This window comes from Panthera tigris, chromosome B3, assembly GCF_018350195.1.
Source record: "Panthera tigris isolate Pti1 chromosome B3, P.tigris_Pti1_mat1.1, whole genome shotgun sequence".
In the NCBI taxonomy this organism is placed as follows: domain Eukaryota; kingdom Metazoa; phylum Chordata; class Mammalia; order Carnivora; family Felidae; genus Panthera; species Panthera tigris.
The window spans coordinates 73,646,193-73,784,818 of record NC_056665.1 but is presented as its reverse complement, the minus strand read 5'-3'; the positions used below and the strand labels follow the sequence as shown (position 1 = coordinate 73,784,818).

The 138,626-nt window shown below is 50.0% G+C and overlaps 8 protein-coding genes across 11 annotated transcripts; 4 read left to right on the top strand and 4 right to left on the bottom strand.

Moving 5' to 3' along the window:
- Positions 1-21,123: 21,123 nt before the first annotated feature.
- On the bottom strand, positions 21,124-28,567 carry NGDN (neuroguidin). The gene is made up of 11 exons (XM_007097991.3): positions 28,499-28,567; positions 28,116-28,175; positions 27,453-27,524; positions 23,947-24,084; positions 23,616-23,700; positions 23,474-23,526; positions 23,110-23,230; positions 22,846-23,014; positions 21,963-22,119; positions 21,762-21,819; positions 21,124-21,304 (listed from the first exon to the last, which is right to left on the bottom strand). The coding sequence occupies exons 1-11, from the start codon at positions 28,517-28,519 to the stop codon at positions 21,285-21,287; spliced, it is 954 nt and encodes a 317-aa protein (XP_007098053.2). The 5' UTR covers positions 28,520-28,567; the 3' UTR covers positions 21,124-21,284.
- A 5,351-nt stretch (positions 28,568-33,918) lies between these two features.
- On the bottom strand, positions 33,919-34,555 carry LOC107181173 (60S ribosomal protein L17). The gene has a single exon (XM_015544710.2). It carries the CDS (start codon positions 34,519-34,521, stop codon positions 33,967-33,969), a length of 555 nt encoding a protein of 184 aa, XP_015400196.1. The 5' UTR covers positions 34,522-34,555; the 3' UTR covers positions 33,919-33,966.
- Positions 34,556-49,551: 14,996 nt separating this feature from the next.
- Positions 49,552-70,379, top strand: MYH7 (myosin heavy chain 7). Of its 2 annotated transcripts, XM_042989416.1 has the most exons (38): positions 50,050-50,258; positions 50,552-50,695; positions 50,988-51,144; positions 51,325-51,352; positions 51,959-52,067; positions 52,151-52,243; positions 52,347-52,410; positions 52,737-52,835; positions 53,070-53,173; positions 53,820-53,958; positions 54,061-54,179; positions 54,293-54,442; positions 54,706-54,876; positions 55,459-55,768; positions 56,053-56,120; positions 56,475-56,562; positions 57,463-57,580; positions 57,708-57,831; positions 58,097-58,233; positions 58,475-58,730; positions 59,352-59,594; positions 59,744-59,920; positions 60,698-60,843; positions 61,956-62,046; positions 62,749-63,138; positions 63,353-63,479; positions 63,673-63,791; positions 64,719-64,915; positions 65,496-65,679; positions 65,860-66,025; positions 66,162-66,286; positions 66,882-67,190; positions 67,412-67,615; positions 67,738-67,863; positions 68,067-68,342; positions 69,293-69,388; positions 69,512-69,646; positions 70,243-70,379. In XM_042989416.1, exons 1-38 carry the CDS (start codon positions 50,058-50,060, stop codon positions 70,258-70,260), a joined length of 5,808 nt encoding a protein of 1,935 aa, XP_042845350.1. In that variant the 5' UTR covers positions 50,050-50,057; the 3' UTR covers positions 70,261-70,379. The 2 variants fall into 2 exon arrangements, with proteins under 2 accessions (XP_015400159.2, XP_042845350.1); XM_015544673.2 differs by lacking the exons at positions 67,412-67,615; positions 67,738-67,863; positions 68,067-68,342; ... (1 more) ...; positions 69,512-69,646; positions 70,243-70,379 and adding an exon at positions 49,552-49,584 and having other exon boundaries at positions 66,882-67,208.
- Positions 70,380-75,429: 5,050 nt separating this feature from the next.
- Positions 75,430-101,122, top strand: MYH6 (myosin heavy chain 6). The gene is made up of 37 exons (XM_042989418.1): positions 75,430-75,740; positions 77,160-77,303; positions 77,545-77,701; positions 77,787-77,814; positions 78,095-78,206; positions 78,477-78,569; positions 79,449-79,512; positions 79,733-79,831; positions 80,304-80,407; positions 80,495-80,633; positions 82,354-82,622; positions 82,886-83,056; positions 84,266-84,575; positions 85,248-85,318; positions 85,593-85,680; positions 85,770-85,887; positions 86,033-86,156; positions 86,429-86,565; positions 88,170-88,425; positions 88,562-88,804; positions 88,954-89,130; positions 89,418-89,563; positions 89,808-89,898; positions 92,187-92,576; positions 92,893-93,019; positions 93,118-93,236; positions 93,609-93,805; positions 94,346-94,529; positions 94,710-94,875; positions 94,986-95,110; positions 96,230-96,538; positions 96,843-97,046; positions 97,971-98,096; positions 98,300-98,575; positions 99,736-99,831; positions 100,540-100,674; positions 101,033-101,122. The coding sequence occupies exons 1-37, from the start codon at positions 75,540-75,542 to the stop codon at positions 101,054-101,056; spliced, it is 5,820 nt and encodes a 1,939-aa protein (XP_042845352.1). The 5' UTR covers positions 75,430-75,539; the 3' UTR covers positions 101,057-101,122.
- Positions 101,038-105,707, bottom strand: CMTM5 (CKLF like MARVEL transmembrane domain containing 5). Of its 2 annotated transcripts, XM_042989417.1 has the most exons (6): positions 105,568-105,707; positions 104,543-104,695; positions 103,962-104,054; positions 103,680-103,764; positions 103,057-103,125; positions 101,038-101,086 (listed from the first exon to the last, which is right to left on the bottom strand). In XM_042989417.1, the coding sequence occupies exons 1-6, from the start codon at positions 105,691-105,693 to the stop codon at positions 101,073-101,075; spliced, it is 540 nt and encodes a 179-aa protein (XP_042845351.1). In that variant the 5' UTR covers positions 105,694-105,707; the 3' UTR covers positions 101,038-101,072. The 2 variants fall into 2 exon arrangements, with proteins under 2 accessions (XP_042845351.1, XP_007098051.1); XM_007097989.3 differs by lacking the exons at positions 101,038-101,086; positions 103,057-103,125 and adding an exon at positions 103,405-103,579.
- Positions 105,708-106,607: 900 nt separating this feature from the next.
- IL25 (interleukin 25) lies at positions 106,608-116,897 on the bottom strand. The gene is made up of 4 exons (XM_007097990.2): positions 116,744-116,897; positions 109,646-109,812; positions 109,223-109,467; positions 106,608-107,337 (listed from the first exon to the last, which is right to left on the bottom strand). Exons 2-4 carry the CDS (start codon positions 109,652-109,654, stop codon positions 107,082-107,084), a joined length of 510 nt encoding a protein of 169 aa, XP_007098052.1. The 5' UTR covers positions 109,655-109,812; positions 116,744-116,897; the 3' UTR covers positions 106,608-107,081.
- Positions 116,898-117,013: 116 nt separating this feature from the next.
- Positions 117,014-127,188, top strand: EFS (embryonal Fyn-associated substrate). The gene is given in 7 exon segments (XM_007097986.2): positions 117,014-117,807; positions 122,051-122,329; positions 122,590-122,730; positions 122,833-123,046; positions 123,049-123,554; positions 123,919-124,008; positions 125,143-127,188. Coding segments are annotated over 7 exon segments (1,683 nt in total). The 5' UTR covers positions 117,014-117,789; the 3' UTR covers positions 125,578-127,188.
- A 2,204-nt stretch (positions 127,189-129,392) lies between these two features.
- On the top strand, positions 129,393-135,782 carry SLC22A17 (solute carrier family 22 member 17). Of its 2 annotated transcripts, none has more exons than XM_042989414.1 (10): positions 129,393-129,710; positions 129,881-130,387; positions 130,480-130,583; positions 132,720-132,874; positions 133,468-133,633; positions 133,823-133,968; positions 134,132-134,237; positions 134,397-134,668; positions 134,907-135,018; positions 135,136-135,782. In XM_042989414.1, the coding sequence occupies exons 2-10, from the start codon at positions 129,980-129,982 to the stop codon at positions 135,422-135,424; spliced, it is 1,758 nt and encodes a 585-aa protein (XP_042845348.1). In that variant the 5' UTR covers positions 129,393-129,710; positions 129,881-129,979; the 3' UTR covers positions 135,425-135,782. The 2 variants fall into 2 exon arrangements, with proteins under 2 accessions (XP_042845348.1, XP_042845347.1); XM_042989413.1 differs by having other exon boundaries at positions 129,624-129,710; positions 134,397-134,614.
- Positions 135,783-138,626: the final 2,844 nt, after the last annotated feature.

The window sequence follows — 138,626 nt, the reverse complement described above, 5'->3', positions numbered from 1 at the left end:
AACACCATGATACTCCAACTTGGGTAAACATAAGAATCACCTGATAAGCTTGTAACACTTACTACTAGACTACCTTCCAGAGACTGATTCAATAAACCAGGGAAGCATTTTTAACAACTTTCCCCAACCCTCAAGATGACTATCATGACAGGTGTTATTTGGGCCACACTGTGAGGAACTTCGGTGCAGACAGAGAGCGAGGGGACTTATTAAGTGAGCCTTAATGCTGTCTCTGCTCTGATTCTACCTAACTCCAGGATATGGCTCTGCCTAGGATTAGGACCAAAAGAAATGGATCTGTAAGGCTTGCCAATTTCTTTCCATAGAGCTACAAAAATTTAAAACAGCACTTAGAGAAATATGGAAAAAACCGAGGAAGTAGAGGATGGCAGCAGTGTGGAGCTAAGGTGAAGCCATGTCCCAGAATGTCCTAACTCTGAACCTTCTATTTTTGATAGCTTCTTCAGAAATTAGGTGCTAAGTTTAAATATCTCCTCTTAGCAAGTAAACAGATGAAAATGAGCATGTCTAGAATGATGGAAGTATCTCCCTCTATTTTATGTGGGGAAATCTAGCACGAACCAGGCGAGTGGCCGGGGACTCAACTCAGCTGGAGTGCTTCCAAGTGCCGGACTATTGCCCAAGACAGGCTCTCATGATCAGAACTGAAGAGGACTCAATGTTCCGCCACCAAGGGCATTACTTCTTAGGGCAACTCTGTCCAGGAACAGTGACTGTCAAGCAGATGTTCCCAAAGGGGTGACATCATCACCATCAATCAAACCTCAGCACAGAGGTTCTTGGATCGTCTAAGATAGAACTTGGGACAATGGAAACAAGTCAGCAGCAAGAAGGGATAGCATGGTTGTCCCAGGGTCCTAGGAACAAGATGAAGGCTCTGGGATGCTATGTGTAAAAGCATCTAGGTGGAGGAGGCAAAATGGGATGGGGAATACCCATTAGGTCTTCTTTCACCTCTGTTCTTTCTCTTTCTTCTTTGGATCTTCCACTCTTTGGAAACTTGCTGGAGGCAAGCATTATTCCTGCCCATTCCATAGATAGGGAAGACTGAGTTATTCAGTCATAATTTAATCCCACCACTAAGGACTGAAAAGGAGCTGAGTCAGAACTGAGCCAGCTGCTGGAGTCCTTTCCAATCAGGCAGCCTGGGCTCCAGAGCCCATTCTCCTAACTGCCTTGCTCACCTACTGATTCTGGACTAGAAATGGGGTGGGAGTTGCCCTAAATGACAGATTCAAGACTAGGTCTAAGTCTCTTGAATCTCAGGACAGTGCTGGGACTCGGAATCAAGAGCAGAAAAGTCACTGGGGTTACACATACCCTCAGAGAAACTTTAAGTCTCCCTAGCTAAGTTCATTCCCTGATATCCTATTCTAGAAGTTTTGAGTCTGGGATACTTCTAGTCCAGTGGGTCTCACATTTGCTATTTCACTATCATTTAGCTAATGAACACAAGGAACTATGAGCAGACTGCTGTTACACAGCATAAAGGAGAAGGCAAAGATATGCAGAAGGCAGAGCAGAAAGCACCTTCACGTACATATACCACATCTGCAGATGCAAATGTTACCCTGAAGGCTATTGACAGCAATGGAAGGATTTAAGCAGGAGATGAGGGTAAGATATGTGCTTCAGAGAGATTACTGTGGAGGGTCACTGGAGGCCAGATTCAAATGGAGACGAAACCAGAGGCAGGGATAACAGGAGGCTGTAGCTAGTTGAGGTCAGAGATGACTAGAAACTGAACAGAAACAGTGGTAATAGGAGAGTTAATATCAGCTTTCCTTACCTGGTGGTATATAGGGGTGAGTGAAGAAAAAAAATCCCGAGAAAGATGCTCAGGTCCCATGCTTGGCAATCAAGAAGAGAGTGGAAATAGTTACTAGGGAGAGTGAATAAAAGTAGATTTGATGAGGAAAAAATGGAGGTGACTTTACAAATTAAGCTAAAAGTACAAGTCTGAAGCTAGAAGTCTAGCTAAAGTTTGTTTAGATCATCCAGGTGGACACACCCATCAAGTAGATTTTTTTTTAAGATTTATTTTTAATTAATCTCCACACTCAATGTGGGGCTTGAACTCACAACCCCAAGACCAAGAGTTATGGGCTCTACCAGAACTGAGCCAGCCAGGTGCTCCATCAAGCATATTTTGAATAGAGGAGCTGGAAGCTCAAGGGAGAAATCTGAGCCGAAGATAGAGATGCAGGAATTAACAGGCAATTGGTGGAGTTGAAACCTTGGGAATGAATGCTATCACCCAGGGAGAAAATGCTGAGTGAGAAGTAAAGAAGAGGCAGACTCGTAAGATATCTTAACATATAAGAGGTGGAAGAGGTGCCTGTGCCAAAAGAGACCAAGAAGGAACAGAGTGATACAAAGACACATGGGAGAGTGTGTCATAGAAGCCAAGAGAGAAGAGTTTCAAGAAGAAGAGGTCGACAGGTCAAATGTTGAGACCCGCTGTGTTTGGACAAAGCTAAGATCTTGGGACCACTCTAATCTATGCCTTGCAGGCTGCTGACACAGAAAACACTGCTTAGGACTGCTGTGTTTCATGATCCCCCTTTTAATGCCACTGAATAACAAAAACAATTTACTTATTCACCTTAAAGTTCAGTAGAGAATCATGCTAGGACAAGCAGCACTGAACCAAGGAGGAGCCAGGGTGGGGTTACCTGGAAGTCTCTTGAGGGCAAAGACCCACATCTAAGGTAGGAGCCCACACAGTAGACCCAGAACCCTGAAAACATTACCGACCCTCTGAAGACAAATCCCTGAGCCTCATTCCCTCATCTATAAAATGGTCGTAAAATGGTTCCAATGGTTGTGAAGGCTAAATGAGCTGATTTTCCTGATGAAAACATCTTCCACTGTAGCTGGCTCTTAGGAGTCACCTAATAAATGCTAACAGTAATTTCCTTCCTTCCTTTATAGGCTTTCAAGACTTAAAGCTGCAATCTTACACGATTCTTAAAACCTAGAGCTTTAAGGAAGTATAGTGCCTGACCAAAGATCACCCAGAAAATTAGCTGCAAAGCCGAGACTGGAACCTAGGGCTGCTAAGGCTTAGTCCAGGGTTTTGTCATCCACAGCACACAAATGCCCAGAATCCTTTTATAAGTAAATAATCCCTCTTTCATTAATCATTACATCTGGCATAAACCTGAAGCTTTAATACAGTAGCCTTGTTCCTAACTGGACAAGCCTATAGGAAAATTCACTCCAAGGAAGCTGAGTCCCCAGGATCCTCTTGGCCACCACCAGTATGACAGAACCCAGGACCAAGTGTAAAAGCAAAAGAACCCAAGAGCCCTATTTCTCAGATCTCTTTTTCCAAACATTACCTACTACTAGCTTTACTCTTGACCTAGAAGCTGAAACCAGCTAAGCAAGCTTCCAAGATCCATTTATTTGGCAGAATCCCTCCTCAGCCAGAAGACAGAGCTGATGGCTCAAATGTCTAGGGCCAACTTTAATCACTACATCACATCTCTTTCCTCTGCTTCTGAAATGCCCCCTCAGGCAATGTCCAGCAGGCAAGCCATCTCTGTATACATGATTCGTTACATTGATATATAATATATATATATGAAGTATGTGCCTTATTTCTCTCCCTAGTGTTATTCTTATTTTTCTCCCAGTGTTAATTTGTGGTGACATCAGGGAGAAAAATAAGGCAGGAAAGGGAGCTGGGGTGTGTACAGAAGGAGGAGCAAGGGGCAATTTTAAACACAGAGAAGGTGACATTTGAGCAAAGATCTCTTTCTCTGAAACAAAGATATGATCAGCTCAAAACATAATCTGCAAGTCATTTAGCATTTCTAGACCTCATTACTTCATCTATAGAGCAGGGATACTTTAGAGGGTGAATGCTTCTGAGTAGGGTACCTTTGTGGATAGGAACACATTATCCTTTAAGCTCTGCTTTGGAAATTTTCTGTTCCATATGCCCCCCCTTATCCATAGGGGATATATTGGCATGACTCCCGGTGGATGCCTGAAGCTACAGACAGTACCAAACCCTACACATACCATGTTTTTTCCTATACATACACACCTATGACAAAGTTTATCAATTAGGCACAGTAAGAGATGAACAATAATAACTGATAATAATATAGAACAATTATAACAATAGACTATACTCAAAGTTACATGAATGTGGTCTCTCTTACCTTTCTTCTTCTTGCCATGATGTGAGATGATAAGACGCCTATTGATGAGATGAAACAGTGAGGTGAATGACACAGACCTTGTGATGCGGCACTAGGCCAGTACTGACCTGATGGTACATCAAAAGAAGGATCATCTTGCTTCTGGACTGCAGGTGACTGCGTGTAACTGAAACCTCAGAAAATGAAACTGTGGATAAAGGGGTACTACTATATTAATGTAGGGTAGATGTAATTCCCTTTACGCAGCAACTGCAAGGCCAACTCCCCCAGATTCACCCAGCTGGCAACGGCAGAAGTGGGAGTGGAAGCCAGGCCTTCTGACTCATGGTTCAAGATACTCACCTCTACCCCAAAGTGGCCTAGACTGAAGTCATAGGCATGTCACATCTCATGATGGGACAAAGGTTTCCTAATGGCATGGCCAGACTAATGATGGCATCTGCATTTAGTTCACCATTTCCCTCCAAGGATCCTAAAGCACTACAGACACATATAAGAGCTGAGGGAGTTTCTGTTCTCAAATGATGCAACGCACTTCACCAAGACCCTCAGAAGCGGATTTCCTTTCAATGACAAATCTTAGTCAACTACTATTTACCAAGGGCTTTGCTAAGTATCTAGCTCCAAGCAAGGAGCTATAGAATACCTATTTAAAAAAAGTAATTACAGGTAACTTGGTTCCTGCCATTAAGTTGTTTTAATAGTAATTACTGAATTGCTTATCCTTCCTCCTCTTTAGGCCATGCAGCCTTTGCCCCGAACCTTGACTATGGGCTTTTGGGATCAGTAAAGGAGTCTATACGCCTGATTCCCATACCCTCCTTGCACATGGTAGGTGCTCAGTAAAGTTATAATTGTTCTAGCTCTAGGTAAGAAAACTGAAGACTTCAACCTACATCATATTATTCCCCAGAGTTCTTGCCACTATGTCACACCAGAACTGGGTGAAAGTATGTGAAGATCGTCCCCACCCCTGGATGTGACTCAACAATGCTATCAAGGCTTCTGCTCCACCAAAAAAAATTCCTCTTAGACACAGGTTATGCTTGTTCCAACATAAACTCCCTTGAAGAGTTCTGCCTCCACCACAGTATCCGCTTTCCACATGATTCTGATTCTACAGACAACTAAAGGGCAGGCCCCCCCGCTGCTACCATGCCCCCCACTGCTACCATGCAGGTCTGGACTGAGGCTCTGCAATCTCCCCAACATGTCTAATGGATCTGCCCAGCTGACCTTACATAGGATCCTACACAAATGGTCTGCTCCAGAGCACACCCAATATCATAATGACTATTTGAATATGTCCAACTCCCTTCCAAACTGAATTCTTCCATAAGCCAGAGTTTGTGTCTTATGCCAGCACCTAGCACAGTGCCTACTAGAAAAAGCAGAGGTCAGAGAAAGTCAGTGTGTGCATAGCAAATGCTACCTGTTATAGGTACCACGCTGCCCAAACTGCCCATGCCCGGAGTCACGTAGAGCCTTCTGCACAGAGATATGCTTCTCTTACCTATGTTCAGGCATTATGTCACCTGAGAAGGATACAATGAGAAATCAAACTAGTTAGCAAAGGTCAGCTGGTTTCATTTATTTACTGTCTCCTAACAGAAATAAAGCCTTCTGGGAATGGGAGTAGGAAAATATAAAATACTATTGAGAAAGGCAGGTAAAGGTCCAGGGCACAGGGTGTCACGGTGAAGAGGGATCTGGCAGCCATCCTGGTCAGCACAGGATACAGCAGTCCCTGACAGAGACTCAGGAAGGAGAGTGGGTTAAGTGCTGCCAAGTCTATCCATCCAGGGCAATCTCTGCACAGAATTCAGCAACAGGAGAGCCAAGGATTCCCACACACTTGCATTTTTTTGCTGACGCCAGACTCTCGACCTTGGACCTTCCAGTTTCACCTCCTCCTCCCTTCTTCCCTCTGCAGATTACAGAAACATCCCAAAGGCCAACCAGCCATTTTCCTCTCAGCAGCTCCCAGTTAGGAGGAAACAGAGCTGGCCAATAGGATCCTGGCTCAAATCAGCCTCGTCCACTCACAAGTCTTGGCCAACCAGAGCCTGAGGGCACAGTAGGAAATAAGGGGGGAGGGAGTGGAGGAGCTCAAAATACATTTCTCACTGCTTACAGCCAGAGCTTGATCCAGGATCAACCGGTTTTCCATCAGCTTGGTAAGACATTTTGATAAGCAGGTCAGTTAAGTTTCTCCAACAGAATACGTCCTCCTATCCTGCACCTCTGTAGAGTCCCTGCCCCGATTATCTCTCTACAAATGAAGAAGGACAAAGAAGAAGGGGGGAGCAGCATGCTTTTTCGTTTAATAAAGAATGAACAAAGACTGCATTGTGGGGTGTTAAAAAGGAAACTGGGCCGAAAGTCTAAAAGTCTACATCCAGGGCCTGGCTCTGCTAATCAGAAGTTCTGTGACTTTGGGCTGTCCATCTCACTTCCCGGAGCCCATTTCCTCATGAAAATGAGCTGTATGATAGCCACATGCACTAAGTACCTTCCACATGCAAGGTACTACAAGGAGGGCTTTATATTTGTTTCTATTCCTCATAAAAATCCTACGAAGTAGCTCTTTTCTTTATTTTGCAAACAAAGTAACTGAGGAAGTGGTTGAATTTCAAGGTCAGTTTTTTTCAGATCCCAAAACCCACTAAAAACATATGCCATTATTAAACAACCTCCAAACTCCCTTTCAGCATTAGAGCCCTGAAATTTCTTAGATGATCCCTTCCGTCACTGTCAGGTTCTTTCCTTCATCAGTTGACAGCGTCAAGATCTGGAAGCTAAACTGCCCAACTGGCACTTTCTGTAGCCACGGAGGCAAACACTCCAAATTATCCAAGGATCCTAGACCCTCAGGGCTGGAAGAGACCTCTTAGCCTTCCACATATTTGCCCTTCCATTACTCACACAGGAGAAGAATCAAGGAAGGTCTTAAGGAATAGAAAGAACGCTTCTTACATTTGCCCATCTCCTTTATTTTTCCTCTAAGAACTATTAAGGCAACTGAACTTATATGCAGCAACGTTTATTTCTTCCCATTTAATTTTAGTATTGTTTGTTTTTCTTCGTTGTTTATTCCTGTTTGTGATCCAAAAGTCAGTAAGGCTTGAAGCTGCCTGTGCTCCTTCTCATTAGGGCAGGCCCTTTCACTCTAGGCACTAGACAACACTGCCTTATAATCAAGAGGCCTCCTGATGAACTGATAATGATCCCACCCTTTAGTGCTTCCACTCAAGATACCTGGACTCACACATTCTAAAAAGATTACAAACAGGAAGAATAATAATAGCTATAAAACAAAGAAAGTGTTAAAACAGAGCATAAACAATGTGTTAAAACAAAGTGTTATGTAATTCTTTGACTTGCTTCTTCTTGTGCCAATAGGTAATTGAAAGAAGCATTCTGGCTGTGAGCAGGGTTATGCCTAAACCATCCCAGGCATATTAACAACTGCAAAAGGGAGATGCAGACAGGCATGAGGACATTCCAGAAGAGACACAGATTTAGACAATTAGATTCTTAAAAAAAAAAGTCTATGTGTCTCAGAGAACAGGCCCAGTACAGAGGTCAGAAATAATAGGCGAAAAGTTACCCTAGAGTTTAATCAAAAGAGATCTGTCAATATTTGGCTTGTTCTGCAAGAGACCATCCAGAAGAAGCAATTAACATAAAGCAAATTCAGGGGAAGAGCTGCAGTGTGTCCGGTACTGGCAAGGGAAATACCACTCTCATACACTGCTGGTAGAAGCAGAAACTCGTTTAGCCTTTCTGGAGGGCAACTTCAGTCTCCATTAACATTTAAAACTTCTAGCCAGCATTTCTACTTCTAGGCAGCTATGAGAAAAATAACTTCATATTCTTCACAATAGCAGTGTTTATGATAATTCCCATCATTAGCAAAATGGCTACATAAACTATAGACATTATATAGCAGTTAAAAAAGGGAGAAAGATGTTCAAAGACCTGGAAAGATTTTCAAGATATATTGAATAAAAAAGCACCTTACAAAACCCTATGTATAATGTACTCCCATTTATGAAAAAATAACTACAAAACTCAAAACAACATACATTTTTTGTACATACATAAATGCATGGAAAAAGGCCCAGATACACATGAATGTGGTAACAGAGGTTACAAGAATTGGGAGAGTGAGGATCAAGGGAGTTCCCCTCATCTGTACTTCCTGAATTTTTTGTTTTAGAAATGTATTTATGTGTAGTGAATGACCAAAAAAAAAAAAAAAAAAAAAGAAAAGAAAAAGCACCTAAAAACAAAATACAAATACCACCTTTATATTTGAAACAAAAGATATTCAAGATATGTTTTAGTGAAAAAAGCAAGTTACCAAATACCAGGCAGAGTATAATCTCATGACGGGGTGGGGGTAGGGTGGAAGTGAAAGAACACCAGAGGTAAAGGCCTCAGTTCAAATCTTCATTCTGCCACTTAATAGTCTCTTGATCATGGGCTCACTACTTAATCTTTCCAAAGCCTTGGTTTAAGAAATAGCTAGCTCATGGGGTGCTATAAGGTTTAAGTGAGAATGTTTAAAGTACTTTCTAAAAGCCTGGCACAGACAAGCACTCCATAAACGGTAGCCATTATTTGTATTAATAATAATAAATTCAGTATCAAAAATTGGATCCCTGAGATCATTTCAAAGAGAATCTTTATGACATTTGATTATGATTTAGCCTTAACATTAATCATTATTATTTTTTAAATTACTAATTCTCTGAGTTTCAGTCATTAAATTTTAGAGCTGGAAAGGATCCCAAGAGTTCATCTGACTTGGTGGTTCCCATATAAGGCTGCACAGCAGAATTAGCTAGAAAGCTATTAGCGAGTAGGGGGCAGGGGAGGGGAAATAAATGAGGACACACATTCCAAGGCTCCTCCTCAGATGAGATTAGAATTTCTGGGAGGTGGGACTGAATGAGTTCTATTTTTTACAAACCTTCCATATCTATACATATACATATACATGCACAGAATACCTCTGGGGAGGGAAATGAGGGAGAAAGGTGGGAGAAAATTGCACTATGTTCCCTTATGTAGGGTCTGAATTTTTTACCTAATCAAAAATAAATCACTGTTAAAAATTAAATAATAATAAGCTTCCCTAGGTGAATCAAATGCAGTCAACCCACAAACCAGAATGGAGGTCTTTATTCTTTGCCCCAGAAATTCCACTTCAGAAAGTTGTAAGATTTACATATAAAGATGTGGATGTCCATCATAGAAGGAAAAAACAATAACAAACCTGGAAACACCCTAAATGTACAACAATAAGAAATGGTTTTACAAATTATGGCATATCCATGATAGAATATTACATGTTCGTGAAGTATATTTTCACCTGTTTTTTTAATAGCGTAGGAGAATATGACACAACATTAAGAGGACAAAATAGGATGTAAATGTGTACAAATGGCCTAATCATAATTTGGGGAGTGGGAAGATGATGGGAGACGTCTACAAAAAAGTAAAAGGAAACACAGTACACAGAAAAACAAGCCTATTGCCCTCCTCCCCCGCATCCCTGTGCCCCCTCAAAAAAACCAAGCCTGTGCCCTGTTCTCCACACTCCACTGCCTCTCCTCAGGCCGGCCCCTCTTTAGGAACTGGCTTCAAATCCCATTGAGGAGCATAAGCACTTTTACCCTGTCAAGTCACTTACCTTACTTGTCACATAATTATCTTACTCACCATCACAATTATTGTAACTTTAAAAAATAAGAGGTCCCTTCAGAGGAAAATATTTGCCACAATTAGGAATGTCACACACTCTAAAGCAACTCTTAAACCTCCATACATGGCTGTATGTTAACACATAAGGCTTCAGGGTAGTGCTATGTGTACTCCACCTACAGACCTGGTTTCTCAAGGAGCTATCATCTCTGTGGACAGATAAGACACAGATATAAGAAGGAATAAGTAACCACATAAGAGGACACAAAAGCAGCACAGGTACCAGGTGCTATAGGAGCACACACATATTTACACATATACACAGAGTGAGTTACTGCACTTTACTGTAATACATCTTTTTTCCCTGAACCAAAATATAAATTCCTTAGATGTAATAGCTTTATCTAAACCTAATGCCTAGTGTGTCTGGCAGACAGTAGGTGCTTAATAAATGTCTTTTAAATTAATGATACTCTATGCCCTGCACAGCTCGTATGCAAATATTTTTGAATGAATCAATTACTGCAGTATACTGGTGAGGAATGCCATCTAACTGAACCACGGTTAGGGGTGTAGACAACACAGCACTTGCTCCTGACATATTTCAGACTCAAAATGGTTGGGAAATATTCTTCTAACCTGCTGGACTCCTCCCAGACTTCAGTTCTTGGTAGGGGGCTAAACAGGGGGTGAGTTTAGATCTGTACTGAATATAGTTTTCTTTACTCTTCAGAGGTCAAAAGCAATGACAAGCAAGCTGTCCCTATTTTTTTTCAGGTTGGGCCACAGTAGTGACCTTAATGAAATCCCTGGTGCCAGACACACCCTTGTCAATCCACACCAACCTTCCTTTTCTGCCCTCTATGTAACTCTAGCCATTCTCCTCTCTACCCCTTGGTCAAGGACAGAAGCCATGCTAGCCATAAGGCACTCATCTTTCTGAAGTACTCGCTAAGAATTACTGCTCTAAACCTCCCAGCGAAGCAATTTCTGATTTGAAGAGAAGGCTCACCCCTAAAAAGCTAAACAGACCACAGAGAGCAAACTCAAAGTTCACCTGGAATGCAATAAGGAAAGGGAACTGAGAATGAATCCCGAATTTTCCCATCCTGGATTTTCTTGTTTCTCCAGAACAGATACACACTTAGGGATTAACATCTATGTATCTAGAAAAAACCTTCGAAGTTCATCATCTCCTCTGGCTTTGGGCAAACTTTAACCATTCTAGACAGATCACTTATCTCCCAAAGAGTTTCTTCTGCAGAGTATGCCACTGCGTTGCAAGGAGGAAGTTCTCTTTTGTTTCTTTAAAAAAAAAAAAATTTTTTTTTTAATGTTTATTTATTCTTGAGAGACAGACAGAGACAGAGTGTGAGTGGGGGAGGGTCAGAGAGAGAGGGAGACACAGAATCTGAAGCAGGCTCCAGGCTCTGAGCTGTCAGCACAGAGCCTGACGTGGGGCTCGAACTCCCAAACTGTGAGATCGTGACCTGAGCTGACGTCGGACACTTAACTGACTGAGCCACCCAGGTGCCCCTGGAAGTTCTCCTTCGTTTGTAATCTAAAGTATTCCTATTAAAATTGAGATTTATTTCTCTGGAAGACATTCAAGGCAGCAAATCAGCATCCTTTGTATCATTATTTCTCAGGTTATTTATGCACGCTAATGTTTGAGACCCTCAGTTCTACCTTCTAACCTTCAGAGACTTCAAGACACTTTCATTTCCCCCATGTTAATTATTCTAATTATTTTCCTTTTTAATAGGTTCCACTCTCCATGATTTCTTTTCTCTGTCTCTTCCTATCTCTCTCAGGTTTCTTTGCACTCATAGATTCTTTCCTCATCTACCCTTTACCCCTTTCCCCCTACCTCCCACCCACAAATCTCTTATCCTAGATGGGTACAAGTCTTGCTTTACCACCCCCTGCTTTTCTGACCTGGCATTCTTCCCTGTAGGAATGTTAATTAGCATGTGGGATTTAATTAATTCAGTAGCTAATTAAAAATGGGAGAGGAAGAGTGGGAGAGGAGGAGGGTGGGAGAGACAGAGCCCGCCTCAGTACAGAAGGCACCGGAGATGGTTCTGGGTTGGCTGGCACCATGCCACCGCCCTCCAGCCCCCCCTCCCCCCCCCATAGCACGCACAGCGATGGGGGAGGGGCAAGAGTGAGGGGCACAGACTGGCAGAGCCTCTAGACAGACTCATTCAGTCCTGCCGCTGCTTTGTGATGGGGAGAGACAGAAAGAGGGAGAAAACAAGAAAAGAGGGGAGAAACACGGTCAGACCCGTACTCGGGAAGAGCAAAAGAAGAGGGCATCGGATCCAATGACTCCTCTCCTCTTCAACAATGGATGAAGCAAAGAGGAGAGATTGTTCAGAGCCAGCATTTTGGGGTTCCCTGGCCCCTAAGGACCACTGAGGACAAGATGGGAAAAGAGAGCCACTAATTCTCTGGAGAACAAGGGACAGCTTACTCTGACAACCAGGGACCCACTCTGCAGCCCTTCTTCCCATACCAGGCTGTTTCCTCAGCATGTACAGGCAATGAGGAAGATAGATGAAAATGAAAGATGGTGGTGAGGGGGAGGGGGAAGGGTGGAGGTAGTAGGCACAGATGGATGACGGGGAGTAAGTGAACAAGAAGGAGATTTAAAGGAAGAGGAATGAAGAGTGTACATGAGGAGGGAAGGGAGAAGTGGGAGAAGTGGGAGAAGGTAAAGGAGAAGAAATAAATATTGGAGGAGGAAGTGAGGGGCAGAGCCATGCTTTGTTTGTCACGATGGATCAAGAGGGATGGAGTATCTGAGCAGAGGACTTCCACATACTGATTCCGTCCAGCCTAGGCCAGGCAGACAGGGAATGGCATCAAGGCAGGGAGGGGCAGGAGCAGATCCTTCTGAGGATCAACTAAGATGCCGGAGACAGGGAACTCATCCTGCAGGACCTTCCTAAATACTGGATATTGCTGCCAAACCAGGAATTTATCAAAAGCAATGGAGAAAAGCTTCCAAATGAACAGAAAAGGAGGCTAGGATGACAGGAGGCTGCAGAACCCGATTCCAGGAGCTCCAGCGGGGAGATGGGTGAGGAATGGGATTTTTAGCACCACCCAGCTGGCTCTCTAAGGGTGTCATCTGATACTGAGGGAAATACATCCATTAGGGGGTTGATTTGAGGATTTGAGGGATGATAAAGACAGAAAAGGCTGGGCTTCAGAAAGCACCCCGTTGGTGGGAGGCATCTAGGAAACTTTGGAGCTTAAAGCCTTGGAGGGAATAAAGGAGGGCAAGAAGGAAGTCTGCCATCAGTGATAGATTACATAAGGCTTGACTGAAAGAAACAGAAGGAGGGTGTGAAGTCAGATGAAGCTTTTCTGGTGTTAACTGCCATAGAGCTGAATGCAATGGCAGACAGGGGTCATTGTAGCTAAGAGACAGGGTTTTCCTGGCTAGGAATTCTGATTTGATCTCTTTACCACCTAGGGCTTCCTGCAAGAGCTAGCAGTGAGTGAATCACAATTGGGAGAGAGGAAGTAGAAACTCAGGGGCTCTTTATTCTTCAGAGTTCACCCGTGGGGCTAAACCCAAGGCTGGCAGATGAGACAAAGCAGTTCTCAGAGTAAGTTGCTACAGGCTGAGTCAGAATGGAAACACATGAATGCTTTCTGAGCCTACTTTCTAGTCTAGGTTTTAATTAACAATAAAAATTATAAGGACATTTATTAATATAGCCACAATGACGGTTTTACACTAGATTTAGGATCACAGGCACTAGTATGAGGAAGCAGGTGGTCCACAGAGCTTTTTGTAATTGTAGTGGTCCTGGAACTGAAGAGTTAGTTGCAAACGAGCAGCAAGGAAAGAGCAGAGATCAGAGTTTCCAGCATCCACCAGTAAGAGCTGGAGCTATCTAGCTCCAAGATATTTTTGAGAGGGAGAAATCTTAGGGGAATGGGGCATATTAGTTAGCATTAAGGTCAAATTAAATCTGGAAAGGCAAATAGAAGCCAGGGCTTTGGAAATCCCCTACCTTGGCACTGTTGAGGCCCCTCCGCTAGGCTGGACTATGAAATGCACAAGGAGAGTGCTGGCCAGCTCCCTCATCCAGCCCACATACCCCAGCTCTCCCACTGCTGATGTTCTCCCTCAGCAGGGCAACCAAGGCTGGCTTAACCTAGACATAAAATCTGACCGGGCTGCTGGCTTCAAGGCTGTCTGTGACTCTGGGGATGAAATTGGAACACTGGTTTCCAAGAGGTAGTCAACAAAGTCAGACCTAGCTGTTGGAGAAGATAATAGGCTCTAATGCCAGCTCTGTCAATGATTTATTTATACAGCTTTGGACAAATCACTTCCCTCTATAAGGCCTGAGTGAAAGAAAACAAAAATCGACCAATTTTAGCTATAGCACCAGGGGAAGAAATAGTTAAAAATTTTTTTGTGTAATGTTTTTATCTATTTTTGAAAGAGGCACAGAGTGTGAGGAGGGGAGGGGCAGTGAGAAAGGGAGGCACAGAATCTGAAGCAGGATCCAGGCTCTGAGCTGCCAGCACAGCGCCAGATGCGGGGCTCGAACTCACAAACTGTAAGATCATGACCTGAGACGCAGTCGGACACTTAACCGACTGAGCCACTCTGGGGCCCCAGAAATAGTTAAAACTTAATTTATAACTCTTTTAGAAGAGTACTAAAGCTGAAAGTTCCTACCATTCAGTACAACAAATATTGAGCCTTGTGCTTTCAAGAGAGGGATCACTGCTATATTAACATGAGTCCATGACTCTAACTAGAATTCTGAAAAAGGGCAGTAGAAAACACAACTGTGGAAACAAAGAGTCCACTGGCCTATCCGCCTGTCAATACACACACCTTAGGAAGGCAGGAGGCAGGCAAAAGAGAGGTTTTCACAGGCACCTACCTGCAAGGCTCAGATAATAAAGTGAAGGGTGTGGTGTTCTAGCTCCCGTTTTCACAGAGGATCTTTCCTGCACTCTGCTGGGCAGGCAACTCTGCCTCTCTCCATAGTCTAGGAGGCAGCCTTGACCCACACATGCTAGGGAAGTGGGAGCTAGTGACTCTGGGGCTGCCACTTATGCTAAGGAAGATCCCCTGCCACCAGGAAATGAAGGAAGAAGGCCACATGTCCGTCCATAATTCCTAGGGCACACACAAGGCAAAGACTCAGCACTATTGTCCAGAGAGTTGCTAGGATGCTAGTAATCCATAAAAATAATTCAATAAGAGGGAAGTTAGCCATCCTAGAAATTGGATAACCTTACAATCAACAACATTGCTGAGTTAGCTGAGGGACTGTACTGGTCACACAATGAGCAGTCTCCAGACAAAGTTAAGAAGCAAGGTGGGGCAAGAGCTGGGATAATAGTCTGATCAATTTGGGGTATATTCTGGAAACAATAAACAATAAAGGCAGCTATGGCTGAGTAAGGCGACCATATCAACTTGGCTGAGATAAAGGAGACATGGAATGACAGAAGGAGGAAGAAGGCTACAGGAGCACACTGAGGTCCTACAGCCAGGATGCCCCTCAAGTAGGCATCACAGCTGTCCTGGAAAGGACCTTCTCAGGACTCAAAAGGTCAGTAACAAGGCATCTCCTGAGGGACCAGAGAACAGGTTTTAGAGCATGGTTTTCTTCCAGAGTCTTCAAAAACAGGGTAACAAAACCACAGCTATCCTTAGCAATCGAAACCAGAAGTTTTTGGATGAAGCCCTTATTATCTGAATTCTTGTGACCCCCCCCCCCCATCTCGCATTTTCCCAGCACATGGAATCAAATTCTGTGAATTCAGATAGCTCAGTATTCCCTTGCCAGCTGAGTTCTAATTATCCAAATCCAGGAACTGAATAGATTTGGACAGCAAAGGATACCTTTACTTTGCACCTGCATTCACTTCCCTCACAGAACTTGTCATTCTCCTGACCTAGACCTCGACACTGACCCCTTAGATCCCCTGCTCTCTTCTCACCCACTCATTCATAGCCCCTTTTCATTAGGAGACTCATCTGTAAGATGCCAACAGTAGAAGAGATAAAGAAAAAGAAAGGGAGTAAGGAAGAGTGCAGATTTAATATAGGGGTAGGAGACAGAAACCCTTCAGACAGAGAGAAGGAGAGAGAGAGAGAAATAGAGAAAGCAAGAGAGCTGGAGCAGGGGGAGGGGAAGATGGCACTGCGGAAAAAAGAGCGCCACAAAATTAATTTGAGGAAGGGAACAGTAGAGGAGACGTCGGTGGAATAACAATCAGGCAGTAGAGGGCCGGGGAAAGAGGGAGGGCGCCAGGGGGTGGGAGGAATGGTGTTGGGGAGGAGGGCCTAGCATGCAGAGCAACAGCAGCACCACCTATGGGCATGACGAAGGGTTACAGACAGCAACAAAAGAGGCCCCCACCTGGGCATGGAAGTCTGGGGTGCGGATGGGAAGGGAGAAAGCCATGGCTTCTGCCCTTCAAACCTCTCAGTAACCAACACGCAGGCTAGAAGAATAAATTCTATATGGCTCTCCTGGGAAAAGAAGGGACTTAACAAGGAAAGGGAGGGAGGCCACATAACTCCTGGCTTTTTCCATTCCAAGGGGGTTTTCCCCTCAGAATTCAGGCAGGAGAAAAGGGTATGAAAAGGAAGGAATGCCGGGTACTGTAAAGGACGAGTGTGCCTGCTTCTTTCATTAGCTGGAGAAAGGATTTTATCTCTATTTCCAAGTGATTTCCTTTCCCCACTGGATGTTGGGAGTACAGCTCCCTCCCTGGGGCCATGGATGCCCCTCACTCAGCTGCTTCCTCCCAGCATTGCCTTGAAACTCCCAACCATCATTAGAAACCCCCAGGGAGCCACCAAGCTCAGAAAAGGAAAAGGAAGGGTCCACCCCCACCAGTCAAACAGACCCGGGAGGGGGACAGGGTGGAAAGAATGAAAGGGAGAATGCAAAAGCTCTTCAGAGGGAGGAGAGAGAGAAATGTGATCAGTGGTATTTGTTGTACTTCCAGGGAGGAAGGATCCGTCACATTTTTAATAATAATAAATACATGAAGACAGATTTGCCAGCACTGCTCCAGCTCCTTGGGAAGTGTGGGGGAGGGGAGCCAATGCAGCTGCAGCACAGACCAATATCCCCCTCCCCTCTTCTCCCCTCCCCCCTTAGATAGGCTCAGTATTGCAGCAGCCTCTCCCTCCCCCTCTAACCGCAGTCCTCCCCATCACAGCCCACCCTTTCCCAGGTCCCTTCACACAGCTCTGCTCCTCCCTCCTCCACCACTCTCTCTGTCTCTACTCGCCACCACCCCCCCCAACCCTAGACTCTCTTTTCAGCACTGGTCCTCATTTAACACGGTCTTGCTCCAGCTCTCAGAAACCTTAGTACCCACGGAGTCCTCCCCCAATCCTGAGGCCCTGCTTTCCTACCAGGGCCCTTCAAGCTGACGGCAATCTCCCCCGTACAACACCCCCACAGAACTAATCCAGTACGTTTCAGCATTCCCTGGATCCCACCAAAAAGGGCTGTTTTCCCCCCATTTTTATTTCAATGTGACCTCCTTTCTCACAACCTTAAATATAATGGCCATCAAATGTGCTTGTGTTCAGGGGGTGTCAGGGCCTCGGGACTAGGTGACTACTGCCACCTATTGACCCAAATTTGTTCAGGACAGACCTTTAATATACTTCTTACACAGCGACGCTCTGTTATTTCAAGAGCATCAATAGCTTAAACATGCGAAGGCACGACTCTTGGGGCTTCTCTGAGACCCTCTCAACAATGAGATCAAAGAAATACAAAAGCAAGACTGGGCAGAGAGCCAGAGCAGTGATGCCTTTCTTCATGCAGAGGCAGAAAGAGAAGCTGAGGCCAAGAAATGAAACAGCAAGTTTAAGTCTCCTCAAGGGTCTGTAAGCAAAGAATAGGGGACAGAGTTCTTCTCAAGCGCTGTTAAAAATCTTGCGCATCACAATATGAATGATGTTACCAACAAAGCAGAAGGCAGGAGTTCACTCACATGCCTCCATGTTTGGATAAGTCTAAACAAGGATCTGAGCTTTACACATCTAATAGCTCCCAGGGAGGATGGGGATACTCAGGACTGTTGTTGACTCTCACTCAATCTGCTACCAATCAGAACTGGAGACTGGATAGATAAACTGGGCTCTGAAAAGTGGCAGATCTATAGCATGCAGCTCTATGGATTGGTTTAGCTATGTACCTTCCGCCAACCCAAGGAAAGGAATGAGACAGGAAAGCTTGAACTCTCCATGGTACTGAAAATGAACACAATCAGGTCATCCCTTCCTTATAACCAAAAAATATTTTTCTAATGAAAAAAATACATCCATGAAGACTGCTGTGAACTCCTGACAGACATCTCCCCAATTCTTCATAAAATCATAACAAAACAAAGCTAATAAGGAAAAACAGGTCTTGGTCAAACCCTCTTCCCCCCTCCTCAGATGAAAAAACTAAGGCAGAGACACTAAATTATTTGACTAGAACAAGGCCAAGACTTTACTATCACAAGATGCTCATGTGAACTAGTGACAGACATCACTTAGTGAACACTGGAAATTATCTGTTGTTAGCAGTGTATTGACGAAATCGGACATTCATATGGTCTCAACAATCAGAGGAGTGAATCTCTGAGCAGGAATACAGGATACAAGAGAAGCAAACATCAGCCATAAAGAAACCCTGAGATTTGAATGCTTCGTTCCCTTGTTCTTCTACTGTTAACAGTGGTTATCAAACTATATCCTATGTGTTTTCTGTTTTTTGTTTGTTTTTTGTTTGTTTTTTGAGAGATAGGGCACAAGTGAGCGAGGGGCAGAGAGAGAGACAAAGAGAGAGAGAGAAGCGGGACTCATGTCCACCAGAAGCAGGACTCGTGCTCATCCAAAGCAGGGCACAAGCTTTTCTGAAGTGGGGCTTGAGCACACCCAAAGTGGGACTCAAACTCACTAAGTGTCAGATGCTTAATGACTAACTCACCCAGGTACCCCATTCTATGGAGTTTTAAAGGTTGCTTGCAGCTATTCAGAAATCTTGGGAAAAGCAGGCTATGAGAACATAGAGCTCTAGGCTTCTTCATCCTCACTTTAACTAAAGTAACTTCACTTATACCTGTTTCCCATTTTGAGAATCCAAATAAAACTTTGTCAGCAGCATACTCTAAACAGTATTTGATGACTCTGGGGCAGATATTCTCAGAAATTATTCAACATTTTGTTGAAAACCTTTTTCAAATAGTGCCTATCGTCTAGAAACCAGGGATAACAAGATATCCTGGGAATAAAGACTGGATTGAATTAATAGAAGATCCACAAAAGTACAGGTTTTTGTATAACAGGTGTTATACTCACTGGTATAACACCAAGAGGGCAGAACAGTATCTGGAACTTGTGGTTTCTTTGAAGACAAGACTTTGAACAGGAGTGGGGGCAGTAGGGAAGAGGGAGCTAAACTCTATAACCTACCTACCAGTATTTTTAAAAAGGAAAAACAAACAACCTGAAGACTTTCATGAACCCCAGGATACTTGAGGGCCTCCACACAATTGTGTTCTTCAAGTACTGGTTCTCTTCATTTATTAGCAATGTAACCTTGGGCAGACTGCCTAAGTGTCTCAGTTTCCTTACTGGTAAAATAGAGATGATCTATAATTTGTAAGGATTATGTATAAAGCTCTTAGCTCAATATGTAACACAAAGTAAGATCTTAGGAGAAAAAAACCACCACCACTTCCTTTTCCTTGGCAGTTCCTGTAACCCAAAAATCTTAATAAATGAGAAGCCAATGCAATAGTCAGTCCTAAGAAGCAAATGAGGTGGTCCTAACTAAGTATTTTTGAACTGAACCTCCTGTCCACTTAGTTCAGCCAGAAAGGGAAAAGAATCTCTAAACCTGTTCCGTGGCTCTTTGTTTAGATTCACTTGAAGAAACAGAAATATCAGGGCCCTAGGCAGGTCAGGCTCACTCAGACTACAATGGACTAAAAGTTCAAGGCCCTAGAAATAACCCCATTCTGGAAGAAATCTCAGAGATTCAGTCTAACACCTTCATTTTTCAGCTAAGGAAAATCAAAGGCCAGGAATGTTAAGTGATCTGCTCAAGTTAACAGGAGACAATACTAGGTTGACTCCTACTTTCTATCAGGCTACAGCCAACTAAAAACACACCCTGCCCTGATCAGGCAGACTAGTAGAAGTCCAAATTCACAGGACTCAGAACCAAGGATTTAGTGATGCAATAACCCAATTCTACTTCTCTCCATGACACTGCCCAGGAATACAGACACAAAATTAGGTCTTCATGAAATCCTAAGCACTTAAAAAAACTGTAGTAAATTTATTCAACAGATTCATCAACTTCTGTCCTTTCCGGTTCCCCTTTTCACCTTCTGTATTATCCAAACCTAAAGGCTCTCCCACCAACAGAGGTCGTTCTCTGGACAGAATACAAGATCTCAGATATGTAACTCCTACCAGTCTCTTGATTTGGGCAGATATTTTGGTGACATTTTCATTCTTTTGATCTTCAAGCTAGGAATTTTCCATCTGCCTATTTTTTTGGCACTCCTTTGCAAGCATTTATAAAAGGACTGGCCTTTAACTGACTGGTGAACTAAGACCTTAGTTAAAGGAAGGTCAAAGAGGCTGCAAAACACAAGACTATACTGATTCTTCATACTCTAGTCTGCTCATTCACTCTGCTGTTCTCTCTGGATAAACTCTCTCCCTATAACTGACCAAAGATCAGCCCTATGTTTATTTTATTTTAGGAAGAAAAGAAAAACATTCAGAAGTGGAGATATGAGTAACTTAACAATGAGAAAAAGTTCTACAATACAGCTTTTGCTAGTCATGAACCAAAGGTTTCCTGAATCACTGACCCCATCTGGTGGCCAGCAAGTTACATTAACAAAACCCACATACCTTAAGATGACTTGCACTCTATTACAACAAATCATACACGAACTTATGGCCACGTGGGCCAGAAGAGTTGATTACACCACTCTAATCTCTCAATATTTTTTGCTAAGGAACCAATTTATAGCTTCTGAGAAAAGTAAACTATCAAAACAAACTATAAAGCCAACCTTCTCTCACTCCCCCTGCAAAATTTCATCTTTCCCTTTATCCTTTTATTACCATCTCACCAGAAAAACCCCACACCCAGTGATTCCAGTCATACAATACATATGCAAAAGCAGGTTCATTTCGTAAGTAAAATCAATTTTATTAATAAAGATCTTTCCACATATCCAGAGCAAACAATTAATGAATTTCAAGGAAAAAAAAAACCAAAACCTACATACAGTGAAATTAGAAGTATCCCTGGATAACAACAGATATACAAATATGTACACCCATCATCACCGCCGCCTCCGAAAACCTGAAAGGAAGGGAAACCAAGAATAAGGCAAAGGACAGTTGGAAAAGCTGAGGGGACAGAAAAAAAGAAACCTAGAGAAAAGGGCTCAAGAAGGTTGGGTCCCCTAGACAGTACTCTGTACATCCTCCCAGGACAAAGGACTAGAAGTAGGAATGAAACTAAACTTGGAAAACAGTTCCTTCAAGTGACATTTTCATAGTCCTACTTAAGGAAGCCTGCACACCAACTGTGGGACCTTAGAAACAGAACCCAGAAACCTTTTTTTTTTTGTGAATGATGCTGATTTTCAGCTTGGCAAAAAAGAGAAAGCCCACTTCTAAAAAAATCAATGCTCAGTCTGGAAGAGGTAACTACAGGGGTTGGTCTGAGACCTAAGATGGCAAATCCAGACAGCTGACATCCCAATTCATACTCCCTACTCTGCACTTAACCATCCAAGTCCTAGCCATTCACTGACCTTTTTTCTTTCGACTTTTCTTAGGTATCTTCTTACTCTTCTTAATAGGATTCTGGTCCTGGAGACAGATGGAAAAGTGAAGGAATGGCAGGTGCTTCCAGGTGTCAGCACCCCTTTCCGTGTTCCTCATGGTAATGAGCCCCACGTGCACCTGGCTGAAATCAAGGAGGCTGCTTTCCCACCACTGTATCGCAGCCTTACCTCATCAAAATGGGGTGTTCCTCCTGTCAAAGCACTGATGTCACTAAAGTGTGTGAGGGAATGAAGTTGTGAATTCATGACACTTGCTCGTTTTCGTCGTCCTTTCTCGCGCTTACTGACACTTAAACGCACCATCATGCTCTCCTCATAGTTAATCCTGCCACAGAAACACAGTTTACAACATGTTCAATCTACACACAGAAAGCTGCAGCTAAAAATCTTCACCCCTTCTTCAAATAGTTCTCAAGAAATGTCACAGCAAGTCAATATAATATTTAAGAACAATCAATGCACATATTGAGCTTCTTCAATGAAATGTTCTTTATGCTAGAAATTCCCTCCTCCCTAGAGATGAACTCATAGCCCATCCATAAGAATATTTAAACTATTATACCAAAAAACTTTCACCTTCAGGAACAGAATTCCTACATGAGCCCCTTCACTCAAATCTATCAACGGTGGAGACTGCCGCCCAGGTAAAGTTGATGAGTCTGTATTCACGTTATAGTCACTTTCCTGCTTTTCTTTCCTGAACCTGTCTAGCATTCTTGATGCCACTATAAAAACTTGATTTTATTGGCTTCTGCACAGAAGTGAGAGTTGTGACAGTGAAATACGGAATTTTTAAAGTCCCACTAGGCGGAACTGCACATATTCCTCTTCGTATAGCATCTGCTCAGCCTAAACACTTGGGAAGATATTTTTTCCCGAGCTCCTATCCTGTACTTACCAACCCTAATTCTTAGAAACTATCAGCCCATTTTCCACTCTACTTTCTCTATAATGTGAATTCTCTTGGTACCAGGCTTAATCATATCCATCCAAAGCATAAAGACAGGTCTCCATGGGGTAGAAAACAATTTCCAATTGCAAGGATTCAGACCTGTGTTGATCCTCCTGACTCTGGCGGGTGACATGAGGATGCCGAGCATCACGGATTTCCTCTGGAGCATCTGAGTACTGCTCCTTAAGTTCACGAATGACAGAGCTGCTCAATGCCCGTTTTCTGGCCCGTTCTAGGCGTTTCTTTTCCCTCTCAGCTTCTGTTTCATCTATATGATAAAAATCAGCGAGGGTTATCCCAGAACAGAGAAAAAGATAAAAGAGACACAATTTATGCTGAGGAGGCAGTAGACACAGTTCATACCATAATGTACTGGAACCAAGCGTGGTGGAACGTATTTCTTAACTGTTCCTTTTACAGATTTCTTTCCTGAAGCTTCAGATGGGCCTTCTGCTTCGTCTTCCTCCTCGTCCTCAGAGCTCAACTACAAAAGGAACGCAAAATCCATAAACTCAGCAAGTGTTAGACACTAAGTAAAACCAAAGCTAGAGTACCCTGGGGAGTTGGGAATATAAACAAAGGGGAGAAAGGAAAATCTCATACTCTACATTCTAAGGCACAAGACAGGAGTCAACAGTAATAAGAGAATCCCAGGAGATCCAGGATCACCATGAGGCTCTTTCAGGCTTTGAGCCCTCAGGAAAATCAGGTGAATGCAATCCCTTACCTTGCTCATCATATTGCTGGGATGAGGCTTAAAACGGAGAGGGTCATTCTCACCTGGGGGGGGGGGGGCACAAACAAGGGATTTTACAAGATTTGGAAATTTATGATAGTCCCCACATAATCTTACAGCTTCTGCCACTTACTGAGGCTGCCTGTCACTGCAGTCTTGACTAGCTTGTCAATCTGATACTTCAGTTTTTGGTCCAAGGGACGAAGCTTTTCCAAAACCTATAATGTGGTTAAATAGGGTTACGTTCCCTTCCCCAAATTAAACATGTCAAAGCCTCTACATTAACTTGCCAGATAAAGCATCTAAAATATAAACAAAGTAGAGCAAGTGAAAAAAAAATACTTTTTTCATTTGGTTTCCTCACTTAACCATGAGAACACCCACTTAAATGAGAGCTATTGTGTGACAGTCCTAGGGTTCAGGCTGTGGAAACCCAGAACGCTAAGATGCGAAATGCTTCATACCGTGCGGATCTCTACCAGTCTCAGAACTGCAGCATGTCCCTGAAGAGACCCTCCTGAGGCTTTGTCCAGGATGAGATGGGTTAAATCCATAAGGTACATGAGCAATAGCTGGTCCTTCACTTCCAAGAGGCTGAGACCCTAAGAACAAAAGAGTAAGAGATGCCAATTCAGTTTTAGCCAAAGAAACAGGAGGAGAGCCTAGGGTAAACAGGGTAATTTTTTCCAAGTTCAAGTTTTTCCTCATCAGTTTATACAAGGTATCTGGAGTAGTCTCAAGGATGTGACTGTACCTAAAATGGCCACTAAGAAAATTATGAGAGAAGCAAAGCTCTGAGGATTACTGCAAGACAGTAAGAGCACAAAAATCAATAAAATGTCCCCAAAACTACTATGGTAGGGTTTCTCAATCTCAGGGCCATTGACATATGGGAATGGGCAATTCTTTATTGTGGAGTCTGTGTGGAAAACAGTATCCTTGGCTTCTACCTTTAAGGCCCTTCCAAATTTTGACAAATTTTGTCACCATATGATGTTCAATCTTTAATCAAAACAATTATTGGTTTTTATCCCCATACAATTATGTGATACAGTTAAAAACAATGATCTATACATACTGACATGGACTTAATTCCATGTCAGCACTTTCTACACTACAATATGGTTTCAGTTAAGGCAGGGAGAGTATGATGCACACATTTTATTTATTTCAATTTTTTTAAAATTTTTATTTATTTTTTTAAGGGGTCTCTTTCTATTTATTTATTTATGAAATTTATTGTCAAATTGGTTTCCATACAACACCCAGTGCTCATCCCAAAAGGTGCCCTCCTCAATACCCATCACCCACCCTCCTCTCCCTCCCACCCCCAATCAGCCTATTTCAATTTGTTTTTAATCTTTATTTATTTTTGAGAGAGAGAGTGCGAGCAGGGGAGGAACAGAGAGGGAGACACCGAATCCGAAGCAGGCTCCAGGCTCTGAGCTGTCAGCACAGAATCAGATGCAGGGCTGGAACTCACAAACCATGAGATCGTGACCTGAGCTGAAGTCGGACGCTTAACTGACTGAGACACTCAGGTGCCCCTGACGTACACATTTTATACACAGAGAAAAATCTCTGGAAGATAACACACTAGTAACAACTGTTCTCCCTGGGGATCAAGATGAGGAAAAGGAAGAAATGGAGCATTTGTATTGTGAAAGTATTTTTCATCAGGCATACATTACTTTTACAATAAAATAAATTTCCCAAAAATATACCCCAGTGGTTATCTCAGAATGGTGATTATATTGGTTTAAAATTTTCTTCTTTATGCTTCTATGCATCTTCCAAACTTTCTAAAATTAAAATCACATTATATTTACAGTCAGATAATCAAGCAAATATCATATGAGTAACACAGGAGGGCACTTAAGCTACAGTTGTTAAAGAAGTTGGGGTGCCTGGGTGGCTCAGTTGGTAAAGCATCCAACTTCAACTCAGGTCATGATCTCATGGTTTGTGGGTTTGAGCCCCACGTTGGGCTCTGTGCTGATATCTGGAGCCTGCAGCCTGCTTCAGATTCTGTGTCTCCCTTACTCTCTGCCCCTCCCTGCTTGTGCTCTCTCTCTCTTTCAAAAATAAATAAACATTAAAAAAAAAAAGTCTTTGTGACTACTTAAAATGAAACTGAAAAGTCGACAGCCCTTGGAAGACCTATTTTATTTCAGACAGGTTAAATACTCTGCCTAAAATTACACACGTATTAGAGGAGTATGGGATTCAAACTCAGTCTGACTCTAACACCAAAGCCCTGGGTATTTTTAAACAAACATGGGAAGCTGCTGGAGATCAGCACTAGTGTGGTAACAGGTGGAGGCGCAAAGAATTTAAAGACAAACTGAGTTTAACTTCTGAATTAGGTATTTGGTAGTCAAATAATGGGTAACTCAATCTCATAACCCCAGTCTCCTCATCTATAGCATATACAGTATTTCCTTTCTGCCCCGAAGAGTAATTACGAGCTTAAAAAAGATAATATGAAAGAACTCTATAGTCTGTAAAGCACTTAGTAATTTTCGGTCCTGAAAGATAAGTTACTAAATTCTGTTCAATGAATAAACAAATATATAGTGATCTAATATATATGCTGGCAGCCCAGAACCAGCCAAGAATTTGAGAAGTAGGTTCTTCCTGACTAGCTTGGACTCTGTCAAGTTCAAATAGAGTTATAAGCATATGAGAAAAAAATCAAAAAGAAGAAAACACAATGATAAAAATAAAAATAGGTAAGAACAAAACTGAATAATGAGATAGAAAAGGCAAAGAGAACATATTAGAAACTCTATTAGCTCTAGGGGCGCGTGGCTGGCTCAGTCAGTGAAGCATGTTACTCTTGATCCCTAGGTTGGAAGTTTGAGCCCCACACGGGTGTAGAGATTACTTAAAAAATAAAATCTTTTTTTTTTTTTTTTTTTAAGTAGGCTCCACACCCATCGTGAGGCTTAAACTCATGACCCTAAGATCATGAGTCACATACTCTACCAATGGAGCCAGCCAGGTGCCTCCCAAAATAAAATCATTAAAAAAAAAATTCTATTAGCTGTCTTTCTAAAGCATAAATCTTCTGTAAATCCCATATTTAAAAATCTTTCAGCGACTCTTTTTAAGTTACCACAATGATTTTCATACTTTTGTTGACCTATGGAGTATATTAAGTAATATCTTAGAACAAAAACTCCACATATAAAACAAGAGTTTTCCACTTCAAGGATCCTTCAAGAAGGATCCAAAGCCCTCCTTCTATACTGCTCCATATCCAATGATCCCTAAGAAGGTTCTACAAGACTTTAAATTAAAAACCACCATATTTCAATTTTAACATGCATATTGTTTTCATATTTTCACATCTCTAAAGTCAGGATGTATCTTTTAATCAATGGTACCTTAATGTTATGTCATATGTTAACAGGCCGAATTTTTTTTTGTATACAAAATCAGTGGCAGGTCCCAAATTAACAGCATTAGATTGGATGAAATACAACAGTAACTCCTCAGTTGGCCTACAAGGCTCTTCACAGAGTGACTACTTTCCTAGTCTTACTTCCTACTTCCCACCTTCCACCCCCACACTGTACATCCAACCACACTAAATGACCTCCTTTCCCAGTATATCACCATGCTTTCAGGACTCTGTCCCTTTGTACATGCTGTTTCTTTCTGTTCCCTGGAGTCCTATTTATTCCACACAATCCTGTTACCACCTGTGTGAGAAGCCTTCCCTGACTTCCTCTGTTCCTCTGGCAATTATTTAATCTCTCTCCTGGGCTTGCACAGTACTCATTATGACTCATCAGCAATTCTGCTGTTGCTTATACCTATTGTTTTGATCTGTCTCCTCTCCTAGACTTCAGCACAGAAACTGGATCTTATTCATCTTTGAAGTTCCAATACAACACAATAAATTTATGATGAAACAGCTGTTGAGAAGAAGTCAGGGAATGCTGACTCTTCAAATACGTCTTACCTTCTCTGTAGGATAGGCTCTAGCTTGAACTTTTTTTGTCAGAGCTTGTACTTGTGCAGTTACAGCCATCACCTGAAATTAGTCCAAATAAAACCGCTGACGAGAATACACCTAGTCATCTCTGAGCATGGAAGGGCAAAAACTAAACAAATCACCTGAAACAAAGCCTAAAATATTACTACCTTTCTTCTCAGACAGTATAGGAAAGATGGTTTCTGATACTTTTTCATAAAGTACAAAAAAATTTCTACTTCTTAAAGCTAAAGAAATCATCTTATCAAACCATGGGGAGGGGATGGGAACTGGGTCAGTGGTGATGTGGGGAGACTGTACCTTATCTGTACTGGCTGAATCAACCAATACAGCTGGCTACCCAAAGGGCAAATCCTATCACCTTTCCCAGCATTGGTTTCTTTAGCTATGAGAATAAAGGAAATACATTCAGATAACTTCTTTTTGGAGTTTTCTGTATTGCTTTAGATGCAGAAATAAATTACTTTGAATTCTAGCCCGAAAAGGTTTTTTCATTAAGTCACTTGGCTCTTAAGGAATTTGGTATCATTCAAATATATGTCCCTCAAACGACCAAAGTTTGGAGGTGAAGCACACAAAACGAAAGCCAATCCGTCAGTGACCCATCCCCAAGGGGGTGACATGACTCACCTGATCCTGAAGGTTTTTCAAAAGTGTCACGGCACTTTGCAGGTCTGACTCCAGCACCGCCTATGAGAGGGAGAGAGAATTAAAGAAAAGCACTTATTTCCTCAGGATTATTAGAAGACTGGACGTATGGGGAGGAAAACCCTCTTCTCCTTCAGACACCCCACATTCCCGACTTTTCACAGACTCGTTTCACAGTCGGCCAGCCCTCCAGGTTTCTAGGAGAAGCGGTAACTTCAGCCCCCTCACCCTACTGCTGCTTTTACCCTGCTGTATCAGGGAAGCTGCTTCTCTGAAGCTACTTTCGTCACCTCCTTTCCCTCGCGCCAATTATTTGCCCAGAGCCGCTGAAGTAAGGAAATGCCTACACAAGGAAACAAACTCACAAGATTCCCAGGCGCCGCCATCTTCACAGACCCCGCCTGTTCCGGGGCGGTACTTTCGGAGAGCCAACGTTATCTGATAGACTTGATAGACAACTCCCGCTTGCAAATCTAAGCCAATAGAAATAAGGGCCTCTCACTTCCGCCCCGAACAGGATGTGGGGAGGAGAAGCCACGCCCAGCCAATAGAATGGAAGAACTGACTAAATTCGTCAGACTTAGGGGGAGATCCAATGACGTAAAATTACTCGTGGAAAGGGGCGCGTGATTAGTATATTGAGGAGAATGATGGAAGCTAAACCAATAAAAACGGGGCAAGCGATTGATCGACAGTTAGAAAGACCCTATGGAAAAAAGGAGTTTGCTGAGCAAACTGATAGCCTATTGGCTCCCCGGATGCCGCAGAACCCAGTCTTTTTCACTACGCTGCCCTTGCGTGGCCACAATCTACCGCTAGGTGGCAGTCCTTGGCTTCGCTCTGACACGGCAGCGTTGCGGATCCGCCAAAACTGTCTGCTGTTCCAACGCGGTCCACGCGAGGTTCCCCACCGGCCTCAAGGCCCTTGCATAGACTTTGTGATACACTCTTGTGTGACCCTGGAGAAGTCACTCGGTCTCTGACATTTTTTTCATCTGTAAATAAGACAGTTGAGCCAGAGAAGTCCAGAGCCAGGGTTTAGAAACGGACACACCGACACTTGGCGCCCATGTCCCTCATCGTGTTTACTGGGGACACTGCGGAAAGACCCCCCCCCCCCCCAGATGCAGCCCCAACACTCCTCATCCCTATCTATTTGGGGACTTAAAAGGGAGCACGTTTTACACATGAGGAAGCCAGTTGAGATTTATGTGACTTGCCCCCGTCACACAATTTCGCAGCCGAATTTGGCCCAAACCCACCCCGTATTTCATTATGCCCTGCCTCATCTTTTCTCAATACTTTAAAATATGTCAACTCCTGCTTCTCACAAGCTGATAAAGTAAGTTGGGTGGGTATTACTTGCTTCCATCACCTGCCTTAAGAAATAAGCACTGCAAAAGGTTAATAATGGTCTTGAATTTGTCCAAGCTGACCTAGGACTAGAAATCAGATCTCCTGACTTGGAACTGTCTTCTGGAACTAAGGAAGGAATAACCCCTGTATCTCTGCACTCAGGGTGGGAAAATCCTGGTTTCTAAATCTTCTGTTGGACTCAGGAAGAATAGGTAGGGGTTGTATCCAATCACCGTGTCTCTTAACATTGTTTTGCTGCTTCAGGCCCACCATGGAAGCTCAGGGTGCCTTGACAGCCTATTCATTCAATTAACCAATAATTTTAAAAAAAGTTTTTAATGTTTATTTATTTTTGAGAGAGAGAGAGCACAAGTGGGAGAGAGAGAGAGAGAGAGACAGACAGACAGACAGACACAGAATCCGAAGCAGGCTCCAAGCTCTGAGCTGTCTGCCCAGAGCCTCAAGTGGGTCTGGAACTCGTGAGATCCTGACAAGCAATGAAGTTGGAGGCTTAACTGACTGAGCCACCCAGGCTCCCCTAACCAATAATTTTTGTACCATTTGTCAGGATCTGTATTATGAAAAATTTCCATCTCAACATAAATTCTCGTACTTGTCTTGTTAGGTTACAAGTAAGCTTTTCTTTTCCTTGGGACTTGAAATTAATCTGTTCCCATGCATTATGATGTCAGCAAAGAACAAATTACACTACTTTGTTTTGGTTTTGATTATTAAATACTTACTAATCATTCTTTTCGTTACAAGAAAATCTTGGAGTTAACAGTACACTAAGTCTTTGTAAAACTCTTCCAGGACTCAACCAAGTATTGGCAGAGAACACAAGATCATTAAATTTATTATTTTCTATTCCAACAATTCCATAAACTGTTAGTCATTAATAACATTTGCATGTACTGTACTTCCTGTCCATTCCTCTAGATATAAGATTTTTTTTTCTCTCTGATTTCTTTCAGGATTTTTCTGTCTTTGGCTTTTGCAGTTTCAACATGGTATGCCTATGTATGGGGTTTTTTTGGTTTTAGGTTTTTGTTTTTTTGGTATCCATCCTGCTCAGCGTTTTCTTTTTTAATTTTTTTAAGTTTATTTATTTATTTTGAGAGAGAGAGAGAGAGAGAATGCAAATGGGGAAGGGGCAGATAGAGGGAAAGAGAGAATCCCAAGCAAGCTCCCTACTGTCAGCACGGAGCTCAACATGCTCCAAGCCCAACATGGGGCTTGATCCCACAGTGAGATCTTGACCTGAGCCTAAATCAAGAGTGAGATGCTCAACTGACTAAGCCACCCAGGTGCCCCAAAGATTAGTTCCAAATTATGGAAATAGCCCAAGTGTCCATCAACTGATGAGTGGATAAAGAAGATGTGGTATACATACATATGTGTATATGTGGTACACACACACACACACACACACACACACACACACACACTGGAATATTACTCAGCCATAAAAAAGAATGAAATCTTTCCATTTACAAGGACGTGGACAGATCTAAAAAGTATTATTCTAAACAAAATAAGTCAGTCAGAGAAAGACAATACCATATGATTTCACTCATATGTAGAATTTAAGAAATAACAGCAACAATGAAAAGGGAAAAAGAGAGAGGCAAACCAAGAAATAGACTCTTAACTATAGAGAACAAGCTGACTGTTAGCAGGGGGGACATGGGTGGGAGATGGATTAAATAGGCGATGGGGATTAAGGAGTGAACTTCTTGTGATGAGCACCAGGTGTTTTATGGAAGTGCTGAATCACTGTATTGTACACCTGAAACTAACATTACATTGTAGGTTAACTAACTGGAATTTCAATAAAAACAATGAAAAAAAATAAAGCTAGGGGCATCTGGGTGGCTCAGTCGGTTACGTGTCTGACTCTTGATTTCAAGTCAGATCATGATCTCATGGTTGTGATATTCAGCCCCGCTTTAGGCTCATGCTGGGCTTGGGGCCTGCTTAGGACTCTCTCTCTCCCTCTCTCTCTGCCCCCCCCCCTCAAAATAAACTAATTAAAAAAAAGAATAAAGTTGTATTTTACAGAAAAGTTATCTACACTGACTTAGTTTTTTTAAAAAGTTTTATTGAGGTATAATTTATATACCATAAAATTCACCTGTTTTAAATGTATAATTCAATAATTTTTAAAGAAAATTTACAGAGTTATACAACCATCACCAGAAAACAATTTAGAACATTACCACCATCCCTCATGCCCTTTTGCAGTTTATCATCATTCTCATTTCTATCTAGCCTTAGGCAATCACTACTTTCTGCCTTTATAGGTATTCCTTTACTATACATTTCACGTAAATGGAATCATATAGTATGTAGTCTTTTTCATCTGTCTATTTTCACTAAGCATAATGATTCTGAGTTTTTGAGTGTGAGATCATAGACCTGAGTAGAAATCGAGAATCAGATGCTGGGGAGCCTGGGTGGCTCAGGCAGTTGAGCATCTAACTTCAAGCTCAGGTCATGATCTCACAGCTCGTGAGTTCAAGCTCCATGTCGGACTCTGTGCTGACAGCTCAGAGCCTGGAGCCTGCTTCAGGTTCTGTGTCTCCCTCTCTCTGCCCCTTCCCTACTCACGCTCTTGCCTCTCAAAAATCAATAAACATTAAAAAAAAAGTCAGATGCTCAACCAACTGAGCCACCAAGGTGCTGCAATATTTTGATCATTTTAAAACTCACCTGTCTTCTTGAGTTGTAAAGGTTCTCTGTATATTCTTAGCAGAAGTCCTTTATCAGAAATATGACTTCCAAATATTTTCTCCAAGTCTGAGGCTTAAACTTTAATTTTAATTTTCTTAATAGTATCTTTTAGGTACAAAAGTTTTTAATTTTTATGAAGTATAATTTATCAATATTTTCTTTTATGGATTGAGCTTTTAGTATCATATGTAAGAATTTGTGTCTAACCAAAGACTTTCCCTATGTTTTATTCTAAAACTTTTATAGCTTTGGATCTTAAAATTAGGTGTATGGCCCATTTTAAATTATTTTTGTGTATGGTGTGAGGTAAGGTTCTACATTTATCTTTTTGCATGTGGATATTCAGCATCACTTGTTGAAAAGACATTTTCACCCAATTGCTTTGGGATTTTTGTTGAAAATCAATTGCTCTAGTTTAGTTTTAAATTTTAACTAAATTAAAATTCAGTTTCTCAGTGGTTCTTAATACATTCCAAGTCCTCAATAGCCATATTTAGCTAGGGGAAGACAGGGAGAGTCCCAATCAAGTCAGGAAGGTGGGAAAGCCCAGCCTGGGGTGAGGGAGTATTGGTAGGCCAGTCAGACCTGGAGGTGGGAGGCTGTGAAAGGATAAGATGGTATAAGCTGTGGCCAATTTAAATGCCAGCCAGGGGGGCCTAGGCTTTGTCTCAGATACAACATAGGCCCTGGAGGCTTCTATTCATGACAGATATGTAAGATATGTAAGAAGTGATACTTTAGAAAATTGAGTCTGCCAGTCATTTGGTGAAATGAGCAGCTGGAAGACTAGTCAAGGTGCTGTTGCAATTATCAGGTATGAAAAGGGGGCTAGCTGAACAGGTAGACTGCAAGGAGCTGAGAATTACTAGATGGGGCCCACTGAGATGGGGCAAGTTCTGGAGAACGTTGTCATTGCAGATGCTGGAAGGAAGTCCAGACCAGCCTGGAAGCTTGTAAAAGGAGTTAGTCCATTAAACAGTCAGAGTCAGGAAGATGTCTAACAAGACGGCAGTAGGACAGGTTTGGAAAGCCTAGCAGGCTAGTGGTAACAATAGATACCACTCACTGAGCACTCACTGTTTGTTGGGAGCTATGCTTGTAACTTCTTTTTCTTCCCCTAGCTTTCTTCTGGTATAGTTGACAAATAAAAATCGTATATATTTAAGATGTACTATGTGATGTGTAAATATATGTATACATTGTGAAATGATTACCACAATCAAGCTAATTAACCAATCTATTACCTCATATAGTTACCTTTTTTTTCCTTTTTCTTTCTTTTTTTTGGGGGGGGTGGGTCTAGTGATGAGAACAATTAAGATCTACTCTTAGCGAATTTCCAGTACACAATACAGTATGGTTAACTATAGACACTCTGATGTACATCAGATCAACAGAACCCATTCATCTTTCATACCTGGAATTTTGTCCTCTGAACATTTCCCCTACCCTCTAGCTGTTGGTACCCACCATTCTACTCCCTGTTTCTCGGAGTTTGGCCTTTTATTTTCCACACACAAGTGAAATCATATAGTATTTGTCTTTTTGTGACTTATTGCACTTATCACAATGTCCTCCAGTTTCATCCATGTCATCACAATAACAAGGTTTCCTTCTTTTTAAAGACTGAGTAATATTCCTTGTGTGTGGAATCAGATTTTCTTTTTTCTTTTCTTCTTCTTCTTTTTTTTTTAGATTTTTTTTTTCTGTTTTTACTTTTATTTGCATGTATTTCATGCAGAATTTACTCCCGGGCCATAAGTTTTTGTTTCTTCAGTTTCTTCTGGGATATCTTTTTCTTCTGTGCAACCTCCTCTTCTGGTTTAGGAACAATCTGCTCTTTTTCAGTAAGGATCATCTCAATGTGGCAGGGAGAGCTCATGTATGGGTTAATCCGACCATGAGCCCTGTAAGTTCTACGCCGCATTTTGGGGGCTTTGTTCACCTGGATGTGCTCAATGACCAGAGAATCTACATCTAAACCCTTAAGTTCAGCATTACTCTCTGCATTTTTAAGCATGTGCAGTAAAAATTCTGCACTCTTTTTGGGCCACCGACCCTGTGTCCAGCCCCACTGTTTGGCCTGGGCACACCTACCAACTCCACCATTGTAGCGTCGGAATGGCACACATTGCTTCTGCAAAGTGACATCTTTCAGATACTTGGTGGCTTTTCGGATATGCATACCCTTGATGGCCTGGGCAGTTTCCCGTGTGTTCTTAAAGTGAACACGAAGATTTGAACCTCTTGATTTGCATGATTTTGTCGGGTTTTCCGGGTCAAGTGAATAGCGAACCATTTTCAGAGATCACCTCAGGCCGCTTACGGGAAGAGCTAGATTTTCTTTATCCATTCATCCTTTGACTGACACTTAGCTTTTTCCATGGATTGACTATCATAAATAATGCTACAATGAGCATGGGGGTGCAGATATCTCTTTGAGATGGTGATTTCATTCCCTTTCGATATATACTCAAAAGTGGGAACACTGGGTCATGTGATAGTTCTATTTTTAACTTTTTGAGGAACCTCTATACTATTTTCCATAATGGCTGTAACCAATTTTTTAAAATAACTCCATATACATAATCCTTAAGCCAAGCAAATGGGCTAGATATTACCATACACGTTTTGTAAATAATTTCATTTATTTATTTATTTATTTATTTATTTATTTATTTATTTATTTTAGAGAGAGTGTGAGTGGGGGAGAGGGGCAGAGGGAGAGAGAGATAATATTTAAAAATATTTGTTTATTTGTTTAAGACAGAAAGAGAATGCACTAGTGAGCAGGGGGAGGAACAGAGAGAGAGAGAGGGAGCGAGAGAATCCCAAGCCAACTCTGTGCTGTCAGCACAGAGGCCAACGCAGGGCTCAACCTCACAAACTGGGAGATCATGACCTGAGCCAAAATCAAGAGTGGGACACTCAACCAACTGAGCCACCCAGGCACCCCTACCATCCACATTTTACAGATAAAGCTGAGGTTTAATGCTGGGGTTCAAAGCCAAATCTTCCTGGTTCCAAAGCCTGTGCTCTTGAGAATAGTTCTTGTCAAACTTTTATGTGCATTAAATCACCTGAGAGGGTCTTGTTAAAATGCAGATTATGTTTCAATAGGCCTAGGTTGGGGCCTGAGATTCTGCAGTTCCAACAACCTCCCATGGATACAAATGCATCAGCCCATGGATGACACTGAGTCACAAGACTTTGAATGATACTTTTTTTCTCAGAGAGGTGAAGTAAATCACCCAAGTCACGCAGCTGGTCCTTAGCAGAGCCAGAGTTTTTGAACACGGGTCTATTTGACTACAAAACCTATGCTCTTAGATATTAAGATGTGTTATCTCCTCTTATTATCAGGAGACAGGGCCACCAGCTTCCAGTCTAGGGCTTGAGGGAAACATCTAATCTCTGAGTAGATGGGAGCCAGAAAAACTAAAAGAGTTATCAAAACAGGGCTTCTGACAGAGGTAACACGACCAGGGTCAGTTACCACACTGGGGCACAGGGTGGGGCCCAAGTCTTAGGAACAAGACAGAAGCTAAGTTTCTGGAACTATTGCATGGGGGCAAGGATAACTGGATGCTGAGACTCCAAGTTAGGCCAGAGCTCTTTCTATCCCTCTTGCCTGGGACCTAATCAGGGATAGGACTGCCCCTGCACATGCAACAAGGCATAGCAGAGGAGAAAATGGACAGAGGGTTGGGAGCCAGGCTATCCTTCATACCTTGCTCCCCAGGATCCTTGGCACTCCCCAGAGAGGCTAGGCCTTCCTAGGGCTCACCCATATCCTTGGGAGCTATAGAATCCATTCCCTGCACTCTCCTTGCTCACCTTCCATTCTCTTGATTCCGAGCCTTCCTCCCACCACAGTCCTCCATGTGCATACTCCCTGTTTGTATGACAGGATGGTTCCATGTTTCAGGCCCTTATCTTATTGACCTTGTTCTGTCAGGACCCATAATAACTGCCTTTGCTTTTTCTTTCCCTTTTTTTCCATCCAGACTTGCTCCCTTTGATTGGCCAGGGCATAGGGTGGGTGTTTGGGAAGTGGCAGAAAACAGAGACACTATTATTGACTCAGTTTGGGGTCTGCAGTGGGGCATGGGGGACCCATGGGAGCAGCACAGAGCAGGGTGAGAATAGAGAGTGGAGTATTTTAGATGCCTCTGGGCTTATGCTTTTGTGTCAGGAAAGCAGCCATCCACGCTGCACCAGCTGTCAGCTCAAGAGCTGCATCAGAGTCATCAGCTATATTAGGATCTTGGACAGAACTTTTGATTGACTTTTGGCTAAAGGCCACTTCAGAACTTCCACAACAAAGGACAGGTACAAATGTGACCTAAAGGATTAGTTACAAAGCCCCAAACAGAAAAAAATGACCAGATAAATTTTTGAGCATGAAAAATGAGACATTTCAGAATTGGCTTTGCTAAAGAAATGCTCAGACACTATCATGTCAATATCAGCGTTGTGGAAAAAGTCTTTTATGCAGATACAGACATTATAGCCTCTGCTATACTAGGATAATTTCCCATGACCTGAGAACCCACCATGTGCTTACTGTCACTTCTGCCCACAAGCAGGGTCTCTCTGTCCAAGTGACCCCTTCTCTCTCTCTGTCCAAGTGACCCCTTCTCCCAAGAGGATGATGTCCAAGGGGCAAAGAAGAGCCAAGGCAGAAAGACACTGTTTGTCAGCATCCTCTTAGATATACTTTTTTTTAAACATTTTATTTTTAAGTAATCTCTACACCCAACATGGGGCTCAAACTTACAACCCCGAGATCAAGAGTCATATGCTCCACCAACCGAGCCAGCCAGTACCCTCTCCTCTTAGATATCCTTTTTTGGCCTCCTTGAGTTATTAATTAATTAATTAATTAATTTAATATGAAATTTATTGTCAAATTGGTTTCCATACAACACCCAGTGCTCATCCCAACAGATGCCCTCCTCAATGCCCATCACCCACTTTCCCTCAGTTTATCCTCAGTTTTTAAGAGCCTCTTATGTTTTGGTTCCCTCCCTCTCTAACTTTTTTTTTCCTTCCCCTCCCCCATGGTCTTCTGTTAAGTTTCTCAGGATCCACATAAGAGTGAAAACATACGGTATCTGCCTTTCTCTGTATGACTTATTTCATTAGGCATAACACTCTCCAGTTCCATACATATTGCTACAAAAGGCATATTTCATTCTTTTCCTTGAGTTATTTTAAATTTCATTTTGGTTCATTTTTGAGAGCTGATTACCGGTTAGCCCCTGGAGACTCTGTTAATCATTCAAATGCAAGTTACTTGAAGAGGGACCCCTAGAATCATTCATGGCTTGATAAGCCTCCAACAACTACCAACATTTAAATTTAAGTGTCCCAGTTTAAAAAAAAACTCAATGTATATTTTATACATATACACAAAAGGGTCTGAATGGATACCCTCTAACTACTAACCATGGTTATCTTTGTGGAATGGGACCATGAATAGTGGAAGGGGCTTCACTTCTTTTGTGTTATAGAAGATTCATTGTTTGAATGTTCAAAGTCATGAGCATTACTTTTACAACTTGGAACAAAGGAGAGAAGGAAGAAGGGGAAAGGAGGGAGGAAAGAAGGAGACAGAAATTTGGAAGAGAGAAGAAAATACAGAAAGGCAAAAATACAAAGAAGGGGAGAGCAAGTAAGAAAGAAAGAAAGAAAGAAAGAAAGAGAAGGAAGGAAGAGGAGCTCCCTCCACCCTCTCCCTGAATAAGATCCAGGGAATCTCATCTATGTCCCTCATCCTCCAGGAGCAATTGGAGCCCTCATAGGAACAGAGAACAGCAGCTGTCCACCTTCTTTGGTACATTATTCATCAAGTATTTATTTGATTTCAATTTGTCAGAGTTGAAAGAGCTCAAGATAAAAATATACATAATAACTTTTGGTCATTTAAAATATCAAAATGGGGGGCGCCTGGCTTATTCAGCTGGTAGGGTAGAGTATACAACTCTTGATCTTGGGGTTGTAGGTTGTAGCCTACATTTCTACAATGGGTGTAGAAATTACTTAAAAAAATAAGGCCTTTAAAAATAAGTAAGAAGGAGTAAGTAAATACATAAATATAGATAAATAAAAATTAAAATAAAAAATTAAAATAAATAAATACAATAAGTGAATAAAAATAAATATTGAAACAATGAACTACATTTAGGGAGACTAGAGGTAAAGAGGCGGGAGAAGGGGAAAACATAAAAAGAACATACAGAGCAAGAAAGAAACAACAGGTTGGAATAAATAGCAACACACACCAGTCTGCTTAAAAACCCCAGGAGGCCACTACTCCTTGCTTAAGCTGTGATACCTGGTTCCCTAAAGGTTGGGCCAGAAAGGTAAACCTAGAAGCCCTTGTCTCCCTTTTTCCTCCAGAATGCCCACAGTGTGGGCCAGTGGCTGTGGATGTGGTTGCTTAAGACACAACTCTTTGTTCAGGATCCATCTCGAGCTTACCTTCCACGGAAGCCTCCCTTAATTGCCCTTTGCCCTGCAGCTCTGCCCTCAATGATGACACTCCTTCATTCCTGTAGTTATGTCCTCAATTTTTCAGTTATTTTGCATTTGTCAACTGTTGTCACTCTGGACCTGTGATCATGTTGGCCATGTGTTCATCGATCTGAAAATTCTTTGAGGACAAGGAGGCCTCTGACCTGTCTCTTGACCCCTTTCAGTGTCTAGGTGCTGCCTGGTCCACAAAGAGTATGCAGTGACCTTCCTGTCCCCTTCCCACCATCTCTCCATGCTCTTCTCCAGTGACACTGCCAGAAGCCAGAGGGACCACGGTTAGCAGATGACCATGCAGGCACGGCTGTCTAATTCTAGCCAAGGGCATGGGGGAAAGGACAGAGCCCAGGGACCTGTGGCCTGTTCTTTGAGAGGACACAGGGCTAATAATAGGAGGGGAGATTAGGGAGGGATTTGAATTGCATTGTTATCTCACAGGAATGGCCTTTGAGAGCCTTTTTCCAAGCTCTTCCAAGAGCGGCACCACCCCCTCCTCTGCCCTGTGTCTCTGAAGGAGTGCTCACCGCCTTTCACCACTTCTTTCTCTCCTCTTTCCATCTGATCTTCTCTGTTAACCCCCAACCGATCTCTCCCTACCCTGTCTGCCCAGCCCCAGGGCCTCTCCAGCCCGTCCTCATTCCTCATCCCTTTTCTGTCTCCTGCACTGATTTTCCTGACTTCTCTGCCTTGATCTGCTTCCTTCCACCGCTTCCCACAAAGTCCTTCCTACATAGCCTTCCTGCCCACTTCTGTCTCCCTCTTGGCCCCCACCGCCGCACCCCCTCTCCTCCTCCCAGGTTCCCCACTGTCTTCAGCTTCAGGCACCAGACTTGCTTTCCAAGCTGGTGGCCTTTGTCTCCCCTTTCCCAACACATTTGAGCCAGTTTCTCCCTCTCCTGCCCCTGTCCCCTTGCTCTGCCCTCCCTCAAAGCTGAGCTGGACAAGTATAGGTAACAGAGATTGAGGTAGACTGATAGCCTCCATTCCCCACCAGACACCAAGCATTGGGACACCTCTGAGAACAAGACCTGGGACATGCAGGCCACAGGAGACACCTCCTTGAGGCCAGCCACAGCTATTTTTAGGAACCCAGTACCACAAAAAGGCCTTTTGCTTTGTTTCACACCACCCCCATGGAACTGCTCTTGGCAGCCAAGCTGTAATCTCAGAGACAGGGGGCCCAGGCACGGGGAAGCCAGGCTGGAGACTGTGCCCCCTGCCCTGGCTTCTCAGAGCCATGAAACTCTGCCCTTGGGGCAAGGTCATCTCCCCCCCACAACACACAGACACACAGCCACACTGCTCTGCCACTCTCTCTGCCACTCTTTCTGCATTCTTGGCCTATTCACTCCACAGCTGACCCTCCGATCTGCCGGCCCCACCCCCTACTCCTCCACTGCACCTCCTGGCCCGCCCCTCTCTCTCCAGCTCCCAAAGGACCCTTCACTGGCTCTTCCCCACTCCAAACAAACCAACTACTTCACCATCTTGCTTCCTCCCCCTCTTCTTGCTCAGAATGGTTCAGGCTGTTTTGATTTAGTAAATCCAAAGCCCTTTGATAAAGGTCCTTCCTTCCTTGCTGCAGGTGGGGAAGCTAAGCCCCCAGATTTGGTCCCTTCAGGGTGGAGAAGCCTGACCAGCTCTGTCTTTAGTCTCGTCTCTGGTCCAGAGGTGATCTGGCAGTCAGGCTGCCTGCTGCCCCTGAAAAGCTCCCTTGGGAGAAAACAGCAGCCAGCTCTCTGGGCTCCTCCTCCGTTCCAAATCAGACCCAGGGAGGTCCTTACCACCCGCCCCCAGGGCTGGAAGGTGAAAAGTGTGTATCTCTTTGTGTTCTTAATCAGTTTCTTTCTTTTTTTAAAAAAAATATTTTTTAAATGTTTATTTATTTTTGTGAGAAAGAGTGCAAGTCGGGGAGGAGCAGAGAGAGAGGGAGATAAAGAATCCGAAGCAGGCTCTGCTCAGAGCCCGACATGGGGCTCGAACCCATGAACTGTGAGATCATGACCTGAGCTGAAGTCAGATGCCTAACTGACTGAGGTGCCCCTCTTAATCAGTTTCTAATAGCTGTATGGACTTTGAGGCATGTGCAGCAAAGGACTGGAATTAAACCCCTGCTCACACACTCAGCGGCAGGAATGCTGCACAGGAGGTCAGCCTTCCACCTTGCATTCTCTTGGAACCCTAGCAAGAGCCGTGCTCCAAGAGACCAGCAGCTATCCCCTGGCCAGTTTGTGGGGCTGGGGTACATAGAGGCACCTGCATGGTCAAAGCAGCAACATCATCTTTTCAGGTAAAATAAAAATTCGGAGGCATTAGCAAGCAGAAGAATCCAATTCACAGGTGCCACTTGTGTTTCCAGAACACTCTTAAGGGTTACTCACTGCCCTCCAGCCCTACTTTGTCCTCATAACCTGGAACACTGGAGGCCAAGACCCAAGAACTTTCTCGGGCAAGTTGGTGAGGGCCAGAGGATGATGGCGTGGCTGCCCCAGGCTCTGCTCTGAGCTCCCTACAAGCACATCTGGAGATGCGGGGGAACCGGCTGAGTCTTTTGCTTATGGCAGGAGGCACCCCAACTCTCCAGATATTCCCAAACCACCACTCAGTCTTCCAGAGAGACAGAGGCAGGAATAGGAAAACAGAACCAGAAAATGCAAAAGGGAATGGGAAACAAAATAAGGGCATCTCTTATTACCCCCTCTTCATGAGTTTGGGATTGCCCGATCTTAAAAACACAACAAACCATGTTACTTGACTCTCTTCCCTTCTGGTTGCTGTCTAATCTCTTTTACTTCACTGCCAAGCTCCTCAAATGCATGGTGGCCACCCACTGCCTTTACAGCCTGGCCACTCATCTTTTTCCTGATACTTCTCTGCAGCTTGCTCTGCCCTGTGACTCTGCTTAAGGTCCTTGCTCCAAAGTCACCCAAGTTCCTCCTCTGTCTCCCTGTCACTCAGTCTTTCTTTGGCATCTGACACTGTGGCCACCTGCTCCTCTTGAAACACATCTTCTGGCTTCTAGGAAACTTCTCTTTTTTTCTGTGCTCCTTGGCTCTCCTTGGGTCACCTTCTCCCTTCTCTGTGAGCCTCTCTTCCTTCTCCCATATTTGCACTGCAAGTATCTCCTGGGGCTTTCCCTCTCGCCTGCAACCTCATGGCTTCTTCCCTGGGCCCCCTGAGGCAGTGGATCTCAGGCACCAGCCCTGTCAGCCCATCCCATCATTTCAACTTCCTACAAGGATGCAAAACGTCCTCTGTCCTCCAACAGCTGCCCCATGGTCACCTCTGACGCCCCCACACCAAACATTTTTGTCCTTTCTCCCATCTGCTGAAGAGCTCATCCCCATTGCTGCCACTCCCATCCTCGCCAACATTGTGCAGTCATGAGTCTTCCTTCCTTGTTTCCTGTGTCCAGTCTCCCAGCAAGGCATTTTATTTCTTCCTTAGAAACCCTTTCCAGCCTTGCCCCTTCCTCTTCATGTCTTCTGGCCCTGCCTTCCTCCCAGTCTTGACTGTTATTCTGTCCTACTCTGGGTCTCCCTGCCTTCAGCCTCTTCTCCCTTAAAGCACCCAATAATATCCTGCTCTGTTCCTCTAATTCTGCTGTCATGATGTCACAGTGACTGCCCCTGGTTCAGGGCTTTAATTATTTTTCATTGCCTCCAGGATATTGTCCATTTTGCTGGTTTGGGAAACATGGCAGTGTCAGTAGAAAGAACCTCAGAGCAAGAGAGACCTGGGTTTGAATCCCAGTGCCATACTTACTGTTGACCTTCAGCAGACATCTTGGCTTTAACCTTCAGCAAACATCTTGGCCTCTCTGAACCTTGTTGCTCAACCATAAAATTCAATTTAATTGGCAGGCAAGTGTAATACGTATAAAACACAGTGCATTGTGCCTGGCACAGGTTGGCATTCCACAAACAAACAGCCATTTCCCCTCTTGTACAGTGTGCCCCCCACCCACGAATCTCAAGACCCCTTCCCCATAGTCCAACAAGGCATATGTTCTCTGAGTCTTCATGACTTCACCATGCCATTTGTCTGCCATGCTTTCTGTCATGCTGTGATTCTCACCACCACCTATACCACATCCCCACTCCCAATGCTTCTCAAAGCCCTACCCTTCTTTCAAGCCCCAGTTTCAGGCCGTCACCTAGAAATCTTTGACAGTTTCAACCCTCACTGATCAAGAGCTTCTCTGCCCTTGGGTTGTTCTGGATCTGGGCCACACTGTGTAGCCCTGAACCATTCTCCCTTGGTTTCTGGTATGTTACCTGTGGCTTCCTGAGCTGATGGGAACACCTGTGAGTCAGAGGCCATGTATCCTTCTGTAGTCCCCACAAAGCTGGGTATTCATCAGGGTCAGCAAGGCATCTGATGAAATGACTGACTGGGACCCAGCTGGAGGGAAGGAAGGATGAAATAGGCTGAAAGCTGGGAGGGAGGCACTCCTGGCAATTTCACAAATACCAGTGCGTTGTCTTCAGACTGGCTGTAGAAAGTAGTTCAGACCCTGTCATAGGTGTGTGTGTGGATGTACGCTCACACATATGTGTGTGTGTATATGTGTGCAGGCATGTGTGTTTGTGTGCATTCATCTGCATGCACAGTGGTGGGTAGAGGTGGAAAGATAGACGATGGGCCCAGGGAGGCCTGCTTAGGGAAGTAGGGCCTCTGACAGAGAGAATGAAGTAGAGAACCCCTTCTCCCCTTGGGAAGGGGGACAGCTAATTACTCAGCCTGTTGGCTCCTCTTTGAGCAATTACCATCTGCTCCTAGTAAATTGCATGGTCTGTCCGTATCTTGGGCTGATTCAGGCCTGGAAGCTACAGGATAACTGTGACCAGAGCAGAGGTCCTTGGGTGGAGCAGGGGCCTATGCTGGGTCCCCAGCTGGGGCCCAACATAAAGAGACCAGTGTAGGGCTCCAGGTCTAGACACCAAAGTGTCCGTCCAGCAGGCAACTCCGGGATGCTGTTTCTTGGTTTGCCTAATTATTTCACATCGCAATACCTTGGCCATTCGCTTTCCATGAGTTTCTAGCCCCTCTGTATCCTAAGTCTGGCTCTGGCTAAGGGGTGATTGGGATTTCTGAAGGAACCCAGGTCAGCCCCATCTCTGAGGGCCTCAGTTTAATCTGCCTCCCTTCCACAACCCAGTTCTCAGATCCTAGAGCCAGCCCAGCTCCACCAGGTAGTGGGATCTCTAAGATCCTCAGCCAGGGCGCACACAGAACAATCTAGATGACAGTTGTCTGGAATGGCCAAGCAGCCTCCACCTGGGGGGGGCCTCTGTTCCCATCAAGTGTCCCTGGTCAATACCGCCACTTAGATGGGTGACTCCTGGTGGGCCTCAGTTCAGCATGTTGGCCTGCCATGAGGGCAAGTCCATGAGCAGCAGTCAGGCACTGCTGCCTCTCCTGGCCCCAAGGCTGGACTATAGGCCTAGACTGAGCCTAGGACAGCTTGAACACTTGGGCCTCCTGGTCACAATGTTCCCTAATCATGGTGTGGCAGCTATGATTTGGGTAGAAGAGACCACAGGATTGCTGGATCTTTGATCCACCCTGGCCTGGACCATCCCTCACACCAAATTGACTTAGTGGGGCTAAGAGAGATGTGGGGCAAAGAACCTATGGCAAGGTAACCAGTCCTACCACCTGGCAGCCAGGTCTATGTTCCTAACAGTAAAAACTGCCACTTCACGAGGGTCTACTATGTGTCTGGGCTATGCTGGGCCCTTTACCTATGCAAACCCTATATTAGAACTTAATATTCCTGGAAGGGATGGTCACATTTCCCATGTTACAGATGATAAAACTGACTCAGAGAGGTTCTGTGACTGACATTGAATACACAGCTGGAAAATGGCACTTTTCCATTTTCCAACTTTTCCATTGGGTTTCAAAGTGGATCTTTGTGACTGACCCCAAAGGTCACCAGGCTGCTCCTTGCATGCCCTCTGAGGCCTCCAGCCTTGCATCTAAATTGGCCATGCCCCACAAAGCCTCCCTTTTGGTAAGGCTACAAACACTCTCTGAAGGCAAGACCCACCTTCTCAAGTACCCCAAACTAAAGAGGGCCAGACCCAGTCACTGCCTTCTCCCCACTTCTCTTTCCAGTTGTCCACTGTCTATCAGAAAGTGGAGACTCTGGAGTAGAGAGTGGGGGCAGGGTGCAGAGGGGTACAAAAGATTTTGGAGCTAGCAAGAAGACAAAAGAATGACAAGAAGGAACAGCTGTTTGTAAAGGGAAACCTGAGACAGGCACAAAGCTCAGGCCCTAATTCCAGGCTCTCGTGGAGCCAGGGTAGGGGGCCCCCAAGGTCAGAGATTCTAGGGGTGGGCAGATAGGAGCACTTGGCCCCACTCTGGGGTGGGTCCCTTCTCCCAGGCACTCATACAACTGGTGCCTCATTCCTCTCCCTGGGCCAAGCCCCCTGCCTCTTCCTATCCCCCTCTGCTCCCATCTTTGGGGTTGGGGCCTCCTTTCTAATTTCCCTCTTTCCATACTGAGGTCCACTCTAACCTGCCCTAGTGCACCCCCTCCTTCCCCATTCCTGGAGTAATTTTAGCAACTTTTCCTCTGAACTCCTGCTGGCATGTCACAGCAAATGGCCCCTGTTTGGGCCTGACACTTGATCAGGGTGGTGACAGAGCTCAGACAAAGCAGGCACCATGCCGGGGAGGGGAGGGCAGGGCAGGGCAGGGGAGACAGATCACCTTCCTTTCTCTCCAGGCCTTATTTGGTCTACCTTGGTGAAGCCGCCCTCCCTCTAGCCCCTCTTTATTTATAGCATTTTGCTCTGCTCGCCTTTGTCTTGTCTGCTCTCACTCTGTAGTACACTCTGAACTCTCCCCACCCACCCCCACATGGTGGGGCCCCGGCCCCTCACTCTCCCCACCAGGAATGTGCATGTGAGCAAAGGCGCTGGCTAGGAGCTGAGGCCCAGATTCCATTTCTACAAACAGTTGAATAGAGCTGCCAAGAGGAAGGGTCTTTGTTTTGGTCACCCCTTAGATCCTTATTGATGAGAACAATGCCACATTAGGCACTCAGTAAATACTTGCTGAGTGAAGGAATTAGCAAAGCTGCTGCTCAGTCTTCAGACAGTAGCTAGTGGAAGGCAGAGAATCATAATAGAGCCAAGGGCAGGTGCTGGAGGGCTGGCGAGTGAGTGGGGGGTCTTTAAAGACATCAGACCCTCCAATCTGTCTCCCAATAGTGGGGACATGAGGCAGAGCCTCTGCCTAGCAGCAGAGAGATAAGTTCCAGTCTGCAATGGAGTGCTCGAACACAGTAATGCTGTAACACCAGTAGGTCAGTGCCCTCACAAGCCCCAAAGGGGGAAACAAAGTTTAATTTACTATACGTAGAAAAGGTTTCCCAACTCCACAGCCAAGACGGTAGGCCCACAGTGAAGACACCGACTTTGAAATGGCTCGCCATCCTTTGGGCATCTCAGTTGCCTGCATGTGTGCTCGGTTGCCTGCATCTGCAGCTTTGAACTTGGGAAGCTGCAAGGGGAGGATAAAAAGAGATCTTGCCCTTTGTCACCAAACCCTGAGGTCTCTAGCAGCGGGCCTAATTCCTCGGCACCTGGGAGGGCCTGGTCCAGACCCACAGAGTTTGTTCCACCAGGTCTGTTAGCAGCAGAGCCCGCGTGGGCCGCCGCAGCAGCTGTGGACTTCGGCACTGCGCAGCTGCACGGCATCGCCGCAGCCCCTGCTGCTTTCGTGATGTAACTCCCCTTGCCCGCACCCTCCCCCACCCCACGGCTGTTCAATGCCCACAGACTGTGCCTTGGTTACCAAGCAGCCCCCACGGGGGCCCCCACCTGGGTTTGCCCTTCCCTGCTGTGCCTACTCCACCTTCAAAATGTACCTGTTCTGCACTGCGCCCCCCCCACTCCCCCCCCCCCCCCCCCCCCCCCGCCATCCCCCAGGCCTGCTGCTCTCCTCCCAGGTTGACAGCTAATCAGATAGATTAATCCGCATGCGCTGAAGAGCTGTGCTTGGGAAAGGGGGGGGGGGGTGCATTTCAAAGCAAACCACACAGTGGTTGCCTGGACACGGAGCCAGTGAAGCTTGCACACGAGGTGGCTAGAAGAGGGTGGCATTAACTACGTTCTGTGCTCATGGGCTGAGCTTCAGGCCTCTTTCCTCACCTACTTTATGGCTGCTTCTGAGGCCTTCAGGAAAAGGGGGACATTTTTCCTGTCCTTCTGCCCCACTTGCCAGAACACCAGTCTCACCGGCTCTGGAGATAGATCACTCCACAGAACACAAGAGGATAGGTGGGCCACACAGCAGCTGTCTTGGTCAGGGGTCTCCTAGCTGAGAGAAGCTGTATTATCTCTGGCACCAAGAGTGTCTGACTCTGGGCTAGAGCGTTCAGCTGAAGGCTGAGCTAAGAAAATGAGTCAGGCAGGGGGCTCCACGAGGACCATCAGGCAGCAGCCAGGTCTGCCCTCTGAGCACAGTGGGTCCTTGCCTGGTTGGACTTCTAGCCCTCCCTCCACGGGCTGGCCTCCATCCCCCATCTGCTCAGCTCCCTCCACCCCCTTGAGTCTTACTGCCCTGACTAGCTGCATGACCTTAAAGAAGGCACTTCCCGTCTCCATAAAATGAAGGACTAATGAATGGCCTGCTTGGCTCTGAGGTTCAGTGACCTCAACACATTGCCTGGCTGGTCCAGGGAAATCAGTGCCCAACCCAGCGTCCCCATCTCTAAGCTCCCTGGTCATTCCACTTGGCTTGGAAACCTTCTGCCAGCTGCCCCAGTCTAGCCCCCTCCCAGGGGCCATGCCCCCAACTCTGCCATACCCCTCTGCTATTGACACTCAGCCCCTTCCCGTCTCACTGTTGGATGCAGGACCCAGGCCTGGAAGCAGAGAGGACACTATGCAAGTGGGGCTGGGCCAGCGGAGGAGGTAGGGCAGGAGGGGCAGCAGTGTCAGAGGCCAGGAGAGCCCTGGGGGAGGGCCAGGGCCCTGCCTGCCTGAGGTCATGGTGGTCTGACCAGTCCCCTCTCCTGCCAGCTATGGAATGTGAAGCCTGGCCTGGGAGATATTTTGGCTGCACTTTGAGCCATCCCCGCCCCCTGGAACTCAGACCCTGTACACTCCATGCCATAACAATGACGACCACTTCCAATTGTTTCCTAGCTGGGGGGGTGGGGGTGGGGAGAGCACTTTGGGGAAAGGGGGGGAGCCTGGGGGAAATGCTTCTAGTGACAACAGCCCTTTCTAAATCCGGCTAGGGACTGGGTGCAGGTGGGGGTGGGGGTGCCTGCTGCCTGATATATACAGCCCCTGACCAGGTCAAGCTCCACGGCTCTCCCCTGTGCTCTGTCTTTCCTTGCTGCTCTCAGGTAGGAGCGCCAAGCAGGAGGCCTTCCTCTGGGATAAGGGGGCCCCAGTTTCAGGAAGGGGCTCCTCTAGGAACAGCAAGCTGCATGCAGGGCTTCAAGCAGAGTACAGGTCTGATCATTGAGCACACATGTGCAGGTCTAAACATGAGTGTAGGTGCCCTGGGAGTGGGAGGGCTCATGTGTTGGGAGTGTGTGTGGATGTCTATATATGAACATATGGGACCAGAATGCATTATGCATTAGAGGTGTGCGCGCGTGCGTGTGTGTGTGTGTGTGTGTGTGTGTGCGTGCGTGTTTTGTGTACAAGCATGCAGTCTCAATGCATGGTGAGGGAGGGTATGTACCTTACTGCCTAATTAAGATACAAAAATGTCAAGTGGGAGACATGTTTATGATCACGCCTGAGGATAGCTGGTCCATTTGAGGGGAGGGAGAAGAGGATGGCAGAGAAGAATTACTTAGGAAGTACATATGCTTCAAAGCTAGTTCTACGGTGTCCGTAATGAGCGACTACGTATATCCATGCACGTGGAGGTGCTTGTGTGCACATTCAGAAGTCGAGACTGCTACAGCATGTGTACACCCTGCAAAAGGAGCTCACAGGCGTGTGGTGTGCCTGACCCAAGTGTTTGTATACTTGAGAATGTACAGTGATATGGACTTATTTATACTGGACAAATACTTAACATGCGTGTCTGTTGCCCAGGCATGATGGCACAGTGGGAGGGATGTGTGTGCCAAGGTAGAGGAAGGAAACGTGTCTGTATGAGGCATGTGTGTGAGCAGCGGGCATATGTGTTCATCAGAGGACATATGGAGAGCTTTTGGCTGTGTGATGGGTGTGCCTATGAGAGGATGCCCACAAGGGTCTCCTCTCTGAGAGGGTCTACCAAGACTGACAATCAAATGGGAATGGAATGGAAGAGAACTAGATTTAGTCATGAGACATGGGCTAAAGGCCTGGCTCCACCACTAAATAGTTGTTGTGTGTTCTTGGACAAGAAAGCCTCTTAACCTTGCTTTCTTCATCTGTAGAACAGGGTGAAGACTGAGTAAGAGAGTGTGCATAAAAATGCTTTGTAGACTGTAAAGGACTGAACATATGCGAGCATTAGTTGTTTCTCAGGTGGCTCAAAGAAGGCAAGTTTCACTAGATGAGTATAGGCAAGGGAAAGACCATCTCCAGGTGGGAGGAGGATGAATGGACATCAGGAAACTGTCAGAACTATTGCCCAGGAGAAAGGGCAACAGTGTTTAGAAAGCCAGACAGAGGACAGGACCAGAGAAGCTGGCCACCACTCCCCACCTGTTTGCAGACCTAGGGGAGGGGCAGGTGCTGAGGGGCAGAGCCAGAGAGCAGCAGGGAGTTGGCCCTGACACAGCCTTCCTTCTTTCCAGGTCCCCTGCAGGCTTGAGCCCCTTTCATCTAGTACACACATTCGAGAAACCAAGGTAAGGAAAGCAGAAGATGGAGTGTGGGGGAATCTGGGAAGATTGGCCATGACAGCCCCAAAGCCAGGCATGGGACTCTGTTTCTACCTTGTCTTGGGGAGTATGTCTTGGTAACCAAGAGCTCCTTGCCTGTGACTAGAGAGGAGGTGCCAAGGAGGGACAAGGATAAGAGATGGATGGAGTTAACTTTCTGCTCCCATGAGAAGCCCAGAACGCTCCTCCCTCCTCTAGGAGAGCCCCAAGCTGAACAAAAGTTAGCCTCCCTTTCTGCCTGACAGGTTTGCTAGGCTATTACATGGTTGAGGGATAAGCTCAGGGAACCAGGGACTCACAGTGACCCCCCTGACTCATGAGTACGGTGCTAGGCTCTGGGGCTCCCACTGAAACAGAGAACCCAGGGAAGGGAGTGGAGGGTGGGCGGACAGGAGGGCCGCCAGCATCTTCTCCAGCTCCCACCCACTGCAGGCACAGCCATGGTGGATGCGGAGATGGCCGCCTTTGGGGCCGCCGCCCCCTTCCTGCGAAAGTCAGAGAAGGAGCGGCTGGAAGCCCAGACCCGACCTTTTGACCTCAAGAAGGATGTCTTCGTACCTGATGACAAAGAGGAGTTCGTCAAGGCCAAAATTCTGTCTCGAGAGGGTGGCAAAGTCACTGCTGAGACTGAGCATGGCAAGGTGGGCAGCAGGGCTGGTATGAGTGGCCCTCCTGGACTCCTCCCATAGCTGGGGTACACAGAGAGTGTTGCCACCAGGACCCACCCCATGCAGACCTGAGGACAGTCTGATTTCCCCTTCCTCTGGGCAGGGCTCCACACCTGCCAAATAGCCCTTCTCCTTCCCAACATCCCGTCTGTCTTCTCTATGATCACCAGTGCTTCTCTCTTGAAAACCACTGTCCTAGAACTCACCTGACTCCTTTCTGGGAGGAGGGAGGGCTGACCGTACAGCCTGCATGTGGACTGTTGCAGACAGTGACCGTGAAGGAGGACCAGGTGATGCAGCAGAACCCACCCAAGTTTGACAAGATCGAGGACATGGCCATGCTGACCTTCCTGCACGAACCTGCCGTGCTCTACAACCTCAAGGAGCGCTATGCCTCTTGGATGATCTACGTGAGTGCGCCCTCCAGGACATCCTCTGAATCTAGTAGCTTCCTGGTCTGCACAGGCCTGCCTCCTGGAACCCCAGGTTTCTGTTCTTTGTGTGCAGCCATTACAGCACTCTATCTGGGCCCCTGCCTCCCTGGTTCAGTTCTAATACCCCCCCAGGCTGGGATTACTCAGATTTAGTGCTTTCATAGATTTTCCTTTCTCCTCTTCCCCTCCTGGAATGGTTCTCTAACTCTGAAATCTGCCATCCTCCCCTCTTCATCACCAAAAACTCAACCCTCCTTTTCTACCCTAGACCTACTCGGGCCTCTTCTGTGTCACCGTCAATCCCTACAAGTGGCTGCCGGTATACAATGCAGAGGTGGTGGCTGCCTACCGGGGCAAGAAGAGGAGCGAGGCGCCGCCCCACATCTTCTCCATCTCTGACAACGCCTATCAGTACATGCTGACAGGTGACAGGCCTTGACTGGAGGGTTTTCTGGAGAACCCCATGGGAGGGAATGGGCTTATTGGTTTGGGCCACTGGGAGATGCCTGGAGAGAGGCAAGGAGGTGGGGTGGTAGGGTGGGTGGATGCCAGGCAAAAGCATCCTGTGTGGCTCCTGATTTTTCCTCCCCACTTTCTTCCAACAGACAGAGAAAACCAGTCCATCCTGATCACGTGAGTGTACCTCCTACCCTGGTCCCTTCCAGAACCTCCCTGACCCCAGCCCCCATCAGGGACCTCAGATCCCATCAAGGACCCGCCATTCTCTTTTCCCTCTACCTTCATGCCAGCTCTTCTTTCTCCAGTGACCTTTACCCTTGCCTTTGCTCCCCTGCTTCCTTTCTGCTTCCCACTCCTGTGGTAGTTTTCCTCTCTCCTTCCCTTCACTCTCTCTCCTCCAACTCATGGCTCTCTTATCCATAAGCCCAGAGTCACCGTCACCGTATCTTCTTCCCCTCCACACTTTCTTTCATCTTTCCCCATTCTGCCACGCCCACCGCCCCCCATTCTTTTCCAAAATGGCCGAGGCCCATTGCCTCATGTTGACCTTGCCTAGCTAAGACCAGCAAACCCGGCATTTTCCTGTCATCCTTCCTGGTGCTCTCCCTGACACCATGTGTGTCGGAGTACAGCTGTGTGCTTGGGATGCACGTTACCCGGAAGCTCCTGCTTCAGGGCTCCCACTGTCGAGTAGGACCAGACATTCTCTCCTGACTTGAGGCCTGTTTGTCTCAAGCGGTGTCTGTTCATTGCCTAATGAGCCCCTGCCTCTCCCGACAGTGGGGAATCTGGGGCAGGAAAGACTGTCAACACCAAGAGGGTCATCCAGTACTTCGCTGTTATTGCCGCCATTGGGGATCGCAGCAAGAAGGAGCAGACCCCAGGGAAGGTAGGCCTGTTGTCCTCCACGGGCCTGCACTGCAAAAAGGGAAGGGGAGACCTCTCACCAGCCATCCTTCCTGACCTCTGCAGGGCACTCTGGAGGACCAGATCATCCAGGCCAATCCTGCCCTGGAGGCCTTTGGCAATGCCAAGACAGTCCGGAATGACAACTCCTCCCGCTTTGTGAGTGGTCCCTGACCTTGGGTTTGGGACTTGGGCTGGTGAAGGGATGGTGTCAAACATGAGCCTGGCCTCCACTCGTCACCACTCTCCTCCATCTCTCTAGGGGAAATTCATTCGAATCCATTTTGGGGCGACCGGAAAGTTGGCGTCTGCAGACATAGAGACCTGTGAGTGCCATGCATCTGCTAGGACTCAGCTTGAGCTCACCCTCATTCTAAGTCATCATGATCCCAACCTGTCTCTCTCCTCTCTCTGTCTGTCTGCCTTTCTGTCTCTGTCTCTTTTGTGTTTCTAGGTCTATATATTTCTCTCTCTCTGAGACTCCCTCTGGTCTTTCTCCACCTCTCTCTCTGCATGTCTGTATGGGAACCTCTCTCTCTTTGTCTCTCCCTTTCCCTCTGCCTTTTGCTTGCTATGCTTATCATTCATTTCCCTCTATTTCCTTGCACTTAAATCCCAACATTTCTCTTTTTTCTCCGATTACTGTTCACAGACCTTCTGGAAAAATCCAGAGTTATTTTCCAGTTGAAAGCAGAGAGAGACTATCACATTTTCTACCAAATCCTGTCTAACAAAAAGCCCGAGCTGCTGGGTGAGTCAGAGCTACCAACCGAGACCAACTATCTCCATGGCAACCTGGTCCCCTCTGCTTGAGGCTGCTTGCTAGCATGCCCTGGGTTTATGGCACTGCTGGATTCAGTTCTGTGGGATGTGGGACCACATTAAGCCTTGTCATGTGCTTTCCTGCAAGTCCTGTGCTGTGGTAGGCAGCCCCAGCGAGAGCCAGGGGGTTGTGCCTCATCCTAACCACATCTTTTCTTCCCAGACATGCTGCTGATCACCAACAACCCCTATGATTATGCATTCATCTCCCAAGGAGAGACCACGGTGGCCTCCATTGATGACGCTGAAGAGCTCATGGCCACTGATGTAAGTGTGTGAGAACCTGGTTGAGAGGTGAGGGGACAGGCAGTGAGGGGTAAATGAGGCCAGTTCAATGGCTCAGTAGGAGAGCTGAGACACTGTCTATCTCTTATTCAAAGTGGTATGGCCCTCCCCATGGGGCAGAACAAGCCTTATGACCACTATGTGTTGGGAAATAGGTGTGATGAGACAGTGGTGGCCAGTATTTGATGTTCAAGCAAAAAGGGCTGAACACCATGAGACAGAGAAGCAGACAAGACAAGAAGCAAGGCATCACCCAGGGAAGAGGGGTAGGTCATGCAGTCACCATGGGGCTGGGGCAGGCTGTTAGGTGAAGACCAGAGATAGGTATAAATGGTTCCAGCAGGGAAGCAAGTATAGGGCCCAGATGAAGGACAAAAGTAGAAATCATGAGTGGGTAAACAGGGCAGCTCCAGAGGACAGTTGTGACCACAGATGCCAGATCTGGGGCAGTATGCACACCATCTTGCTCTTGTACTGCCCATCTTGGTGTTGGAGTTTCCTACCGGGTATGGGAGTATCAGAAGCCACAAGGATTCAGGAAAGAAGCTCTGTCTCCAACTGAAGCAGGATCTCATTTACGTACCATACTTCCTATTCCGGGGTCCACCAATATGGGATTTGCCTACAGAATGCCTTTGATGTGCTGGGCTTCACCTCAGAGGAGAAGAACTCCATGTACAAGCTGACGGGTGCCATCATGCACTTTGGAAACATGAAGTTCAAACAGAAGCAGCGAGAGGAGCAGGCTGAGCCAGACGGCACTGAAGGTAGGAGTCTGGATGCTGGAGGGCAGCTGTGGAGTCACTGAGGGCCACATCTGTAGAGGAGTCAACCCTTTACCAACTTGGCTGCCTACCCTCTCCTTTCAGAGGCTGACAAATCTGCCTACCTCATGGGGCTCAACTCAGCTGACCTGCTCAAGGGGCTGTGCCACCCTCGAGTGAAAGTGGGCAATGAATATGTCACCAAGGGGCAGAATGTCCAGCAGGTGGGTCATCTTTAGGAGATAAATGGGGAGGGTGCTGGAATGCTGCACTGGGGGCTTTGGAATTCACTGTCCCCACTAACTCTGCTCATCTGGGTCTCTCCCTTACCTTCCAGGTGGCATATGCCACCGGGGCACTGGCCAAGGCAGTGTACGAGAAGATGTTCAACTGGATGGTGACACGGATCAATGCCACCCTGGAGACCAAGCAGCCACGCCAATACTTCATAGGGGTCCTGGACATCGCCGGCTTCGAGATCTTCGATGTGAGTTGGGGGAGCCTGGGTGTGGGGGAACAGTAACTCACTCATTCGCACCTGTGACCATCATGGCCAGGAGTGGGAAAGGCGGTGGGGCTCAGCGGTGATAAACACATCATCCTGTCTTCCAGTGGGGGCTCCCTCTCCCTGGCCTGACAGAGGAGGGGTCCGGCCACACTCCTAACTGGGCTGGGGCACAGGCCTGGGCTGACCCCACTGTCCTCTCAGACCTCTGCCTGCCTGACCCGCTCCACCCCTGCCCCCCGCAGTTCAACAGCTTTGAGCAGCTGTGCATCAACTTCACCAACGAGAAGCTGCAGCAGTTCTTCAACCACCACATGTTCGTGCTGGAGCAGGAGGAGTACAAGAAGGAAGGCATCGAGTGGGAGTTCATCGACTTTGGCATGGACCTGCAGGCCTGCATCGACCTCATCGAGAAGGTGCTGCCTCCACCTGCTGCCTAAACTACCCACTCACGCCCTACATGAATGCCCCAGACAAAATGGCAGCCCCTCTCTCTGCTGGGGAACATGATCTCGATCCCAAGCCCTAGTTTCCAGAGTCCTGTGTTGTCCTGACCACCCAGGACAGGATGGCACAGGAGAGCCGAGGTCCCAGGGGCTTGAGAATGGACACAGGGAGGACAGGCAGCTCCAGGAAAGCCTCTCATATCAGTATGTTTAAAAGCCCTGGTTTAACCTGGTTTGAGCACGGGGCAGGGAAAAACAATGTATCTGTTTTCAACCCCAACATCTTAGGGATCTGGGCAATGCAGTGGTGTGTAAAGCACCTAGAGTATCCACATTCCCAGACTTTCACAAAAGTCCCTCTGAAATCACACAAAATCTTCCACCTTGGGAAAGCTTGAACAGGTGCAAGTTTGTAAATAACTGTACTGAAAGCTAAACCTGATACCTTAACACCCAAAAGAGGCATCACCATAAACAAATATTGACCTTAGAGTAGGATCCATCTGCATCTGCATGAAGCATGCTCAACGATGTTTTCCCCTCGACCCTCAGCCCATGGGCATCATGTCCATCCTGGAGGAGGAATGCATGTTCCCCAAGGCCACTGATATGACCTTCAAGGCCAAGCTGTATGACAACCACCTGGGCAAGTCCAACAACTTCCAGAAGCCACGCAACATTAAGGGGAAGCCGGAAGCCCACTTCTCCCTGATCCATTACGCCGGCACCGTGGACTACAACATCCTGGGCTGGCTGCAGAAGAACAAAGACCCACTCAACGAGACGGTGGTGGCCTTGTACCAGAAGTCCTCCCTCAAGATGCTCAGTAACCTGTTTGCCAACTATGCGGGTGCTGATGCACGTAAGTAGAGACTGGGGCTCTGGGGACTATAAAGCAGCGTTTCTGACCTGGTTCTGAGAAAGGTTCATTGCACATTCCACCACTTTTGTGTCATGTTTGCCCCCAAGGGGTACAGGATCAGTGAGATAGAATGGGGGTGGAGAGGCAGAGGCCCCCATAGTGAAGACCCTCACCTGGTGGCCAAATGCCTGCAAAGACATAAAGAGAGCCTGTGATTGTCCACCCCCCAACTGTGGCCTCCCACATGCCCACTCAAGCCCCTTTCCTTGACTCTCCTTCCACAGCTGTTGATAAAGGCAAAGGCAAAGCCAAGAAAGGCTCATCCTTTCAGACTGTGTCAGCTCTGCACAGGGTGAGTCTGTGAGCCCAGCCCCCACCCAGCTAGGCTCCCCAGCACCCACCAGCCCTGCTCCTTCCTGCCTTTCCATCCCTGACTCCCCTGTCTCCTCCTTCCCTTGTGACCCCTTTCCTTCTTTGTCTTTCTTTCTCTCCATTCTCTCTCCCTTTGTGGGCTGCCCTCTCCTCTCTTCTTCTCCCATCTCAATATCTCCCTTTCCCTCTGGTCTCAGGCTGTCCCCTCCTCCATGTCCTCCCCAACATTTCTTCATTCTCTCTGTCTTTCTTTCCCTTCCCTCCTCTCCTCTCCCTTCCCTACATCCCTCTCCTTCACCTGCATTACTTTTCCCTCCTGCACTTTGGGCCACAGGAAAATCTGAACAAGCTGATGACCAACTTGCGCTCTACACATCCCCACTTCGTGCGTTGCATCATTCCCAATGAGACAAAGTCTCCAGGTGAGCCCCAGAACTTGCCACTGCTGGCCACATGCCCCAGGCCCCGGGGACAGGGCTTCCTAAGCCATCTCCTAATCCCCCACAATGGTGGTTTCCAAATGACACTCTCCTCCCATCCCCTATGAGATAGTAGACTACTCCCACCCACCCCCATTTCCTTGCATTTGCAGTGTGATTCGGGGGCCATGTAATGCACTTAAATGGGCATCGCCTCATGTCATGCAGCCCCCCAGTGAGACATTTAGAGATTGTTTACCCTTTTTTGACTGATTAGGAGTTGGAGTCTCAGGGGCCTGGATTCAAGGCTTGGCTAAGTCTGCTCTGGTCAGCTTAGTGACCTTGGTGAAGTCCCTTAAACTCTCTGGGTTTAACTCCTCTGGGATTAATTTCTTCTCTAGAAAATGGGATATATTTGCCCTGGCTACCACCTATGATAAATAACACAATATAAAATACAGAATGCGAAAGTCTTTTGGTTACTCTTAAGAGTATAGCTAGGAAGGGGCGCCTGGTTAAGCAGCCGGCTAAGCATCTGACTTCGGCTCAGGTCATGATCTTGCGGTCTGTGAGTTGGAGCCCCACATCAGGCTCTGTGCTGACAGCTCAGAGCCTGGAGCCTGCTTCAGATTCTGTGTCTCCTTCTCTCTCTGCCCCTCTCCTGCTTACACTCTGTCTTTCTCTCTCTCTCTCAAAAATAAACAAAACATTAAAAAAAATTTTTGTTAATAAAAAAAAGAGTATAGCTACGAACAAAATGAAAAAAAAAAGGACCACTTTCCATTATTAAATGACTTGCTAAGGTTACGGACTAGTGAGTGACAGAGCGAGGATCAGAGCCCAGAACTTTTGGCTTGGTCCAGTACTCTCCCTACACCTTCCTCCCCCCATCTCCTGCTGCAGGAGTGATAGACAACCCCCTGGTCATGCACCAGCTGCGCTGTAACGGTGTGCTGGAGGGCATCCGCATCTGCAGGAAGGGCTTCCCCAACCGCATCCTCTACGGAGACTTCAGGCAGAGGTGGGTACAGGGTCTCCCAGAGCTCAGGAAACAGGGGGAGCCTGGGCAGTCCACAGGTGGCCCTGAATACTGTGGGCAGAGCAGGTCAGTACAGAACGTGGGTGACTCTGGGCACCTCCTTCTCCAGGTATCGCATCCTGAATCCAGCGGCCATCCCCGAGGGCCAATTCATTGACAGCAGGAAAGGGGCAGAGAAGCTGCTGGGCTCCCTAGACATTGACCACAATCAGTACAAGTTCGGCCATACCAAGGTAAGGGAAGGGAGGAGACAAGCTGGTTACAGAAAGACTTCTCTCGTCCTTTGGCTTCTCACCTCGTACCTCCTTCCCTTTGACCAATCATCTTAGGACCATCTCTGAACGGCATGCTTCCTTCCCTGTGAACCCTCCAGCACCACCCCCATCCCAGCTCTAGCTGCCATTGACCTCTTCCCTCCAGTTCTTTCCTAGGGTGTCACCCTCCTTAAAATAACCCTCTCTTCTTTCCCCTCCTGGCCCATCCACCCCTCGCCCACAGGTGTTCTTCAAGGCTGGGCTACTGGGGCTGCTGGAGGAGATGCGTGACGAGAGGCTGAGCCGCATCATCACCCGCATCCAGGCCCAGTCCCGGGGTGTGCTCTCCAGAATGGAGTACAAGAAGCTGCTGGAACGCAGGTGAGAGCTTCAGAAGGAGGCTCCTGACCATCTAAGGCCAGGCTGGTTCAGGGGCAGTGTCAGGAGAAAGCTCACTGAAATTTCAAGCAAGCAGACCAGCAGGAGGGGCTCCTACAGACCCAGGGTGGGCTTCACGGCCAGAGCGGCATAGAGGAAGGAAGGGCCATTACTTAGGAGTCAGGGCCTTAGGACAGGAAGGAGAGAGGGGACTCTCTCACCACCCCTTGCTGGGCCCCTGCAGAGACTCCCTGCTGATAATCCAGTGGAACATTCGGGCCTTCATGGGGGTCAAGAACTGGCCCTGGATGAAGCTCTACTTCAAGATCAAGCCACTGCTGAAGAGTGCAGAGACAGAGAAGGAGATGGCCACCATGAAGGAGGAGTTTGCACGCATCAAAGAGGCGCTGGAGAAGTCAGAGGCTCGCCGCAAGGAACTGGAGGAGAAGATGGTGTCCCTGCTGCAGGAGAAGAATGACCTCCAGCTCCAAGTGCAGGCGGTGAGGCTCCTGGGCCTTTGCTAGCTTGCCTGCCCTGCTCAGCCAACATCTCCCACACACCCTGTACTTCCCCGCCTGGGGCTCACCTTCTCCTCTCATAGGCACAGGATTCTAGGGTCAATACTTCAAACACCTCCAAGGAGGTCCCTCCAGAGAATGAATGGGAAGGGGAAAAGAACTACCTTTTAAAAACAGACTTTCCACCTGGATTCAGCCTGGATCCACAGCGTAATAATTTTGTGACCCTGAGAAAACCACATGTTATCTTTGAGTCTCAATGACCTCATCTCTGGACGGGGGATAAAGCTGCCCATCTCACTAGGTTGTAAATATGTGAAGTGCTGGCATCTGCAAATGTAGTGTCTTCCCTTCAGTGGAGTAGACCAGAGGAAGAAGGCCAACTAAAGAGACTTCTGATTCCCTTCCTCTCTACTTCCATCCCCCAATGTTCCCATCGTATTGTCCTGCAATTCTTCCCTACCTCATTCTTCTGAGGTTTCTCTCAGCTGGGATATCCTGGAGCTGCCCTCCTACAGTGAGGGCTGAGCCTCTCCCTCCCTGCATCTGTTAGGGCAACCACCCCACCCACTGATCAGCCTCCCCTCTGTGCCTTGTCCTCAGGAACAAGACAACCTGGCTGATGCAGAGGAACGCTGTGACCAGCTGATCAAGAACAAGATCCAGCTGGAGGCCAAGGTGAAGGAGATGACAGAGAGGCTGGAGGACGAGGAGGAGATGAATGCAGAGCTCACTGCCAAGAAGCGCAAGCTGGAAGATGAGTGCTCTGAGCTCAAAAGGGACATTGATGACCTGGAGCTAACACTGGCCAAGGTGGAGAAGGAGAAGCATGCAACAGAGAACAAGGTGAGGGCAGCTCCTTCTGGCTCCAGCCCAGGTCTCCTCAGGATTCCCAAACCACAAGGTGGTCCTGGTCCTTGGCATTGGACATCCCCATAGACATCTCCAGGCTGGTGACCTGTGACCCTAAAGGGGATGGGGGTCTTGGTTGGCAGGTGAAGAACCTGACAGAGGAAATGGCTGGGCTAGATGAGATCATCGCCAAGCTGACCAAGGAAAAGAAGGCTCTGCAGGAGGCCCACCAGCAAGCCCTTGATGACCTTCAGGCCGAGGAGGACAAGGTCAACACCCTGACGAAGGCCAAAGTCAAGCTGGAGCAGCAGGTGGACGATGTAAGTAGATTGTCACAGGGCCTAGGTATACCATGTCCATGTCCATGTGTATTTGTGTGTGTGTGTTTAGAAGGATGGGATTGGAGAGTATTCCCTCCCCTGATAACTTTCTAAAAGGGAGCTGGGGAATAGCAAAGGGGAAGAGTGATCAATTATGAGTTATCCATTTCATCCTACTGATATGATCAACAGTAGAGATGGGCTTCCTTTTCTCGATTTAGGGTCAAGCCTTTATATCTCTACCTTCAACCATAGGATTAGAGAGATATCACATAAAAAGTGATACATTTCTTTGGGAATTTTGTGAGACTCCTCAAGGAGGATCTTTGGACCTCTAATATTTTAGGCAGGATCTGGTCCTCAGTGATCATTGTTTTGCAGATAGTTCTCTGTGCATATGTCCATGGGCTCACTTATCACCCCATGTTATCATTACTGAAGTATCTGTCTCAGCCCTAAGACCAAAAGCTGCCTTTAGGTAGAACTTGGATTTATTCAGGGTTGTGTCTAAAGTGCCTAGCACAGGTCTGCAGAAGCTGAATGAATGAAGGCAGTTTTGGGGTTTCAGCACACAGCCATTCATTAAATCATTTATCAAATGGTTACTGAGCATCCCTCTATACCAGGCACTCTCCCAGTCCTCTCGCCCACTCTGGGGAAGCTTTTCCGAGTCCTGGACATTTCTTAGGATTCCCTAACCCTGGAGTGACTGAGCTTCCAAATCACCAAATCAGGACGATTGGTTTTACGGGGCACACTGGTCCTTCTCTCCACCAGCTGGAGGGGTCCCTGGAGCAGGAGAAGAAGGTACGCATGGACCTGGAGCGAGCAAAGCGGAAGCTGGAGGGCGACCTGAAGCTGACCCAGGAGAGCATCATGGACCTGGAGAACGACAAGCAGCAGCTGGACGAGCGGCTGAAAAAGTAACGTGCTCCCCTCCCTGGTGCCCTTCCTCCCCCTCAGCTCAGCGGACTGTTCTGCCCATGACAGTACATACTGCCCCAAGACACCCGCCCTCAGAACCCCATGCAGCCTCCATCAGTGGCTACAAAACTGTGGGCAGAGGTGTCCAGGAAGAGGGCCTTCCTCCCTCAGACACATGTAGCCAGGCCCCGCAGTCCTCCCTGGCAAAAACTTGAACTTGAATCCCTCAAACCTTTTCTTCCTGTTGGGGAGTGAAGAGATGGAAAATAACAGCTCACCTCCTTTTTCACACAAGTCTCTTTGGAGACCAGTTGCTTAACACTGAGGAAGGTTCCACACAAAAGCCTCTCAGGAAAGGCTTTTCAGGTCCTTCACAGAGAACCTGGAGGACCACAGAGAAGCGGGTCAGCTGCCACACTTGAGCAGTGCAGGGTCCTATGAACTTGTGGATCCAATCCTTATTGCAAATTCTACCAAAATTGTATAGATCCACTTTCCACACTTGGGAAACTGAACCTGCAGGATGTATTTGGACAATCAAGGATCTTATGGTGCTTTAGGGTCAGGATTTCGAAAGGCTCTGAGAGTTATCATGATTATATCCTCATTGGGCTTGCTTCTGTTCAGGAATCTTTACACTTCTCCAGACACAGCATTTGTTGAATGAACTAATGACTATATCATCCCATGGACCCTCAAACCACCTTCTAATAATGGTATTTTGAGGCCCACTTTACCAAAGCAGAAATGAAGGTTCAGAAAGGTTAACCAAAGGGTCTAAAGTAACAGTAACAGAATTAAAGGCCATCAGAGCAAAAAGGGGCCTTTGAAACCATCTCATCCAATGCCTCATTCTACAGAACCACAGAGAGGAAGTCCCACAGAGCCCAGGTCTTGTCACTCCACCTGCGATGCTCTGCCAATTACATTTCTTGTTGGACTTCAGCCCTTCAGCATGTGTTACATTTTCAGGGACTCTACATCAGCCCCAGACGCTATTTTTCTAGTGAAATCCTGCTCTTCATTTTTTGTATTACCATTTCCAACCACTGGTGGGCCCTCCAGGTGCCCAACCAACCTTCCTCACCTTACCTTCCCCACTTCTCTACAGGAAGGACTTTGAACTGAATGCCCTCAATGCCAGGATTGAGGATGAGCAGGCCCTCGGCAGCCAGTTGCAGAAGAAGCTCAAAGAGCTTCAGGTGAGGTGTGGGATGCCTAGGCTGGAGTCCCTGGGCTGGCTGTCAGCCTCCTCGACCCCCTCCTCCAGGATGTCCTCCCCAGCATTACAGGCACTTGCTATGTGTCCATGAGGGGAGATGCTGAGCTACACCAGCACACCCATGAAGCACCCCTTGGAGGGGCTGGGATGACATAGGAAGAGACCTTGAAAAGGTCACAGGTGTAGGAGGCAGAAATCCTGGCTTCCTGTCTCAACTCTGGCTTAGCTGGTGACCGCGGGGAGCCCACTCCAGATCTCTGAGTCTGTGTGTCTCCCCTGTTACCAATGGCTTTTAAGGTCCCTTTAGCCCCGACAATCTTTGACTTGTATTCTTACCCTAGAGAAGACACCATGTGAGGTCTTTAGATAAACATGGCTCTCTCATTCTAAACTTTTCATAGTTTTGCTCCTAAACTGCTTAAAATATCCCTAGAAGATAAGTCTCTTTGTCCCTCTTAAAGTGTGAGCTTCAACCCCCTGTCCTTCCAACAGACAATGTATAATGTTCGGGACTGAAGGAGGGCTAGCTCAGCAGCCAAAACATCTTCCCTAAATCTTTTATTTCCACTTCTCTGCTGATAGAACTGAACTGACTTGCTATTCCAGACAGGCCAGGAATGTTCTGGAGCCCTGGGGTGGGATCTGCAGGCGGTGGGTCTGAGCTTTCTGTGTCCCGGCCCAGGCTCGCATCGAGGAGCTGGAGGAGGAGCTGGAGGCCGAGCGCACCGCCAGGGCCAAGGTGGAGAAGCTGCGCTCAGACCTGTCCCGGGAGCTGGAGGAGATCAGCGAGCGGCTGGAAGAGGCCGGCGGGGCCACGTCCGTGCAGATCGAGATGAACAAGAAGCGCGAGGCCGAGTTCCAGAAGATGAGGCGGGACCTGGAGGAGGCCACGCTGCAGCACGAGGCCACGGCGGCGGCCCTGCGCAAGAAGCACGCCGACAGCGTGGCCGAGCTGGGCGAGCAGATCGACAACCTGCAGCGTGTGAAGCAGAAGCTGGAGAAGGAGAAGAGCGAGTTCAAGCTGGAGCTGGATGATGTCACCTCCAACATGGAGCAGATCATCAAGGCCAAGGTGGGCTGCCCGCTCACCCTCCTTGCACCCAATTCCCTCCACCCACCTTCACTTTCTGTGCATGTCTTCTCTCTTCTCTGATGGTCCAGTTTCCCACTTCTCTTCTTCCACCCTGTTCTCCCATCCTCTCCCCACTATGCCTCTCCTCTTCACTTCTGTACATGCACCCCTTACAACCCTTCATCCACCGTATCCACTCCCCTTCCTCCCTCAGGCTAACCTGGAGAAGATGTGCCGGACCCTGGAAGACCAGATGAATGAGCACCGAAGCAAGGCCGAGGAGACCCAGCGTTCTGTCAACGACCTCACCAGCCAGCGGGCCAAGCTACAGACCGAGAATGGTAAGCCCCCCTCCACCTCCCCCATTTCTAAGCCACCCAGCCTTAGGGAGACACTCACATACGTGTACACACACACACACACACACACACACACACACACATCTCCAAAGAGTGGGGCCTAACAGTTAAGGGAAGGGTTGGGGAGAGAGGTGACTGACCTTCCGGAGTTGAGTGTGCCTGGGTTCTTCTCCAGGTGAGCTGTCCCGGCAGCTGGATGAGAAGGAGGCACTGATCTCCCAGCTGACCCGAGGCAAGCTCACCTACACCCAGCAGCTGGAGGACCTCAAGAGGCAGCTGGAGGAGGAAGTTAAGGTGAGGCCGAGACTCAGGCCACTAGGTCCAGGCAGGGAGCAAGCAGGTCCCAAGAATGAGGCTTGCTGTTTTTCATTGTTCTCCCATTTTCCAAAAGGAATAATAGCCCAGAGCCTACCACATGCTTCCTAAATCTATTGCCCAGGCTGAGGCCCTCTGCCTTTCTGTTGCCATCTCTGGAGAAAGAGGGGCATGGGATAAGGATGCCTGGGTTGGGGAAAGTGAGGCAGAGAAGAGGAAATAAACTAGGGAGGAATGATTGTCTTGGCTGGGCACAAGTATGGGGTGAAGGAACAGTACAAATAGGTCTTGGGATTAGGAGGGCAATCTGAAAACTAGAGAAAGAAACTAGGGGCACCTGGGTGGCTCAGTTGGTTAAGTGCCTGACTTCAGCTCAGGTCACAACCTTGTGGTTTGTGGGTTTGAGCCCCATGTCAGTCTCTGTGCTGACAGCTCAGAGCCTAGAACCTACTTCAGATTCTGTGTCTCCCTCTCTCTCTACCCCTCTCCAGCTCTGTCTCTCTCTCAAAAATAAACATTTTTTAAAAATTTAAAGAAAAGGGGTGGAGGGGAATATGACTTTTTTTAAAAAGGCCAGGACTTCCATCGTAACCTGTCCCTTAGAGCTTGGTAATCTTGGGGGAACCACCTAACCTCTCTGAGCCCCCGTAAATGAGGACGAGGTCAATAATGCCTGCTGCAGTGAAGAGCAAGGAGTGGTGGGCATGACACATTGTGTGAACTGTACAATACTATATGGACACGCTTTGTTATTAGTCCTCAGTAGACTTTTCCGGGTCCACGGGGGAATTAGAAATAGGTGAGGTCCCGGGGAGGATGGAGAAACTAGGGTGAGCATGTGGGCACTGTCTGGGGTTGTACTTTGGAGAAAGCTGAGCCCACCTTCCGGTTCCCACCCCTCCCCAGGCGAAGAACGCCCTGGCCCACGCACTGCAGTCAGCCCGACACGACTGTGACCTGCTGCGGGAGCAGTACGAGGAGGAGACGGAGGCCAAGGCTGAGTTGCAGCGCGTCCTGTCCAAGGCCAACTCGGAGGTGGCCCAGTGGAGGACCAAGTATGAGACAGATGCCATCCAGAGGACAGAGGAGCTTGAAGAAGCCAAGTGAGTCCCGGGTGGCCTGCCTCTCACTGAGGCCTCTCTGCAGGCAGGACACAACCCTGCCCAGACCTGGGAAGATTCTGCACCTTGGGATAGACGTTTGGCCAGGTTTTGACAACACAGGAGAACTCTGTCTGGGGGCCCCCCACTTCTTTCTCCTCTCAGGGAAGCTTTTTGCTCGCGTTATGTTTCTCATCCGAATATAAGACGAACAAAAGGTTTGTCTGAGGGCAGAGTGCTCCCACCTGGGGCAGGGTGCTGTGGTGGGATGAGGGATGCGGGGGGGGGGGTGTTGTAGTAGCCCATGCGTCCTCCATGTCTGCAGCATACAGGCTGGCCCAGGGTCAGGGGAGACCACCTGGAAGGCCCTCTTGGGTTCTGTGGGTCTTCACAACCTGCCACCAAGACCCTCTGCCTGCCTGGCTCTCAACCCCCTGGGGCCTGTCCTCAGCTTTTCCAACAATGCTTCTGAATTTTCAAGGATTGTTTTCTAGAACACTCATGTTGTTTCCCCTTGTCCAAATCTATACCCTCCATCTTCCCCACCCTCTCCCATCTGCCACACCCCCACTGCCCCGGGCAGGAAGAAGCTGGCCCAGCGGCTGCAGGATGCCGAGGAGGCCGTGGAGGCCGTCAACGCCAAGTGCTCATCCCTGGAGAAGACCAAGCACCGGCTGCAGAATGAGATCGAGGACCTGATGGTGGATGTGGAGCGCTCCAATGCAGCCGCCGCAGCCCTGGACAAGAAGCAGAGGAATTTCGACAAGGTGGGCCCAAGCTGGGGGCCGCAGCCAGGGGCGGAGCAGGGAGGCCAACGTCACCATGAAGACTGGGACCTCCTCTTTGAGGGCAGGGGAGGAGGCTGAGCCCAGCCCAGGGACCTGGGCAGGCCCTGGAGCGGGGCTGGGGCGGGGCTGGGGGCCACGCAGTGAGCCAGGTCCCCGCAGATCCTGGCCGAGTGGAAGCAGAAGTATGAGGAGTCGCAGTCAGAGCTGGAGTCCTCGCAGAAGGAGGCGCGCTCTCTCAGCACAGAGCTCTTCAAGCTCAAGAATGCCTACGAGGAGTCCCTGGAGCACCTGGAGACCTTCAAGCGGGAGAACAAGAACCTTCAGGGTGCGCTGAGGCCTGAGAGACTACGGAGGGGCGGGGGGTAGTGTCCACATGTGGTGCCACCCAGGGGCTCCAAGATGTGTGCTCCACATTTTGGACCACAGCAGCCCCCAGCTGAGTGGCCCCGTTCCTTCCACAGAGGAGATCTCCGACCTCACTGAGCAGCTGGGTTCCAGTGGAAAAACCATCCATGAGCTGGAGAAAGTCCGCAAGCAGCTGGAAGCTGAGAAGCTAGAGCTGCAGTCAGCCCTGGAAGAGGCTGAGGTGTGTGTGTGTGCCAGGTGGCGCGGGGTTGGGGGTGGGGCGGAGCCGAGCCCTAGGCTGTGGTCCCTGTTCTCATCTCCCTGTTGTCTGTTTTGTTCATTGTTCCATCCTTAGAGCCTAGAACAGTGCCTGGTACATAACAGCCACTCAACAAACATTGTGGAATGAATGAATGAATGAATGAGTGAATGGACAGGTCACTCTGTTCCTTCACACAAACATTTTACCCATTACATCTTAGACAAGATTTCCCATTTCCACTCCCCTCTCCTTTCCACCTCTGCCTTCCACTTCAGCATTTTTTTACATTCTGAGCCTGATTGCTGTCGGTTTCCTTGGCAACACCTTTCCTTTCATTTTCCTCTTTGTCTTCACAGCTCGCTCTCCTCTGTGAGGGTCTGAATCACCTTCTCTTAGGCCTGTTTTTTTTTTTCTTTTAAATTCACTTTTCTTCTCCCTCCTTCTGCTTCTTTGACTTAACCACTTAATACCACTCTTGAACTCACTTTGTATCCATGATTTATGGACAGACCCCTGCCTATGGCCCTGTGCCCTGACTGTCTGCCTTGGACCCTCTCTCCCCACCTTCTTCCAGGCCTCCCTGGAGCATGAGGAGGGCAAGATCCTCCGGGCCCAGCTAGAGTTCAACCAGATCAAGGCAGAGATCGAGCGGAAGCTGGCAGAGAAGGACGAGGAGATGGAGCAGGCCAAGCGGAACCACCTGCGGGTGGTGGACTCGCTGCAGACCTCCCTGGATGCAGAGACACGCAGCCGCAACGAGGCCCTGCGGGTGAAGAAGAAGATGGAGGGCGACCTCAATGAGATGGAGATCCAGCTGAGCCACGCCAATCGCATGGCCGCTGAGGCCCAGAAGCAAGTCAAGGGTCTCCAGAGCTTGCTGAAGGTACATGGAGACTCCTGACGCAGGAAGTCACCTTACTCAGAGACAGACTGGCCTCCATGTGGCCAAGTTGGTGGTGATGTCCCCTGGCCACTGCAGAGACATCTCACAGGCCCTCCTGACCCACCATATTGGGCTCCGCACCGGCATCCATCCTAGTGTAACAGCCTTCCGATGGGCCCAGAGGCCAGCCGCTCTCTCATGCCCACCTTCCTGATCTGCAGGACACCCAGATCCAGCTGGACGACGCAGTCCGTGCCAACGACGACCTGAAGGAGAACATCGCCATCGTGGAGCGGCGTAACAACCTGCTGCAGGCTGAGCTGGAGGAGCTGCGGGCCGTGGTGGAGCAGACGGAGCGGTCTCGGAAGCTGGCGGAGCAGGAGCTGATCGAGACCAGCGAGCGGGTGCAGCTGCTGCACTCCCAGGTGAGCAACTCCCCTGGGCATTCCTGGAGGGAAGCACGGGCTGGCTGGACTCAGCACGTGAGGTTTGGAAGCCACCCATGAATGCTCAGTACTTTTCGTGCTCTGCCCACCTTGGTCCTCAGAACACCAGCCTCATCAACCAGAAGAAGAAGATGGATGCAGACCTGTCCCAGCTTCAGACTGAAGTGGAGGAGGCCGTGCAGGAGTGCAGGAACGCCGAGGAGAAGGCCAAGAAGGCCATCACGGATGTGAGTGACTGCTCCCCTTCCTGCCCCCGCTAAAGACATGGGGCCCTGGGTCCAGGCCAGGCCACTGTGCCGTGGCAAGTTGACTCTGTAGCTGCGTGAGTCTGAGGGCCTCGGGAAACAAACGCCACGATGGGAAAAAGGTGATCCTCAAGGGACAAGAGGCCCCGGGCCTCTGTTCTTTTACACGTGTCTCCCGTCCCCAGGCTGCCATGATGGCAGAGGAGCTGAAGAAGGAGCAGGACACCAGCGCCCACCTGGAGCGCATGAAGAAGAACATGGAGCAGACCATCAAGGACCTGCAGCACAGGCTGGATGAGGCCGAGCAGATCGCCCTCAAGGGCGGCAAGAAGCAGCTGCAGAAGCTGGAGGCCCGGGTGCGGGAGCTGGAGAATGAGCTGGAGGCCGAGCAGAAGCGCAACGCGGAGTCGGTCAAGGGCATGAGGAAGAGTGAGCGTCGCATCAAGGAGCTGACCTACCAGGTGCGGGCGTGGGGGCTGCTCTGCAGCTGGACCCTCTGCACCGTGACCTGAAGCCAGGGAGACACCACCACGAGGGATGAAGTGCTCTCTCGTAGCTTCCTCCAGGACAAGGAGTGAGAATGCAGCCCCTGGCTGCCCCATTTCCACCCTGCCTAGCTGTCTTCTACCCGAACTGTCCCCTGGCTAGAGTTCAGCCTCTGAGCCCCCTGGCCTAGGAGCTCTACCTCCAACCTTCACCCTCCACCTGTCCCCTGGGGACAACACTGAGAGCTCCAGACAGAGCTCACCCAATGCAGATTACCAGAAAGCAGATATGTTGCCAAATTCTGGTTGGGTGCCATGACCACCAAAATACATGAAAAATACACCAAAGTCATTGAACAAACCTCAGAATTTTTTGTTTACCTATAGAGATATAGACTTTAGCTTTCCATTATGTTTTCTAGAATCAGACTCCTAACTAGATTTTGTTTTTGCTCTAATCCAAAAAGTTACCATCTCTTTATACACACGTCATGCTGGGTTCTAGAGCAGGAGAGTTTTTCTCCATGGGGCCCCAGGACCCCTAAGGGCCTGCTCCTCAGAACAGTGCACACACATGAGCTTGTGCACAATTTCAGGAGTCCCAGCAGCTCCCTAGACTCTCTCCTGGCACAACCATTAAAAAATTTTAATTTTTATGGTAAAAAAATTATTTTAAAAATAATTTAATTAATTTAATTTAATTATTTAATATTTTAATTTAATTAGTTACTTTTTAAATTTAATTATTAAAGTAAATAATTTTTTGCCATAAAAATTATAAGGAGGGTGCAAGTATTTGTTGGGGATTAGAACGTAGAATCGGGTGAGGATGTTACATTCAGGGTAATGACCACGGCGGGGGAGGGGTGCGCTGCCTCCAATGAGTGTGCCCTCCTCACTCCTAACCCTGCCCCCCCGACCCCCAGACGGAGGAGGACAGGAAGAACCTCCTGAGGCTACAGGACCTGGTGGACAAGTTGCAGCTGAAAGTCAAGGCCTACAAGCGCCAGGCCGAGGAGGCGGTGAGTAGCTCTGCTGGGAGCCTGAGGGAGGAACATTGCTGAGCCAGTCCTCCAGGCTGGGAGGCTGAAAGAATCTCTGGCCTCCCCTCACCTCATCCTCCCCCGCTCCAAACCCCCCTGCAGGAGGAACAGGCCAACACCAACCTGTCCAAGTTCCGCAAGGTGCAGCACGAGCTGGATGAGGCAGAGGAGCGGGCAGACATCGCCGAGTCCCAGGTCAACAAGCTGCGGGCCAAGAGCCGCGACATTGGCACCAAGGTGGGTCCCTCCTCTGGGCCCCACTAGTCACTGCATGTCAGCACACCTGCCAACATCAGCGTCCCCCAGACAGAGCCCCCTCACATCAGGGATGCTTCCTTTTCATTCATTCCCCACAACTGAACCATGAAGCCACAGAGGGTGAGGTAATGCCATCCTGTGTGATTTCTAAGATTCTTCCAACTCCAACTTTCAATGATTTTGTGAATCCCAGCCCTAAGGTGTTCAGCAACCCTAGTAGGTGCCAATTTGTATATACCCACTGTGTCTATGTCTCAATTCAACTGCTGGCCTCCTCTTGTTTTCCACCTAGTTTAGGCCTACAGCCTTGTAACTCAGTCCTAAAATGGACATCCCAGAGGACTCCTTTGTCCTTGCCCAGGCTTATTCCCTCTGGCTGACCTCAGAGCACTGCCCTCCAGCCCTCGCTCCTCCACACCAGCCCTTAGGACACATCCCTCACATGGGGGCCTCCCTCAGGCCCAGAGCAGTCCTCCACCCCATCAAGTGCCCCGTCTCCCCTTTGTTTTCTGTGCCCATCCCTGCCCAAACCCCACCTCCCCATAGCTAATTTGGACTTTGTTTCCTTTCACAAGGGCTTGAATGAGGAATAGCTTTGCCACGTCTTCTTGATCTGCCCAGTCCCGAGGGTGCTGACGAAGCCCCCAGTTCCAGAATCTATATAGCAGCCCCTTTGGATGAAGCAGAATAAAGCTATTTTCTTTGAAGCCAATATCCTGCCTTCAGACTCTTCTTCAAAGCCTGCCAGCCATGGGGACATGAACGGGGTCAGGGGGATAGGGGATGGGAATCCAGAAGAGGAGGGGCGGCTTTATACACAGCCCAAGGAGGCCTTCCTGGAAAGCTGTGAGTCTCTGAGCATCCTTGGTGCAGGACTGACCCAGACGCTCCCCTTCACCTCCTTCTCAGCAGGTGACACCTCTCCTCCCAGTCCTCTCCCTGGCCCAGAGACCCTCAGGGTTAAGGGAAATTTAGGAAAACCTTTAAGTCTTGCCTAGAGCAGGCAGAGCCCATCAGCTATGGACTTATATCCCAGCTGATTGACACTACCTCCCACCACCCCTAACAGCACCAGGCCTGAGCCTCCAGGAGGAGGTTTAGTGTGTAGGGGTACCCTCTGATGTGTGGGGTAGTGACTTCTAAGTCCCAGTCTACAGCAGGTCTCTGAGAGGGCACACGGACTCATGGCTGTAGCCCATCATCCTTACAGGTACAGCCACCTCTGTCTCTAAGCAACCTAAGGCCAGGGCGCCTTCCTCATCACAGTCAGAACTGTACCCTGGGCCCACCCTCCTCTCCTCCTCTCCTCCTCTCCTCCTCTTATCTTCCTCTTATCCTCCTCTCTCCACAGCACTTCTTTCTTCTCCTTCACTTCTTCTTGCTGTATCTTCCTTTCCCAAGATCCTCTTCACCTTGCTTGCTGGAAGATGGAGGATCTTTGGCCCATTTATGGCCAGCCATATGGAGGGGAGGCAGACAGATAAGGGACTGTGGAGAGGAGAGTCCCAAGTGAGCAGGACTCTGGGGAGGGGAGGGTGGGCGGCCAGAGGGCTCGGGAGTAGAGAAAGGAGCAAGCCTCTCCCCAACTAAACAAGCCTGGCCCCCTGGAGTCACTGCCACACCTGGGCTGCTTAGAGAAGGCCTGGCCCTATGGATCACAGCATCTTGCAAGGAATGGGGCAGTCAGCCATCCACTGGGAACCCCAGAAGGCCTGGCTAGCCCTGGACTGAATCTCCTGCACCTTACCACACAGCCATCCCAGCCAGGCTCCTGGTCACCCCTACTCTGAGCAGCCAGAAAGAAGGCCTACCCCAGGAAGAATCAGAGAATAGAAGGACAGGGAAGCAGGGAGAAAGGGGATAGGGAAGGAAAAAGGAAAGAACTGAGGAGGGTGACAGACATCAGAGAGAGTGGGGAGACTCAAGAAATCGAGGGGGCAGAGGACCAGGAGAACCAACAAAGAAAAAATACAAGTAGTGAGGAGGCCTTCACAGGTTCCCACCCTTCTCTTTGAGGCCCCCTCCATTCACCTGCCCTAGGACCACCTGGGAACAATGAGGAGATTGGTAGAGAAAAGGGAGATGCAGGGACACCCTGAGGACATAAGCTCCCAGAGCAGAGAAGAGAGGCTGGGGACACAGTGGAGACCACAAGGTGAACAGCAGCAGAGCCTGGCAGCCGGCAGTAGGAGGAGAGAGAGGAGGAGGGGGCTGATGGGTGGGAGAGCAGAAGGGCAGGGTGGGCCTTGAAGACAGATGCTGCAAGAGCTGAGGGAGGTGACACTGAGCAAGGGAAGAAATCCGGGTCACCTTCAGATGTGAGGTAAATCAGCAAGGCCAGGAATAGTGACATTAGAGAGGGGTAGACAAAGACCTCGGAGTGAGACGTGGAAGCAGAGAAGAGACAGGCAGAGGGTGAGCGGAGGTCGAGCTGAGAGAAAGCAGAGACTCTTGGAAATGCAGGCCTGGCAGACTCCAAGTTGGGCAGAAACCTGGCACCAGGGAGAATCGGAGGCCAGGTCCAACTTTGAGACAGGGAACCAGGCAGAGGGAAAGGGAGGTCAGACAGAGACAGACGGAGATCCAAGGAGCCAGGCACAGGGAGGTGACCCGGTGTCCCTCACCTGTGGCAGGAGCCTCCGTCCCATGCCCTTGTGCTCCAGGACTTCCAGCACAATGAAGAGCTCTGTAGGAGGCAGATGAGGGAGGATGGAGCACAGGGATGGATGTGAGAGCCTGGGGCTAGGTGGGGACCTATCAGGAAGGAAGAGGAGGGCAAATGGACCAGAAAGGGGGGCAGAGCCCTGGAATCAACTTAACCTCTTCCCCCTTCCTCCTTCCATTGGAGACAGTGGGCGTTGTCAGCCTACCCTTCACCCGTCACCTCTACTGAGTCTGGCCTGCTCAGGACACAGGGTTCCCTGAGGACAAAGCCTAGTCTTTGTCAGCTGGACCTGACCCAGCCTGACCTGGTGTTCTTAGTCCCTTATCACATCCCCAGGGCAGTGGGAACCAGGCAGTGACACATTGGGCTAACCCCCCAGCTTGCACACTGGGGCCTCAAGTGACCTAGAGCTGGGAACAGGTGGCCTGCGTCCCTTGGAGGTAACATTTTGGTGTATGTACCTGCAGGAGACGTGGATGTGGAGTTGACTTAGGTCACTCCCAAGGACACTAGGTATAGGGTATAAGTCCTATGGAGATGGGTGTGTATCCCTGAGTCTAATAATGGGAGCAGTGGAGGGTCCTAGGGAGTTGTGGATCTCGCAGGAGAAACCAAATATTCAATGGACACCTCTCCTACCCGGAGAAACTGACCCTTGTCTGTCCTACCCACCTCCACACTCTAGAGCTATATTGAGAGGTGACAGTGGATGGAGTGGGAGGGGGGAGCTGGGAGAGTGTTCCTGCGTGTGAGGGTGTGGGGGAAAGCCAGAGCAGGGGTGTCTGGCTTTGTTTCCTGAACACAATGTCCACTTAATCATAACAGGCACGGCCTGCTGAAGACCTGACACCTACTGCCTCTGAGAAGGGACATCACTGGAGGACAGGGTGGGGGCCCTTGAGGGCCTGGGATTTGGGATGCCCACAAAGAAGGGCATTGTGAGTATGAGCCCCAGGACAGTTGGGAGGGGACACCAGAATTCTCCCTGGGGAGAGGAGGACAGACTACAGAGCCCCCCCCAGCCCCCCACCACCGCCACCCCCACCCCCTGGAATGTAGAGCCTGGGGCCCAGCTGGTGTAAATCCCTGGGCCTGCCAGGCGCCCCAGCCAGCCTCAGCAGCACCTGCACCCTCTGGCAGCCCAGAAAGGCGGAAGGGAGCAGCCCCCCACCCCCACCCCTCCTCCCTCAGGCTCTGGGATTAATGCCTCCTGTCTCTCCCCACCCCCTCCCGGCCCCACACCAGGACCAGAGGGTGGCAGTGGAGGGTAAAATGTGAATGTGGGTGTGCAAATGTGTGTGTTGGTGTGCACAACAGCAAGTAGGAAAATCTGCGATCATAAGCGTGTAAAATGTGAAAAATCTGCATGTGTGTGGCTAAGAATGCACATGGGTGTGTGGTGGTCAAGTCAATGTGTGAGGGTACTGGACTGTAGATCTGAGTGCAAATCTGCTATGGTGGCGTGGGAAAATTCCTTCTTCTTTGAGAGGATAGCTGGTGGCCACCATATCAGAAGCATCAGGGGAGGGGCTGGGCAGCTTCAGATGTGTCCCCAAAGCAGTACAGCCTCAAGTCTCCAGGAGGACACCTGCCTGGAGACTTGAGGAACAGAAGGAAACCAGGTACTGCATTTGTGCAGAGAAAGAGCAGCACAGACGTTTGTTTCCTGTTAAAAGGAAACTGAGTCGTGGAGCTGGGCAGCAGATTCCTTTTCTTGGGCATCATGGCTCCAGCTCCCAGCCCCTGGCACTGTGGGACTGTAGGTCAGAGAGGGTGGGGAGATGCTCCTAGCCCAGGGCTGTGTGAGGACAGGCCAGGGTGGAAATGGGTAGGAGGGAGGGGAGCCCATGTCTGGGGGGCAGGGGACAAGCATCTGGCCTGCAGGAGAAGGTGACTCTTGCCCAGTGTGCTCAACTCACTCTTCAGGTTAAAAATAACCAAGGTAAGGGCCTGGTGGGCAGGGGCGGTTGTGTGAGAAAGTCCTGTCTTCCTACTATCTGCCCATCAGTTCTTTGGAGGGAAGGAATGTGCCCAAGGACTAAAAAAAGGCCCTGGAGCCTGAGGGGCTAGGGCGACAGACCTTTCATGGGCAAATCTAGAGGCCCTGCTGTCCTCCTGTCACCTTCAGAGCCAAGGGATCAAGAGAGGAGGAGCTGGAAGGCGAGAGAGGTGGGAGGGAGGGTCCCTCCGGAAGGACTCCAAATTTAGGCAAGGGGTGGGGGCAGCGGGATATAAAGGAGATGGATCCCGAGGACAGACAGACCTACTCCTCTGAACCAGGTAAGAGGCTCTTTGGGGGCCTTCGTGGTCAACCCTCAGAGCTCCCCCCCCCCGAGGGACTCTGCCTCCTTGGGGAGTGGGGTGCAGGTTGGTCAGAGGCCCAAGGGTTCTGCTAGAACTGCCTCACTCCAACCCCTGGGAGTTCCCACGGACTGAGGGGAGGTTCCAAGGGAAAAGCCCAAAACCTCTTTTCCCCTCTGACCTGCATTTCTTTCCCTGCTTCTGTTATCTACTTTCCATATTCTCCATGCTCTGTCTTCATCCTGATCCCTCCTTGGATGGCTTTTATTTTGTCCTTCCTCTTTGTCAATACTTGTCACTATGGTCCTTCTTTGTCTGTCCCCTTTGTCTTTTCTTCCTGTCTGTGTGTTCTCATCTCCTTATCTCTCTTTGTTTCCAAGTCTGATTCATCCTCCACCCCTGGCACTTTCACTAACACTGTGTCCTTCTTTCCTGCCTCGCTGCCTCTTCTATCTCCCTAACTCCCCTCTTTGGCTCTTTGGGTCGAGCCTCCTGGCTCACTTCCTCCTGTTGACCTGCCTCCATTATTTTTCACTCTCTTTGTCTGGTCTTCCCTCTGCCTGGCTGTGCCTCTGTGGCTCCACACATGGTTCAGAGTCTTCAGGATTCTCTGTGAAGAGATAACCAGGTGAGAGCCTCCCAATTATCTCTTGGGAGCCAGGTTGCTGGACCAGGGCCCCCGTCCTTTCTCCAAGCAGCTCAGCACCTCCCCTTAGCAAACTCCTTAGAGATTCTCCTCCAGCATGATGTCACAGGGCAAGGGACCCAGGCGAGGATCTTCTCAGCGGTGGGGAAGAGCAATAGGACCCAGGCGATAAGGAAGTGTGGCAGGGAGTGAGGGTGTGGAGGGCAGTGCCACTCACTGAGGCTTGGGTCTTCTGGTCTCAGGCACAAAGGAGCACCAAAATGACTGATGCCCAGATGGCTGATTTTGGGGCAGCAGCCCAGTACCTCCGCAAATCAGAGAAGGAGCGTCTGGAGGCCCAGACCCGGCCGTTCGATATCCGCACTGAGTGCTTTGTGCCCGACGACAAGGAGGAGTTTGTGAAGGCCAAGATCCTGTCCCGGGAAGGGGGCAAGGTCATTGCTGAGACAGAAAATGGCAAGGTGTGTGGGGCAGAGCACCAGGGAAAGGGAGAGAAGGTTTGGTAGGGGGTGTATAAAGAGTGGGGCCCCTTGCAATGGGAGCTGAGGGGCTCTGTACCAGCAAGGGTGTAGGACACGCCCCCCCCCCGCCCCAGGGAGCCCAACATTTGAGTGAGAACTCTGACCTTTCTCAGATGGACCTGAGCAGATGTAACAGGGCACCATCCCAGGGATGCACATCCTTTGCCAGAGAGGATGCTGGGGCGGGAATGGGGGGACCTCTACTGGTTTTGGCCTCAGAGGGGTCCTGTAGATAAAGAAGACACAGACACAGCATCAAGTAAAGCTCCCTCTTGAATGTGTATCCCTCCCCTCTGTGCCTCAGTTTCCTCCACGGACCAACTCCCCCAAACCACAACCTCACCCAAACCAAGAGCAAAGTCTTAGGCCCAGAGGAACACAAAAAGTGGGAACTCTTTTTTTTTAATGTTTATTGATAGATCGATATAATTTATTGTCAAATTGGCTAACATACAGTGTGTACGGTGTGCTCTTGGTTTTGGGAGTAGATTCCCGTGGTTCATCAAAGAAGCAGGAACTCTTGAGCTGAACGCTCAGTCCCAGAGCTGGGGACTAGCACTCAGATGTCCACAGTCCCTGCTTCCTCAGGCCAGCCATGAGAATCGCCACTGGTCACCAGCAGCAGCTCAGAACCATTTGCCTTGAGACATGGTGACTGAATGTTGTGTCCCAACAAGGTGTGCTATGACAGCCCACAGCCTGCTGGGAGCTTTGACTCTGATCCCAGCCTTGCCACTGGCTATCCACCCTGCCAGTAAACCATTTAATTATTCTATTCACAGCTTCCTCCACTGTAAAAAAAAAAAAAAAAAAAAAAAAAAAAAAGAAAACAATGCTAGAATGCCTACCTGCGGGATCTAATGACATTAGGGCATGCAAACTGGTGCCAATCAAACCACACTGATAGTGACCAATGCAGAGCAGGAAGGTGTAGGAAAGGTGGATGAGATGTTTTCCAGCAGGGCAAATTTGACCCTGAGCAACTGACACCCTCAAGCACTGCCCCCAGGAGTCAGGTAAGGTGTGTGCACAGACAGGAGAGCTGCCAGCCCCGCCAAGTTTGCCCCTAGACGGTTGGAGCAGGGATGGAAAAGTGCTGCTCAAGGGCACAAGCTCTGGGGTCCTGGCAAGACACAGGGACTCTAGGACAGTACCTAGGATGGGAGGGAGAGTGAGCCGTAAGTTATGTGGGGAAAGAGTTGTGGGGGAGCTATGGGCACTGGTCAGAGAAGAGCTGGGAGATCGAGGCCAGGTTGTGGCCCATGTCCTGGGAAGAGGTAAGTGGGCGAGGCTGGCGAGTACACAATAGCAAGGGTTCTGGTAGGAGTGTGGTCATCCCTGTCCATGCACCTTCCCCAGACGGTGACCGTGAAGGAGGACCAGGTGTTGCAGCAGAACCCACCCAAGTTTGACAAGATCGAGGACATGGCCATGCTGACCTTCCTGCACGAGCCCGCTGTGCTCTTCAATCTCAAGGAGCGCTATGCAGCCTGGATGATCTACGTGAGTATACATGACAGGATGCCAGCCTTGGATAGAGGCCAAAGGAGGCCAGGGCAACTCTCTCAAGGATAGGGGTCAGAACTCGCCCATGGGGCCCAGCTCCCCTTTGCCCCCTTCCTACCCCTGGTAGCTGCAGGAAGAGAGGAGCCAGCTGGGATAAGCAAGAGACTCCCCTGCCTGTCACCATCTGCCCCAGGCTTACCACTTTAGCCCCTCATGTCTGCCCTCTCTCCTACTCCAGACCTACTCTGGCCTCTTCTGTGTCACCGTCAATCCCTACAAGTGGCTGCCTGTGTACAATGCGGAGGTGGTGGCTGCCTACCGGGGCAAGAAGAGGAGTGAGGCGCCACCCCACATCTTCTCCATCTCTGACAATGCCTACCAGTACATGCTGACAGGTGAGTCTAGCAGCCCTGACCTGTGCCCCCTCAGCCCTGTACCCCATGGACCTGACTCTGTTGCCTCTCTTCTTTCCTCTTCCAGATAGGGAGAACCAGTCCATCCTCATCACGTGAGCAAACGCCATCTACCCACACAGGGACTTGGGGAGGATCCAGGCTGATTCCTGGGGGTACAGAGGGGAGGAAAGTTTCAAGGTTGTGACTGTCAGGAGTGTGGGGAGCTGGGTTTTCAGAGGGGTGCCGGAGTGACCTACAATGATATGCAAACTCTGCAAGACCCCAGTGGAGGAGGTTAGATGGCCGGGATTCTGAGGGAGGAGGGTGCAGTGTTGAACTCTGAATGGAGCACAGAGGGGATCTTGGGTTCTGATGGGTCCCTGTTGCCTCCAGTGGAGAATCCGGTGCAGGGAAGACTGTGAACACAAAACGTGTCATCCAGTACTTTGCCAGCATTGCGGCCATAGGTGACCGTGGCAAGAAGGACAATGCCAATGCCAACAAGGTATGGAGTGGGCCACAGGCTCAGCAGAGGGGGCCTGTGGGCAGGCTGACCCAGGGGACCCCCAGCCTTGCCCTGGGGAACAGTGGGGACAGCACCACTAAGCCCAATGCTCAAGACCTTCCTGGCAGGAGACACACACTCTGATGTCCAAATATGGCCCTTTGGAGCCACAGGCCCACCTCCATTTCCTGGGACCAAAGCAGTCTCCTGCCCTCTCCACTGCTGGAGGTGGACGGAAGATAAACCCTTGAGGTTTTGCTGCTTTTGCAGGGCACCCTGGAAGACCAAATCATCCAGGCCAACCCCGCCCTGGAGGCCTTTGGCAACGCCAAGACAGTTCGGAATGACAACTCCTCCCGCTTCGTGAGTGCCCTTGATGACTGCCAACTGGCCGCATCTGGCCTTGACAGGAAAAGGGGGGCACTGTTTTCCTAACAGTCACTACACCCAATTGATCATCCTGTGTTTGGCTTTAGGTTACCAGCAAGTGTGTGTGTGTGTGTGTGTGTGTGTGTGTGTGTGTACACACACACACACACACACACACCCCAAACCCTCCCCACTCAGTCTGCCTCCCTGAGCTCTGAGAACTCAAGAAAAGAGACCCAGAGTCACCATGGCTGTTTCATAGCCAAGTAATGGAGCTGATTTTTGTCACATTCTAGATTTTCCTAATGACTGTTTACAAAGCTCTTCCATATGGGAAGGGGGAAGAGAGCATAGGTGCTGGAGCTGATTTCCGAGTTTTCCACCTACCCAGAAAGTCTCCATGCCTAAGTCCCAGCTCCCTTATCTAAACTCCCTACCTCTAAACAGAGGTAGTGGGGCACCTGGGTGGCTCAGTCAGTTGAGTATACGACTTTGGCTCAGATCATGATCTCAAGGTTCATGAGTTTGAGCCCCACATTGGACTCTCTGCTGTGAGCACAGAGCCCACTTGGGATCCTCTGTTCCCCCTCTTTTGCCCCTCCCCCATCTCTCTCAAAAATAAATATTTTTTAAAAAAGAAACAAAGGTAGTAATATTTACCTTCATTCCCATGTTGTTGTTTCCGCTCAGAGATATTTGGTAATAGGGGACTAGGCATCCTTTTCTCTGTTTTCCTGATAGTAAATTGGGACACCAACTAAGTCATTAACATTTCCAGAACTATTCAGGGCTTTTTGGGTTGTGTTGAGGTCCAAGATCTCCATTCTGTCCCTTCTGGTCAGTTCCCTCACTGTTTGTCCCATCCGCCCCCAGGGGAAATTCATCAGGATCCACTTTGGAGCCACTGGAAAGTTGGCTTCTGCAGACATAGAGACCTGTGAGTATGACAGGGAGCCCTGCCCACCTCTCTGTGTCCTCTATCTCTGCCTTCTTTCCCAGCTAGCTGGGCGACCCTATCTTAACATTCCTGCTGCATCTCCTTGCCTCTTCCCCTGCTTTCTCCATTTTGTTATAAGAGCCTTTCTTCCCTAATCTCCATCATTTTGTTGGATTGACTCTCTGTTCTTACCTGCCTTCCCCCCGTCTCCGCACTTCAGATCTCCTGGAGAAGTCTCGGGTTATCTTCCAGCTGAAGGCTGAGAGAAACTACCACATCTTCTACCAGATCCTGTCCAACAAGAAGCCAGAGTTGCTGGGTGAGCCCACCTGATGCCTCAATGCCCACATGGCCCTCCCCATACAGGGCAGGTACCCTCCTTCTCCTCACTTGCTCCTGCTCACCTCCCTCCTCCTTTGGTCTGCTCAGTGGCTTTCTCTTCCTCCCCCATCTCAGACCTGCCTGAGTCTCCTCTTGCTTCCTTTCCTACTTTTTCTTTGCCATATTTCTTCTCCTCCTCCTGGTCGGTTTCTTCCTTCTCCTCTTTGTGCCTGCCCTACTCCCAGGTATCATTCTCCCACTGTCCTCCCTCCCTGGGTCTCCTGTCTACCTTTACATGTCTTTTTGATTCTCTGCATGGTCCTTGCTGACTCTCCTCCTCTCTCCCTGCTCCCGGTCCTCTCCTCTATTATCCCTGCCCCACCCCCATGGTGTCCCTCTCCCAACCCCTCTCTGTCTGTCTCTATCCTCTTCCATCCCCTTGTCCCCTGCCCTGCTCCTTGCCTGGACAGATATGCTGCTGGTCACCAACAACCCCTACGACTACGCCTTCGTGTCTCAGGGAGAGGTGTCCGTGGCCTCCATCGATGACTCCGAGGAGCTCGTGGCCACGGATGTGAGTAAGGAGGCAGCGTGAAAGCTCCTGAGGGCTCCTGTACCACCCAATCCAACCACGCTCTTTGCCTCTCTTGCTCTTTCCCAGAGTGCCTTTGATGTGTTGGGCTTCACTCCTGAGGAGAAAGCCGGTGTCTACAAGCTTACAGGTGCCATCATGCACTACGGGAACATGAAGTTCAAGCAGAAGCAGCGGGAGGAGCAGGCCGAGCCAGATGGCACTGAAGGTGGGGCAGGGAAGGCAGATGCTGTAAAGGCCTGAGGTGCTGGGCATTTACTTGTCATGAGGAGACAGTCCACTGGGAGCAGGGTCTCCCAAGCTGCATCCAAAAGTGGTATCTTTCAAAAATTCTTCAAGAGCTGACAACCTAATTTATTAAGACTATTAGGACCATAAAATAGAGAAAGTTAGAGGAAACCAGAAGTACGAGAAGTACATGGTTAGAGGGCAGCACCTTTTCCCAGAAGGAGGCTCTGCCCTCACCCTCACCCCATCCACCCCTACCAACAGGCTTTCTCCTTGTTAGAGCCTAGCCAGAGGCCACCCACTCTCCCCAGACAGGCCTGCTCCCTAGGGACCCTGAAGCTTGTAGGGTAGATGGATGGGGTGAGAGCCAGGGAGGGGCGGGGGCATGGGGGAGGTGGGCAGACAGGGAGGTCCCCCACAATCTTGCCAACTCTTCAATCCCAACTATGAGTTGGGGATGCTTCCTCCTGGGCCCAAGACTCACCCAAGCTCAGGAAAGTGGACTCTGAGCTCTGTGCATCCTGATCATTAATGCGGTATGTATGCAAAGGGTTCCCAATCCTTGGGTGAGCCCTGTTCGGACTCTGTGCCATGTCCTGTTTGGGAAGCAAAGGCCAGGGGTCAAAATATAGCTTGACATCAACATGTCATACATTTCACTGGACCTCAGTTTCCTCCTTAGTGAAATGGAACAACAGTCCCTCCTAGCTCACTCCGGGACTACAGTAACATTTCATGGAGAAGGAGATAAGAGGTGTATAGGGCTAGACAAATGCCTAAGAACGTTCCTCTTAGCCTATCTTCAAGGACCACTTATCTGTGTCTATCCATATCAAAATGCCAAGCCTGGGTTTCATGACAGCATGTTACAAGCTACCATAAAACTCTTGAAATTAAATCAAATAAATTTCCTCTAAACAGAGATTGTATGTTGGGGGGGATGTAACACGTTGTTAGAAACCTTGATTTCCCAGCTGGTCAAGATGGTCAACACATGGATTGGGGCACCTGGGTGGCTCAGTTGGTTAGGCATCTGACTTTGGCTCAGATCATGATCTCATGGTTTGTGAGTTTGAGTCTTGCATCGGGTGAGCTCCAGCTCAAGGTACTTCATGTTCCATGCTGACAGTGCAGAGCCTTCGTGGGATTCTCTCTCTCCTCCCTCCCCTCTCTCTGCCCCTCTCAGGATTCTCTCTCTCTCCCTCTCTCTCTGCCTCTCGCTCACTCACACCCCCTCTCAAAAATACATACATACATACATGTTAAAAACAAAACAAAGCAAAAACAAAAACAAACCCAAAAAACCCCACATGGATTAAGAGTAGAATGGGCCCAATCCTGGGATGGAAGAAAGGATGCAGGGAGCAGCACATGTCTCTTCTGTCAACCACAGTGTCTGCCCTGGAGACATGAAGGGACAGTGAGGGCAAGGATGAGCTCACAGCTGTGCTGGTGAAGGGCCTCGCCCAGGGACACCCAGTAGATGCAAAGACAGAGGCAAGAGGAATTGCTGGGTGGTGGGAAGTTCTGGACAGATGGAGAGGCCTGGGATGGGTGCCCCTGGCAAGACTTGTGCCCTTCCAGGCCTGGATTTGCAATTCTTTAGTGACAGGGGTCAGACTCAATGCTTCAGAAAAGCTCTGGGGCAGGGAAAGGAGGTCTGTGGAAAGTGCTTGCTTAGTTATTTCCTTCCCCACCAGATGCCGACAAGTCTGCCTACCTCATGGGGCTGAACTCAGCTGACCTGCTCAAGGGGCTGTGCCACCCTCGGGTGAAAGTGGGCAATGAGTACGTCACCAAGGGGCAGAGCGTCCAGCAGGTGTACTATTCCATTGGGGCGCTGGCCAAGGCAGTGTACGAGAAGATGTTCAACTGGATGGTGACACGGATCAATGCCACCCTGGAGACCAAGCAGCCACGCCAATACTTCATAGGGGTCCTGGACATCGCCGGCTTCGAGATCTTCGATGTGAGTTGGGGGAGCCTGGGTGTGGGGGAACAGTAACTCACTCATTCGCACCTGTGACCATCATGGCCAGGAGTGGGAAAGGCGGTGGGGCTCAGCGGTGATAAACACATCATCCTGTCTTCCAGTGGGGGCTCCCTCTCCCTGGCCTGACAGAGGAGGGGTCCGGCCACACTCCTAACTGGGCTGGGGCACAGGCCTGGGCTGACCCCACTGTCCTCTCAGACCTCTGCCTGCCTGACCCGCTCCACCCCTGCCCCCCGCAGTTCAACAGCTTTGAGCAGCTGTGCATCAACTTCACCAACGAGAAGCTGCAGCAGTTCTTCAACCACCACATGTTCGTGCTGGAGCAGGAGGAGTACAAGAAGGAAGGCATCGAGTGGGAGTTCATCGACTTTGGCATGGACCTGCAGGCCTGCATCGACCTCATCGAGAAGGTGCTGCCTCCATCTTGCCACCTGTGTGTGTCACCTTCCCCTGTCATCCCAGACAGAGTGGCAGTACTGTCCCTTCTACAACCAGGATACTGGAGTCCCCAGAATCCCAAGCCTCTCTCAGACCCAGCTTCTACCCACTGTAAAGTCATGGGCATACAGAGGATGAGCCCTTTTCTTCTCTCCCCAGGACCTAAGAACTTGTCCTGCATGGTGGTCACCTCCCAGAGTCCTAAGAAGGAGATTTAGTGAGGAGAGGACTCTTGGTCCTTCTGACTTCCATGAGAAGCATCATTCATGGAAAGATCCTAGGCTGAAACTGGAGACATTTGGTTTTCCCTCCTCTTCCTGATAGCAGAGAATAAGCCTGTTTCAGCCCCTCTTGTCTATAGACTCAGAAGAGACAAGGATGTGAGGTGTGAGGCTCCCAGTGCTGGCTTGTTCTCAGTGTGCCTTTGCACTTTGTTGATACAGACCAGAGCTTGGAATAACTACCCTCACCCAGCCAGCCATTGCCCTTCAGAAAATGCGAGCTTACCAGAAGCTTTGGGTGGTTATCCAGGGTGCTGCTCTTCCAGAAGCCTCAGAATTGCCTGAAATTATATGGGAAAGAGAAACAGAAAGAGAGAGAGAGAGAGAGAGAGAGAGAGAGAGAGAGAGAGAGAGAGAGAGAGAGAATGAACATGCCTTTTTCCAGGGAGACATCTTTAGTTTAATCAAATTCTCATTACAATTCCTGCCCCAAGAAAAGTCAAGAATTACCATCCTTTTTGAAGAGCAGGATGTTGTACAGAACCTGGATCCCTCTAACCATCCCTTGAAGAACTGTTACCCGTCATATAGACAGGGTTCTGGCCTGTCCCTTAGTCTGGCACCTCTGACACATACATACTCCTTGCCCTGGGGCAAGGAGTCTTACAAGAAGAAGGGACTTGCTGCAAGGCCTTGGGACCTTGCAGGACAACTGGGAGCACAGGGCTCTTTGTTAGGTCCACTGGGGCAAAAAGAGGTTATGTAGGCCAGAATAGAATTGGATTTAGGTTGATTCCAAGAATATTAGGTTCCTATACTGTGACAGAAGGTGCTAGCACAGAGTTTCTGTAGCCTGCCCGCTATACTGGGCTGTAGTCTTTCCTCTGGTAGGGTGTGGGACTCTGGAATCTTGGGAGTGCATGCAATGATGCTCTCTCTGCTTCCTCCCCTTGCTCTCAGCCCATGGGCATCATGTCTATCCTGGAGGAGGAGTGCATGTTCCCCAAGGCCACTGACATGACCTTCAAGGCCAAGCTGTATGACAACCACCTGGGCAAGTCCAACAATTTCCAGAAGCCACGCAATGTCAAGGGGAAGCAGGAAGCTCACTTCTCCCTGATCCACTATGCTGGCACTGTGGACTACAACATCCTGGGCTGGCTGGAGAAGAACAAAGACCCACTCAACGAGACAGTGGTGGGCTTGTACCAGAAGTCCTCCCTCAAGCTCATGGCCACACTCTTCTCCTCATATGCTTCTGCTGATGTTGGTAAGAGGGCAGCCCCTGTATTGGGCCAGAGGAATTCTTAAGTTGTGAGGGGCCAGGGTCTCACTGCTTCAAACCATGTGACCATAGAGGCAGAAGGGAGCCTGCTTTCCAGTCACAGGATGGGGGTCAGGAGATACCACAGGCATCCATCTGTACCTGATCTCTGAAAGTGCCATTTTCCACTTTGTGCTATGGATATTGGTGTACATGTCTTGTGTCTCCTCAAGACTGTGAGCAACTGGAGGCCAGTGAGGGTGTCATGCATCCCTGCACCAGGCCCAGCATAGAGTCATGCCTGTAGGAGGATCACTGAACATCTGGTAGAACAAGTGAGTGTCCTGTTCAGAGAAGGAAAAGAGAGGGTGTGGACTGGAATGAGGAGGATGAACTATGAGAAGGAAGGTAGACCATGGAAAGATGTAAGCATGAAGGGCGGAGTTAGAAGGTGGGAGAAAAGCACTGGTATTATTTCAGCATATACCATGTAGCAAGCAAACTTATCTAATCTTCATCACATCTTTTAGAAGCAGTTACCATTCTCCTCCTGGAAAACCTAAGACATGGAGAATCACTTTGTGAAGTCACATGGCTAGTGAGGGGCAGAACACTGCCCCTGCCAAAGGGTTCCTCCACTTTCAGGCTCTGGCTTCTCATCTCTTTTCTTGTTATTAGGGGACAGCAGCAAAGGCAAAGGAGGGAAGAAAAAAGGCTCATCCTTTCAGACAGTGTCAGCCCTCCACCGGGTAAGAAGGACATAGAGATGCCAAGAGACCCATGGTGGGCAGGCCCAGCCCTTTGGCTGTCACCCTAACCTGATGCTCTGAGTTTGGGAATGAAAGAAGTTAGAGTTATGTGGTCATTTTGGGCATGGGAGTTCTACACAAGCCTGAATTCACATCATAAATTATATGTCAACTCTCTGTCCCTTGGAGAGTTCTGGAGACAAGCTGTCAGGGGCTCGGGGACCAAAAAGATGGTTCTTGTGGCTTCTGAGTCCCCACTCTCATCCACCCCCAGGAGAATCTGAATAAGCTTATGACCAACCTGAGGACCACCCACCCTCACTTTGTGCGCTGCATCATCCCCAATGAAAGGAAGGCTCCGGGTGAGCGATGTGTAAGGGTCTAATCTAGAGAGGGTACCTGGCATCCACTTGCCTTGAGGTTGACCCTTTCTCCTCTTTTCCTGCTGCAGGGGTGATGGACAATCCCCTGGTCATGCACCAGCTGCGCTGTAACGGTGTGCTGGAGGGTATCCGCATCTGCAGGAAGGGCTTCCCCAACCGCATCCTCTATGGAGATTTCCGGCAGAGGTGGATACAGGGTGCCCTGGAGCTGAGGAAACAGGGGGAAACTGGGAAGACCTGGTGGGGAGGGGAGTCCACAGGTGGCCCTGAATGCTGTGGGCAGAGCAGGTCAGCACAGAACGTGGGTGACTTGGGGCACCTCCCTCTCCAGGTATCGCATCCTGAACCCAACGGCCATCCCTGAGGGCCAATTCATTGACAGCAGGAAAGGGGCAGAGAAGCTGCTGGGTTCCCTGGACATTGACCACAACCAGTACAAGTTCGGCCACACCAAGGTGGGTCTAAAGCCCCACAGCGTGGAGTTGCAGGACGCCCAGCCATGTTAAGCGGAGCAGCTAGGAGTTTAGAAGGCAGGCCTCTGAATCCTGGCTTCCTGAATCAACCCAAGGGCTGGAACCCAGGCTTCCTTTCTGTCTTCTTTTTCATATTTCACTCTGAGGTCTAGGATATATGGGTGATGGATCCCCTAGGAGCTCAGTCAGCACCTCCCACCTACTTCCTCCACCCTAGCTACCCTTCTCTGAGGCTGTGGCTCTCTTGCCCACAGGTGTTCTTCAAGGCGGGGCTGCTGGGTCTGCTGGAGGAGATGCGGGACGAGAGGCTGAGCCGCATCATCACCCGCATCCAAGCACAAGCCCGGGGCCAGCTCATGCGCATTGAGTTCAAGAAGATCGTGGAACGCAGGTGAGGTGAAGGAAAGGGAAAGGCTCTCCCAGAGATATAAGAGGCAAACAAGCAGTGCTAATTGGTGTGGGTCAGATGACCTGAGTTCAAATTCTGGCTTCACCACTCACTAGCTGGCTTGAGCAAGTGACTTTACCACTCTGGGTCTCATTTTGAATTCTTTGAAAAAAAAAAAAAAAGAAAATTCTTCATAAGCAAATGCAAATTAAGCTTCAATGAGATACCATTTAAAAACACTAGATTGACAAAAATCAAGAAGTCTGTAAATTAGTGCAACCTCCCTGAAAAAACAATGTATTATTTCTTAAAGATGGACTATTGTGGGGCACCTGGGTGGCTCAGTTGGTTAAGTGTCTGGCTGTTGATTTCAGCTCAGGTTATGATCTCAGTTTCGTGGATTCAAGCCCCACATCATGCTCTGCGCTGACCACGCAGAGTCTGCCTGGGATTCTCCCTCTGTCTCTGCCCTTCTCCCCCACCCCCTGCTCACACTCTCTCTGTCTCTCTCAAAATAAATAAATAAACGTTTAAAAATATTAAAAAAAAAACAAATATAAAGATGGGCAATTGTAAGGGCACATGGCTGGCTCAGTTGGTAGAGCATGCGGCTCTTGATCTCGGGGTTGTGAGTTTGAGTCCTGTGTTGGGTATAGCATCACTTAAAAAAAAAAAAAAGATGGACTATTGCATACCTTCCAATTCCACTTCTAAGTGCATTCCCACAGAAACTCCTGCACATGTACAACATGAGACAAAAAAAGAATATAGCATCATTGACGAGCAGCAAAGATTTGGAAACAACTCCAATTTTCATCCCCGGGGGAATGGGTAAATAGTAGAATAGTTGTTCAGTGGAATATTATAAAGCAATGAAAGGAGGGACTTACAACTACATGGTACAATGTGTATGAGCCTCAAAAGCATATTGTTGAGTGAACAAAAGCAAGTCACAGAAGGATACATACAGTGTAATGCAATTTTTATAAAACTCAGAGATAACAAAAAACAGTAACATATTGTTTAAAGACACATACGCATTGAGTTAAAGTATGTTTTGAGAAAGTAAGGAAATGAAAAACACAAGATTCAGGATAGTGGCTACTTCTGGTGGGGGGACCAGGAAAGAGGATGGAGAGAAGCACACAGGTTGAATCAACACTGATAATGGCTCTAGTTGTTGTTTGAACAATTGATAGGTTCATGGTTCGTGATTTTATTTCATGCTTCATAATTTACATATATGCTATAGATATTCTTACCTGTGAAATACAAGTTTTAACATATTTGCAGTTCTCATGGGATTAAAAACACTGAACTTAGTAGACATTCTGAGTGGCATAGCTTTCATTACTACTAGTGCCCCAGAAGGGAAGATATAAACTGTCCTCTGGTTGAATTGTTCAATTAATAAATATTTATTGAGTAACTCCATGATCAGTGAGGTAATGTTGGAGTGGGGTTGTATATCAAGGCGCAAGACAGGGCTCCAGCCCTCTGGTGCCTACAAACTTGCTTAGATGGGCTGGGAGCCAACTGCAGTCGGTCCCATGTTTGGGAAGTGCTCTTTCTGAATGCTCTTTCCCACCTCCATGTTTCCTTCCCAGGGATGCCCTATTGGTAATCCAGTGGAACATTCGGGCCTTCATGGGGGTCAAGAACTGGCCCTGGATGAAGCTCTACTTCAAGATCAAGCCACTGCTGAAGAGCGCAGAGACAGAGAAGGAGATGGCCACCATGAAGGAGGAGTTTGGGCGCATCAAAGAGGCACTGGAGAAGTCAGAGGCTCGCCGCAAGGAGCTGGAGGAGAAGATGGTGTCCCTGCTGCAGGAGAAGAATGACCTCCAGCTCCAAGTGCAGGCGGTAAAGCCACGCAATTATCTCTTCATGCCTCCCCCTTTATTCCCCTGGATTATAGCCCATCTCATCCCCAGGGACTGAGGTCCTGTGTCTCTTCTCTCTTTAATCACCAGTTCTGCTCTCCTTCCTCATCTCCCAGGAACAAGATAACCTCAATGATGCAGAGGAGCGCTGTGACCAGCTGATCAAGAACAAGATCCAGCTGGAGGCCAAGGTGAAGGAGATGACAGAGAGGCTGGAGGATGAGGAGGAGATGAATGCAGAGCTCACTGCCAAGAAGCGCAAGCTGGAAGATGAGTGCTCTGAGCTCAAGAAGGACATTGATGACCTGGAGCTGACGCTGGCCAAGGTGGAGAAGGAGAAGCATGCAACAGAGAATAAGGTGAGGGCAGCTCCTTCTGGCTCCAGCCCAGGTCTCCTCAGGATTCCCAAACCACAAGGTGGTCCTGGTCCTTGGCATTGGACATCCCCATAGACATCTCCAGGCTGGTGACCTGTGACCCTAAAGGGGATGGGGGTCTTGGTTGGCAGGTGAAGAACCTGACAGAGGAAATGGCTGGGCTAGATGAGATCATCGCCAAGCTGACCAAGGAAAAGAAGGCTCTGCAGGAGGCCCACCAGCAAGCCCTAGATGACCTTCAGGCTGAGGAGGACAAGGCCAACACACTGACTAAGTCTAAGGTCAAACTGGAGCAGCAGGTGGATGATGTGAGTAGTAAGAGCCATGCTCTGTCTCTCTCAGGTCAGGATTTTGCAGGCAACATCAATGGCCAAGGAGTTCCTGGTACTTAGAGCTAACCTCTATGACCCCTGAAGCCTCTTTGCCCTCTGCAATTCCTCACTAGACTAGGACTCAGAATTTTTTGTGCTTGCAGGGATTTCTCTGCTAGTTTGACCTCCAATCCCGCTGGACTTTGACTTTAGAAGAGAGCAGAAGAGCATGTACTGTGGATCTCATGTTTTCTATACCTTGTTTATTTTCTTCTCTCCACCAGCTGGAGGGATCCCTGGAGCAGGAGAAGAAGGTTCGTATGGACCTGGAGCGAGCAAAGCGGAAGCTGGAGGGTGACCTGAAGCTGACCCAGGAAAGCATCATGGACCTGGAGAATGACAAGCAGCAGCTTGAAGAAAAACTCAAGAAGTAGGAGCCTGGGGTGTCCCAGAGGGGCAAATGGAGGTGTCTGGCCTGAGGGTTAGAGCACAGGATGCCACAACCCCACTGGCCATGACTGTCCCGGGCACAGTGTGAATGAGGAAGTCAAACAGCACTCCCTCATTCACCCTCTGCACCAGTGGGGAGGGGACTTGTCCTAGCATGCCAGGCAAGAGAAGAGAATGGGCACAGAGGACGGAAGACCACCTGTCACCCCTCCCTTCTCCTCCAGGAAGGAGTTTGACATTAATCAGCAGAACAGTAAGATTGAGGATGAGCAGGCACTGGCCCTTCAGCTGCAGAAGAAACTGAAGGAAAACCAGGTGAAGTTCTTCCTGGTGCAGCCAAATGCGGAGCTCAGTGGTGAGGCAGCTGAGGCTGCAAGAGCTCTGTAGGGTTCCAGACAGCATCTACAACTCCAGGCGGCCTTGGAGACACCATGCCCCCTGACTTGGCACTTGGGAACACCAGCCTTCCCCCATTAGAGCAATGAGTCTTATTTCAGCAGGCCTATTTTGGGAGGCAAACAAGCCTACTAAAAGGGCTCTCTTGATGAGCTGTGCCCTGTCTCATGGGTTTTTTTCCTCCAGCACAAATGACAGGGTTCAAGTCTCCTCTTGCTCTTCTTCTGGTACTTCTTCCCTCTACATGGAGGTGAGGAGGGCCTTCATGGAGCACCTTCCTATGGAGTGCTCTGATCATACTCTTCCCAGGTACTGACCCTATGGTATTCAGTCAACTCCTACAACCCTGAGCAATTCACTTCCCCTTGCTGAGTCTCAGATTCTCTTCTCACCTGTGAAATGAGATAATAGCACCTGCCTTACAGAAGGCCAGAGGAGATAATGTTTATAAAACCACTTAGACAGCTAGCAGTCAGCCTGCCACTAGCTAGAAGGTGTTCTTTTATTTTCTCCATGGCCTTCTCATCCCTCTGCAGGAGGAGATTAAATTAACAGCCATAGCCACCCTTACTTTTAGTGCACCCTGAATTTTAACGTGCTTTTAGTCCTGTGTTTGTCAGAAAAGCCCTGGAAGCAAGGCAGACAGGTACTGCGATCCCATTTTATAGCTACAGAAACTGCATGGCCAGGTCTGGACATAGTGGCCACAAAGACAGCAGGCACTCAACTATTACAGGCAAGGCCTTATCCTCTGATTTTCTGGTCACACTGTGGCTATTGGAGAGCATTGAACTCCCCTCAGCATTCGGGGCCCATGGTCCAGGCTACAAGTGATACATGAACACAATTCCACTCATTTGGGGAGCTGCTCAGGGGCTAGCCTGCCTTCAGTGATAATTTACCCTTCCATTTTCTTGGATGCCCCTCTCAGTTATAGCCAGAATATTAGGACATTCTCCAGGTTCTTCTATTTGGGTCTAGGCAAACTCTTTGGCCCTTAGACCCAGAACAACAGTGCTATTATCCTCACCAGGTCTTGGCTGTAGGCTGAGGCCCTCCTTCTTCCTGCCCAAGCTCTTGCACATAGTCCTACCTTCCTCATCTTGAGAGCAGAGGCATGGTGGCCCTCTCTCTCCTGCTCCCAGGGCCCACCCACAGACATTCCATTAACACTGTCCTCAACCACAGATTCAGGGATTCCACTGACTGATACTCCCTTTTGCTCCTGGCTGGTCAGGGAACAGATCAAAATGAAAGATGGGACATTCTCCCAATTTAGTCAAGGCCAAGGAAAAGGCCAGAAAAATGAGGTAGGGGCATGATGATGAAAAGGCCAACTTTCTAGCACTCACCTGGCCTGGAAGGGAACAACAAAAGTAGAACCCACCCTAGACATAAATAAGGCAACCCCTGGAGAGTGAGGAGTATAGTTGACTGGACTTCGTGGTGAACCTGGAAGATTACAAACATTAAAAAAATTTTTTTTTAATGTTTATTTTTGAGAGAGAGAGAAAAAGAGAGAGAGAGAGAGAGAGAGAGAGAGAGAGAGAGAGAGAGAGAAAGCGTAAGTGGGAGAAAGGCAGAGAGAGAGGGAGACACAGAATCGGAAGCAGGCTCCAGGCTCCAGAGCTGTCAGTGCAGAGTCCGATGTGGGGCTTTAACTCACGAACCGTGAGATCATGACCTGAGCTGAGGTCAGATGCTCAACTGACTGAGCCACCCAGGAGCCCGAATTATAAACACTTTGATTGTTTTAAGGCATATTATTGCAACTGTTTGTAAGATACAAGCACCAGCTTTCCTGCCTTATGTTTAGCAGAGCAGAGTCTAGTGAATCTGTGGAATCTTTGAGATTCAGGATCTCACAGGAGCTCCAAATCCCCATCTGAACACAGATTCTCTGGATTCAGGGCTGCAGATTCTCAGACTGAGTCTAAATGTCTCTAGGAAGTGCTTTGAGGATTCAGCTTCAACCAAATTGATATTGATGGTCTGTGCATCACAGAATGTCTAGCAGCACCCCTGGCCTCTACCCACTAGATGGCAAGTCATGACAAGCAAAAATGTCTACACACATTGCCAACTATCCCCCATGGCACAAAACTTTCCCTAGTTGAGAACCATTGTTCTGGAGAGACCTGCATGTTCTAGAGCCCTGGGGTGGGGTCTGCAGGCAGTGGGTCTGAGCTTTCTGTGTCCCGGCCCAGGCTCGCATCGAGGAGCTGGAGGAGGAGCTGGAGGCCGAGCGCACCGCCAGGGCCAAGGTGGAGAAGCTGCGCTCAGACCTGTCCCGGGAGCTGGAGGAGATCAGCGAGCGGCTGGAAGAGGCCGGCGGGGCCACGTCCGTGCAGATCGAGATGAACAAGAAGCGCGAGGCCGAGTTCCAGAAGATGAGGCGGGACCTGGAGGAGGCCACGCTGCAGCACGAGGCCACGGCGGCGGCCCTGCGCAAGAAGCACGCCGACAGCGTGGCCGAGCTGGGCGAGCAGATCGACAACCTGCAGCGTGTGAAGCAGAAGCTGGAGAAGGAGAAGAGCGAGTTCAAGCTGGAGCTGGATGATGTCACCTCCAACATGGAGCAGATCATCAAGGCCAAGGTGGGCTGCCCGCTCACCCTTCTTGCCCCCTTCTCTGTCTCAGTGGCCTTCCTTCCACTGTCTCTGCCCTGTCTTCTCATCGTCACCCCTTCATCACCTCTTGGTCTCTGTCTTGCTCTCTCCCTCACCCTCCCTCCCTCTGCCCACAGCTCTTCACCATCTCTCCTTTAGTTCATGTACCCTTTTCAGACTGTTCCTGTCAGCACCTCTCTTTTTCACCCCGCTGATCCCTGTGCTCTCCCCACCTTGGCCTTCCCATCCTTTCTCTGGTGCACCCAGCCCCTTTCCATGACAAGTTGTCCCTTACTGCCTGAAGGCAAACCTGGAGAAGGTGTCCCGGACACTGGAGGACCAGGCCAATGAGTACCGTGCAAAGCTGGAAGAGACCCAACGCTCCCTCAATGACCTCACCACCCAGCGAGCTAAGCTGCAGACTGAAAATGGTGGGTGCCCCTCACCAGCCCTGCGCCTTCCTGAGGGTCAGGTACTAGTTGCCCCCTTCCGTAGCCCACAAATTCGTCCCTCTTATTCCCACCTCCAGGGGAGCTGTCTCGGCAGCTGGATGAGAAGGAGGCACTGATCTCCCAGCTGACCCGAGGCAAGCTCTCCTATACCCAGCAGCTGGAGGACCTCAAGAGGCAGCTGGAGGAGGAGGGCAAGGTGAGGCGCAGCTAGGGACAGTGAGACAGGCTTGATGGCAATGCTGGACAATTAACATCAAGACCAGGATTAGGGGTCTAGAGACTGGAGAGAATCCTCTGTGGTGGAAAGAGCCCCAATCTAGCTTCCTCTACACTCCAGCTAAGCCACACCTCAACATCATCAAATGCCTCTTTCCTCATTTGTAAGGGGGTGGGGTGGGCAAACTGGGAGGCTACTCCAAGATGCTGAGATTCCACACCAGCCCTCAGTCTAATTGAGGCTGGGCTTGTTTGAAGTCCATAGATATGAAAAGGATCTAGAGAATGATGGTGGTGGGGCATTCCCTCCTCCCTTCCTCGGATGAGCCTGTCAGTGCCCACCTCTCCCCAGGCAAAGAACGCCCTGGCCCATGCACTGCAGTCAGCCCGACATGACTGTGACCTGCTGCGGGAGCAGTATGAGGAGGAGACGGAGGCCAAGGCTGAGTTGCAGCGCGTCCTGTCCAAGGCCAACTCGGAGGTGGCCCAGTGGAGGACCAAGTACGAGACAGATGCCATCCAGAGGACTGAAGAGCTCGAAGAGGCCAAGTGAGTTCGGGGCAGTCCCCCACCCAATTCTAAGAGAGGAAGGAGCAAGACAGGCAGAGTGGGCATGGGAAGGAGATCTGAGGAGGGTGGAAGAAGCATGGGGGCTAACAGAGATGGTTGAAAGGGAGCCTGGATCTTGTGTTCTGAGTGAACCTGGCTGGCCCTGACTCACTTCCTGTGACGCATGAGCTTTTGGCTCGGGTTATACCTGACGCTCACGTATAAGACGAGCAAAAAGCTTGTTGGTCAGAGGAGCTTCCATCGATCAGCCTGGTATGGGGAGGGGTGGGGGTTGTCACCCAGAGGTCACTGCATGTAGGGAAGACATTCTGTCCTAGGCACTCGCAGGCTTAGGTTGCTCGAGGCTAGGGACGCAGGGCCTAAAGGGCTGTTCAGGGTCCCAAGGTATTGTGGGGAGGAGGATTGGGTCACCCTGGTCTGGGGAGGAGGTGGTTCCAAGGTCCCACTGTTCCCAGGTAGAATCACACACACACACACACACACACACACACACACACACACACTAACTGCCCCGGGCAGGAAGAAGCTGGCCCAGCGGCTGCAGGATGCCGAGGAGGCCGTGGAGGCCGTCAACGCCAAGTGCTCATCCCTGGAGAAGACCAAGCACCGGCTGCAGAATGAGATCGAGGACCTGATGGTGGATGTGGAGCGCTCCAATGCAGCCGCCGCAGCCCTGGACAAGAAGCAGAGGAATTTCGACAAGGTGGGCCCAAGCTGGGGGCCGCAGCCAGGGGCGGAGCAGGGAGACCAACGTCACCGTGAAGACTGAGACCTCCTCCTTGAGGGCAGGGGAGGAGGCTGAGCCCAGCCCAGGGACCTGGGCAGGCCCTGGAGCGGGGCTGGGGCGGGGCTGGGGGCCACGCAGTGAGCCAGGTCCCCGCAGATCCTGGCCGAGTGGAAGCAGAAGTATGAGGAGTCGCAGTCAGAGCTGGAGTCCTCGCAGAAGGAGGCGCGCTCTCTCAGCACAGAGCTCTTCAAGCTCAAGAATGCCTACGAGGAGTCCCTGGAGCACCTGGAGACCTTCAAGCGGGAGAACAAGAACCTTCAGGGTGCGCTGAGGCCTGAGAGACCACGGAGGGGCGGGGGAGGGGGAGACAGGGAGGGCCACACTGGGCAGGGAAAACTCAGGCTTTGGGCTTTCTGGCCCTCTGACCCCCAGAGGAGATCTCTGACCTGACTGAGCAGCTGGGAGAAGGAGGGAAGAATGCACATGAGCTGGAGAAGGTCCGCAAGCAGCTAGAAGTGGAGAAGTTGGAGCTGCAGTCGGCCCTGGAGGAGGCAGAAGTGAGAGGCTGTCTCTGCCCACACCCTTACCTCATACCCTCTCTTACCTACCCTGTCTTGTTTCTGACTCCCCACTCTCCTTCACCTGGGGGTGGCGCTGACCCCAAGACAAAAGTTATTAGCTCCTTTTTTAGTCTACCTACTATCTGGTACCCATGACTACCTCCAAAGCCAAGGTCTGCCCCAAGAAAATCATCCCAGTCTGATTATAAGTCATAAGGTTATGTTTCCTATCATGTCTATAAAGTGGTTATCATAATAACCCCTCAGACATTAAGTGGGCTTCAGAGTCAAACAGATCTGAATGTGAAATTTGGCTTCAGAACCTCCACTGTGTCATTGGGCCAGTTTCTTAACCTCTCTGTACCTTCTTTTACTTATCTCTAATGGAATTAATTGTACATACCTAATAAGATGTTATGCTTTATTACTAAGATTAAATGAGGTAACAAACTTAAGCACTTAATATATATTTGCTATTATTACTATTCATTTTTAAGAACCTAGGGAAAGTCCTGAGTTAGGGGGTTTCTAACATTTTTCACTAAAGGGTAAGTGACCCAGGAAACAAAGATAAAGTTTGGAATATGTGGTCATAAAAATCTCCCACTTTTCTTTTTACATTTATTTATTTTTGAGAGACAGAGAGAGACAGAGCGTGAGCAAGGGAGGGGCAGAGAGACAGAATCAGAAGCAGGCTCCAGGTTCTAAGCTGTCAACACAGAGCCCGACCCAGGGCTCGAACCCACAAACCATAAGATCATGACCTGAGCTGAAGTCGGACACTTAACCGACTGAGCCACCCAGGCGCCCCGAAAAATCTCCCACTTTTCTATGATGTTTAGAGGGTCAGGATTACGCAGTGTTGGTACTAGAGTGTTTTGGCGATTGCGAGGGTCAAACCCTTTCCTTGACAGAGGAAACCCAGAGCATCCTGCACTTCCTCTGCCAGGGCACCCTGGTGGTCTGGGATGCAAGTCTCACCTGCATCTTTTCCCAGGCCTTCCTCTCCAGAGGCCGTAGTCCTGGCTGATACCCTGCATACTTTTGGCCTCCCTCCCCACCTTGCCCTGTGCCCTGACTGTCTGCCTTGGACCCTCTCTCCCCACCTTCTTCCAGGCCTCCCTGGAGCATGAGGAGGGCAAGATCCTCCGGGCCCAGCTGGAGTTCAACCAGATCAAGGCAGAGATCGAGCGGAAGCTGGCAGAGAAGGACGAGGAGATGGAGCAGGCCAAGCGGAACCACCTGCGGGTGGTGGACTCGCTGCAGACCTCCCTGGATGCAGAGACACGCAGCCGCAACGAGGCCCTGCGGGTGAAGAAGAAGATGGAGGGCGACCTCAATGAGATGGAGATCCAGCTGAGCCAGGCCAACAGGACAGCCTCAGAGGCCCAGAAGCACCTGAAGATTGCCCAGGCCCATCTGAAGGTAAAAGAGGTTGGGACGCTCAGAAGGGAGCTGCCCACAGGTATGATGAGGGCCCTGGGCTGACACATATGAGAAAGTGGGAGCCATCCACCTCCTGGGCTTGGAGGCTTGAGGAAAGAAAAGCGACCAGATCCTAAGCATGTCCTGGACCAGTCCAGCTTCCAGGCCTAGAGAATAGATGAGGGGATGTGCCCCTTTGCCCTCTACTGGACCGAGGGTTTGAACATGGCATAGGGTGTGTCAGACCCCAAATAGGAAGCCTTGATGGGATGGGTGCAGGTCTCTCACATGCTTTCCCCCGCAGGACACCCAGATCCAGCTGGACGACGCAGTCCGTGCCAACGACGACCTGAAGGAGAACATCGCCATCGTGGAGCGGCGTAACAACCTGCTTCAGGCTGAGCTGGAGGAGCTGCGGGCCGTGGTGGAGCAGACGGAGCGGTCTCGGAAGCTGGCGGAGCAGGAGCTGATCGAGACCAGCGAGCGGGTGCAGCTGCTGCATTCCCAGGTGAGGAGGTCAGGGGCCGTGTGGACAAACCTGCTGAGTGGCAGAGGCCGGGACACCACAGAAGCTTCTGAACCAGATGCTCTGAGTGAGTATGTCCAACCAGAATGGCAAATTGCTTCATCTGTTGGGCCATCTCTCATCTGTCAGTCATGGCTGTCAGAATCACTACCTTGAGAAGAGGGCCTACACTTAAAAGCTAATGGGGTCGTGATTGGTTGGCGTGATCCACCAAAGTCACAAATCTGGGAGCGGTGAAATGCGTGCTGTCATCTGACATCCCTGATCTGGAGGACAGCCCCCAGATTCCTCTGTAGAGGGAGATGTGGGGCATTTAACGAAGTGCAAGTGCATCTACTTGTAAGCCAAATTCTCAACGGAACACCATTTTTCTGCAGTCCCATACACAGTGATGTCAGCTCTTCTCTGCAATGAGTTTTCAGTTTTCGTGTCCATCTTACTGCAGGGTCCTGTGGGCCTTTTTGCTGTAATCTAGTATGTGTGGGAATGATATCATCCACTGACTCCACCCCCTCTTCATTACTCTACTATATTCTTTCTGCAACTGTAATCATTTCCAGGATATTGTCCTGGTAAAAAGTTGTTCCCATTTTCCCTGCAATATTTTCATGCTCCTGAATAGACACATTACGAAAGATGTCAGGAGAAGAATTGCAGACCTTTCGCTGCTTGAAGTCTTTCTTCAGAGCTGAGTAATTTTAGATAAACCTCAAGAACATATCTGTTTTCATAAGAAAAGGGAAAGCTGATACAAAACATGGAATACACAATAACAAAGGATACAAGGAATAAATAAAAACAAGACTTTAAAAAAAATGACTGGTTTTAATTTTCTGTGGATACAGGTGTAGAATCAAATAACAAAGTATCTACTTGATAGTTTTCTCTATGTGTACGTGTATCTAGAACACCAGCCTCATCAACCAAAAGAAAAAGATGGAGTCAGACCTGTCCCAGCTTCATACTGAAGTGGAGGAGGCCGTGCAGGAGTGCAGGAACGCCGAGGAGAAGGCCAAGAAGGCCATCACGGATGTGAGTGACTGCTCCCCTTCTTGCCCCCGCTAAAGACATGGGGCCCTGGGTCCAGGCCAGGCCACTGTGCCGTGGCAAGTTGACTCTGTAGCTGCGTGAGTCTGAGGGCCTCGGGAAACAAACGCCACGATGGGAAAAAGGTGATCCTCAAGGGACAAGAGGCCCCGGGCCTCTGTTCTTTTACACGTGTCTCCCGTCCCCAGGCTGCCATGATGGCAGAGGAGCTGAAGAAGGAGCAGGACACCAGCGCCCACCTGGAGCGCATGAAGAAGAACATGGAGCAGACCATCAAGGACCTGCAGCACAGGCTGGATGAGGCCGAGCAGATCGCCCTCAAGGGCGGCAAGAAGCAGCTGCAGAAGCTGGAGGCCCGGGTGCGGGAGCTGGAGAATGAGCTGGAGGCCGAGCAGAAGCGCAACGCGGAGTCGGTCAAGGGCATGAGGAAGAGTGAGCGTCGCATCAAGGAGCTGACCTACCAGGTGTGGGCGTGGGAGCTGCTCTAGGGGGCAGTTGAGAGCGAATGTGAAAGTGCTTCTCTAGTCCCACCTCCCAACCCACACAGGCCCCACGCACATGCACTTTCCAGGAATGCCACCCGACCCCCCGGAACCCATGTCTTGAGAAGCTATCTTTAGATTAATTTTCTTTCACATTCCCTGGAGTCAATTTGTCTTGAGTCCATGATTTTTCCTAGTGAATGCAGAACCTACCTCTACTTCCTGAAAATCTTTTAACCAGCAATTTCCTCAGGATTTTTTTTTAATAACCTAAAGTGCTACCATTAAGGCTTTAGCACAGTCCAAGGAACGCTTCTACTGGCCTGAAAGGGAGGGACATAGTGTAGCACTTTAGGGTTAAAAGTCAGAGTTGGGAAAAGACTCAGATCTTCCAAGGAGTTTCTGGAACAACAGATAGAAGGCCTTAGATAAAGAAGATCCCAAAATGTTCTAAGACCTGCATCTGCATAGCTCAGAGCTTTTGCCCTTGACCTGTTGTTTTCACAGTGTTCCTGGGAAGGAAGGACAGAGAAATGGGGTATTGATTCATTTAGTTGGATATGAGAGGCACAAGAAGGAGACACAGCTATAGAACTGCAGATGTACTGCAATCCTAAGGGCAAGTGGTATCCTAGCACATGCAATGATGTGGAGATAGGAATGATCAGGTGACAGTGATCCTGTACAGTGCCCAAATCTGACCCAGTACAATATATATATGATAGGTCAGAATGGTCTGGACTATGATAATACCCTTTGTTCTGGGTTCCTCATTAGTCCTCTCAGCTCACTCTAAAACCACTGGCCAGGAGCATCTACAGTGCTCCAGGTTGGAACTGACACAGCCCCGATGTCTCCATGTTATCAGATGAAAGAATTCTGTTTGGTTCTGGGCCCCTTCCCCCACTTCCAACTTTAGCGCTACAGCCTTCTTTGCCTTTTAGATCTGGACTGAGGACCTTGCTGTGGCCCTTTGACCTATAAGTAGCAACAGAGGTAGAATCCCCCACCCCCTCATTGACCTGTCCCATGGGAGGGAGAGGCAACTAAGGCCTAGGGAGGAAAGTGATGTATTGAGGGAGGGAACAATGATTCCACTTGCTCCTCCTCTCAATTGGCTTCTCCCATCCATCCACCCCCAGACGGAGGAGGACAAGAAGAACCTGCTGCGGCTACAGGACCTGGTGGACAAGCTGCAACTGAAGGTCAAGGCCTACAAGCGCCAGGCAGAGGAGGCAGTGAGTTCATTGTTTTCTCCACTCTCTGTCAACATACCTCTCATGTGTGAGAATTGACAGGTGTCCGCCTCAGCATGGGGACTGGACGTTCCATGTGCTCTGGGTGCTCAGAGCTATGTCAGGCACCCTGAGCAAACAAAAGCAATGCTTTTGGGTCAAATAGACCCAGGACCTGCCTACAAACTGCTTATAATCCATACACCAGTAGGCCCAAGAGAAAGCAGTGCCACTGCTAAGCAGGCCAGGGGGCCAGACAGTGCTGAAGGCTGGAAGGTGGCTATGGAATTGGGCCCAGAGAAGGACCTGACCATAGAGCAGTGGGGAGGACTCCGGGTGGGCAGCAAAGTGTGCAAATAAGGTGTTAATGCTCACATGTGTGCAGGAACCCTGCGGTTGGGAGCATCTATCAGAGTTCTGGTTGAGCAGATGCAGTGAGGCTGGGTTCTGAAAGGAACCAGACCAGACAGTATCTAATGCATCTTGGGCAGTGGGTGGCCATGAAGGATTCTGAATTCTGGGCAAGTTGAAGAGGATGCCAAGCCAGGAGCAGGATATCCTTGGCAAAGCTGGTAGGGGAACATAGTTGGGGGTGAGAACACCAAGCCCCTAGCTCAGGGACAGGGAGTCCCTCAGATTGGGATGCTCAGTATTTCCAACCCCTGCTGCCTCTCACTTCATCCTCCCCCGCCCTAACCCCCACCCCTGCAGGAGGAGCAGGCCAATACCAACCTGTCCAAGTTCCGCAAGGTGCAGCACGAGCTGGATGAAGCAGAGGAGCGGGCGGACATCGCCGAGTCCCAGGTCAACAAGCTGCGGGCCAAGAGCCGCGACATCGGCGCCAAGGTGGGTCCCTCCTCTGGGCCCCACTAGTCACCCCATGTCAACACACCCGCCAATATCAGTGCCCCTCAGAGTGGGCACTCCTTACCCTACAGTGTGACAGACCTGGGGGTCCCACAGCTCCCATGCCTGAGAATCCCCTTCCCACTCAGAGTGGCCCGTACAGACTGGCACCTCTGAAGAAAGCCCAGTTCTGCCCCCTAAACTACAAAGACCCGCAAATGAGAACCAAGATCCCTGAGGCCAGAACCTCTCCCCCTAAAGGCATCCCCTTTAGGCCCCTAAAAGCCCTAGAGATTCTTCCCCACACCCTTCCTCCCTCTTGCCAGCTGCCCCCTCACACCTTTTATTCCTTTCTCAGCAAAAACTGCATGATGAGGAGTGACACTGCCTCTGGAACTTCATTCTTGCCAACCTGTAATAAAGATGAGTGCCAGACTCTGCCTGCTCCCTGTCCTTTCCACCGCCAGCCTGGAGCTCTTAAAGTTCCTGAAAAGAGGGAGTCCCTGTCCCTGTGTCAGAGCTGTGGGAACCAAAGCATTCCACATCTACAGAGGAGGAAGCCAAGGCCCAGAGAAGTGAGGTGTCCTCCCTGAGTCCCAGTTCTGCTCAGTCAACCATACAAGGGAGGAGAGGGAGAAATGTCAGAAGAGAAAACAAAGGCACCGGAGGGGTGAGCTAATTCTATGTGCTGGGAGACAGAATTTTAGTGTCAAAGCTGAAGCTACCCTCCACCTACCCCAGCTCTGAGGCTGCAGGGGTTACAGGTGTCCTGAGATACCCATTCCCTCCTAAATGAATTTCCCACTGACACTAGGGAGGCTCAGGGCTCGCTGAGGATGGAAGTTCATAAAAGGGTTGACACAGGCCCCTTATGAGTAACCCACAGGGTGCCCCCCACTCCCTATCATCCTCAGGCACAGTCAGCTGAGACCCAGGTCTGACCTCAGCCTCTATGGTCAGCCCCTCATCATGAGGGGATCCCGAGACACTGGAGCCAGCTGCCACTGACCCTGAATCAACAGGCACTGTGGACCAAAGCTGGGCATTGCTCGTTTTAGTTTGGCCTTCCAAACAGGCACAGATGAGCACAGGTGTATGTACAGGTGCGCACCATAGATCACACTCCCACTCTCTCTGAGCTCTCACCAGGGACAGTCTGGCCCAGGTCATACAACTGCCCAGGGGACAGACAGGGCTGGCCCCTCTCCCATTCTGCTCCAAGCAAATGCCTGCCCCCTGCTGGGCTTTATGGGCTCAGGTTCTCCTGACCATCTTCTCATCCCTTCGCCTGGCGCCCCATCTCCTGAACTGACCTGGCTAAGCCCCTCCTATGCTTCCTCTGAAGCCTTGATCCCAACCCCCCCAAGGGTGGAGAATGGACTGTGCATGGAGCCCTGAGAATGTGGAGAAACCAGAAAAATACAAAATCTGATTGGTTCTAGCTCTGGAGAGGCTGCCAGTACTGGTGAGAAGCCAGGGAGGACATGAGGACAGGAAAATCAGAGGAGTCAGACCAAGAGAGACCCATGATTATCACCGAAGGGAGCAGAGCAGTTCTTCCAGAGTTCCAAGGTTCAGCCAGGGGTTGGGGTTGGGGGCTGCATCTGGAAGGAGCACCCCAGAGAAAAGGAGTTATTTCAGGGTGGGAGCAAACCAGTGTTAGAGGTAGAGCAAGCCACTGAGCTAGGTCATGTGGGCTCTATAGGGCTATGCAGGGACATCCCAGCTGCGCTGGACTATCATGGGCCAGGCAGGGCTGATTCCTGGGCTGTGGCAGGGCCTGTTCTCCAAACCACCTTAGCCAAACTCTCCCACAGCATTTATGTGGACATTCATGACTAGCCTGTCTCCTTCCCAGTCTGTGAGAGCTCAAGGACAGGCCCACCTGTCACTTCTGAATCCCTGGGGCCCGGCACAGGGCCTGCATACAGGAGATGCTCAGGAAATATTTGATGAGGCACTGGTAAGCTGGAAGACTGGACCCACTAGTGGAGGGAGCTGGAGATGAGGCTGGGCCATTTTTTTCCTGAGCTATAGGAGTTTAGTACAGTGTCCAGATCACCCGTACAGATAGGTGTTAGGCAAGCTGAGTTCTAGTCCTAGCTCTATCACAAGTAAAGAGGTCGCTCCCTGTGACTAGGCTTGTTTTCTCTTTTGTGAAATGAAGTCATCAGACCAGCTGATGTCTAAGGGCTCTTCCAGAGCCAGCATTTTGGGAAGTTCTGCCCTCATCTGGTGCCGCAGGCTGACCTCGCTCCTGTGGCCTGTGGACCAAGTCCTTCCCACACCACAAGGGGGAGCTCTACACACACCCCAGGCAAGCACCTGGTCCCAAACCCACCAACGAACCTGGGTGTGCAGGTATGGCAGGTGGGCACTTACATGGGGAAGGCTTGTGCCTTCTCAGACACAGGACTCTGGGAACCCAGCCACCAGGCACACCGCAAAGGCCTGGAACACAGAGAATGTAGACAGGAAGTTTTGTGTTGAAGGAAGTTTTCAGCACCTTCAGTGCAGCTGCCCTTCCTCACTGCTCGGACCTGGTTGCAGAAGAGGGACCATGACCCGCTCCAGGCAGCATTTCTATGAATACTCCCTGGCTTTCCTAATCTGCCTGATTTCTGGGGAAGAAAAAGACTCACCAGTAGGATTTGAATCTTTTAATTTGGGAATGACCAGCTTCCTCCTGCCCTCCCTCCCCAAAACACCTCCTTCCTGTTGAAGCTTCATCAGAGCACTGAGCCCCACAGACAAGTATCTGGTGACTTCTCAGGCCAGAATCCATCTCTGTAGGCCTGGCTGGGAGGTAGTAGGCTGTGGGCTAGTGAAACCAAAGGAAATGTGCACTGTTGCCTTTGTCTGGCTGGGCCTGGGAGCCAGGTAGCTCAGGGTCACTGCTGGTCATCTGTGAATATGGAGGCAGGCAGGGAAGGGCATATCAGGATGGGGTAGCTGGAGCAAAGGGTAGAGGGGGCATCTTCTCTCCCCAGAGCACGGACACTCACCCTGGGTGGTCCTGGGTGCCATCTCAGTCCGGTAGATCTTGAAGGCATCATAGGCAAAGACGGAAACCAGGATGATGCCAAAAACCTGTGGGAGTAGAATCAGGGATGGCACAATAAAGGCCATTGGCCACCATCTATTAGGCAGAAGGAGATGGGTGGTATGGGGCAAGGTGTGAGCCAGAGGCCTGGGCACTGGCTTGGGCTTGTGGGGAGGCACAGAGAGTGTGCAAACACCAGCCAGAGGTCCTTAGGGCCTGGGGAGCTCTGTGGGGCTGGACTCACAAAAGCAGCAATGGCAGCTCCATCCCGGGAGGTCACAGCCGCAAAGGAGACCACCAGGAAGATGATGATGGCACTGACACAGCGGAGGAAGTCCTGGGGGGTCGGGGGTGCAGGGTCAAGGGAAGTCAGAGGGCAAGGGAACATCACCCTGAGGTTTTCCAGGCTGGTCAGCAGCTTGACCCTCAGACACTATGAATCCCTGAATGGAGATACCCCTGGACACAATATAAAGCACTTGAGAGAAAGAGAGAGAGAGACAGAGACCCCACTGCTAACCAGGGAAGGGATACAGGTGAATGCAAAGAGACCAGGACAAGAAGCCAGGCCCTGGGTGGCACAGGGCTGGGGCATGCCAGCCAGGAGGGCCAGGGCAGGGCTGGACCTGGACCTGGACCTTTGGTGAGTGGAAGAGCAACTCTAAGTGACCTGCATCCTTGTTGTCAGTGACAACAGTGAAATCAGGGTCAGGGCTGGGCCCCTTACTGACCCAGGAAAAGGAGAGAGGCTGGGAGGGAAAAGGAAAACTTAGGATTCAGAGAAGAAAGGGACCAGAATGAGGTAGGGGAGGCAGGGTCCCTCACCAGACACGGCCAGTTCAGCCGATCAAAGCGCTGATAGTACTGGGTGGCGTAGAGGAAGAGGAAAGCGAGTGTGATGAAGAACTCGAGCAGTGCTGCAGCCATGTAGGCGGAGATGGAGGCCGTGAAGCAGATGAAGATGATGAAGGTCAGGGCCTGTGGGACCAAATATGTGAAGCTTGCCAGGAAGGGGACACAGGCATGGCCAGATTTTTGCCTTCCCCTCCTGAGGAACTCCCCCAGGCTGGCCCCCACCACCCATCCTTGGAGGCCTCCCCATCTCTGGTACCGGGAGCCATACTCCAGGGCGTTTGCCCATTGAGGGAAGTCTCCAGCTTCCCACTTCCCCCTGCCCTGGATCCCAGCAACCCCAGCAGTGTGGCCCAGCTGCACTGCCCCCAGGGAGCACCATTCTATGGAAACCACAAAAGAGGTGTCCTGCTAAAGCACAGGGTACAGGGTAAACTCCAGCCTCTGGAGTCATGCCCACAGCAGCCCTGCACCCCCAGAGGGACCCCCTATCCCCACTCCCAGATATCAGAAACTCCTCTAAACAAGGACCAAAACAAGGCCTTTGGTTCTATACCCAGAGACAAAGTTTAGAAGGCAGATGGACTTTAAGGGTCCCTAGGCTCTGGCAATGTAGGATGACATATATGCAATGGACTTAAGTTTACACTAAGGTCTTGCTAAGTGACAAGGGAAGATCCTTTCCTGAGAATAGATGTTCATGGGGAGCAGACAACAGATACAGTGGGAGTGCAGAAAGTCTGCCCTTTTATGTCCGGTCTAACTTCAGTTCTTCCTGCTGCACCTAAACCTGCTGTAACTGCCTTCAGATGGAGAGGCAGCAAGAAGGCAGGGTAGGAGGTGAGGGCAGGGCAGCTGGGGAGAGCAGGGGTGTCCAGAAAGCCTGGGAAAGGAGGTGGCTGAGGAGTGAGCCCAGTGGGGGCCCTGGGACGGGGAGAGGGAGGAGTGGGATAACACTGGGAGAGATTGAGGCGCCAGGTTGGGGAGGTGGCTGTTACCAGCTCAGTTTCCAGCAAGATGCCTTTGAGGGAGGAGAGGAAGGTCTTGTCCACGGCGAAGCCCTGGAGCACTGCAGCTGCCCCCTCTTCGGGGGGCCGGTCCCGGCGATCCCGAGCACTGAGCATCTCTGTGGGGCCCACCAGGCACAGCCCCCACTGCCACCAGCCCGGGAAGGGAACTGGGAAGACGGAAACCTGGAGAGATGGGGAAGCAAACAGGAGCAGGGAGGCACTTGGAGAAACCTGAAAGAGAAGTGGGCAGGCTGGCTGTGGGGCCGCAGGGAGGCTTGCCCAGATGGGTCTTCTCCCAGCTGCCCAGAGTGCCCCTGCTGGGGCCTGCAACAGCCCCCCAGGAAGCACATGGGGAGGGGTGGGGCGGGGCAGGGAGGAGTGGTCAGCCTTCCCCTTACTGGAGCCCAACCCCGCCCAGAGAAAGGGAGGGGGGGGGGAAGGAGGAGGTCCACAAAGAAACCGGAGGAGCCAGGTGGTGAGCCAAGAAATGGGCTAGACTAGGAGCCCCCCAAGGACCCGGGCCTGAAGAAGTTTGCATCCCCCTCCCCTAACTCCTCTCTTCCTGGCTGTCCTTTCTCCCTTTTCCTTTTAGGGATGGTGGGAGCTGGAGCCCGGCCCAGGCAGCACCCCCCAGGACCAGGCTGTAGCAGCCAAGACTGAGGACAAAGGCAGATTGTTGGGGGGACAAGGGGGCGCTGTGTGCCTGCTGCAGTGCCTCAATGGGCCTCTGTCTTTCCAGCATGCCAGGAGGGCAGACTGACCCCCACCCCAGTGTTCAGGGGTAGGCCAGGGAGCCAGAGAAGGGGAGGGATGGGAGGCCACAGCAGAAACTCTGGAAGGCAGAAGAACAGGGCAGTAGGTAAGGGCTGACGGTGGGGAATTAAAAGAACCAGGCTGGGGAGCTTGGTGTTCAGGCACCAGGGACGCCAAGACAATTTAGGCCATTTTAAATACAGATTATTTATTTGGATAAATGTCTCCACGCTCAATAGCAGCCTCTTCCTCAGAGCCTAGTAACTGAACCAAGGTATGTGCAAAGGAGATGCTCACTGAGTGTTGGATGGATGGATGCATGCATGGAGGCATGGAGGCATGGATGGACAGATGAACGAACAAATGAAATGAGGGCCTCTCCACTGACAACAAGGAAAGTAGCAAGAAAGTGCTTGTGCTGTGCCAGGGCAGCTGGGGATGGGAGAAAAGGAAGAGATGGGGGTGGCGGCCTCCAGAAACGAGGAGGGCCTTTATGACCTTTCCCAAGAGGAAATGCAGGATGCTCTCTTTTAGCGGCCATAAACAGCTCCATTGCTTCACCCTGCATTTCCCATCCACTCCAAATGGTGAAACATGCGGATCCCCCCAAAGTCCTCCACCCTGTCCCACAATCCTGCTGCTCCTGTAGTGTTTTGTAAGGGTTGAGCATTCGGGTTCCTGGCTCACCATGGCAGGTGGTCATGCACCCAGTTCCAGTGTTCCACCGGGAACCAGCTATGGGCACATGACTAGGCCATCACTCGGGGCCGCACACACACACAAGCCAAGGAGACGCGGTAGAGCCTTTGTTCCAAGCAGTAGCCATCACGGGTACCCTGCTCCCCAGGGCATGGCCGCCGGTAGAAGACAGTCTGGTTGTGGTAGAGCAACTCCGAGTTGCCCAGGGGGTCCATGTGGGAGCCAGTCTGTAGGCTGACACAGTGTGGACACAGGCAACGGGCGTGGTACAGGTCCTGAGGGAGCCGGTTCAAGTCCCTGTCCAACCTGTGGGGGTGGCACTCATCAGACTCTGGAGGGAGACTGGCTGGGCAGACAGGGGATGGGCCGGAAGCAGGGAGGTCCCAACGTGGAAATGTAGTGAGGCAGGCCTGGCTGTTTGTCTCAGCTCTTGCACCCACTTGCTTAGTGACTTTAAGCAAGTCACCCCCTCCTCTCTGGGATTTGTTTCACCCCCTGTAAGTGAGGATCGGGGAAAGAAGAGTGGTTTTCTGGTCCTGGGAGCCCTTGCAGAGGCAGGGGAAGGCTAGCAGCCTCCACCAAACAGGCTCTGCTTCCATCTGATAGTCTTGCTGGGCTCAGGCATGAGGTTTCTTTTTGTAATTGTCATTACACTTTCAGCGTTCTTTTATAAAGTAAAAACTGCTCTTACGTCCAAGTATTAAAAAAACTGTAAAGTTCACTGTCTCCCTACCAGTCCCACTCCCCAGAGGGAGCCACTGTCAACCATTTTCTGCACATCCTTCCAGACACTTTTCATGCATATATTATAAACACACATAAGCGAGCATGGTAACACTTATTTACTCATTCTGAAAGGATTCTGTGGCCAAAACAAGACTTGAAAAGTAGATGCTCCAAAGGTCTGAGACTCCCAAAGGCTAGCAGGAAACAGTCGCTCGGTTGTAAGGCCATTCTCCTACAGACAAGCCCTCCCGAGCTGGGGCTCAGCTGGCACAGCATTTCCCAGAGTAGGTTCCCTCATAACTACCCTGCAAGAAAAGAGGCCTGTGGCCAAATGAGTTTGGGAAATACTGAATTTATGTCTTCTTTTCCACAGACTTCTTGCAACCTTTAACGCTCTGAGCACATTATGAATCTCTGAGGGGTGAGGGCTCAAGCAGCTTTTCCCACACTTAACTGTCATCATTAATTTCTGATTAATGTGGGACGAGTATCGCAAAGAACACTTTGGGGAAGATCAGCCACGTAGTCTTCAGGGGGTCATGGCCTCCAAACAAGGGGTCTGGACCCCAGCCAAGTCAGCCATCGGGCACCCAGCCTCCCCAAAGGGGCTCCCACCTCTTTTGGATTTAGCCCAGGACCCAGCCAGACTTCTAAGACCACTTCAAAGCATGGTGACCTGCAGTCTCCTCCCTGGATCTGGTCTCAATCAAAGCTGACCTTCTCCCTTCCCCCTGAACTTGTCCACCCATCCCAGAGTTACATTTATGGGGAATGGGAACACAGACGCCCCAAGAAGACACAGGATAGAGATCCCTTAAGCCCTAATTTTTAATATATTGTTTTGTTGTCCTGATTTCAGTGCTCCCTAATATTTTTTACATCGTGGCACAAATAGAAAATTTTAATATATGTGTAGCACACCGAATGAAAGAGTAAGACTGCCCATAATCAAAGGTTCAACCGACTGAGTAGCTCAGGCAGTTGCACATCCGGCTTTTGATTCCGGCTCAGGTCATGATCCCAGGGTTGTGGGATCAAGTCCCGAGTGGGACTCTGCACTCAGTATGGAGGCTGCTTAAGACTCTTTCCCTCTCGCTCTGTCTCTGTCTCTCCCTCTGCTCCTCTCCCTTATGTGTGCGCTCTCGAAAAGAAAAGAAAAGAAAAGAAAAGAAAAGAAAAGAAAAGAAATAAAAGAAAAGGAAAGGAAAGGAAAGGAAAGGAAAGGAAAGGAAAGGAAAGAAAAGAAAAAAGAAAAGAAAAAGCTGAGCTTTGAAATCTTGGGTAATTGGCTATCACCCAATAAGAGTCAGAGCTACCCAGACTAGGCCTTGTGAAACACTCAAATCTTTATGGAGTCTCAGATAAAAAGGGGCAGGCAGGCTGGAATTGTGTGGAACTCCCCAGACCCTCGCATATACTCTGACAGGCACACATGCAAGAATTTGGGAGGGGGCTGCAGACTCACTCATATCTCCAGGGGGAGATAGACCTGCTGTTGAGGGGTCCATCTTCACTGGCCCTGCAGGATTCTAGGGGGTGGATGAGGCTAGCGCTCTCTGGCGGGGTCATGAGCACAGTGTTCTGCGTCAGCCATTCATGAGTGGGGTTCTGCCCTTTGCTGGGGCAGCAGCTGGACCAGTGGATGCAGTCCTTCTTGATCCGAATACTGAGGGTGTGGGTTCCCATGGCCATTACCAAGAACACGATCACCTATAGGAAAAGGCCAGTAAGAGACCTGCTCTCAACTAATCTGGGTACTCCTTCCCCAGCTGTTCCCAGTTGAGATCCTGGTTTCCAGCTCCACCTGATCCCCAGCCCCAAACCCAGAGCCTGGCCTCTCTCCGCCCACAGCAACATCTCAGCACCTGCCAGGCCCCCTTGCACTCACCTGGTTCATGATGGATGCTGCTCGCTCAGCCAAGGTTCTGCACTGGCTGACAGGTGGGGCCTTGTGGAAGCAGGCTGACTGGAGCAGCTTGGGCGTCCTGGTTTTATTTTCAGCAAACCTGTTTTGTTTATTCAAATTTATTTCCACAACCTTTTGGAGGGAGTGACCTGACATTAAAAAACAAAACAAAATCAAAAAACCCTGAAAGTGTTTTCAAAAGCTGCTCAAATGCCATCTGCATGGAAGTTATAATTCACATCACACCTTGATAGCCTATTTGGGACACTTTGTTCTTTGCACCTTTCCTGGCATGGGGTCAAAGTAATGGTATTCTGCTATTCTGGGCATTGAGAACTGGCATTATGGGAATTTCCCTGGCTGGCTTGGTACTCCAAATTAGGGAACATCATCTGGTTTGTCTTCAGGAAGCCTCATTTCCATGCTCCCACCCAGGGCCTTGTCTTCACCATTCCCTTTCTTCTCAGACAGCCTCCTGATCACTCACTTCAGGGAACCTTTCCCTCTCTCTCTGTTGACCCTCAACCCTTCTGTTCTCTGACCTTCAATGACCTTCCTCACCTTCAATGACCCCAACTTCTAGGACCCTCATCATCTAAGATTTCTTCCTTGTTGTACATTACCCACTCCCTAACTTCCCCTCGCCCTCTCCAGTAGCTGCCCCACCCCCCCATCCCACCCTTCCCTGAACTCCTCTGGGCCAGGGATACAGGTCTAACCCCACAGGACTGCCAGGAATACCCTGACCCCATCAGTTTATTGACTGGATGCTCAGGGTCTGATGGAAGAAGATGTAGGTGGTTGCTTCCATTGCATAAATGAGAAGGTGAGGCCAGGAAGAGAAAGGGCTCGGTAATTAACAGCCTCACTAAGACCCAACATGAGGTCCCACCTCCAGAACAGATCTGCCCCTACCCCCACTCACAGGGCATTGGGGACAAAGGCCATAGCAATGTTAGCTGCCCCTCTCAGGCAATAGGGCAAGCCCACCCAGCCTCAGCCCACCCCCAGCTCCCTGGGCCACTGGGGGAGCATGTGTGCTCAGAAATGCTTTAACTAGACCTGATCGCAAAGACATGGGTCAGCCAGGGGTCACCCCTCCTGGGATACACTGCATTGAGAGCAGGCCACCTACTTCCCTCCGGGTCTTTTCCCTCCATCCTTGCCCATCGACCCCCCTCATCCCCCACACCCACAACCCCCCCAACCCCAACACACTCATACACAGACATGGTCTCTAGAATGATGTTTTCTGATTTGCATGTGCTTTCCCTTAGAAAATACTCCTCTAGTAACCAGGGACTCAGAAAATAAACAAAGGGAACCAGGAAGAACTTAAACTGCAGAATGAGGAGGAATCCTTCAAATGTTGTAGGGCAGAGCAGCCCCAAAGCAGAGGAGTGATGAGGACAGGGGGCAGTCTGGAAAATTGGGAGAAGCTGTGCTGGTGGTTTGGGGGAAGCCTGGAATTAGGGGTGAGGTGGGAACTTAGGGGAAATAGGTGGTGGCTGGGAGAGCAGGAGCTCTTAGGAAAAGCACTGAGGCCAGGAACACATCACCCCGCTCCCATTGACCCACTGTCTGCGCTATGCTCCCTGACGCCCTCTCATTTCTGCATGCCACTGGCCTCAGCTCCTGTGTGTCACGTGCCAGGATGGTGCCAAGCTTTGTACATGCACCAGCTCATTTTATCCTTACAATAAGACCATGAGGTGGAAACTATAATCCCCATATTACAGATGAGAAAGCTAAGACTCAAAGAAATTTAGTAATCTACCTAAGCTTGCACAGTTAGGGAGCGGCAGAGCTGGCTTTCCACTCCAGCCCTGAGCAACTCCAAACCTAATCTCCTGGCATGGAGATGACACACTGTGCTGACACCCAGTAAGCTGCAAATGGATGAGAAGCCCACGCAGCAGTATGTGCTTTCCTACTTACCCAGGCTTGGGCCAGGACAGGTCTCACTTGAACCTGCCAGAGGCCATGGAATGTTCCTGCCCACTCAGGCACTCAGCCCTGCTGTCTGGGATCCACTGCTCTAGCTCCTTATTCCTCAGAATTTGGTCTGGCACATGGCCACCAGGGTGGCTTTTGGTGTTCCTGAGAAACCCCCAACCCCAGAAAAGGCTCTGAGGGTGCACTACCCTCCCACGAGAGCTGGATTCCTCTGGGTGTCCCCCAAACCAATCACAACCACAGACCTGACATTGGCCCAGATCTTCCCATCTTGGCCCTGTCCAGGAAGGGGTGCTCGAAAGAGCTGGAAGTGATCCCAGCTACTTGTTTCACTTATTTATGCTGCAAAAGACCCCCATTACCCTTCAGGAGAAGCCTTTGGGGTGTTCCCCTACCTCTGTACCAGGATGTCCTCTGAGGAAACCCCTAAAAGGCAGAGGGGGCCCCCTCCAAGCACACAGTCGCCCCTCAGGTTGGCCTTTCCCCCACTATGATGATCGGTTCTGACCTGAGAACCTGTGCTCTGAGTCACACACACCCCACCCCTCTGGTTTGCTCAGCCTCTGCCCTTATCTCAGTAGCAGCTCTGTGAGACTCCTTAGGGTGATCCCCTGCCATGAGAAACATTTTCCAGAGGGTTTTCCTCCTGGGGTAACTAGTTTTGGAATCCCTGAGTCACTTCAGCTTCCAGGGAATCCTTGGGGGTGTGGGGAGAAAGGGGTGGCAATGGGAAGAATGCTGGAGGCGGAAACAAAGGAAAGTTCACCTCACACCTGTCCTCACCTGCCTGGGCCCAACTGGCAGCCAGGAGGGGTTGGCTGAGTCCCTGGGAAGAGGGATCAGCACCCAGAAGGAAAGGGCAGGGGAGATGTAATGGAACATATCCCCACCTTTGGCCAAGAAAAGCTCTGGGGGCTTTCAGAAAGCTAGAATGGGACTGTCCTGCCCTTTCGCAAAAAGACATCCCAGTCCTCACCTGCTGCCTTGAAGTCCTGACACTGCCTCTGGTCATTTCTTGATTTTAGGTCCTCTCTGGACCATTCTGCTCATTTGTAGAAGGGTTTTTGTTTTTTGTTTTTGAGGGGGTAACCTGGTTGAACACAAAAGCGCCAACCAGCTCAGCTGCTCTGGACCCTGAAATAATGCTGAAACCACAGGACTCAGCAGAGTCTGCTGAGGCTCATCTGCACACATCTGATGTGAGTAGGGGCATTGGTCGTTAAAATGCTGAAATGCTTCTGCCCCTGCTGGTAAATGCATGCTGTCCTCAGCCCAGGGGGTGGGGGTGCATTCTATATCACAACCTGCCTGTGATCCAGCAACTGAATGCCTGGCCCAGATGGGGGTCTCCAGAATACTGCTCCCGTGTCCTGATTAGTAAGTGATAATGGTACTGGTTGCTACCTATTTATACTATCCCTTTAGGTACAAAAATGTTTAGGCTTAGGAGCCTGCCTTCAAAGAGAACCTCGTCTGGCCTGGGCGACACGTGGAAAATCAAGGTGAGCTGGACCCAGCAAGTCCCTCCCCCAGCCCAGCACTGATGCCTGCCCATGGAGGGCCCTGGGCTTACTCAGATTTGTTCTACAGTCATGGCTGCCCTGTTCATTCATCCACTCACTAGCTATTTATTGAGCACCTACTATATGCCAGCCACTATTCTAAATGCTAACAGGAATGCAGAGGAGGACAAGCCAGATAAGTTCTCTGCCTCATGAAGCTTACGTTTTAGGAGGAGACGGATGATAAACAAGGAAACAAGATAATTTCGGATAATTAGTGCTACGAAGAAAATGAAACAGTGTTATGAGCTAGAGGGCTGAGGGGGATGGAAGAAGGGGGCTGCTTTAACTTCGGAAGCCAGGGAAAGCCATTCTGAGAATGCAGAATTTGACATGATGATGGAAAGCATGTGGGGGAAGAGTGGTCTAGGCAGAGGCAGCAGGACATGCAGAGTCCTAGAGGTGGGAAAGAGCTTGGCATATTTGAGAAACAGAAAGGACAATGTGGATAGAAAACGAAGGATAAGGGGGAGGGTGGGATGAGATAAGGTAAAGAGGTAGGCAGGGGCCAGATCACACAAGGTCTTCCAGGTTGTGGTAGAGCATTTGGACTTTATTCCAAGGTAAGGGGGAAGGTACTGACTGGATTCGAGTATGATCTATGTGAGGTAAGTTTCTCAAGGGCACGCACGGTTTCCTTGACCTTCTGCTGCCCCCATAGGGCTGCCATCAAATAACAATAATAATAGTTGCTTTTACCCAACATTTACACAACATGGGCCAGGTACTGTTCTCAGGAATTTCTTTTTATTTTTTTTAATGTTTATTTATTTTTATTTTTGAGAAGGAGAAAGAGGCGGGGGGGGGGGGGGCGGGGGGGAGAGGGAGACAGAGAATGCCAAGTAGACTCCATGCTGCCAACACAGAGCCCGATGTGGGGCTGGACCCCATGAACTCTAAGATCATGACCTGAGCTGAAATCAAGAGTTGGATGCTTAACAAACTGAGCCGTCCAGGTGCCCTTTTTTTAGGAATTTCTTAACCTCACAACAAGCCTGATGCTATTGGTTCCATTATTATCCCCACTTTATAGACAGGGAACCAGAGGCTCCAAGAGCCTTGGCTCCATGCCAAGGTCACTAACTAGTGTTGAAACCAGGAGTAGAATACAGGCAATCTGGGTGCTGTGGGGTCCAAAGAGAGGAGAACTGGAAGAATTCTTGAGCGCCTGAGTTTTGAGCAGCAAGAGGAGTAAAAACAGGTCAAGGAAGTCATGGTGTGGGATGGAAGAGACTAGCAGTTGGCCCTGCTGGGAAGGGGAGAGAAGCTGGGGCCCAGAAAGCCAGATGAAGGGGTTCCTTCCTTTCTGCCCCTCGAATATGACCAGGGTAAGCCCTGAAGCTGAGGGCTCAGCGGCCTGAGGCTGTTGCCCAACCAGGGTCTAACTGCCAGCCTGGGTTTTCTCCAACCTTACCTGGAGCCCAGAGCTCTCCCTGAAGAAGGTAGAATCGCCTTAAACCTCTGCAAAGGAGAAGGCAAAGATGAGATAAGGACAGAGAAAGGCTCTTCCTGGCCTCAACAAAAAAACACTTCCAATTTTCATGAAAGTAAAGTGGGGGGTGGGGGGGGCAGCAAGATGAAGAAAAGTCATGGAGGGAGATCTTTGCCCCAGGCATTTTACATATATTTGCTCTTCACCAAAGACACTGTTACAGATGAGGACCTGAGACTCAGAGATGTTATATAACTTGGCCAAAATCACATAGCTAATAAAACAGGATTCATTCTTGAGTCTCACAAGCTACATTCCATGCCTGAGCACTCCAGAAGCATATTCTTATTTTCCTGCAGGTTTGTACTCTGCTCCCCCGTCATCTACATTTATTTCCCCAGGCACTGAACTACAGGCAGTGAGCCCCAATGCCTGCCTCCCAAACCGCCATTCTGCCTGGTCCTAGCACTTCTCTTCTGCCTAGTCTTCTGACCTTCATCTATTTCTCCTTGTGCCTGAGCATTCATCTTTGGGAATTGGATTTTCTGCCCACTTCCATCTTGGGCCCCCATTTGCCTTGACAGTCCTCTGGGCAGAGCATACCAAGTCACTCCCCAGCAGCTGAATGTCTGTGTTCCAGGCGTCCAGGACCCCCAGGGCTGGGGTCTGGAGGAGATTGGATGGGGCTGGAGCTGGGATGGGGAGCTCTCCCTTCAGATGCATCTGGAAATTTATAAGTTCCTCTACTGCCCTAAGGGCATCTAAGTCTGTTTGGAGTTCCCAGGCCCACCCATAGGTCTGCACCTAACTCTGAGCCAAGACCAGAACAGAATCTCTTCCTAACCCACCCTATAGGTCCCACAGGGCTCTTCACAGGTGCCCAGGTGACAGGGAGGGGGAGCCAGGCCAGGTATCCCCCTCCCCTCCTAGAAAATGTCTGGATGTGTGGGCCTGTGGAATGTGAGGAGAGAAGGAGGGAGCCTCGGGTTCACAAAGGGCCTTAAATTAGACTTCTGATGTTATCTACAAATGAAGTTATACCTAGAGTCATTGTCTGCTTTATGTATTTGAAGTGTTAATTTGTTAAATGTAAACACTGAAAATCTACTACAGCTTTTTAATCCTGTTTAGCATCTAATTTTTTTAAATACTAGGAATCTCAAAAATGGAAGAAGGAAGGCTCCCTTCCAGCCTAAGAGGCCTTGAGGTGTGTCTCAATAGGAAGAAGCAGGAGGTAGGGGTAGCTGGAGGGAACAGCACACACTAAGGAGTAGTAATAGATCAGGAGAGGTGTGGGAACCCAAGAACCCTGTTCTTGCAGCTGATCCCAGCTCCTCTGAAAGAGGTCTGCCCTTTCGTGCCCGCAGTCCGCACTCCTGCTCCGCGTGGTAGCAGAGTGAGCCAGAGTGAGGGCGGTGGACAGGCCCAGACTGGCAGAGAAGTGTAAGAGCCGCACAACCCGCCAGCCTGCAGCTCTGGGACCAGGCTCATGTTCTCTCGCCAGGGCCAGAATCCATGTCCAGCCTCAGCTCCCCGTCCTTTTCCTCCGCAAGAACGGCCCGTCACCCCTGCCACCCCTGCGGTGGTAACGCCGAGAGAGAAGAGACGCTCCGCTGTGGACCCCAGAAAAGAGAAGGAGCGCGCTCCCTCCCAAGGGAAAGACAGATGTGGGGCTCACGAAAGGGAGGCAGACAGCGGCGCGGGGCTGGCCGGGCAGAGCGGGGGCGTGGCGGGGTGAGGGAAGCTCCCGGGAGAAAGCCGACCACACCACCGGGAGGTCCTCCGCGACGGAGAGAGGAAGAGGCGCCGCGTACAGGGCCCGGGAGGGGGCGTGCAGTTTGGCCCGAGGGTCCCGAGCTGAAACTCAACACCCGCCTTTGGAGGGATCGTCCTCCTTTCTCCTCCGCCCCTTCCCTTCCCCTCCCTTTTCCCCTCCCTCCTTTCTTTTAATCCCCAGGACTGAGTCCCGCGCCGGAGCTGAGAGGGCCCGAGGGGAGGAGGAAGAAACTGCCCTGAGAGGGAGCCAGGAGCCCGGGAAGGGGAGGGAAGGGGAACCGCGCGTGGGGGCTGAGCTCGAAGGCCACGCGCGACCCCCCGGAGCCTTCGCAGCCCCTTCAGTGTTCCCCCTACCCACTCCAGGCGAGTCCACAGGACCCTGGCCCCTGCTCCTCCTTCGCCTTCTCTGTGCTGCTTCCTTTGCTTTGTGGCTTTCCTCTCCGTCCCCAGAGACACCTGGGAGCTGCCCAGAGCTCCGCGGCGCGCCGAGGGGCCCTGCCGGGGGTGCGCGTGAGCGGGCTGAGGTGTGGCGGCGCGCGGGTGGGCCCCGAGACGGCGCGAGGAAGGCCGTCCCGCCCCTTCGGGCCGAGCCCGCGTGCGGGGAGCGAGGTTCCGTCGCGGCGCCCCCCCAGCCCCTGGCGTCCTGAGGGAGAGTGTGCGTGAGTGTGAAGCCGCCTCGCCGCGGGGGGTGAGAGTGTCTGGGCCGAACGCAACCACTCGGTCAACGCAGCCCAACGGCCACGCTCTCGGAGGCCTTCGGCGCCAGCCTGGCCTTCTTTCGCCAACTTGGGCGATTTTGAAGAGGGGCGAACGTCTCAGCGCTCGCTCGCCCCACCCCCTCGCAGCCGGGCCGCCGCAGGGCCCCGGGCCGCCCCGACCACAGCCCTGGGAGCACCGCTCTCCGCCGCGGCCCCCGGGTGGGGAGGGTTGGCCTCTGAACTCGCTCGTCCAGCCCAACCGCTTCTGCGGCTTCTCCCAGCCCTCGGGGCCGTCCTGAGCGGCCTGGCGAGTCGTCGAGCGCGGCCCCAGCTCCCGCCTCCTCGCCTGCCCCAGCTCTGGGTGGGAGCTTTCGGCCCATGCAGACCCGGGGTCCCTCCGCGGCCTAGGGCAGGCAGCTCCGGGGGCCTGGCCAACCCCGTGGCCCCCGGGACAGCACGGAGCGCGCGCCCTTGGATGAGGTCCCGCAGCGACGCCCCGGCCCGCCCCGTTCCTCCTCCTGCCCGGCCAAGCTGCCTCCCATTTGGGGAGTTTTGTGGGCTTTCTTTCTCCTCCTCCAACCTCCGCGGAGGCCACGACTCAGGCGCCGCAGCCGGGGGCCGCCTCCATGGTGCGGGTCGGCCGCTGCTGAACTCAGCGAAACCGAGCCTGGCCTGGAGAAGGCCACACAGGAGGCCAAGGCCATGGCCATAGCCACGTCGGTGAGTCCACCAGGGAAAGGAGGATGCGGGCTATTGGCCTCCACGGTCTGCCCTGCACTCCTGTCACTTTTATTTCTGCTTTCTCTTTGTCTCTCTCCCTGGGCCCTTTCTCCTCCGGGAGGCTGTGTCTCTCTCCCCCCCACCCCCCAACCCACTTTTGTTTCCCTTTCTCCCTCTCCTCATCCCCAGCTCCTTCTGGGTCTAGGTTCCCCCATCTCCCCTCCTCCTCCCCATTCTCCTCTTTTCTTTTCTGGTGGCTGCCTCTGGATGGAGGGGAGGGGGCAAGTCTAGCCCGAGTCCTATCTGCTGTTTTATGGGCGGGAACAGATGGCCACCGGTGGTCGCAGGGGCTTGTGATTGGGAGGCAAGTAAAAGGTTGGGAGGGGGCTGAATGGAGGTGGCTCCAGGAAAGTAGGAGAGGCCAAAGAGGCCCTTCTCTAGAGGAAGTATGGAGGAAAGGGGGGAAATTGAGCCAAAGAAGGAGATCTGTTAGGGAGACAGCAAAAATAGAGGGAGGAGGAGAGGTGATGTCAGCCAGCTTCTGGCCACTTTCCGGGGACTGGGGACAAAGGGAGGAGACAGCTGGCATGATGGGACAGTGGGAGGAGGCCTCCTAGAGAGTGTGTGGCCCACTGCCACTCTACCCGCCCACCCCACCCCCATCCCCAGTTAAGGCAGCCACTCCCTCACAAGTCAGCTGGGCCCCTGAGGAGGGGGTAGAGCAGAGGTGGCCACACCCATCATCAGTCAGTCTATCAGCAACTCTGGCCTGGGTTCCCGAAATTGGAAGGCCCAGAGGTCTGGCCCCTTTGGATGGAATTCAGACCTGAGCACAAAGAGGAGCTCTCCACAGCCCCACCTCTGCTTTCTGTCCAGTGCACCTTATAGTCTGATTTCAAACAACTCTGTCCCCTTTCCACCGTTCCCTAGACGCTGTGATTCCCCAGGGAAAGCTAGTCTGCTGTGTGCCTTCTGGCCCCCTCTGAATGGGTGCTCTGAGAAGGAGATTTATGAGGCTGGAAGCACGGCTCCTGACATTCTCCCATACCCCTCAAGGAGTTCGATTATCACTCTCAGACCAAACTCCTTTTAGCTCCTCAATCTGTGTGATGGTAAGATTAGCTCAGAGCCTGAAAATGGTGGGGGTATTCTGACATAAAGATGCTGGCACAGAAGCTGGTCAGCTCGTCAGCTTTGTGGTCCCAGGAGGTAGATTTTTCTTTTTACCTAGGGGTGGGAGGTGGCATTTGTGCTAATCAAACTCACAGGATCCTAATAACAGTTAATATCTATCGAGCATTTACTGGCCCTAGTTTATTTATTTTGAGAGAGAGAGAGCACACACACACATGTGAACAGGGAGGGGCAGAGAAAGAGAGATAGAGAGAGAAAGAATCCCAAGCAGTCTCCATGCTGTCAGTGCAGACCCCAACTCAGAGTTCCATCCCATGAGTCGTGAGATCATGACCTGAGCAGAAATCAAGAGTCAGATGCTTAACCAACTGAGCCACCTGTGTGCCCCTGAAAATGGATATTTGGATATGGATATGAAATTGCACAAAGGAGGAAACTGAAGCTTGGGAAAGTTAAACAACCTACCCAGAGTCACCCAGCTAGAAAAGGATAGGGCCAGGACTTAAACGCAAGTCTGTCTGCTTCAGAACTGTGCTTTTAACCCACTGTCTAATCCAAAGTACTAATTTCAAATTTACACTTAGAAAGAAAAGTGTGGACCTAATCAGGAGTTTGTGTCATCTGATTGGCATGTTTTCTTTCTGTGGGACAATATCCTTTTTTTTTTTTTTTTAAGTTTATTTATTTTTGAGAGAGCAGATGTGCACACAAGCCAGGAAAGGGCAGAAAGAGGGGGACACAGGATCTGAAGCAGGCTCTGCGCTGATGGCAGAGAGCCCGACACAGGGCTTGAACCCATGAACTGCAAGACCATGACCTGAGTTAAGTCGGATGCTTAACTGACTGAGCCACCCAGGCGCCCCAAACAATATCGTTTAGAAGCCAAAATATAATCAGAAAATAGTTGGAGGAGTTTGGAATGAGGCAAGAGGAAAAAAGTCAGTTTGTTAGAATCACCAAGCCATGAAGGGCTGGACAACCTCTCCACCCAAGGGAAATGTCAGTCAAGAGGAACATGCACTCATGCTGGTTGAGCAGGGCCTCCTTCTCCAGGGTGGCCAAATGCAGTCTGCCAGAGATCTTTAGCTTGAGATGTTTTACTGAATTAGCCCACATGAATTACCTATTAGGTAGTTATGTCTAACTACTAACTATCTGCTCTCCACCACCACCACTGCCTGGGATCCTGCCAGCAGGCGCAGTCATTTAGCAAACATAACCAAACCAGAATACATTTTGATATTGTGAGTGGTGTAAGCTTGATTCTACCAAAGAACAACATGGAACCAGAGCCCTGTGAGAGGTGGCTACCAAAGGGAAATTGGGAATAATGAAGATTTCATAATGTATTTGAGTCATGTTTGAGTCATGGACTCTACTTAACCAAGAGGTTAAGTTACTAACATATGAAGAAGAAAAGTAGAACCTTACGTTTGTGATTGTGGAGAGGTAATAGGGGGTGATTGAGAACGCGGACTCTGGAGTCAAACAGCCTGGGGTTCATGTGTTGTAGGCAAAGTCCTACTCTCTCTGTCCCAGTCTCCTTTCCAAATGGGGATAATGAAGGCTCCTTCCTCATAAGCTTGTTTTTTAAAATTTTTTATTTATCTTTTAATTTTTTTTAATGTTTATTTTTATTTTTGAGAGAGTGAGAGGGACAGAGAGAGAGGGAGATACACAATCCAAAGCAGGCTCCTGGCTCTGAGCTGTCAGCTCAGAGCCTGATGCAGGGCTCGAGCTCACAAACCATGAGACCATGACCTAAGCCAAAGCCAGCCGCTTAACTGACTGAGCCACCCAGGAGCACCATAAGCTTGTTTTTGTTGTTGTTGTTTTAAAGTTTATTTATTTATTTTCAGAGAGCAAGAGAGTGGGGGAGGAGCAGAGAGAGAGGGAGAGAGAAAGAATCCCAAGCAGGCTCCACATTGTTAGCATAGAGCCCAATGCAGGGCTCGATCTCCTGAGCCATGAGATCTTGACCTGAGCCAAAATTAAGAGTTGGATGCTTGACCGACTGAGCCACCCAGGTGCCCCACTCATAAGGTTGTTTTAAGGATTAAATGAGATGAGATGATTAGTGTAATGACTTGCACAGTGTCTGGATACATAATTTGCACTTAATATCTGTGACTTACCACCTTAGCATGTGACTCTTGGAGGAAAAAAACTTAGATGTCCCGACCAGACAGGACTGGAAACAGGATGGTAAATGCTTGCTCTTGGTTGGTCTGCCAGTCCCGCGACACACACACACACACACACACACACACACACACACTGGAGTGTATACACTTTTCTCCTCTCCATGGTAACCTCAACTTCCTCTGATAGAACCTTATTTGCTCAGACTGAGAACAAAAGCATTGCTTCAGTTTCTGTTTTCTTCCTTTTTATGCCTAGGCCCTGTCTGGGCTGCATTTTTCCCAGCCTCCCTCAGATTGATGGGTGTCTGCTGCCACTTAATCTAACCTTCTGCTTGTGGGGGATGCTGACTGGGAAACAGGAAGGGTGAAGAAGATTCTATGGGAGACGTTAGCAGGGCTTTCTCATGTACACAAAGCTTTGGAGGAAATTCATTCAATATATGTTCACTGAGCACTGATTCCAGGTGGAGCCCTATTGCAGGGGCTAGGAATACATCAGTCCCTGCTCCCCAGAGCTTATAGGGCAGGGGAATAAATAGATAAGAAATGAAATAGGCAAATAGTGTAAAGTGTTATGAAGGGAACAATAGTGGAGATGACACAGAATGGGGTGGGGAGAAGAGTGAAGAAAAGACCTCTTCGAGAAGGAGACACTTAAGGAGAACTGAAGGATAAAAAAAGGGCCAGTCAGATGACGAGTCAGGGCAAGAGCATTCTGGGTCAAGGAAACCACAAGTGTAAAGGCCCTGAGGTGAGAATTTCTTTAGTTCAAGGAATAGAAAGGAAGAGGAGGAATGCAGGGGATGCAGCTGGAGACCAGGCAGGACCAGTCAGGAAGAGTGGAGTCAGGAGGTCAGATTTTTAGCTTGTGGGAAATGGGGAGCTCCATAATGTTTGAGCAAGGAATGTCATGACCTGATATATATGTGTGAGACCCATCTCCCCATTCCCACCTCACCCACCAGGCCCAGTTGGCTCGGGCACTCTACGACAACACCGCTGAGTCCCCCCAGGAGCTGTCCTTCCGCCGAGGGGATGTTCTACGGGTACTGCAGAGGGAGGGCGCTGGTGGGCTGGACGGCTGGTGCCTCTGTTCCCTGCATGGCCAGCAGGGCATTGTGCCCGCCAACAGAGTGAAGCTCCTTCCTGCTGGCCCGGCACCCCAGCCCAGCCTCACCCAGGTGCTCCCAGCCCAGCATGGCTCACCACATCCAGCCCCAGAGCACAGCAATGAGGACCAGGAGGTGAGAGCTAGAGCCCTCCCATCCCCAAACCAGAAGAGCCTAGTTCCCCTTCACTGGTGCCTGCGGCGAGGTGGGGCAGGGCAATCCCTGAGGCTGCAGCTCTTCACTGATCCTGTACTATGTGAAACCTGCCTGCCAACCCTTCCTCGGCTCTGTTTCCCCATTGGTACGGGGTGGGGGCTGGAAGGGATCTAAGCTCCCGTAAGGCATACATTATCTGCTTCCTGGTCCTGACCCACGCATCTGTCTTGATCCCCCAGGTATATGTGGTGCCACCCCCAGCTCGGCCCTGTCCTACCTTAGGACCTTCACCTGGACCCTGCCCGCCCTCCCCTGATCCCATCTACAAGGTCCCCAGAGGGAGTGGGACCCAATCAGCTGCCCCTGGAGATGCCTTGGAGGTGAGGACCAGAGGTCTGTGTATGTTGGTCAGGGAACAGAGGGCTCTCAGTGGGGTCCACTGCTGAGGCTGAGGGTAACTGGTGGCTCTGCTCCCTCTCCAGGTCTATGACGTGCCCCCCACTGCCCTCCGAGTTCCCTCCAGTGGCCCCTACGACTCCCCTGCCTCATTTACCCGCCCTCTAGCCCGGGTTGCCTCACAGGCTCCTGAAGAGGATGAAGCTCCCTATGATGTGCCTTTGGCCCCAAAGTCACCGTCAGAACTGGAGCCAGATCTGGAGTGGGAGGGAGGCCGGGAACCAGAGCCTCCCCTCTACGCTGCCCCTCCAACCTGAAACGGGCATCAGCCCTGCTCAATCTGTATGAAGCACCAGAGGAACTGCTAGCAGATGGGGAAGGTGGAGGCACTGATGAGGGCATCTACGATGTGCCCCTGCTCGGGCCGGAGGCACCCCCTTCTCCAGAGCCCCCAGGAGCCTCTGCCTCCAATGACCTGGACACCTTGGCCCTGCTTCTGGCCAGAAGCCCCCCACTTCCACACAGGCCCCGTTTGCCCTCAGCTGAGAGCCTGTCCCGCCGCCCTCTGCCTGCCCTGCCTATTCCTGAGGCCCCCAACCCTTCCCCAGCTCCCTCTCCTGCTCCAGGCCGAAAGGGCAGCATCCAGGACCGGCCTCTGCCCCCACCCCCACCTCGCCTGCCTGGCTACAGGGGCCCCAAGGTTGAGGGGGATCCAGAAGGTGGGGAGGTAGAGGATGATCCAGCAGGACACCACAATGAGTATGAGGGCATCCCGATGGCCGAGGAATATGACTATGTACACCTGAAGGTGAGCTCACCTCCCAACACCCCCACCGGAAATGCCCCCAAGAGAGCCAAGGGGAGGAGTGAGAAGGTCTGGGACCCAGAGGGACCGTCCCTTTCTTCACTGGCCCTGCACCTTATGGCCTGGGTTGCCAGTACTTGGTCCCACCACTTATACTGGTGCCACATTCCTTCTAAACCCAGCCTAGGGTCCCCAAGTCATCTGACCTGCCACCAGGGCTTCTCCCAGACCTGGAGTCAAGGGCCTGGAATCTCTGATGGCAGAAGAAACCTCAGGAAGGAAGGCGGAGGGGGAAGGGGCAGGAACACGGGGAGGCCACCTTCCCTGCTCCCCCACCACTGCACTGAGACCCTGATCCCTCCTGCAGGGCATGGATAAAGCTCAGGGATCTAGGCCCCTGGATAAAGCCTTCCCAGGGGATCCTGAACTGCTGGAGAGGGGGCCACTGGAGCAGCAGGTAACCCTGTGGGTCAGTGCTAGAGAAGGGGGACCAGGAAGAGGAACCATCAAGGGAGAGATATTAGGATGGGGGTAAGAGCTCGGTGAGCCAGAGCTGGAGTACAGAGGAGTCAGCATGAAGGAGCTGGGACCTGAAAAAGAGTATTAGGAATTCAGAAAGAGGGGAAAGAATGTGTTGGAGAGGAATCAGAAAACCGAGCAGCCAGGGAAGCAGAGAGAGTTCTGGGATGTGGGTCAGAGCTAGGCCAGGTAACTTCTGAGGCTCCTTCCAACTGTGAATTCCTGGGTTCCTAAGAGACCTGGCTTCTAATCCCGGCTCCACCAGTAAGCAGCCAGGGGCCCTGAAGTCACCAGATAATCTCTCTGGGCCTCAGGAAAGTGAGGTGGCCTCCTCAACTGTGTGGACCGGTCCTGAGCGTAGTAGCTACTGTTTATCAGGTATTTACCAAGTACGGACCCTGTGCTAATAAGCACATCGCATGTGTCAACACTAATCACAGCCATAGTTAGTCCTCATATGGTGCTCACAATGTACAGTGTTCTGTTCTAAGCCCTTTCTATATGCTGCATCATTAACTGCACCACAGCCTTGGGAGGCAGATACTAGAACTGCACTATCCAGTATGGTAGCCACTAGTCACGTGTGGCTCTTAGGCTCTTGAAATGTGGCTAGTCTGAATCAAAAAGTGCTGTAACTATAAAACGCACACCAGCTTTTGCAGGCTTAGTATGAGAAGAAATCTAAGTAATTTATATGTTGATTATAGGTTGAAATTACAATTTTTATATCTGGAGTTAAAACATTCCAGTTTGTTTCTTTTTCTTAACATGGCTACTAGAAAAATTTTAATTACACATGTGGTTTACATTATGTTGATCCTGGACAGCATGGTACCAGATTCTCCATTTTAGATTATAAGGAAACAAGTTCAGTTTGAATCTAGATTTATCTGACATCACCTCTGAGCACTTTCCTGCCACTGGCTGTGAGAATTTAAATTTTCTGATGAGCAGAGGGAAGAGCTCAGGTAGAAAGGATAGAATGAGGAACAGAGGGAGGGAAGGAGGGAGGAAACGATTGCAAAAGTGGCACTACTGAGAGCATCCCGCCAACCACTCCTCTTGCCCTCAGGAGTCCCTGTCTGCAGGGGAGCCGCTGGATCTGCCCACCGGAGATCTACAGCTCTTGCATTTCTACGCCGGGCAGTGCCAGAGCCACTACTCAGCACTGCAGGCAGCCGTGGCGGCCCTGATGTCCAGCACCCAGGCCAACCAGCCCCCACCCCTCTTCGTGCCCCATGGCAAGCGGGTGGTGGTGGCTGCTCACCGCCTGGTGTTTGTTGGGGACACCCTGGGCCGGCTGGCAGCCTCCGCCTCTCTGCGAGCACAGGTCGGGGCTGCAGGTACAGCGCTGGGCCAGGCATTACGAGCCACTGTGCTGGCTGTCAAGGGGGCCGCCCTGGGCTACCCGTCCCGCCTTGCGGCTCAAGAGATGACACAGCGTGTGGCAGAGCTGGCAGGGCAGGCCCTGCAGTTCACCACTCTGCTCTCCGGCCTGGCCCCCTGAGGGTCCTGCTCTGTCCCTCTCCTGCCTGCCAGAGCCCCCTTTTGGGCCTTAGGTGGCAGGAGGGCTCTGTTTTTAGGGACCAGGAGAGGTGGGGACATCTCTCCCCTTCCAGTCATCTCAGCCTCTCACAGAGATGTCCCTCCCCCCTCCCCCCACAGCTTTTTGTACGAGCCATTTTGTATAAATTATTTATATTTAATATTATTCCCTGCTTTGTCAGGGGCAGGTGCCAGGCCCCTTGGGGCAGGGAGGAACTGGACTCTTTCCCTCAGCCTGGGGTGGAAGTTCTTGGTCACTGCACTGCCACCCACCTCTGAAAGCTTGGCCCCACAGAGAATCAGGTGGCTGAAACCTGGAGCCATCCAGATCCCTTTTCTTGTCCTGGTTCTTGGCTCTAGGACATCAGCACCTTACTGTTAGGTGAAAGTGATGGCATGATTTTGACCACCCAGAATGTGGAGGTCTGGGAGAGGCCTAAGGGCTCCTCCCCACAGCAGGCAGGACAGAACTGGGCCTCAATAAGCCCTGCTGTCTGGTTCTCTGACTCTGCTTCTTGGGCACCTGGAGGAGGGGCCAGGCCTGGCACCCCTAGGCCAAACCAATGGAATACACACTGTGGGCAGGATGTCTTTAGGTTTGGGGGGGAGATTTTGCTGTTTTTTCCAACAACTATTCATTTGGTGGGTTTCACCTCCCATGATGTGCCAAGCACAGTTCTGAAGGTACATTGTGGGGGTGGGATGGATATAACTGAGTCAGTTAAAATAAGTAAATAAAAAAGAATACCTGCCACAGATCTGATAGTTGCTGGTAATGGAAATGAACAGAGTGATGTGAGGGACTAACTGGATGAAGGAGAGGCTGTTGAAGGAGACTTTAGATGGGATGGTTGAGAGTAATAGCTGAGCTGAGGCCCCAGGGATGAGAGAACTGAGAAGAGTCTGAGAACTAGCATTCCCAGAAGGCAGACACTGTTAGTGATGGGAGCTTTTCCACCAAGACTTCATTATCATATGATGTCATTAGAGAGTTGCACTTGTGGAGAGGTTGGCCTCACAAGAGCCTTGAAAGGTGCCATGCTGAAGACATCATCCCAGTGAAGGCCTGTTCTCAGCTTGGCACCACAGGACAGCTCTGGCCAACTGGAAAGTGCTGCTGGCTGGCCTGGGCACCCTCCGCCTTAGATTAACCCAAGAAGGTCTGGCCCCTTAAACCTTCCTTCCCAGTCCTCTTGCTCACTGCCTTTCTAGACACACCTTCTTTTAGAGGAGCCAAGGGGCAGGTGAATGCAATTAGTCCATAGTCCTCATGCTTTGGTGAAATTGATGAGCCATGGCTTAGATGGGGGATCGCCCCAGCCATTTACCACAGGGAAGAAATCCAAGCCACAGATCCATTGCTTCATTTGTGCTTTTTCCCAAATGACATTTTAGCACAGTGACTGGATTAGAGGCACCCCAAGCTTCAGTCACAGTTCAGGTCTCTTGGCACCCTCTATGCATTTGCCTTCTCCATTTTGGGTTCCTTCTTTCTCATTTCACCCTTAAAGAAAACTCATTTCCAGATTCTGGGGTCACCAAAATGCACACTATGTATTGAAGACTTATAACAGGGCTGTCCTCCATCTCCCAGGAAGAATGTGAAGAGATCAACCTGGAAATCAAGTCAGAGGTTTCAGTGCAAGTCCCAGATCTGCCATGTACCCATGTGTCTGTGGGTAAATCCTGTGAGTCCCTCTGAGTCCTGAGCTTATCTTTAATATGAGGATGATCATAATGGTCTCACAGGGTTGTTGAGAGGCCATACAAGATAATACATGTGAAGGGCCCAGAGCCACATAAAGTTAAGGGATTATAATTCCAGGGCAGACATAAGGACACAGACAAATGAATCCCCAAGGAATGCTGACTGTGACAGCGCCAGAGTAAATCCTAAAGAGATACTGAAATGAGCTGGGCGGGGGGGAGGGGGGGGTGGAGGGGAGCAGTGGGAAGCTGCTTAGTGTATTGGAAGGCTTCTCATATCTGGAAATTTTCTGAACAGAGGAGACAAATTGGAAGTGCGGTCCAGTGGAGAGAAGAAGCAATGGATTTCCTGGCTGAGACTAACAGGACACTCCTCTATAGCCTTTACCTTAGATGAAGAATCAAGTACCTGTTAGGTATCAAATCTCTTAGAGAAGTGTACCTCTAACTTGAATGTACCTACTCATGGGGATCTGGTTAAAATGGAGATTAAGATTCAAAGGCTTGGATTCTGCATTTCTGACAAGCTCCTGGATGACTTGGGAGCTCTAGTCTGTACGTCACACTTTTGAGTAGTAATTCTAGGGGTTAAGGAAGGCTTCTCTGAGACAAATGTGCAAATATGCTGAAGGATGAGGAGAACTGACCAGGAGAGGACAAGCCTTCAAGCCATAAAGATTAACTTGTCCAAGGGCCCTGTGACATTGAAAAAAAAAACTGAAAGAAGGCCAGTGTGATGAGTGCAGTTTGGGGAAAGAAGCGAGGTGGAGCACCAGGGAGCATGGGACCAGGCCTGCAGGAGCATGTATGAGGCTCCTGGAACATTAGTATTTATACCTTGTCGGTGAGGAGAAGCCACTGAAGGCTGTTAAGCAGGAAAGGGCCATGAACAGATCTGCATTATGAAAAAAAAACAAACACTCCATCTGCACTATAAATACAGATAAGGGAACGGGGCAGAAACAAAGTGGATGCAGAACACCAGTTAGGAGGCCCAAGCAGTCTGTGCAACAGGTAGCTTGACTAATGGTAGAAAAGCAGAGTATCTGAGAACTATGCAGGAAGGAAAATGGACAGGGTTTTGTAAACGATTTGATATGGGGGTAAGGAGGAGTCCTTGTAAGGGCTGTCACCTTGAACATATGGTCACAGTTGAATGGTGAGGGTACCATTCACAAGGCAAAGAAGCACTAGAAGACGTTACAGGGGAAGAGCGTGAGTTTGGTCTTGGATGTATTGAGTTTGAGGTCCTTGTGAGTCACCCAAGGTTAAGAAGATGAATAAGAGGTGGCTACATAGGTCTGGGGCTCAGAAGAGAGGTGTGAGCTAGAGGTGTAAATCTGGGGATTAGGTTTGTATTGTTTACATTGGGGGTGAATGAGGCCGAGGCTGTGAGCATGGGTGAGATCCCAAGGTGGAAAGAACAGTGAAATGAGAGGAGGGCCCAGGACCAAGCCTCAGGTTCGAAGACACTGAATGATGGTGAAGAGGTGGAGGAGGAGCCTGCCATGGAGAAAAAAGGAGCAAGAGAAAGAAAACCAGGAGAGTGTGAGACTTAGCAGCCAAAAAAGAAAGTGTTTAGAGGAAGGGGTGGTCAACAGTGCCAAATGATGCTGAGGATGAGGAAGACTCCGCCAGGGTGGGGGTGCTAAAACCCAGAGATGTGGTCTTGTAGAGGACTGCAGCCAGGGCTGAGTACAGAGCCCAGCCCAGCCCTCCATGTTCATCCCCTGTACTGTAGTCGCCAGTATAAATGGCTGTCTCCCCAGTAAGCTACTCCAAGGTGGGTCTTGTCCATCCTGTTATCTCCCAAAGCCTAGCGCAAGGCCAGGCACATAATAGACGCTTAATAAATTTTACTGATGAATGAGTGGATGCATGGAAAGATGGATGGATGGTTGGATGAATGAATGAGGAGGAAGAATTGGAAGCAAATGAGGAATCTCTGGCAACTGCCTGGACTAGCTACTATCCTTCAGCTTTCTTTCCTTTTACCGCAATGGCCCGCAGACCCAGAGAACGGAGACAGAGCCCCTGGGCCCTGGCCCCCCTTCCTCTCTCTGACGAAGAGTCTGGACCGAAGGTTCTGCTGACGTGGGAAGGGGAGGAGAGTCTGGAGGAAGGGGAGGGGAAAGCAGCGCAGAGATCGCAGAGACGAAGGAGGCGCCCGCGGCTGCAGAGCTGCAGAGCGGGGTCTCTCCAGCCTCTGTATCCGGGCATCGGTGCCCCCACTGGGCCAAAGGACAGCGCATCCTTTTGGTGCGGGCCGACAGGGCCTCCGCGGTCGGCAAGCTGGCTCCCCGGGTGGCCACCGGGACCCCCGAGCCCAATGGCGGGGGCGGCAGCAAAATCGACAGCACTGTAGAGATCACTCCCAGCCCCAACGGAGTAAGTGCCCGCGCCCCCGGGGCTACGCCATCATCCCCCCGCACCCGCGCCAAAAGCCTGGCATTTTCCTCCCGCGCACTCCCGGCCCCTGACCGCCTTCCTCGCGCCGGCTCTCCTCCCTTGCTCTGCGGCTTTCTCCGCTTCACCCTTCTCCCCCCACCCCCCAGCAGGTCGGGACCCTCGGAGATGCGGTGCCCACGGAGCAGCTGCAGGGTGAGCGGGAGCGCGAAAGGGAGCGGGAGGGGGAGGGCGACGCGGGCGGCGACGGAATGGGCAGCAGCCTGTCGCTGGCCGTGCCCCCCGGCCCCCTCAGCTTTGAAGCGCTGCTCGCCCAGGTGGGGGCGCTGGGCGGCGGCCAGCAGCTGCAGCTCGGCCTCTGCTGCCTGCCCGTGCTCTTCGTGGCGCTGGGCATGGCCTCGGACCCCATCTTCACCCTGGCGCCCCCACTGCACTGCCACTACGGAGGCTTCGCCCCCAACGCCTCCGGCTGGGAGCAGCCCCCCAACGCCAGCGGCGTCAGCGTCGCCAGCGCGGCCCTAGCAGCCAGCGCCGCCAGCCGCGTCGCCACCAGTACGGACCCCTCGTGCAGCGGCTTTGCCCCGCCGGACTTCAACCATTGTCTCAAGGACTGGGACTATAACGGTCTGCCGGTGCTCACCACCAACGCCATTGGCCAGGTGAGGCAGCCTGCTGGGCCGCGGGTCTGGGGGCGGGCCGAGAGCGAGGAGCAAAGGGCCTCACACCCCCTGTATCCCTCTCACATCCCCAGTGGGATCTAGTGTGTGACCTGGGCTGGCAGGTGATCCTGGAGCAGATCCTCTTCATCTTGGGCTTTGCCTCTGGCTACCTGTTCCTGGGCTACCCGGCGGACAGGTGAGGGCTGCCGTGGGGATGGGGCAAGTAGAGAGGAGGGGGTGCTAGGGTGGCTAGCCCAGGCAAGTGGCCTTTCCAAGAGGTCGAAGAGGATCCGCTGGACTCTACAGTCTTCTGGACTTATGTTCAATGATATGCAGCCCATCCCTGTCTCAACTTCACTCCCCATCAAGAAATACTCCTTCCATACCTCTTCTGCACAAGGGGACACTACCACATATTCCCCATCCCCGTATCCTTGGATCAGTGGCTTATCTCCAAAGACAATAGCCCCATCCCCACTGATCAAAAATTATCTCCACAGATCAAAAGTCCTAGCTCCTCCTCTATTGTGCCTGTCATCACTAACCACCTCCCTCTCCATCTTCACAGACCCATCCCCACTAATAGCCCCATCCACATGATGGATTCCATCTCAAGGGCCTTATTCCTGTAGATCATTACATTAATTCCTAAATATCAACAGCCACAATCCCACTGACCTGTGTAGTTCAATTCTACAAACAAATGACTCCACTCTTATGGGTCAGTTGTCCAAACCCCATAGATCAATGACCACAATAGCACCCCCTCCCCCAGAGATTAATAGTCCCATCCTCATGGGTCTTCAGTGCTCTTAGATCCTCCAGATCAAAAGCCCAATTTGCATGAATCAATGGCCTTATCTCAAAAGTCAACAGCCTATCCCCACCAACCAATAGCTTTTCCCAGGGATCAAAACTCCCAATTCCTCTAATTCTTGACACCATCACCACTGACCAAGTATTGCATCTCCATGATCATCCTCATAGATTATTAGACTCATCTCCACCCATATACAGTCCCATCCAAATGGGTTAATAGCTCAACTTCCACGGATCAAAGACAACCCAACAGTCAATAATCCCTAAAATCAATACCTATCGTCACTGCCTAATAGTCACATACCCACAGGTCAACAGCCCATTCTCATGCATCAGTGGTCTCATTCCCATAGACCAATAGCATCATTCCTATGGAATAATACCCTCATCCCCAAGTTCCAATAATTCAGTCTCCTAAATTCGGTACCCTTAGCCTCATTAACCAATAAGCCCATCCCCATGGAAAAATGGCCCCATTGTGTGGGTCAGTAGTTTCACTCTCAGAGATCAGTCCCCCTTCCCAATGATCAGTGACCCCTATCTTCATCCCCATAGATCAGTGGTCTTATCCCCAAAGATCAATAGCCCAGCCTGTCAAGGATCAGTAGTCCTGTCCTCCACTGACTCATACTCAGTGACCATCACCACTGACCAATAGTCTCAGCTTCTCTGGTCTGTGACTCCCCCCTGCTTACGGATTATCCCCATGAATTCATATCCCCATAGGTTCATCCCCACTGACCAATAGCCCCATCCACCCAAGGACTAATGTTCCCACTCCATCCCCAAAGATCATTTGTCCAATCTTCAAAGGTTAATGATCATCCCCATTGATCAATACTTTTACCCCATGTATTAATAAATAGTTCCATTCCCATGGATCAGTGGATCTTCTGGCAAAGGACCCTATCCCCACTGACCATCATTATGGGTTAATTGACCCATGAAACAGCCCATAGAACAATGGCCATATCCCCCCAAATCAATCAGTCCCCTAAGATCAATAGCTACATTTCACTAATACTATCCCCATGCATAAGTAGCCAATGGCCCCACCTTCAGAGATCTATAGTCCCAACCCCGTATATCAGTGACTTCATCTCCTCTGACAAGTATGAGCACAAGCTTTATCCCCACTGACCTGACCAGTATGAGCAAGACAAGCTCTATCCCCACTAACCAATCTATCCCCAGAAATCAATGGTTATAAGTCTCCTAAACAATATCCTGTCCCCTCTAATGGTTGGTCTCGCTTCCATGCTCTCATCTCTGACCAATAACCCCATCCACAAGAGTCCATGGTCCCACCCCTGCAGAACCATAATTACATCCCAGTGGCCAGTGGCCAGACATCACTTATCCATGGTCCCCTTCCCTTCCCATCTTCTCTAGCCTCAGTCCAACTTTTTACCCCAGTCCTCATACCTCCAAGTTTGAAGGGGGCAGCTGGGCTCCACCCAGCAACTCCTCTCCCAGGGAGTCTGGGTGACCAGAGGCCCTCCCCACTTTCCAGGTTTGGCCGTCGAGGGATTGTGCTGCTGACCTTGGGGTTGGTGGGCCCCTGTGGAGTGGGAGGGGCTGCCGCAGGCTCCTCCACAGGTGTCATGGCCCTCCGATTCCTCCTGGGCTTTCTGCTTGCCGGAGTTGACCTTGGTGTCTACCTAATGCGTGAGTGGCAACTTCCCAGATGTCCTTCCCTTGGGGCTCATGCCTGCCTGTCTGCATTCCCAGGCTGTTCCCACTGCCCCCTAGGATCCCCTCAGTCCCTTTTCAGTCCCCAGTTTCAGCTGTCCAGGATCTCAGCTGCCTTTCTACCCCAGCCTTTGAAGGATCCAGGGACTTTGCTTTTCTCCACACCCCTCCCCGCCAGCCCTCCAATCTTTAAGGCCTTCCTTGCCCTTGACTTACTGCTGTCAGGGAATGGAGCTTTATTTAAAAATGAAATCCTGACTAGCTGTATGTCCTTGAACAAGGGTTGATATGATGGTCAAATAAGAGGCCTGATGTGAAAGGCCCTGTAAACTGGGAATGCTGAACCCACCAGGGACTCTGACCCTTGAGCCCTCCCAAGTTTGAGGAGAGGAGAGAGGACTGAACAGTCTCTCCACTCTTTGCCACTCAGAGGTTAGTCTGTGGGAGGTGATGACTACAGCCTCCACTCTGGGTCTGACTTTGCTCTCTGTCCTCCCTCCCTTTCTTCTCCTCTCTCCCATGCCTCCTTCCTCCCTGGCGTCTCCTCCCTGTCCCTGCTGTATCTCTAGGCCTGGAACTGTGCGACCCAACCCAGAGGCTTCGGGTGGCCCTGGCAGGGGAGTTGGTGGGGGTGGGGGGGCACTTCCTGTTCCTGGGCCTGGCCCTTGTCTCTAAGGACTGGCGATTTCTTCAGCGAATGATCACCGCTCCCTGCATCCTCTTCCTGTTTTATGGGTTAGTATCATCCTCCACCTGTTGTCTGGCCATTTCCACCTCTATCTCCAGCCTGGCTCTAGCCTGGAGACCTTTCCTCTTCTCCACTGCCCTTTGTCCAGGCCTGCCCCAGCCCTAGCCCTTCAGAGGTGGGAGTTTCCCACCCCTGGATCAGGAGACCTCAGAGTGCACCCCCACCCCCACCCCTAGCTGGCCTGGTTTGTTTCTGGAGTCTGCGAGGTGGCTAATAGTGAAGCGACAGATTGAGGAGGCGCAATCCGTGCTGAGGATCCTGGCTGAGCGGAACCGGCCCCATGGGCAGATGCTGGGAGAGGAGGCCCAGGAGGCCCTGCAGGGTAAGAGACAGGGGTCCCTACAGGTGATGCTTCACATGTACACATGACAGTGCCCTCTCCATGGTTACAGCTGTGCCACCTCTCAGGGTCCCCACCACCCATGTGGAGGACCCTGGGGTTCAGCTGTTTCTTCTAACAGACAGCTCCTCTCTCTTTCCCAAAGACCTGGAGAACACCTGCCCTCTCCCTGCAACATCCTCCTTTTCCTTCGCCTCCCTCCTCAACTACCGCAACATCTGGAAAAATCTACTTATCCTGGGCTTCACCAAGTGAGCCTGGGTGTCTGAGCCAAGGGCCAGGCCAGTAGCTGGAATGGGGGCTGGCTGGGTGGGGAAGGCCTGAGGACCCCTGCCAAGGGCAGCCAGGGTGGTGGAAGTCTGTGGATGGGGATTCAGACACTGCTGTTTGCTTTGTCCCCCTTCTCACAGCTTTATTGCCCATGCCATTCGCCACTGCTACCAGCCTGTGGGAGGAGGAGGGAGCCCATCGGACTTCTACCTGTGCTCTCTGCTGGCCAGTGGCACAGCAGCCCTGGCTTGTGTCTTCCTGGGGGTTACCGTGGACCGATTTGGCCGCCGGGGCATCCTGCTACTCTCAATGACCCTCACTGGCATTGCGTCCCTGGTCCTGCTGGGCCTGTGGGATTGTGAGCATCTTCCCTTCCCCACAGTGTGGGCTGAGCAAAGGAACCCCAGCAGAGGTGCCTCAGGCAGGCTCAGCCACTACCTCCCAAGTCCAGACCAGACCTTGCCCAGATCTTCTACAATCCTCCCCACCAGACCACACAACCCTGTCTGTTCTCCCTAGTCGATTAGTGGATGCCCAGAGAGCCCACCTGGCTAGAGCCATGGGATCAGAGAACCAAGGGGATGAAGCCAGGGACTAGGCCATGCGTGATCTCCTCACTTCCATTCACATCCTCCCTCTTGGCCCTCCAGATCTGAATGAGGCTGCCATCACCACCTTCTCTGTCCTTGGCCTCTTCTCCTCCCAAGCTGCTGGCATCCTCAGCACCCTCCTCGCTGCTGAAGTCATTCCTACCACTGTCCGGTGAGCGCAGTGTTGCTGGGGCTGAGGAAGGGCCTGAGGGAGGGAGGGGAAAGTGCTGGAGAAGGGTTGGGGTGAGGCCCATGGTTAGAGGCTGAGTGCCTCCTCCATCTCTCCCAGGGGCCGAGGCCTGGGCCTGATCATGGCACTGGGAGCTCTTGGAGGGCTGAGTGGCCCAGCCCAGCGCCTCCACATGGGTCACGGAGCCTTCCTGCAGCATGTGGTGCTGGCGGCCTGTGCCCTCCTCTGCATCCTCAGCATCATGCTTCTGCCGGAGACCAAGCGCAAACTCCTGCCCGAAGTGCTGCGGGATGGGGAGCTGTGCCGCCGGCCTTCCCTGCTGCGGCAGCCACCCCCTAACCGCTGTGACCATGTCCCACTGCTTGCCACCCCCAACCCTGCCCTCTGAGTGGCCTCTGAGCACCCTGGCAGGAGGCTGGCTTGTACGGAAATGTGGTATAAGGCCCTGGCGAACTGATTGGGAGGACTGAGTGAGGAAGGCAGGGCTGTCCAGAAGGCTCAGAGGCACCTCATGCCAGCCATCGAGGAGAGCTCAGAGGGCTGTCCCCACCCCCACCTCCTCCCTGCTGCTTTGTGTTCACTTCCTTGGCAAGAGTCAGGGGACAGGGAGCGAGCTCCACAGTGTAACCACTAGGTCTGGGCTCCATCCTGTGCCCAAAGACATCCTCCCAGACCTCGTTCTTTCTTGCTCTATCATTCTGTTTCAATAAAGACATTTTGAATAAATGAGCATATCATAGCCTGGACTTCCCTCCCTTCTGTTGTACTGTCTCTTCGGGGAAGGTTTCTCTTAGTAGAACCAAAATCAGCAACAGTCTCCCTTCCCCCTTCCCCTGGGCCTTCCCTCCTCCCCCCCACCCCATGTTACTTTACAGACAGCCACCACCCTTTACTGATGGCTTGCTATGCAGCTAAAGACTGGGCTAGGCACTTTACAAACTTCACTTAATCATTTAGTCCCTTCCAACACTGCAAGGTAGGTGTTGGGTCAATTAAAAGTTTTTGTTGTTGTAAGCAATGAAAACTGACCATAATAAACTTAAACGAAAATGGGAATTTACTAGAGGGATTTGGTGGGGCAGGTTGCGTTAGGGAGCTCACAGAAGAGGCGGAACTAGTCATGAAAGGTCAGGAACCAGACAGGCCCCCTAGTCTGGGAAGTATGACTTCACCTGGATGAATGACCTCCACTGGGATTCCATCTTTGGGTCATTCCACTTAAGAGTCATTTCCAGAGAGCAAATGACTGGCTAACTTGAGTTAACATGGCTGCACCCCCACCCATATTACTGACAACTGGGGAGACAGAAGGCAGCAACTGTGTGTTGTTAGCAGAAGTAGGACAGGATGTTGTGCAGGTAAAAACAATGGATGCCCACTATAGTATTCTTCTTCTTTTACAGATAAGAAAACTGATGCTCAGAGAGACTCAGTAACCTGCTCAAGGTTACAAAGCTAATGAGTGACAGAGCTGGGACATAATTAGATCCTGGAGCTGGAGCTCTTCACTGATGCACACTATGGCCACCTTTCTAACCCCTTCCAATCTTTAGGCATTACCCTTGGAAGCAAGGAGTCTCAAGGCACCCTAGGAGTTGGCAGTAGGTGAATAGGTCTTCCACATCAGTGCCAGGACCTGCCTCTCAGACTAGCCCTGGCCTGGCTTGACCACTTTGGGCAAATCTCTTAACGTCCAGCTTCCTTCAAGGGTTGCTGTGAGATTAAACAAGATAATGTATTTATACATGTCTCTTAAACTGATTTACCACTAGATGGTAAGCTCCTTGAGGGCAAGAACGCTGTCTTTCTCAATTTAAAAACACAAAAGCCTGACACATGATAGACATTGAAAAAGTTATTGTTAGTTCATTCTTTCAGCAAATGTTTCCTGTGCCCAACTTACGAACCAGTTACCATCCTGGATATTTAGGGCATAGGCCATCCTTCAGGGACCTTAAAATCCATCTAATACTAGGAATAGTAATGAGGAGAGAGACCAGTGGTTTGGGGCACTAGACAGCTGCATCCTGAAGCAGGTGAGACTTCACTCAGAGTCAGGAAACCCTCACGCAAAGGCTTAGGAGAAAAGTACAGTGCTTTCGACCCAAAGGATATAGGGACAGCAAAGGCCTGGAGGTAGGAAATGGGTGAGGCAGTCCTGGAAAAGATTCTTGGGGAAACTAAAGTGTTGAGGCCAGTCTCTTCCAGAGAAGGGAGACCCGTTCTCCACACATTCCTGCAGCACCCAGGGTCCTATCTCCTTCCTCTCTGCCAATCCAAATCTGAGGCCCAAAGCTCTGTGAACTAAGCCATGCTGCTGGGGTCTCCATACTAATTGCATTACTGGAGAACTCATAAGAACCCTTCTCATTTAAAATATCTTCACAGCCCTCTAAAATTGGTTTTGTTATTTTTATCCTATTTAACTACTGAGGACATGGAAATGAGAGAAATGGAAGGATCTGCCATTAGATGGCAGAGCCAGGACTCAAAACCCGGCCTTCTGGCTGCTCTTTCAACTCCACTAGTTCCTTCACAGTTATGTACTGTGTACCCCACATTCTGTAGAACAATGTCTGTGAACAATGTAACTGATTCCAATGTTCACTTTTTAGTTCTGGGTAGCCCCAATGATAAAAGAGATCATACTACTGTCTCCAGCGATTCGGTGAAAACCAACCTGATGGTAGGTAAGAAAGTTCTGTACTTTTTGGAAGTACAAGGAGTTATTCGTACACTAATGACATCATCCAGTACATATTGTGAGGAATGGTATCAACGGGGCATTCCAGCAAATCCAGTCTTTGTACACTGCTGGAAGAAGGGCAGGGAAAAAAAAGTAAAAAACACTCAGGAAGTTCGAGCAGCTCCTGTAGGAGGGTAGTTGAAAGAGAACCAGATTCTCTGACTTCAACCAAAAAGGTAGAGACAACGAAAATGAAAGCATTCAAGAAGTATCAGTGAAGCACAGGGGAAAACATAGTCCTTCACCCCTAAGAAATTCATAATCTAGGTGAAAAGGGTCAGCATGTATAACTAACACAACTGGCATCTTGCTCTAAAATTCACCAACCACATAATCTCACTGGACCCTGCCTGATCAATAACCCCATGAGAAACAGTTCTCATGGTTTAGGGTTTTACAAATGGGGAGACTGAGGTTTGAAAAGGTAACTTATTCAAGGTTATGTGACTCTTAAGTAGAGTAGCCAGATTTTGAGAACTGAGATCCTGCAATCTTCTTCCTGTACACCAGATAGAAAATATTTCCAAACACCACAAAAATATTAATTCTCCTGTAATCAGTTTAGAAGACAACCCAGGAACTTGGGAGATCGTTTTTAGGAAAATAAGGAAGTGACTACTTTCACGAACATGAAACACTGTAGAAATGTTTTCGTTGGACTCACAACTACGAGCCATAATGGGTTATTCAAAGGAAAATTAAAAGTATATACAGGGTACATTTATAAGCTTAAGTTACATTAAGTGACATGAAGGCCACTCTCATTCCTCTCATTCGGTCAACCTAGCCTGGCCACCACATAACCATTTTTTGCTGATTACCCACTGTCTGGTGCTGCCTCAGC

Bases quoted from the DNA above. Each gene is read 5' to 3' on its own strand.
- IL25 (XM_007097990.2), bottom strand. The intron at 107,338-109,222 runs GTGAGTCTGCAG...CCACCCCCACAG, and splicing joins ATCTCCCCCTGGAGATATGA to GTTGGACAGGGACTTGAACC.
- NGDN (XM_007097991.3), bottom strand. From the start codon at position 28,519: ATGGCGGCGCCTGGGAATCTT. The intron at 27,525-28,115 runs GTGAGTCATGTC...GACTAATTTCAG, and splicing joins TGAAAAACCTTCAGGATCAG to GTGATGGCTGTAACTGCACA. The intron at 22,120-22,845 runs GTCTGAATCCTT...TTTCTGTGGCAG, and splicing joins AGTCAGGAGGATCAACACAG to GATTAACTATGAGGAGAGCA.
- MYH7 (XM_042989416.1), top strand. From the start codon at position 50,058: ATGGTGGATGCGGAGATGGCCGCCTTTGGGGCCGCCGCCCCCTTCCTG. The intron at 51,145-51,324 runs GTGACAGGCCTT...TTCTTCCAACAG, and splicing joins CTATCAGTACATGCTGACAG to ACAGAGAAAACCAGTCCATC. The intron at 57,581-57,707 runs GTGGGTACAGGG...CTCCTTCTCCAG, and splicing joins TACGGAGACTTCAGGCAGAG to GTATCGCATCCTGAATCCAG.
- MYH6 (XM_042989418.1), top strand. From the start codon at position 75,540: ATGACTGATGCCCAGATGGCTGATTTTGGGGCAGCAGCCCAGTACCTC. The intron at 80,408-80,494 runs GTGAGTAAGGAG...GCTCTTTCCCAG, and splicing joins AGGAGCTCGTGGCCACGGAT to AGTGCCTTTGATGTGTTGGG. The intron at 88,805-88,953 runs GTGAGGGCAGCT...CTTGGTTGGCAG, and splicing joins AGCATGCAACAGAGAATAAG to GTGAAGAACCTGACAGAGGA.
- CMTM5 (XM_042989417.1), bottom strand. From the start codon at position 105,693: ATGCTCAGTGCTCGGGATCGCCGGGACCGGCCCCCCGAAGAGGGGGCA. The intron at 104,055-104,542 runs GTGAGGGACCCT...CCGACCCCCCAG, and splicing joins GGCTGAACTGGCCGTGTCTG to GACTTCCTCCGCTGTGTCAG. The intron at 103,126-103,679 runs GTGAGTGTCCGT...TCTGTGTTCCAG, and splicing joins GGCACCCAGGACCACCCAGG to GCCTTTGCGGTGTGCCTGGT.
- SLC22A17 (XM_042989414.1), top strand. From the start codon at position 129,980: ATGGGCAGCAGCCTGTCGCTGGCCGTGCCCCCCGGCCCCCTCAGCTTT. The intron at 130,388-130,479 runs GTGAGGCAGCCT...TCACATCCCCAG, and splicing joins CCACCAACGCCATTGGCCAG to TGGGATCTAGTGTGTGACCT. The intron at 133,634-133,822 runs GTTAGTATCATC...CCCCACCCCTAG, and splicing joins ATCCTCTTCCTGTTTTATGG to CTGGCCTGGTTTGTTTCTGG.
- LOC107181173 (XM_015544710.2), bottom strand. From the start codon at position 34,521: ATGGTTCGCTATTCACTTGACCCGGAAAACCCGACAAAATCATGCAAA.